The 144,179-nt window shown below is 39.2% G+C and overlaps 1 protein-coding gene across 1 annotated transcript; it reads left to right on the top strand.

Annotated features, from left to right (window-relative positions):
• Positions 1-85,963: 85,963 nt before the first annotated feature.
• LOC150076235 (dual serine/threonine and tyrosine protein kinase-like) lies at positions 85,964-142,545 on the top strand. Its single transcript, XM_090387977.1, has 16 exons — positions 85,964-86,098; positions 119,607-119,809; positions 121,205-121,333; positions 122,383-122,589; positions 122,955-123,307; positions 124,593-124,891; positions 126,074-126,226; positions 126,784-126,893; positions 128,310-128,372; positions 128,933-129,163; positions 131,870-131,945; positions 132,392-132,548; positions 138,506-138,662; positions 138,866-138,949; positions 139,935-140,184; positions 141,574-142,545. Exons 1-16 carry the CDS (start codon positions 85,975-85,977, stop codon positions 141,846-141,848), a joined length of 2,871 nt encoding a protein of 956 aa, XP_090244103.1. The 5' UTR covers positions 85,964-85,974; the 3' UTR covers positions 141,849-142,545.
• The last annotated feature ends 1,634 nt before the right edge of the window (positions 142,546-144,179 follow it).

The raw sequence follows: 144,179 nt of genomic DNA, 5'->3' as shown, positions 1-144,179 counted from the left end.
TATTTCCATCTCTCTCTCTCTCTTCTCTCGCGCATTCTTTTACCTCCTTTCCTGTTTCCTTCTTCGTTATTTCGTTTCTTTCTCTTTCTTTTCATCCACCGGACTCCTCCAACCAAACACCTTACGCGATAGACTTCCATACTTGGATCCTCTGATCCGATGTCAAGGTCATACGTGATGTCCTCTGATCATCTCTACCCTGCCTTCCAACTTGTTGTCGCACGGTGAAACATCGCCTTTCAGGGAACGTGACTGGTGTTGCTACCTTGCACGCGAATAAATAATGTGGTCTCTCTCTCCCAGTATATTTCACCTGTGATGGCCTTTTTTTTATTACTATGAGAAAGACTAGAAGTTGAGTACTGCACGCATTTGTCAGGTTAGTGCTGACAAAAGTCACGCTCCTAGAACGCCTACCATGAATGCGTATGCTCCTACTGGAGTTCTTCTGATGTTGTGAAGACCGCGAGTTTATCGACTAACTCAAATCATATTCAGACTTAACTTAGCGACTAATTTTTTAATGAAATTCTAACTTAAACTTGAAATTTAAAATTTTAATTAGATCTGGGGCGTTTGTTATTTGATCGTTCTTTATTCATTCTAGAGAGAGAAAAACCCAGAAAAAAGCTAATCCACTGTCGTTTAAAAATACCTTTGTTGTTAATTGGTATAAAGTAACATATAAAATGCCATGGAAAAGTTCTTTTAGGACCTCCCTAGCCGTGGATGATGATATGTAGATCTGCCACGAGATGGTGATAGCGTATAGCTTTGTGAACACTTTGGTGTCAAATTCTCGTATAGTTGGCTTCAGTGTTTTTACTAGCCTCCAGACATGATGCTGTTGATTATCGTTTTATTTATCTTTTTCAAAGTAACTAAGAATCAGACATCAATTCGTTATGTCCGTAAATTGCTTATGTTCTGTGATCTGGTTAGTTCTTTTGTTGGATGAAAAACCCTTTTCACACAGCGTCAGTTAGCAACTACCATGCCACGGTGTCAAACACAGCGTATAAAAATTCTTCCCACCTTGACGAGATTCGAATCCAGCTTTTTTTTTGTAAGGTGTGTAAGGACGGTGATGGTAACCACGCGATAGGATTGCTAACTAGGATGAAGGATCTGAAAGAAAAACGGGTTCTACACAACCAAAATGGTAGTTACCTTTTGCATCTATGGAAAACTGTCAGGTTCGGAGAAAATGGAGTCGTAGGATTGGTTGCTGAATCGTATCGAGTCACTACCAAAGATAATGAAACAAAGATAGAGGATCCAGAAGTGCTTTCAATAATGGAAGAATCGTTGGATACATTTGCATGTCAGTTTACCATTCAAAACGGATATCCACTTAATACTGGGCTGTACTTTTCATTTGGTACATTTAAATTGGTTGGACTGTAATTAAAATCACAAGACTGGAGGGAGATGAAGGAGAATAATAATTCTGCCATTGTATATTTGCCCTGTTCGAATGTTACATTTGAAAGTAATGGAAGTCAGATTTTCGAATTTGATAACCACGCTCAAGATTATTTGTAATGATCTAATAACTTATTATCCCCTTACTATACATTAAACAAAATATCTCTCATCGATAGTAGTGACGTCTTTAGCAAAGAAAGTTTTGTTTTCATTTCTGAGTAAGTAGATCACTAGTTGAGACAGAATGAGAACAGCATCTAAATTATGTTTTGTTGGTGTACCGGATGAGTTACAAAACTGGCCGGAAGCTATAAATAATTCCCCATACGAAGATTTGGCAAAGAGGAGATATGACAGAGTACCTCATGCAGGACAATATGGTAACCTACTGTATCTGATGATCTTCAAAACTTAAGAAAAAATATTCAATAAATTACAGAGGATCATTTCGCCCATAAATTTAGAAACGAGCTTTAAAAAACAAACTGATTTTTTAATGATATAACCAGCATCCTGCGTTATGCAAAGCTTAAAACTTATTTCATATGGCTAGAAACTTTAAGTGAAGTATCCAGCTTTGAGCCTTTTTCGAATTTCCGGGAGAAAAAGCCATGGAACCTTCGCCTGAAACCGAATAACTCCGCAATGTTGTGAAAAAAGCCTATAAAGATTATTATTCTTTAGCAGTAGCTTATTTTCATCGTAGATGCTTAATTTTGGCATTTCACAGCCATTATTTTGTATGGAAATTGCTGGATTTTTCAGTCATAACAGCAAATAGCAAAAAAGGTACGAAAGGAGTGAAGAACGTTGTGGAAATCACCTTTATGATTGATATGCCGGATATTTTTAGCAGGGCAGCTTATAGGCATTATTTATAGACGAATAATTTACAGCAAGAAAAATTTGCTGAGACTTGTACATTAATTCAAAATAAAGGCGGTTCTTCCCTTCGAAACTGGAAACGTTTCAGAAAAGTGGTAGAAAGTTGTGAATGTCCAGAATAATTGTGAATCATTAATGGTGACTGGAGAACATGCAGTAGTTGTGCAACCATTTTGTAGTAAGATTAATATCTTTAAAGAGGATAATATACACTAGCCTTCACGCTCTTTAAATATCTTAATGATTTTTTTCCTGTCGAAGCCTTAAATGCGACACGGAAGTCATTTATGTGTCAGTATTTTATTCCGCCTCGGTAATTATTTCGGGTTACTTGACTGCGTGGAAACTTTGACCTTGCAAGGTACGTAGTTTTTTTGACTCGTCCGTCTTTATTACACCATAGTTTCTAGGCCCGGTTGTTGAGTGGCAGAACATATTCACCATGCAAAATGTGCCAACCACTCTCCGAAACTTTCACATTAGTACAGGGCGTTTTCGAAAGGTATCGTCATCTACTTGGGAATGAAAAAAGTTTATGGACAGTTCCAGAAATCCTAAGTATGCCTGCCAATAAATAAGATGATGGGTAAATCTAAATCATTTGCGTAACTGACGCCATTGCACACAAACGAAAATTTTGAAACGAATTCATCTTTATCTATTAGGTGAGGTAGCCATTCTTAAAGTGAGTCATCGGTTCTTCTGTTTATCAGTTGCCCTGAAGCTATCTGTAAGTGAATCAGCACGCCAATTGCTTGTTATTTTTATCTTGACCATGAATAATCTGGTTATGATAAAACCCTGAAATGGCAGACATTCATTCCATTTATGGACGAGCTAATTGGAGATGCAATGAAGCTCATTGTCTCTACAGGAAAAGTTTGACGCAATGAAGATTTCCAGCCAAGGATGCTTTTGCAGCAATCGGTGTCTTCGAGAGACAGGATCCTTTTCGCTTGTTATCACTAGGGAACAACAAGAACTGTCTGAACACCTACTTTAACGGAACAGGTGGAGCACACGGTCGAGAAGGACCGCTGGAACAAGCGTGAGATACGTAGAAGTAGAATTAGGTGTTTCACGTTCAACTGCATAGAAAATTCTTCAAATGCAACAAGTCGTGTTCTGTCCATGGCTTCAGTAGCAATGTATTAAGGCTTCTTTTCTCCATTACCTATTTAATGTTCCATTAACATTTAATGCATGAATCACAATTCACAAGAGAGAGGGCATTTTGGCATTCCACAATAACCACAAATCGGCAGGGAAAAATTCAAATTCTATCGCACATTCTCGTCATCAGCAGTTTCATTGAAGCATTTGGTCTAGTATCATTCGCGCCTACCATATTGGTCTTTTTTTTTTTCTTACAACTTAATTTACAAAAACAAGCAGCATTTCTTGGAGGAGAAACACATTAATTGCAATAGTTAACAAAGTTCCATTGAAAGCATACCGTTAAATGTGTTGTCGTTGTATAAGGTTTAGACTCATCAGCGACTTAGGCTATATTGCGCTGTATACACTCAGTGATCACTGAATTATGACTTTAGTGATCACTCAATTATGACTTCAGTGATCATTGAATTATGACCATCTATCTAATACCGTTTTGGGCCACCGTTCTCAGGGAAAACAGCCGCTATTCACCTAGGCATTGACTTCACTAGATATCTGAACACGTCCGTAGGGATCTGCAGCCACGCAGCCTGCCTGTGTAGAAATAGATGACAGTTGCCTATTCATACGCCTCACTTCCCATTCCAAAACCTCCCACAGGTGTTCAATTTCAGCCCAGGCGAATTTGGCGGCCAAGCAAGATGAGTGATATATCTTCACTGTGATTCTCGAACCACTCATCCACAGTGCAGGCCCGATGACATGGCTCATTATCGTACTAGGAGAGCCCGTTTCTGTCTGGGAAAAAAATGCAATATGGCAACGTGCACATGGTCTCCTAAGCACTGTCAATAGACATCAGTGAAACGTTGACCCATACGCACTACTTCTTTCCAGAAAAACAACCACCACCACCTGCCAGAATAGTGGGCATCATGCACGATGGGTCCATGTGCTACTCGTGTTGCACCAGGTATTTGGACTCATCCGACCAGAAGACTCGTTTCCAGTCATCCAGTGTCCAACCAGCGCGCTTCATACCACAGCATTTTCCGTCGACAATGATCAGCGGTAAGGAGAGGTTGTCTCTTGGGTCGTTTGCTGTGGGGAATCCTAACGCTAAATGTGCGTCACATCTTAATTTTGGATATTGTTCTTGCAATCTCCATATTGTACTGCGATGTCAGCTGTCGCACAATGACCTGCCGTTGAGCCCGTACAACGTGCTACATCTTTGTTCACTACGAAAATCCACCTTGGGTAATCCTTTACAGTTCTGTCGGCGAGAGTGGTTTCAATCGATCGACACCATTCTTTATACACCATCCGCAGTAGGCCGTGAGCAATCAACAAGACGTGCCGTTTCCAATATGGAAGCACACAATGCATGCGCTCCCATCATCATGCCTTTGGAAACTACATAATATCTTTCTCCGTCCTATAACTGCTACTTTATAACTTTAACTGCACGACCAAATTCAAATTATCACTGCTTTTTTATGCTACGAGCTATGCGGCACAGTCCATTAAAGATGAGGGTGCTCATAATTCAGCGATCACTGAGTGTATGTTATGTCTGTAAACTGCGTGTGTTCTGTGGTCCACTTGGTGTTTGTTGGACGAAAAACTCGATTTCCGAAAACAAGAACCATGCGATCCTCGCCTGAGACCGACTAACCTAGCCACATTGTGAAAAAGATCCATAAGAAATTTCTGGCGTCATTGACGGGATTCGAATTCAGGGATTTTCCACCCGGTGGCCTGAGGAAGATGATTATACTAATACCTGCGAGGAACCGTCAAACGTGGTTCAGGCATGGTGGGACCCTTGCACATTTTCGCTTCGCTGCTCGGGATCTCTGAATAATAAATATCCTCGCAATTGGATTGGCAGTGGTGGACCAACTGCATGGCCTCCGCGCTCTGCCCATTTAAATTCACTGGAGGGGATCGGATTTAAATAGGAATTTATAGGCTTCAGAACTTTTCATCGCTCTCTTTGTTGTCTGTTGGCAGTGGAGATCAACTGTCTTTCATGCGTGAAAGTACTGATGTAAATGGTTCTCACCTTTCCCCACTGAAGCCGTCCGTCACTTGTAGTGCTCTTTGCTCACGGCTTGATCTTAACCTTTTTCTTTTGTAACACTCTTTGTAATTTTCCCCTCCACCCCTCTCACATCTTTAGCCGATGTAGAAAATTATCGAATTCAAAAACTTATTTCATAATTGCCACCGCTGGTTTACGTAATGCAATTATTAATGTTTTTAATATGAATTCACGCCTTAGCGATTAATAATAGATCGGCAATTAGCTTTGAGCATCCAATTAACGATTCTGTTGATTCTTTTTCTATTTTCGCTTTGCAACAGCGCATGATTTCCCGAGCAATTCGATATTAAGAACACCGCAGAGGGTCTTTTCCCACTGCACAGTAAACCCTGATACGGTAACTCAAAGTGTTTTTCACATAGCGTGATTCATTTCTATAAAGGACAAAAAAAATCAATTTTTTCTGTCTTCTCCAATTTCGTGGAAAAACAAACGTAAGATTTAAAAATGTTCAACTGTTGGGAGAGGGAAGAAAAGTTTTTCGGTGGCTATAATTATGAGATGAAAGCATCCAGTTTTGATTCTAATCTTTGAGGGTTCCATTGCATTCAGCGGGAAAAAATCTAAAAGAGAAAGGAAAACTCCTTTGCAATTTTTTAATCTCCATTTTTATCTTGCCACATCTTTTCAGTGGAATCATCTTTTAAAGATCATATTTTCACGATCATACTGTTAAGAATCATAACAGTATTTATTTTTATTTGTTGGTTTTGAGGATTGTTTAAGCGTTGTTAATTTCCTTTTAAACAACCCTAAAGAAAGTCTCCAGGCGATGATAGGTCCAGACAATCTTGATACTATAAATCAATAATGCCTTCGATAATAAAGATCAATTTTATAGAAATGTAATGACCACTCATTAAATTGAGAAGATTTAAATGTAATTTTAATTCTGAGATGAAACTAAGCCTGCTAGTGGGGTATGGGGAGAGGACCTCCAGGATGGCTACACCATCTAGAATGAAATTTCGAAGCTACCAGCAATATCAGATTCCTTTGTCAAATATATCTTATCCCTTTGCATACTCTCCTGTGAAAATTCACATTACTAGAAAACTTTGGTATATGTTTCTTTTGGATTATTTTAGCATTTTTAGGCAGAAAAGTAAGGACAAGAGGCGTCTGTATATCATCTATAGACTCCTCTTTGTGTTTCTTGTTCTGGTCTGCTCGTGTAGCACAGTGGCATCGTCACCGTCTTTCCCACACCGGGGGGAACTTTTATGGGCCTTTTCTTCACTCCATGGCTTACTTAGTTACACTCGCAATTCACGAGGGGGGGGGGTGACGTACGATCATCACCCAAACACAGCTACGTTCTGAAAAAAACAACTTTCCTTCTCGATCAGTTGTTATTCTTCAGCCTGGAAGAATAACAACTGTATTAACCATGAAGGCGATATCCTTTTAAAATTGAAGTAAAGTTCGACGGTCTTTGTCGAGATTTTTTATTACTTAGCACTGAAGATCGATAGACCTTTCCTATTGTTTGACACCACGGAACGATCACTGAGAGCGCGTCTTTGATTTATTTGGAAGGGAGAGAATCTGGAAATGTTAGCCTAAATGCAGCTTGGCAGTCTAAATAAGGAAGTGACTTAAAAATGGCTCGTGACCTTGCCAGGATGATCGTTAAACGACTTAAAACCGATATCATCTTTCTTGGCTTAGTGCAGGCCTTTGACCGAGTTCCACACTGTCACTTTATCCTTAAACTTGTAGCATCAATAATCAAACTGTCGAGTGGATATTCAATTTCCTTAGGCAACAAGTGGTCAAATTTAGAGAGACACGCCCAGTCACTTCAGGAGTTCTCTAAAATGAGGGTCTTCGGCCCTCCATTGCTTTATCTCTCTATTAATGACATCAGAGACAATCTTCTAACAGGTGATCGCGTAATAAACTGGAGAATTTGCAACCTGCAGTTGTGCGTCACTTACCAAAATGATCCATAAAAATCTTTCAGGTGATGCAACGTTTAGGAAATGAAACTGAGCTTAAATGAAATAATACAAATGGTTATTTCAAAAAGGAATATCATTGGCAACTTTACAATAGATTAAAAGCATCGCTATTAAAAGAGCTAGACATCAGATCATCGTAATTGATCAGAAAATACTGTCCAATAAGACCTAGAATGGGTAACAGAAAATATTAATAATAAATCAGAATTATTTAACTTGGAAAAAAAAGTCAAAACTGCGAATTCAACAGGTAAAATAAAGCTGAATATGCAACCTATTGCTCAATATGCAGAATAAATCCATTAACATAAAAGCAGAGCTCTTTGACGCAAGAACTGGGTTGGACTACTTTAGAAGAACTACAGCACCAGAGTTTCCTTGATGTTTTCGATACATCAAAGAATTATGGAACAAACAAAATATCTTCAGAATTCTTCTTACAGCTTCATAAGAAGCATCCATCGATGAAAACTCAAGGTTTACTCAAGCAGGACAAAGAGTGTCAAATTCTTTTTCCTGAGAATTATTGAAGAATTGAACGTCCGACTACAAGAAACATCACTGAAAGCCATTTTTTTAGAATTTTGTTGAGTATGTTTAAAAAATAATTTGTTTTTATCCTTTAATAAGAGAATTACACTTATTAAAGGATATCGTGTGTATAAACAAGTCCTTGAAACGAATTACATGGCCTTTTTCGGTAAAAATGGAACAGTTGTCAGACAGCAACGAAGACATACTTCAAATTGATGTAAATTTAAAAAGAAAAACGAAAGTATACTTTTCCTTCTCGTGCTTGCACCGTGCTCACTCACTTGCTCAACATACTTCACATCACACATGAATCGATTACTTTTAAAAGGTTATCCTTGACAGATCTTTAAAGATACACTTTACCACGCTCCCAGCAATACACGCACGTTATAATTATTGACAATTACCATTAAAACCATTCTTCAAAACCAACAGCACGCAAAGGAATCTTAATTGCGAAGCTCTTATGATTAGAAATTCTTATCCGAAGTAATTGGCATTTGGTGATGTTTTTTAAGCGCATTCGCTAATTCAGATTGCATATTTACAGCCTTACCAAGGACAGCTTAGACAGATATCAACACCATTGGACATTTTAAGGCCGATTAAAACAATCCAAAGAATTTTGCATTGTTTTACTGTTAATCTGACCCAAGAATTTACCAATAAATAAAACTCCAAATGCGTTCCTTTTATTCCTAAAGTGCGCCCTAACTTTTATCTCCAAATGGAGCAAGGGCATGGAAGGGGAGTTAGTCCACCATTTTTGGCAGCTCCGAGACGACCTTCAGATCCGATCAGGTAGGTGGTGGGCCTTTTAAATCTCCGGGTGAGGAACGCAGCACATTCCACGCTGACATAGGCGGAGTTATACCGTTAGCTAAGGGGGCATTTATAATCCTGTCGACGCGAGTTTGATAATCGCAGCAGAAAGAGCGAGAGAACTACCAAAAAGGATAAACTTTACAGCCCAGACAAATCACACGCCAGCTAAAAAAAAGGATGTGATCTGCAACGGTGCGTTTAATTTAATCCGAACTGACAGAAGTTCGGGGGAAGACGAGCTTCGGTGATGCCTCAATAAAAGAAGCCATCTTCTCTGTTGATGGCGTTTCTTCTACAAGAAAATTAATCTCTTAAGTCGAATTTTCTCAGTATATAGATGGCCCTGCAAACCTCACTGTGTCTTTTTAGTACATTGTGTTTGTTGTTTTAGATTAATAGCAATAAATGTATCACGTTTGTAAACTGTAGGATGAAAAACCTGAACTCTCGGGTTTTTCATCCTTCAACTAATATCACCTCAACAGCTCTCAGATGTCTTATAGAAAGTAAAGCTGATACTTTATCAACAGAATTCGTATATAGGCCTAAGATATTTCATTTAGAAGCAATACACTTCAAATCACGCGAGAAATTAACAGAATTCTACGAATTAAGAAGCCCTTCGCGGCAGTACAATGGCTACGACACTTTCCACCTCGTCTGGTTCGAATCACGTAGTATTTTTGATTGTTCTGCCTTTCCAACCATTACCTAGATGGATAAAAAGAAATTAATTACCGTTGATAAATCTCTCCAGCATATCCCAGCTACAATAACCTGTTTCAGATTGAGTTCTTGATAAAGTGCATTCTACTGTCATTTGATCCTTTGGAGAAATTCCTAAACTAACGCAAACAATTATTTAGCATCGTACATCAATGACTTGTGGGATGTCTTTATTTTGACATCCGGAGTGGCGTTTTTGTACCTCAAAAATCGTGTTGCGTGCGTTGTTCACAGAGAAAGCTATTTCCACGGATTAGATGCAGACGTGGAAAATGCGACATGGTCGTTTAATAGCGCAAGTGTTGTCATGACAGAAAAAAGAACCAAATAACTGACAAGTCACGATCTTATAGATAAATAGCCACTTAGGTTTCTTTTGTTTTCTTTTATGGCTGTCTAAAAAGAGATTAGAGAAATAGTAGACATTTAAAAGCACCAGCAATAAGACTGTTGTTTTCCTAACACTTCACCAGAGCACGTGAAAGAAATCTTTAACCTTCCTTTTGTAGCGTTTTTATGGCAAAGTCCTCTTCGGCTGGGATAATACAACAACAACAACAGGTAATAACTCCGCGTGCCAGCAGTGTCCTAGTCTAGCAACTCATTGTTGGCAATGACGTAACAATCAGAGCACGCTATTTAATCCCCTTTCAAGGATATGCAACGCCTCGGAGGTGAGAAAAATAACTAGTGAATGAGAGATTAGCAGCTTGTCATTGTCCAGAGAGCTTTTTATTTGTTTACATGCATCCTGTTTGCCAGGTGAGTTTTTAATGCGTTTCCCTATGCTTTGGTTTCTGTTCCATCTCATTGGATTGAGACAGAAACAGTACTGAAGATTTGGATGTGGTCAGTATAGAAGTCGGGCCGTTTTTTGAAAGATAACAGTCTCGTATTTCTTAACCCTCAGTTGTAGAATGGATCTGTTGTAGACCATTCTGAAAGATTCTCTTGGGACATTGATTTTCCATCTACATTCTGAGCATCGTTAAGAAGAGCTTCTCTGTTGGTCTGCTTTTATAGATCCGCTTCATTTAAGGGCGAATGCAAAGTGCCCTGAGAAGTTGGTTGGATTTGATTTTATTGGCGCAAACCCTGAGAAGTTTTCCACAACAGTGATCAATTAATATTCGCTGAAAAAAAGGAGATTATGGTCTTTACATTGATACAAATTGCATTACATATCCTCATGGGACACGTGCTGTTTCTAATTGCCATCGAAACGCTGAAATCTGGTTAGAAAATCCTTCAATTTTGAAGCTTAACGTCACGAAGTACGTCATGCTTCTCAAAATTACGCGCGTGTCAGGTTTCGTGATATTAAAGTCCGATTACCTCATCTTTAGTTGATACCTTTAATAGTAAAAGGGAAGTATTAATTACTTCCTCTGACTTATATTCGTTTTTTGCTGTTGGTGACCTCTGTCGATTTATAAATAACAAAATACTCACTTCCGTAAGTGGAGAATTTTCGAATAGGTGGAAACTCCTTTTTCAGAGATGTCATTTAAGGAGATTTTTTCCACCCGGTGTGGGAGGACGGTGATTATACCAACGGATATGAAGTATATAACAAGGAAGAGGTTTAAAATCTCAGTTTCATAGGAGACGAACACCATCCAGTGAAATTATCACGCTATCCACCTATTGAATAAAAGCTTGGGGGAGGGGATTCTGTACGATTAAAAATCTATCAATACTAACATTGTTACCTTTTGAGATAGTCTTCCTCTTTATCGAAATACTTCTAAAAACTTTCTGCCACCTTAAGAATATCTTTTTCGAAGAGCACCATGGTTATTGTTGGAACCAAAATTGCATGCCTTCGTTATTATTATTAACAGTTTTCTCCTAAGACCTCATTTAATGGTCCTAAACAAATGATAATCAGAAGATTTTAATTCCAGACCATGGGAGAAAGTGAGGGAACACTTTCCATTTCAAATCGTTTAAAGTTCATTGTCAGTGCGGCTGCGTGGGACCCTGACATTGTCTTTTGTCGAACGGGATGCCTTTGTGCTGTTGATCTCAACGTTTTGACAATGCTGAAGCTTTGATAATTTTCAATAGCAGTTCACATTAATAGTGTCCCAAACCAAAAAAATAATAATTTAGATGGCACCTTTTACATCCTAGATTTCACATTCGTTTTTGATGACCCAGCATGGAATTCGTTTATCATATTTTCATGAACTTCATTTGAAGGCTTTGGACCATCTTTAGATATTTCTTATATATTTTCCTGTAAATATATTCATATTCTAGGCGTATTCCTTATCTGTCTGCTAGCCACACTTAGATTCTATCTTAGAAAGGTTGGTTATGCTTTTTGTTTTTATAAACTTATCCTATAAATTTCTTCTGTCTGGGTGAAATTATTTTTATTGCGGTCTTCAAAGAACCTGTGTATTACTTTAATATTAACAATCTGTCTTTATTTCTCCTGGCAAATACTCTTAGTTCTTTTCGGAAATGTATAAGGATTGCATGTGTGTGGTTTACCGTCTGTATTTGTTAGATACAGACTGGTTATATATGAGATTCCCCTGTCCAACAGACGTAAATCTGTTGATGAGGGGGAGATCTGATATAAGCTACAGAGATGTCTCCAGGAAAAGCTTTATAAGGAAGACAGCAAGCTGGATCTCTTGAGGACCCCCGCATTGCATCAATACTGAGGGTTCTTTGTGTAGTGTCTTAATAAACGTATTCTGTGGCTGTCCCTGATCAACAGTGTTCTCGACAAGGTCTGCAGGAAAAGCTATTGAAAAGTCATAAACACCTCGTTATTACTGTCACGGAGTCATCATAAAGTTTGTCTACTGCAACTCGTGTTCCCTGAGAGGATCCCCTCTGTATATTCTAGCAGATAAGTTTCTTAGTAAAGAGAAGAAAGGGCCTTCGTTTTGTGAACTTCCTTAACGTAATAATTAAGCTGATACGAAGAATGGCATCTATGAAATACTAAAATAAATCTGAAGACTTTGATATTCTTGTTTCTCTGGCTGGGGTAATATTTCTCATAAATTAAGTTGCTAACCTGTTTTTAGTCCTCAGTGCAATTGTGTGTTCGGCTCTGGGAAAAGCGCGAAAGCGCCCCATGCTGGGAGCTAACCCTTCACCTTTGACCGGGTGGGGACGAAACTTCGTCGTCTGAATGCAAATTGACTCGCACACATAGCCCGCCATGATTTATCTTTGAAGTACACACGGGCACCCTTCAATTAACCTGTTTGGTGAAACAGATCAGGGGCAGAAGTTTTCCAGTTATGAATTTCCTCCCGTAAGTAACAGTCCGGGTTGACACACATACCGAGGGGTGGGACTTGGTGTCCCTGCTCCTTCTAGATGATAAGCTAAGGCTCAAAATAGTTCCAAGCATAGGCACCAACTTTTAGATAATTCGATGGAAAGGAGTAGGGGAAGGGAGGGAGAACTGGATTTTTACGTACGAAGTTAACGTATCTAAACTTATATCCAGGGTCGCCTTTAAACAACCCCTCCAGGGACTCATGGTAAAGAAAAACACGGGTTCCTTTTTTAATGATTAATATTTGAGGTTCCCCTTTAGTGGTGTTTTGAAACAATTGAATATAGTGCAGGCCGAGGACGCTATGCCCACACCAACACTTACATACCTGTGCATAATTACAACTGGTCCATTCCCTTTATATGTAGCAACCTTTCCAGTTAGCAAACTACCATAAGTCGACTATACATATGATAAGGAAAGTACAGAGCTTATATCAGAAAATTTTATAATTTTTGAATAAATTATCCTTTGAAATATAGAACGGAATATTGGTACGGTTTGTTGATATTAAATTGGTGCATTGATTGTAATAGTAAGAAGATGATTTACATCCTTGTTATTCTGCAATAAAGAACTGAAGTTATTCTTCTAAATACATGTAGACGTCGAAAAAGATTAGGAATCAGCAACTTAGGCTATATTTCGCCTAATACGAAATGTGGCAATAAAGTTCCCGGGCTGGTGCTGTTGCGCTCATATTCGATGAGTTTGAAAATAAACGGAAGTGGTAGATTGTAGTTCAAACTTCCTCCAATAGACGCCGGTATAGAGATTGTCCAGTAGGCTGACAGGTTGCAAGCGACAACCAGTTTAATTATTAGTATTAACGTACATGTCACGATTTTGCAATGGAACAACGAACAAACATAAAATTTTCGTTTAAATTGGGAAAAGCTTCAACAGAAATGCATGAAATTTAAAAACTGTTTATGATAATGAAACTTTTAAGTCTTAGCAAAGATGGATGAGGATGTTCGGGATGGCCCAAGAAGTGGATGTCCGTAAGCCTCTCGAAATGAGTACAAAGTTGCAAAAGTTCTGGAAATTGTGGCAAGGGTTTACCGTTTGACCCTCAGAAGGATGGCTGATGAGTTGGATATGAACAAGGGGATGATTCGTCCTTCTGCATGAAGATTTAGGGGAAAGGAAGGTTTGTGCAAAATTTTTGTCGCTCAGTCTCACGGATGAGCAGAAACAACGAAGATATCATGATGCTAGGACTTCATCCAGACTTGTGAAGACAATCCTAATTTCCTCGACTGTATTGTGACTGGAGATGAGTGTTGGCTCTGTTTCAGTACCACCCAGAGACGAAGCATCAGAGCATGAATTGGACTTAAAATCATCACCAAGGCCCAAAAGGTTTCCTCTAGGAAGTCTAGGATCAAGAAGATGCTGATCATGTTTTTCCATAGGGTATGATTCGCAAGGAATTTGTACATGAAGGGGAGAGAGTCAGTGCTGCATTCTACGTACATGTGCTTTAACGACTGCGGAAGTGACTTCCCGGATGAGGCCGTAATTTCGAGAGAAAGACAGCTGATTTTTGTTGCTCGGCAATACTCTCATCCATCCCACACTTTTTGTGAAAACATTCTGACGAACCATGGAATTGTACGGATTAACCATCCACCATACTCTTCCGATCTAGCACCAGAGCACTTCTTTCTCTTTCCCAAGATGTAAACTACCTTCAAAGGAAAAAGGTTTCGGAATGTTGAGGACATAAAGAAAAACGTACCCGCCGCATTGAACATCATCTTTTCGGACGCCTTCTCTGAGCCTTTTCCGAAACTTTCAAACGGTATAATAAATGAATAAATGCATTCAATCACTTCGTGATTATTTTTAATAAAAATAAAACCATTAATCTTAAAAATAAAACAATTTTTGGGCTCCTTCACCTTGTGTCATTTTTATTGCAGCAGTCCCAGAACTTTATTTCCACACCTCGTATAATATGTCTATAAATTGCATGTTTTTCTATGCTCGATTTGCTGTTTTCTAGACAAACAAAAGAAAAAATTACGCTACCTCGCCCGAGACCGACTAACTCAGCTATGTTGTGAAAAAGACCCATAATGCTTCACAGAGGGATTCGAATTCAGGTCTTTTCCACCAGGTATGAGGGAGGACGGCTATTATACCAACTGTGCTACACTCGGGGATGTTGTATGAATATGTATCCAGTTATCAAACGTTGTTGAGCTATGAACATTTCAAGTTCTCAAGTTTTCACCCTTCTATACATTGGTTCGATTCGTTTGATCATTTGGGACACTTGTAATCAAGCAGTTCATAATGTGTCGATCGCATAGCTCTATTTACTTTGGGAAAGTGTTACATGCCCTTTTTAATTAACTAGGAACATAACATTCACTGATGAAGAATACACAGATATTCCTTTCATTTATATATCCCGAAACAGAAACAGTAGTGAAGAAGTTGCAGATAACAGCGACGATTTTCTAACCGAATAAGTGAAAATAAACAAATGTTTAACGGGGTATGCCAGTACCTGATAATAAAATGAGGTGTTTCTAATCACCTACCAGAGCGAATCGCCATCTCTGCTAGAAGATATACCTTTGCAGACAACGTTAAAAATAGTTTCAACTCGATAGCTCGTAACCCATATTGGGCAGAAAATATTAGACTCGCCATTACTTTAACCAATAAATTGGTCTTCTTGGTTAACCAGCCAGGACTCTGAGATCACTGGGTATCGCGACCTCGATTTCTTCTTGCAGGATACACGAAAGACGGTGTATTGGGCAAAAGTTGCAGACAAGGGAAAACTTTGTAGATCGAATACGGATGCTACTATTACATACAGGGAAACGCTGAACTTATTCAAAACACGAAGTCCGTTTGGTAACCGAAAACTGTGTATCGACAACATGGCGATGGTAGTAGTATTTATTTAAAGAGTAACCTAATTATGCTGTGTAACAAAACTTACTGTCACTCCTATTAGTCCTAATGCTTATAATTGCTGTTCAACTTTTTTTCCCTCCCTCCTCTGGAGTGGGTCACCAGAGAAATCTGGTCCATCTTTTGCCAACATCAGGTGGGTCAGGGTCTCGAATTGAGACAGTTGAACCATTGGGACTGGCCCAACTTCCCGTGGTGTGGACGGGAAGTGAGGCCAGTCCCAATCTGAGTCCTGGCTGGTTAGCCAAGAAACCAATTTGTTGGTTAAAGTAATGCCGATCAGGTATTTTGTTGCTCAACATGGGTTATGTGGATCCAGAATCAACGGTCCAGATGACTGATGCTTCTGGGTAGCCAAGAACCCAGAACAGAACAACAGAGCACACACAAACATACACTACTCATTTCTGGCCCGTCTACAGTGGTACTGTTCTTCACAGAAATACATGGCGGACATGAACTGACGTTCCAGGTGCTGCCCATTACAAAAACACAGGTCCACATGTCTACAATTGCTGTGTTCAACTTCGTGTGAAAATCGCCGCTTTTCGAATCCCATCAATGACGGGAAGAACTTTTATGGGCTTTTTTCACAAGGTGGCCAAGTTAGTCGGTCTGGCAGGGTAGCAGACAAACCGGCCAGAGAAAACATGCAACAGCCTGTTCGCGAGGTTCAGCAGGATCTTGAAAGATCGCCCTTAATTCACTTAACATTATTCCGTGGTTTGATGTTTCTTCAACTAAATTCATTCCTAATTAACCACGTCTTTAAGTTTCGTGATCGTTTTGCAGAGCACTCAGTACAAGGAAAACAAATGGGACGTTTCAAAGTAAGAAGATTTATTACCGTTACGTGCGAGCTATTGCTTGTAATGGACCTCGAGAGAAGCACAGTGATTAAGCGCAATTCTTAAAGGTTCCGACCTTCAAAAAAGAAAGTTCCGGTAGACGATCATAGGATCAAGCGGTTAACAGTGAACAGCATGAATTAAGTGATGGAAAGAAGGCGGAATAAGTCAAAATATACAGTTACTACAGATAAAGCTCAGCTGGAAGGCTGGAAACAGGAATTTGAGTGTAACCCTAGATGTTTAAGTAATACTTCCTGAAGGCAGCTTCAGTGTCTAGCCGAAAGCCCTCAAGCCTTGACTCTACTTCACTCTCCTGCCTCCTTTAACTTTCAATTACTTTGCACTTCTACTTTCAAATGACCACTTCAAATAATCACACTTATACTTTCAAATGAGCACTTGTACTTTCAAATAATCTTGAGCCTATTTTCTTTCTTTACCTTTAACTCTTCCCATCATGTTTTCTCTTAGTTTCCAGAGTTCCTTGAAGGCCACTAACTTTCTACAGCACCAAAGAAGTCGAAGAGGCAACGAACAGACGGCGCTAATCAAAACAATTCTGTTCAAAGGATAAATTATAGTAGGCCGGGAAGTAATGAGGCAGTCAGAGGAGCGCCCTCTAGCGCAAGTAAAGCTAGTAATTACCCTATTAGCCAGCATGTGTGGAAAATGTCAATCTAACCTGAAAGTTAACAGTCTTGTGGGAGCAAAACTGGCTGTCCTTGACTTACAGGTCGGTGGAAACCTGGGTCGTTGGTCTGTCTTCTTAAAGGATGACACTATGTAGATCCTGGAGAGGAGAGAGAGAGAGAGAGAGAGTGAGCGAAAAATGCGCTACTTAAAGTCACTAGTTATTGCTAGATATACTTGTTCTTAATATAGTTGCCCTTAATATAAAACTTAACAGATTATGCTGATCAATGGAACCGTTACTTCTTGCGAATTTGTATTTTTCATCTCTCTCTCTCTCTCTCTCTATCCGAATAACTCAGGAGGGAGGAAACCCTACATATCTGCCTAAGAGGGGGGGGGGGTTAACTACATTCCGAATGAAAGGCCCTTGTTTTTATAAATGCTTCTTCCAGTCTACAACCAGCCATAATCGAAGTACTTCATCATAGAGATACGCCTTTCTTCTTAGTGATTTTGGGTTTTCATGTCCACCGGATGTGTCACTACCACCTGTTTGGAAAGATCTGGGTTGAAATTTCTTTGATGACACCGGCTCTTGTTGAGGATTTCAGATTACTGATTTTTTTTTCAGATTAAAGGGAATTACTTGATCTTCTCTGGGTTCTTCGGAAAACAAATTGACAAAGAACATGCTGATTTTACAGATACAATAAATACTACGGATTTATAGATATCACAAAATGATCTAAAACAAAATTACCATATTCAAGCCCTGTTAATTAGGAAATTTGGACAATATTCATTCCCATAACCTTTTGGAATGAATGGAATTCCTCTTTTGAAGCTGGCTGCGAACACGTTTAAAACTATTGTAATATAGAGAGTAGACATTATCAGTGCGGTTTTTGGATTTCTTTGTCACCTGGGAAGGAATAGGATGGGTTCTTTTTACACGAAGATTATTCACTCCTTGTGAAGGAGGAATTATCCAAACCAAAGAAATTCAGCTGAGACGCTGTTGAGGATATCGGCTCACAACTTACTAACTGATGATCATTTTCTGATAATGCGATTAGAAATATGTCTGCTACATCTGAAGCTCCATATTTCTTGAATGTGCTCTTATAGATACCATAAATCTAGAGATGACGTTGTTGCTTTATTAACACATAGGAGTAGCAGCTTAAAGTATTGCAGAGAAGGTGAATGTGTCAACAGATGGTTCACCGAGTATTGGGAAACATGATCCGCTGTTTTCACCAGAACATGCAGACTGACTTGACGCTACAATTTGCAGTTCAGTTTCTGCACGATTGTTTCTCGAATTCTTAAAGGTTTTTTGCTTTTGCTGGATATCATATTTCTATGGAATATTTTTTGGATCCATAACGGTAGGTCCAAAAAATTACTCTGTTTTTGCTTTTGAAGTATGCTGAACCTATAATACTCTAATGTTTTGGTTGAGTTCAGCGAAAAACCAAGCCAGAAGAATGATTTGAATTTCTATGGATTTTAAGTTTCAGCTAACTGGAAGAAGATTATTTCAAGAGCAGAAATACAAGGACGGCATTTATAAAATTGTGCTCAAAACTTGTCGCTTTTTGTATTTACTATTTCTAAAGTAATGCAGAAATCCATCAACTGCTATCTCAATCTAGAAACTTTCCATTTGATCGATGATCGCCAATATGGATTCCGTCAGTGTCGATCCACTGGTGATATATTGACTTGTGTTAATAATCTTTCTTCAAATTGGATGGAACAGATTGATGTAATTCAAAAAAGATGCCCTTGACATTTCTAAAACTTTTGATGATGTTTAGCATAAAGGCATTCTAAACAAATCCCCATCTGACGGATTGTCATCGTCTACAATAATGCTAGTAAACCCCAATATTCAATTCCTTCTCCCCACTCTTTTCCACTTGTATCAACGGTCTTTGACTGACTGGAAATCCTGCCCATAATTTTCCTCATTACTGTACTCTAGATTCCACCTACCAGTTTGAGAAACCTTGCTTTCTGCACAAACAACTTCAAATTTTGAAATATATCCACCGCCAATTCCTTAAATTTCGATCTTCAGTAATGCTCCAATGGTGCGAAGAAATTGTAATTAACTTCAATCCTCCTAAAACTCAGTCCTGTCTTATTTATCGCAGAAAAGTTTATATTGCTTCCACATATGGGGTAACGATCCAAACTATCTCTCAATCTTCCAGACTTTATTCAAAAGGGAGCAGGCAATGAACCATATCTTACAAAATATCTTTACTGTTTTAGAGAGGACGCTCAGTTCATGCTGCGTGCCCTTTCTAGAGACACTTCCATGGGCACTATTCTTCTGAATTGGCAGCTGGATTCTCCCACTCATTTCAAAATCATTTAGAACATATGCTGCAAAATCCACTCATTTCAAAATCATTTAGAACATATGCTCCCACTCATTTCAAAATCATTCAGAACATATGCTGCAAAAACCAGCATCCATTTATTATCCAAATCGAAACTCACGAAACCTCTTTTTCTCTTCCTCATTTATCCATTCAGCTTCTGTTTTCTGGAACAGCCTTCCTACCCATGTATTTCCCGAAACTACTCGTATTTTATTATCATTTTGGAATTCATCACAACATTCGATCGATATACTTCGTTGGGCCATGGTGTGTATTTCTCTCTCATGGTATAATCTAACTTAAAAAGGATGTCAATAATAGGAATGTACTTGATGGACACTCAGATGCCACCTTTAAGTGCAACTGTGTGTGAGACATGGTTGAACGATCACAAAATACGACTGTCATCCTTTTATAATACGGAATATACCAAGTACAAGCATTCCTCATACAGTGAAACCGGTTAGTTACAGCGTGACTCATTAGACCGTGGATATCGATATACCGTGGGTCGAATCACGTAGCTTTCTATGTGGAAAACGATGTTGGGGTTATCACGTAACAATTATTATTCATAGTTTTAAGTGCGGATATACAAACTAGAGAAATAGTTAATATGAAGGTCTCGCGCTGAAGGGTATGCAGTATAAGCGGAAGGGGGAGGGGGAAGAGATCCATGTAGGATAACGAAACTTGCAGGCGCTTTCTTGGAATTATACAAGTGGTGGGCAAAAAATTTCAGCACCTAAAAAAAGCTTTGAAATGTGTAAATAAATCAATTAAATCAACGCCACTTCTTTACATAATATTGTGCAAAACATATTTTATACTATTCTATAAATGGGCTTGGGCTTATGGCACTTTAAATTGTGATTGTATCAGTAAAACTTTTCCATTAAATTCTTGACTTTTCCTAAGGTTCCCTTAAACTCCCAATCAAACAAAATATATCGTGCGTGCGAATTAATATACAAGTGTGGTCAGTTTTATGGATGAAGAGTCCATACCACGCTAGTGATCATACCACTATATTGATCTCTCTATTCAACAGAGAGATCAATAAAGTGGTAGATTTAACAATTCCGAAAGAGCTATCATAAACGAACTTTGCTCAGCGTATTTTTAATAATCCTAGAGACACGAGTTAAAAGCCAGAATATATCCATACCTTTAAGGTAATACTAGATGGTATACTTTCTAACAGATATTTATTTAAAGTATACCCAGTAAAATAAAATAAAATAAAATATTTCCAGAAGCTTTCGGAACTCGTGTCCCTTTCTCAACTGACAGAATTTTTAAATACATTACAAGCAAACTGTGGCACGTTACTCATTCGTCATTGTTGTAGCACGGACGTGTGCTGCCTTGCGCCAGTGATCATCCATCAATAAAACGGTTGTCTCCAGGATTGGATGTATACGCATGCCTTTCTGGCGATTTAATGCCTTAGGGTTGTTCATTATGTTTAGTGACTCTAGCCATAGGCGGTGGCGAAAGTGTCGCGCGTGGTCCACTATCTCAAAGTCGCGCTTGGGGTCAAGATCGTGGTTGGTAGCCCAAAAATGTTCTGCAAGCGCGGACTGGTCAGTTTCGGCAAGCCGGATTGCTCTGTCGTGTTCCGTGAGGCGATCCTGGAGACGTCTCGATGTCTCACCTACGTAGCAACTGTTACAGGCCCTACAGGTGATACGGTACACTACATTGCTGCGTAAGACAGGTGTGACAGGGGTCTTCACACTGGAGACAAGTGAACGTAGGTTCCTACCTGGTAATTGTACACATTTTATGTTGTAACTTCTCAGGATCTTCGAGATACGTCCTGACACTCCTGGATAGTACGGAATGTAGGCGGATGATATGCCGACTTGCTTCGGAGGTCTTGGGTTGGAAGTAAGTTCTTGTGCCTGTAACAAGCATCTGTTTAGTACATGGGATGGATAACCGCATCTGGTTAAGTCCGCCTTCACACGGGAGATCTCGTTACGTCTAATTGTGTCGGTGCTGGAATGGCTCCAGGCCCTGGAGAACAGGGTGCGGGCAGTGCTATTGAGATGGCTTGGAGCGTGGCCGGACCCGTAGTTGGTGAATTGACCGCACCACATGGGTTTGCGGTATACTGAGGTCTCTAGATGTGGGCCTACGCGATGCACTAGCACGTCCAGAAACGGGAGCGAACCGTCCACCTCTGATTCTACGGTAAACTTGATGAAATTGGATAGAGAGTTGAGGTATTCTAGTAGTACCGTTTCAGAACCACGTGGTATTATGGTAAAAATATCGTCGACATATCTACACCACGTTGTAATAGGTGTAGGTGGGTTCTGGTGTATCTGCTTCTCCAGATCTTCCATGGCGATGTGGTGTAGATATGTCGACGATATTTTTACCATAATACCACGTGGTTCTGAAACGGTACTACTAGAATACCTCAACTCTCTATCCAATTTCATCAAGTTTACCGTAGAATCAGAGGTGGACGGTTCGCTCCCGTTTCTGGACGTGCTAGTGCATCGCGTAGGCCCACATCTAGAGACCTCAGTATACCGCAAACCCATGTGGTGCGGTCAATTCACCAACTACGGGTCCGGCCACGCTCCAAGCCATCTCAATAGCACTGCCCGCACCCTGTTCTCCAGGGCCTGGAGCCATTCCAGCACCGACACAATTAGACGTAACGAGATCTCCCGTGTGAAGGCGGACTTAACCAGATGCGGTTATCCATCCCATGTACTAAACAGATGCTTGTTACAGGCACAAGAGCTTACTTCCAACCCAAGACCTCCGAAGCAAGTCGGCATATCATCCGCCTACATTCCGTACTATCCAGGAGTGTCAGGACGTATCTCGAAGATCCTGAGAAGTTACAACATAAAATGTGTACAATTACCAGGTAGGAACCTACGTTCACTTGTCTCCAGTGTGAAGACCCCTGTCACACCTGTCTTACGCAGCAATGTAGTGTACCGTATCACCTGTAGGGCCTGTAACAGTTGCTACGTAGGTGAGACATCGAGACGTCTCCAGGATCGCCTCACGGAACACGACAGAGCAATCCGGCTTGCCGAAACTGACCAGTCCGCGCTTGCAGAACATTTTTGGGCTACCAACCACGATCTTGACCCCAAGCGCGACTTTGAGATAGTGGACCACGCGCGACACTTTCGCCACCGCCTATGGCTAGAGTCACTAAACATAATGAACAACCCTAAGGCATTAAATCGCCAGAAAGGCATGCGTATACATCCAATCCTGGAGACAACCGTTTTATTGATGGATGATCACTGGCGCAAGGCAGCACACGTCCGTGCTACAACAATGACGAATGAGTAACGTGCCACAGTTTGCTTGTAATGTATTTAAAAATTCTGTCAGTTGAGAAAGGGACACGAGTTCCGAAAGCTTCTGGAAATATTTTATTTTATTTTATTTTACTGGGTATACTTTAAATAAATATCTGTTAAACTATGGACCCCAGTACTCCAGGCCCATTTGTCACTATGGTATACTTTCTGTAGATGACATTTATACTACCCTAAATAACGGAGTACTGGAATATTAGTAACCTCAACTGTATTTTGCTAATCATAAAATAAAAATATGCTAATATTAGCGGCCAATTACTACTCTTTGGGAGTTGAACAATTTTGAATTCACTGGAAAGGGACTGGAACAGAAGATATCCTTTATAAGTAAACAAGATATCAGGAACTTTATGAATCGACTCGGTTATTTTATACCAAGAAAGAACACCAAATCTTTAGCTATAATAATGGAAGTATCCTTGGACTCTGATGTAGTTTTTATCGATTGAGGTTGTGCAAATGTTTCTTTGGTTCATAAAAGGTGAGTCTTAAGATGAAATGAGTAAATACAACTGTAAGTTTTGATTTATGTACTAATGATAAATATGGAGTTACAAGTTGTAATGCGGAATCATCTGGACAGGAATGAATTATAAGAGATTCCCATCAAGATGTTATGAGGTTGTCACAAAAGAACTAAATGCAAAGAACACGTCCGGCATCATTTAGCCTTTAGTAACGCGGCTTTTTACACAGTCCTACGTTTTTTTATTTTATTTTATTGCATTTATGATAGAAACTCTAATGTACAGTTGCCAGCAATGCGAATTGTAAGATCCTTTCCAGGAACAGTTTGAATGATGGAGGACGAAACATACTAACAAGAATTTTTAATTACAAATAAATTATGCAAACGCTAAAGTCGTCGTAAAAGTTTTTAATTTAAAGTCAATTTTAATAGGTCGGGAACATCCTACGTAGGCGATCAAGCTTGTCTATATGAAAACATAGATGGTCTTGTGGGTCCCCTTCGTAATACTGCATGGGGGGGGCGTGATTTATCCTTCTGTGGGACAATGTATCATTAAAGACTTGTTACTATTATTGATAAAAATTGGCCATTGCTCTGCGGTGGCCAATGTCATAAGCAAACCCTCCAGGGTTATATATGGGATCGTCTTACTCTTTTTGATATTCTTTAGAGCTAATCATGATATGAATTTGCCGATGGTGTGAAGGTGAGCAGGATAGTTAATAACCATTGCTTAATCAGGCTATGCTACTTCAACAGGACCCAGATAAATTATTCAGATGGTCTGAAAAATGGCAGTTAAGGTATAAATTGGGAAATGCAAGGTTTTGCGGACAGGTGTGCTCGATGAGAATAGGATTTCAGTCTTTTCTAACGGCGGGCCGCTTTGAGAATAATGGAAAAGCATTTCTTCATCGAGCACCTGTCAGTTTAAATGTAAATTAACTCAGTGCTCGTGAGCATTATTTCAAGATTTATTGGACAGCGCTGTACGTATAACCCCAAGAAAGCATTGCGTTGCTCGCGAGCACTAAGTTTAAAATGCATATTCCGTTTCATAAATCAGTGCTAAGGCCACATCTTGAATATTATACACTTAACTCAAGGAATGACAGCGCCACTGTACAACCACTCATGTTTCCATCAACTTTAAAGGATAACTGGTACAGTTGCAAGTTCTGACATGTCGTCTAGTAGTGGCAAAGTAATCTTAAGCTATGTACTGTTAGTTTCGACTGTTTTGTGAGCTACATAATGAAAGATTCAACGACTGGGCAACCCTCAGTCTTCAAGATTTCAGTCTTCTTTGTTATTCACTACTCTTTCCGACGTGGCACGAGTTCTACAGAGACTGAAAGAGAAATTCCAGAGGTTTGTGGAGACAAGGTTTGAAGAAAACTTCATCTTTCAAGTAGCGCAAGAGGGTCGAGAGTCTGAGGCTGATATCTCGCGGATTGGAAGCAGAGAACTTCCACCACTCAAGAGCAAACTGCAAATGTTCAGAAGATTCTGGATGAAGACAGGAGAATCAATCTCAGTCAGCTAAGCAGCAGAATGTTAATCTCATACTGCACAGCACACGCGATTGTTACGGAACACCTTGAAACGTTGCGAATCTGTGCTTGTTGGATTTCACATCACCTGCTCCAGAATCACCTCTCAAAACAGTTCACACTTACAGCGCAAACAGGATGGTGGCACTTTACGACGCAATCCTATGAAACTGTTACGGAAAAATTGAAAGAGAGATTGGGTAAATGCTTGCATAAGTAGTTTGATTAAAAATATACGAGCTAATACTAACATTGACATTTGGAAGTCATGGTTCTCTACATTTAAAACATTTTCTTCGCAGTTTGGTACATCACCAAACAGGAATTCATTATGTTAATTTTCAGGTCACACTCTCATCCTTCCTCTCCAACTCCGAAGCCCCTTTTCCAAGTTTCTATGAGCCTTTGAGCGTTCGTTATATATATTATTTTAAGAGTTATAATGCGATTTCCACCCTTTGCAATCAATTATTAGTATTATTTTCCATCTTTGACAAGATATGGTAGCCCTTGAAATCATGCAGTACTTCCTCTTTTTGGTGAGGAAGTGTTCTTCACTTTGCTAATACTTCGTCCAGAAGGGATGCTGCACGTTCTGCTCCACAGTATTCAAGCGAAAAGTTCTTTCTGCAATATTCGTCTTACGTTCTTCGTCCTTCTGTTCATGATGGATGGCACGCTTATCCTATTTGTGTGTTTCTCTCTCTCTCTGATCATTCTTTCTCCCTGACAAAATAAACAAGGTCGTCTAAAGTAGGAAACACTGGACGTGCCACTCACAGCGGCACCTCAGGAACGTGACTTTAATCCCCCCTCGTTTGCCCCCCTATCCCCATAACGAGTTTGGGGTAAATAAGCAATTATGTTACCTGTTGTCCACAGATAAGCAAATGTCGTTGGTCTCTCGTCGTGCGGCGAATTAAAAGAACCTCATCTATCTACTCGTCCTGCTTTCCCCTCCTGGCCGCCCCCACCCTCTTCGACTGTTACCGCGGAGTGCGAAATGGAAGCAGCTCAAACCGACAGTAGCAGGATCAAAGCCGGTACAAACTGGCTTCGTAGGAAATGGAACGTGAGCTTACCTGTCAGGTTTTCTCGTATTGGGTGCAAACAAACAGCTGATATGAAGGTCTCGCGCTGCAGCCTATACTGTATTAGCAGGGGAGGAGACGCACATAGGGGTAACGAGACTTGTTGGCGCTTTCCTGGAATTAACATACCGCTAGGAAGGAATTTTGGCACTTTAATGTTTAATTATTCGCCTTGAGAGACATGTTTTTTGGCGTTCTGTGGCACGTGACCTTAATTTAATTACCGAATATAGTCCAATGGGTACAGGCCCATGTCTCCCACCCCACTAGGGCCGAAGAACCTGCAGTTGGGTCATTGCAGTTACTTCGTGGCCCTTGGTCCCACCATCCACACAGCCCCTTTTTTACATTATAAATTCGTCCAGTGAGCTGGAATTTAAGGATGCTTCTGAATATGGGGCTCGATATTAACTTTAAAACAATCTTTAATAAAATAAGGGAAGGAAAGAAGGTAATAAGTCTGTGGAATTCAATTTTACTGAACAGCAACATTGTAATCAATAAGATGATTGATAACACATTTCTAAGGAACATTAAGCCGTAGGGTTCAGAAACTTGACCACTAAAAGGAAGACATAAAAGGAAATTGTTAGCAATGGCAATGGGTTTCTTTTTTATCTACCGTGAGCCAAGATATCAAGAATGGAAAGGGTAACGAATGTAGTTATTAGGGAGATGGCGGAAATGAAAAATACAATGTGGATTGTACAGAAGAGAGGATGGTCTATGCGGAACGAATGGGCGATGAAGAATACCGCAAAGTTACTTTAGGATGAACTCTTCCGCAGCTGAAGAATCTGGGACGACTCAGAACACATGTGGAAGAAGGTGTGAATTGCCATGGCTCGAAACGATTCGAGAGAAGAACAGGAAGAGCGGAAAAAATGTTTTTATCGTAATAAGAAGTTTAAGTAGATAAATTTTATAGTTAAATTCTGAGACGACCAAAGAAGTTTGCAAGGTAAGGAATACAAGACACCACCGCATTCAATAATCATGCGGACTTGAACCCTGGTCACTCAAAGCGCGTGTAATTATGCCCACTTGTGCCTGCCTCGTGAGTAGCAGAGTTGATAGTATCTCTGTCCTCCCCACACCGAGTGGAAATGATCTGAGTTTGACTCCCGTCGATGACAGGAGGAATGTTCATGGGCCTTTTTCAAAGCTGAGTTAGTCGGTCTCAGGCGAAATTGGCATGGTTTTTTTTTTCCAGAAAAATTGGGTTTTTCGTCCAGAAAACAGAAAATAGACCACAGAACACACATGCAGTGTACAGACAGTATATACGGAGCAATATGGCCTTAGTCGCTGGTGCTCCCAAAATCCTACTACTACAACAACTTGTGCCTGACCAACTTACACAACAAAATGTGTAAGTTGGTCAGGAAGTAAGTTGTTGTTGTGCAAGGAAGGCCGAGGCTTTTGCTACACCACCCAAGAAAACAATAATAAAATAGAAAAGAAAGCTAAAATTAAATAATATAACAGAATAAAATAAATTGCCTATTTCACTCCCTCCTCACATAAGCGTCTATCCAGCTGATCTTTGAATCGCCCCAAACTGTCAGCCCATTCCAATCTAAGAGTCGTCAGCCTCAATCACCCATGAAGGCAAATGTTCCAATAATTAACAAACTCGCTGGCTAGAATAAACTTTCTGCAATCCAGTTTAAACATGCTCCTACATAATTTGTTTCGTACTCTGTTTTTTTTTAAACAAATCATGAACACACACACACTCATAGAGGTATAATACACAAGTCTCCTCAAAACAATCAGAATATCCTATTTTGGAAATGACACTAGTTCTGGAATCATTTATAATAGCGCAAATTTCATCCTCTCTCATTCATTTTACTTTCTCCTCATACACCTCAGTTTAATCTCCTCTAAGTATCAGTCTCTGTAGTCCACATATTCGAAGCCTTTCTTCATATAGATGCCCTTTTGTCGATCTTACCAGGCACGTTTCCAGTCTTTAAACCCTTTCAGAAAACGATGTCTTTTTTTTAAGGTGCAGTATCCATACATGAACACAGTATCCCAAGTGCAATCTTACAATTGTCTTATAAAGTAGGGTAATGACCTCTACAACTAAATGTTCGATAAATCATTGAACACCATGGGACTTCCTTTCCCCCCCTGTCTTCACTGCTCGTAGAACTTCCTATCCAACCATATCGTAACTCCCAAATCCCTTTCTTCCACTACTCTTTTTAGTTCAACCCCACAGTGTAAGCTGTTCGGGGGTTGCTGTCCCCAAGTGTAAAATCTTCCTTTTTTGCTAAATTAAAAGATAGCTGTCACTTTTCTAACCATCTCTGAAGTCCATCTTAGTCGTCTTGAAGAAATGTTGTTTGGCGCTGATCATTAACTACTCTGCCCATCTTGATATCATTTGCAAATTTTGATACCACGCTTTGTATCCCTCGTCGATGTCATGAAAGAAAATCGAAAGCAACAGTGGTCCTGGTACCAACCAGTGAGGAAACTCACTTCTTACCTTAGTCCAGTCTAAAGAGTAACCATTAATCACAACCTTCCACTTCCTACTCTGCAGCCATCTACGATCCAGCTTATGTTCCCAGCTTAACTCCTTGCAGTAACTCCTCATGAGGGATTATTGAGTCAAAACTTTTCTCGTTTTGAGCCAAATTGTTTATAGTGGAATATTCATAACAAAAAAGGGCTGCTTCTTCAGTGACTCTCGTGTAATTAGAAAATACAATTTTTTGTGGGAGGTTAAAGATCTGAGTTAAGACGCTGTTTGAAAGCATTAGAAAATTGCATATAATGAACTGTTTTTTGTTAGAGTAACTATCTGAAGAATATATATGTCAACTTAAATGGATTGATCAGGGCTTTTATCATCGATGTCTTCCTTAAGAACTATAATGGCATTTTTAGAATATTTAGCGGGTCATTTCACTTCCAAAACTTTCATAGTAGGATCACCTGAGAACTAAGTCGCTTGCTCATGCTTAAGATGTGTGTGCGCGTAATTGCGTGAGTTCTCTAGTCAGTTTCCTCTTTTTGCTACACGACAAATCCGAGTTTCCGGGGAGGGAACCTTACTGTCCTTGGCTGAGACCGACCAACTCAGCCACGGAGTAAAAAAAAAGCCCATAAAAGTTCGAATTCGAACCCCGTTCTTTTCAACCTGGTGAAAAAACGGGCTCGTTTTCGTTAAAACAGAAGAATCAAACTTCATCAACTCAAAATGGAAAATTTAAATTATTATTTTAACCATAGCTTTTCGCTCACGTAGGCTGAAAAATTCTACTCGCTGCTCGTAAGATCGGCTAACTATAGCCTCGATTGAAGGGGGACTTCAGAATTTTCTCCATTCGTTGGTGGGAATCGAACCAAAACCTCTTGAAACGAGGGGCAGATGGGTATGTATTGTGCCGACTAAACTGCCACGAAGTACTTTTAGTACTCAGTTCTAAACGCGTTCGGAGAAAATTTTGAGTTCGTCCTTATGTAATTGGATGTCCTCGCGAGTAGCACAGTGATTATAATCACCGTCCTCCCCACACCATACTTCAGGTGGAAAAGACCAGGTTTCGAATCCCGTCAATGACGCAAGGAACTTTTATTTATTTTTTCACTCTGTGACTGGATTATTCGGCTCTTGGGAGCCAGGGTTTTTCTCAGAAAACTCGAATTATTTGTCCAGAAAAACAAGCAAACTGACAAGAGGATACACGCAATTTTTGGATATAATGCACAGCATAGATGAGCGAATTCTCGTGTGGCCCTAATATGAGAGGTTTTTTCCTTGGATGCATAAGCAGCTTTTGACGCAGTCAACATCTCCAGCCTCGTTCATTGAGAAATATTATCTAATCAAAGGCAATACATTTCTTGAGATTGCTTCTCCAAGGGAATACCCTATTTAAAGTTGTTAAATCTACAATTTATTTGCAAAGTGACCAGTGGAGTTCCCCAAGACGGTATACTTTCTGTTTTTCTCTTCACAGCTGTCCTTATCTCAGTAATTACAAATAGATGTTATGCTCTGCCGTAGAAGGATTTGAAAATTTTTAAAAAGTCCATCCAACCCAAAAAACCACCAGCAACAAATCATCAAAGGCTTTAACTTAAAACTACATCTGCTCAATATCCGTTAAAATTTGATATGCAAATTTCACAAAACCTGTAGTGAAGATTTTCTTAGTGAAGCCCAGCCAACCGCATCTTCCATTCATGCTTAATGATACCTTAATCCCGAGGGTTCATCACCGTACAGATGTAGGAGTAATAGTATATGTAGAATAAGATGGTTAAATTGCTGACAACTGGTACCTCCCACCTATCGTTGAACGGTGGGAGGTACCAATTGACTTCTTGATTGGCATGTGCTTGTAAATAGAGAATTTTCTATTTGATCCATACTAAATGATACATAAAAGCAAGGCACAATTGAAGTGATGCATGCATCAGTTCAATTGCACTTCCTCTGTACGGCCACAAGCAGTGCCTGTTGTTAATTCATTGTCCCGTTTCTCCATAAAAATGCTATTGATTACATCATTGCCATGCAGGTTTGCTTATTGGTAAGATCATATTCATTACTAAGTGATGATCTTTAGAGAGGATTCGGGTTGGAAGCTTGCGGAGTCCAACTAAAATCAAACGGGTCATTTAGATCATATATGCGCGTTAATTACCCTCTCTTCTATTATTCTGACCAAGGTTCCGTTTCTGAAGATTTACCATCTTTATTCTATAGAAATCGTGCGGACAAAAGGCAGTTTCTATGGAAACTGCTCTTGCATTCGTTAAAGAATTTTGGTGGCAAAATGTATTAAAAAATTATTAGTATAACCGAATTATTTCCATAACCGAATGATTAATAATCGATTATTCATTAATCGAAATAATCAATTATGAAATTGAAAGCAACAAAACAAAAAAAAAAAGATTCAAACTGTTAAAACGAATTGCTATGAAATTTGTTATCAAAATGAATTTTCAAATGAATTATCGTGGTCAATTTCCCTTCAACTCCTTTATTATATTTGTTAGAAGTGTTATCCACCTTGAATTGTGAAAACTGCACGTAGGTGAGGGAAAAGACGAGTTCCCGGGATGCGGGGGCTGATGTTCATACAATATGCAAATATAAATATTCGTGACTCATTTTAGCTTAGCTTTAAAATATACCAAGAATAGTGGTGGGCGGTCTCAAAAATGCTTTAACGAGTGCTTAAAGAAAAAGGGTTAATTCCCCCCTTTCCTCCCCCAAACTATACAATTATTTCAATTCATTTTGAAGTGGTGGACTACAACATTAGCTGTACGCCTAAACAAGAGATTTCGTGATTTACGGTTGACCTGATATCGTTAAGACCTTGCTTATTTGCATCGTTGTGATAATGAACGAGTTTCCTTTAGGTGAATAATTGATCATCTCTATTGTACCATTTGGAAGGACTGATGAGGCTTCTTCCATTGACCTAATTCAACCACATATTTCGTCGAAAACAATGTTAGCCTATAAAAATAAAAATTAGTCTTAATCACTCTTAAGTCTGGGTTTGAATTCACGCAGCATTCGTGTGCCATGATGGGAATCTAGAAGTGTTTATGCAGCGTAGTTTAGGAGCTGTTCACCCACTTAGTTTTATTCACTCGAAGTTGTTTTTCCCCTACTGGATAACTGCGTGACTCATAAGATTAAAAACTGAATTTATTATAATGTGAAAACTGCCATATGTTTTTGCTTGTGTCTAAAATTCATTAATTTTTCTTTTTTAAAATTAAATAACAAATTTAAGATAATCTTTGCCCAATTATGAACATCGGAGTAATAGACAATAGAATAAATTTTTCGGAGTAGGCTTATTAGGTTAAACTCAAAAAAAATTACGATCAAATCTTCTCTAAATATATAAAAGGGGTCAAGATCGTAAGATTAGCAAAATTCTGTTTTTGTCTTGTTCTTTTTAATTCTATATTTAAATACAATTTATTCAGCCATTTACAAATATATATGTCAAGCGTTATTTGTAAGAACGTGCGTGGATCATATACCAGCGAGTGATATTTAGTATCACATTAGTATTTAACTACAAGTTGAAACTTTGTGAGAATCTGTAAAATCTTAATCTCGCCATCTGATTTTAGTAAATGCTTCGTGACTTTTTGCTACATTTTCAAGTAAATGAACTTTCTGGTGTGCTCTTAAGAAGTCCAAGCTGACGATGCAAAGTCAAGGATAGCTAAAATTTACGCAGTACATAAGTGCCCGAAGATATGTGCATTGTATAGTGAATAAGAATGGCTTTTAATTAACCCTAGAATCTGATAAGCCAGCTGAGTTATATTACGAATAAATAGGGTAACTTTCCCATTAGCTGAAAATGTAATTTCTAAAACACTTAGTGTAAAAAATTAGATCAATATGTTGAGCCTTTCGGATATATTTATGAGATGTTTTGTACGTATTTTGGCCAAAGTTATAACGTTGCATTTCGTAGAATAAAATTAATGTCAACGTTATTTATAAGAGCTTAATGCTGAAAAATGTTTGGTGCACGTTGAATGGCCAGGACCAACGTATGGATAGATTTAAAGAAGTTAAAGTTATAAGCTATCAGGTCTGAAAATAAAGTAAGCAGACAGTTTTTTTGTATGACATCTGGTAACACTAATGTGGAGGAATTTATTGGATTACGTGACTGCAAGAGACAGCAGAATGGCGGAATACCAGTTATTTGGATTCAGTTGTTTTATGGTAGTTATAACTGTTTTATTGAAGCAGTGGGAATAAAGCGAATCAACATACAATGTTAGTGAAACTGGAGAAAACTTCCACTGAAGTTTACAAAATGCTACAAATTGTTTGAAGGTAGAACAATGTTCACTCAAAGGTTTTATGCGAGTTAGGAGATTAAGAAGGAGACCATATTAAGCCGTATGTATTATGTCTGAAAAATTGCGGATGGTATGTGGTCGATTTGCCTGTTTGCAGGGCGAAAAACCCGAGTTTTCGGGAGAAAAAACCATGCTACCCTCGCCTGAGACCGACTAACTCAGCCACGTTATGATGAAGGCACATAAAAATTCCCCACGTTATCGACGTAATTCGAACTCGGGTCTTTTCTACCCAATGTCGAGAGGAGCGATTCCAACAACTCTGCTATCCGCGAGAGCGAAAGGCTTTTAACATGAAAGAAGATGGTATCTTCAAGGTTCGACTCAAATGGGCACAATGTGAGTCAGATGTTGTCCTTCCTTTGGAGAATTCAGTCAGAGACTGGAAGAATTTTAAAGGTCTGTTGTACCTGTGCTGCAGTTATTGGATCTCAGTCGGAGAGGCACCCGCGAGTTGTTCCGCATTTTTTGCCCCGTAAAACATCCAAATTGGCCCTTGAACTTTATAGCTATTTTCACTGATTGCAATAAAGATATCATGTATAAGACACATAAAGCCATAAGAATTGGAATAACATGGCTTGAGGGACCAATGCTACAAAAATTCTCAAAGACAAGTACAAAAGACTCAAATTATGAGAAATCATTGTCCATTGATGTTTGGAAATTAGCAAAAGAATTGTGAACATAGAGGAACTGCGATACTGATTTTAATCAAAGCCGTGACCACGAAGAAAGTGTATACAAAGATGGTGCAGAATGCTAGTTGAGTTCTGATCGAAGAAGAAAATAAATTTGTTCAGGCCTTCAGAAAGGAACCCGCGTTTCTAATTTTGCTCAGAAACAAACAACACGTCTCCAACAGAAGTTCGTGATTTCCTAAATCAAAAAAGCGCACATACCAAATCGAAGATCAAAATTATGTTGAGCCCCCTACCACTTTTTCGACATCAAAAATATTGCTTATTGTGAATTTGTTCCACCATAACGAACAGTCAATCAATAATTTTAACTTCGTTTTGCAACGCCTTGGAATCATTGGGATTGTTCAAGTTTTGCATGCTGTTCAGATATAAATACATATTAAATCTTTCCACGCACCACGCAATGTGAAAAAATTCATAAATGTTCCTCCCCTCCATACGGGTCTCAAATAATGCCTTTTTTTTTTTTTTTTTTTCCATACTGCGCGGAAAGAGCGATCGCGTATCAATTTATACCTGAGCAGCATGCAGATCTTTGAACAATTCCAATCACTCCTAGGTGGGTCAATTTCAAGTAAACGTAGTATACAGGGTGATTCACTACCAGTGCGACAAACTTGCAGGAAGTGTAGGGTGTACAAAGACGAATGGGAATCGCATAGCATTGCAGGGTCCGAAATGCCTTCGTCATGCGGTAGAGGACGTTGAACGGGAGGTCGCGTGAACAGCGATCCCGCTGGAAGTCAGCATTTGCGAACCGGTTCCCGAGGGAGTAGGATGGACTAGCCAACATGCACCTCGCGTATGGAGCTGCAGACTGTAACGGGCGCGCCGCTCTGCGCTTGTACCAGGAACGTACCCCGCATAGGCGTGCTCCTCATCATACGATTTTCGCACGTGTGCACAGAAGGTTATGTGAGACTGGTTGTTTCACGAGAGGTACCATTAATCGGGAGCGAACGACGAGGATGCCAGACAATGAGGAGAATGTCCTACGTCTTGCAGAAGGCAATCCGAGTACGAGTACTCGAGCGATAGGCCAACGATTGGGTATTTCCCAATCCACTGTATGGAGGATACTGTCAACAAACCAAATGAGTTCATACCATCTGCAACGCGTCCAATCATTGGAGCCTGCGGATTATCCACTCCGGAGGACTTTTGCTACTTGGTTTCTTCAACAGAGTGCGGCAGACAGCGCATTTGCTGCGTCCGTATTGTTCACGGATGAGGCAAGTTTCACAAGAGAGGGAACCTTCAATCAACATAACGCTCATTTGTGGGCTTTGGAGAACCCCCATGGTACGCGAACACGTGCAACTCAACGCCGTTTCTCTGTCAATGTTTGGGCCGGCATTGTTGGAGAACACCTCATTGGACCGTACCTTCTGCCCCCTCGTCTGGACAGTAGGGCATACTTGATCTTTCTACAGCAAGTCCTGCCCGAACTTATTGAAGAAGCACATGTTCGTCAGTCGTTGCACCGCTCAATGTGGTTCCAGCATGATGGGGCTCCCCCACATTACACCAATGACGTCCGCCAACACCTAAACGTTACATTTGGACAGCATTGGATAGGTTGTGGTGGTCCGGTTCATTGGCCTGCTACTGTAGATCGCTGGACCTATCATCCTGGACTTCTTCTGCTGGGGTCAAATGAAGATATTGGTGTACGAGACCCCCGTTGATTCAGTTGAAGACCTCGTCACTCGCATCTCTGTAGCTGTCGGAGAGATTCGAGACACGCCAGGAATCTTCCAGAATGTTAGGTGTTCCATGCGGTGGCGCTGTGAAGCCAATGTGACTGCTTCTGGTCGAACTTTCGAACACCTTCTGTAGCATGGCTTTTAGCCAATGTAAAACTTGTCATTAAAATGATTTCTGTTACACTAACGAGTTGCTGTTTCTGTTCTTTTTCTTTGCTTCTTTGTTCACGCGACCTCCCGCATGACGAAGGCATTTCGGACCCTGCAATGCTATGTGATTCCGATTCGTCTTTGTGCCCCCTACACCTCCTGCAAGTTTGTCGCACTGGTAGTGAATCAACCTGTATATCGATGAACAATGTGCTTTTGGACAGGTGTTGGCCTTTCTAAGAGAGGACTGTTTTTGGCTCACATTCAGAGACGTTAACTCGAATGCGTTTGAGCAGTGTCAAATTTTTGTCCTGTCTGAGGTTTGGTGCTCAGCGTAGCAAATCGTTGCTCATGGAAGCTCATTGCATCGTTATGATTTACGGAAGTGATCAAATGGGTATAAGTGATGTGAAATAATCATGGAACAAAGTAATCGGAGTGGTCAATGGGACACATGCTATTTCAGAAGAAGAAGACCGAATATTGGTGAGTCAATTATACCAAGACGACGTGTGAAGGCAATGTGTAGCTAATTGATCGAGTTTTAACCTGATCCCATATCCGAGCTACTTGATGCTGGGATGTCACAACTTGTCAATATTGGCACCAGTGGATATTCAAAGATACCCGCTCCTGTCGTTCGGGATCTGGAGCACTCGTGAAAACATCGAAGTGTAATCTACGGCAAGCGCGGCTAAAATATTTGTATACCATAATGATAACAATCTGTAATCCTCTCTGAGAAGGGTTAGAGATTGTGATAATTCATCTTTGGGACATGTTTTGGAGCATGATAATTAATTTTGAACATTGTGACTGAATCGAAAAGATTAATTTCTCTAAGCTTGCTCCATTTGTACTCACTCTCACGGCTAACAAAGTGGGTGTCCTTCTGCATCTTGGGGAAAAGGCGTGGGTTCAAATATCGTCAAAATAAAAGGAATTTTTATGAACTTTTCAAAAAAGTGGCAGAACAAGTCGGTCTTCAGGGGAACCGACCAGAGAACACACGCAATATACTAAAACCACCTGGTCATAGTTGCCTTGGCACAAATTCAAAACAGAGCAATCCAATCCAAACTCTTCTCCTTACCCACTGATTTTGAATTGTTGCTTTAATTGAAGAGATTTCATAAGCTCAGATTCCAAATTCTCGATGACTCCATAAAAACTTAAATCTAAAATATTTATGGGGGAACTGCACATGATATATCTGTCAAATGTTGAAAGAGTTAAGTCCTTCCACAATGAAGAGGCTGTTCCTTCCCTTTTTTAAATCTCCGACATCGTAGTAGACCACGAGCAACTTTTCTCTCTTTTTTTTTCTTTTGGTTTTCCGTTGTCAGAGATATTTTGCTTCTGATTGACGTTAAAAGTATGATTAAATACACCGAACAAGTCATTAATAACACACTGAACAGATGTTCTCTGCCATCAATAGTCATCTGTGGAGGTACTAGTGTGTCAGAGAATAACTTGAGTGTGTGTAGCAAGGTGTTCGCGCCTAACCACACTTTCCACATTCTCACATGTGTTTCCTCTCATAATATCGAAGTATTTATTTCCAATCGGAGTTGTTCCGATGTACTGAAGAAGAGGGGTTTGAGCACCAGACCCCTTTACCCTCTTTAAGATACAGTGTCTGAGTTCGAGAGGTCCTAAGAGCCTGTTAAGAGAGATGATAGAGCCAGAGTCCAATTCTTGTGACCCAAGCTTCGACCTCGATCCCCTACACCCCACCCTAGGAGGTTTGGCGGCGCCATTCAAGGTCGGATGACCTTGTACACGTGCAGAAAACACCAAACACCAGTGGGCAAAAGCCCCTCGAAACGCACTGAAAATAATCCCTCTCGCAGGGCCCCCACCAAACCCACCGCAAGTCGCTTCTCCGGCCGGGATTTCCAGAGAGAGGCCCAATGAAACAACGTGTTGCTGATGTTCATCAAAGTCACCTAATTTATCGAAAGATCAGTGTTTATTCTACAACGAGGACGCTCGTGAACATCCCAGCTAGTAATAATGCGTCGGAAGCAGCGTGGTTGTTTACTTACCACCTTGACAATCTCAGGGGGTGACTTTCATGCGTTTAATTTTAGCACACGGTACGTAAGATCACCGAGAAGGTTAACACCTTCGTGTCACTCGCAAAAGACGCTGTTTGGAGTAACGTAAAAGTGGCAGTCACAGGTGGTTTACTCTAAAACTGACAGAAAAGAAATCTCACCTAAACTTAACATTTTCCCCTCTTTTTGACATGGAAAACTTAAACAAACTTGATCGTTCACAGACAAGCTTTTACTGCTGCGAATTTTTATTAATTTTCCAGTGAACAGAGATCTCATTTCATCTTTGATTTCATCTTCGAGCGTTCCATACAAGCGCGATTCGAAGAGACCATCTTACAATAATGAACCCCAGCGATTGGTAATGAATATTATGGTTCGTTTAATGTCACGAATTCGATTGGCTAAATCCGGTTAATGAATGCCTCCCAATTAATCTCACAGAGGTGCGGCCCAGTGATTACGATAGGGTGGGTCAGATCCCCCAAGGACAACACTCCTAGCAACAGGGTGCTAAAGTAATAGTTTTATGTGTAATGAAACCTAATTATAACGTATTTGCTAGTTCCAAGGAGAGTCAATAGGACCACCCCTCTTTCCTTGACTTTGCCTTCTGATGAACATATAGAAGTGTGCGTGTTTGTGTGTGAGAGAAAAACCATTCTGTTGTACTGTACTTCTAAATAAGAGGGGGGGAAATCTGCGAAATATAAACGAGTTCGTTGTTTATGCAAGTATTTCGCTCATTGAAAATCTAGAAGACATTGCACGTCTGCACGATGTAGCTTTAACTATAAGTAGCTACCCTTTGATCTGCATTGTAGTAATGTGTGTCATTGCATCTCCCCACAGGGGTAGTTGGACAAACAGAACCTCGTTCCCCATGCAATGCGTATGCATAAAAGCGAATGCTAATGAGGAGAAGTTAAAGCCCTGTGAAAACAACCAGCATCATCGCTCCTCGAACTTTCTTGACATAAGTTTGACCGATTTCTATAACTTGTGTTTACACATTTCGAATTGGTATTCAGAACTAGAACTGTTATGTAAACGAAATAGATTTCGCAGTAGCCATCACGCAAAGGCAAGATTTCCAAGGCGAGATTTAAGGTACGCTATCCTGCCAAAGTTTTAGAACAATTGTGCCACCATGATTATTCTTATTAAACCACAGATTTTACCAGGGAGGGAAAAACATGCAACCCGAGAACAATTAACTAGTCCAAAGTATTGAAAAACGTTCTCTCCTTAATACGAAGGTTACGCACCCTGGAAGAAAGGAGATCAACAAAAGCTATCAACTGCATTATTCCCAAGGGCAACTTTATATGAAAATTTTTAAGTTTATTATATGTGCACTGACAAAAAGATACACGACATTGAGAGACATAATTTTTCCTTTCAAGATTATAAATATTGAGAAGTTTCTGAGGGTTATCAATCAGTTTGGCTTATTTAATTCGACGAATAGGTGGCAGCGCTTAAAAATTACTTAATTTAATTTGCAAACAAATGTTGAGTACACAAGAAGGAGAACTTTACCGTGTTCTCGTTTATTAGAGATTCAATTTACGAACACTTTCGAAATTGGAAATAGGAAAATGTTAAAAGTACTTGTAGAAACGTGATCAGGCACTTACTTTCACCATTCAGCTTTCCAAAGTCATTCCAAGGATTTTTCTTTTTAAATGATCAAAACGAAATCGATTCCTTCCTTTCACTGCTTCGGTGTTTACGTAATAGAAATCCCATATCGCAAAACGGTAGTAGAAGAAGCTGTCAGGATCTTTAAATCAGGCCACAAATAAAAAAAAGGGAGAGAGAGAGAGAGAGAGAGAGAGAGAGAGAGAGAAACAAACTGGCTGTCAAAGTAATTCGGGTCGCAAGGCTAAAGAGTCACTTGTAGTATCTCATTGTGGACTGCGTGTGCCCAATCAACATATGCCCATGAGATGTCGTTCCCAGTTGTGCATGTTCAAAGAAATGTAGGTCTATCGGTGTTGGTTATTAGATGCTCTTCCAACCATGGTCTTCTCAATCTCGCCGAAAAAATACGCACTTTTACACGCTCCATTCCTTTAAAGGATGTAAAAAGAAACCAGTTATAACTTCCAAATTGCAATCCGCCCCTAATGTAAGCCCTACTTACACGAGCAATATTTAACGAAAATTTATGGCTGAATTTGGGAAGAGTTAAATCGTATTTATTTAGGTCGTTACTGCTTGTACATTGCGTTTTAACAAGCTCTGATAAGAGGATTTCGGTTCCTTTTTTTCTTGTTGTTTTTTCGTGAATAAATTCAGTCGGTGCAACATTTAAAACAGCGAAATTCAGCCAAGGTTGATGGACAGATAAAGACCTCGATTTTGACGCAATGGAATTGACTAAATCAATAAGTTTCTCTATTGAGAAATTCCTGTCCGTTATGGGTACGTACGGCAAAGCAGAACCGAATAAAATGGGACACCAAAACAAACTGCTTGTGGGATGTTTATGAAATAGAAAAGAAAGGATTGAAAATGTTGTTTGGTTGGTTCCTGTTGAAATAGGTAGAGGAAGGTAACTGATACAAAATGAGCTCGAATATCTTAAGAATATACTGGAAACTGTCTTCTTAAGGACAATAAGAGAAGCATCTTGACAAGCCTTGCGAGAATTGACCGAATGTTCCCCAACAACGCACCCAAGCTCTTCAATGCCCAAAAAATTTATGCAGAAAGACTCTGTGCAGACGAAGCTTAAACTATGGATATCTGTAGCCCTCCTAACTAGGTGGCTGTATTGTGTGAAAGCCTTTCAGATAATAAACGGATTTAATAATAAAAATTATTATTATTATTTGGAATAAACATTTAAAGTCTATTTATGCTCAGTATAGATCAATAAGAAGGTGAAAGTCTCAGCTCGAATTCTTAAAGAATGGTGTTCTCTGATTTTACATTCTAATCGGCAATTAGAGGTTGACTGAATTAGGTATGCAACTTTATTGTTTAAATGTGAAAGAAAACCAAACAGTTGATATAAGTTCTTCCATTAGAACGAAAGAAAGACGCAGAAGAAGAAGAAGCAGAACATGGAAGGATGGGTTTAGTGACGTGTTGAGGCATTATGATTACCAGTTAAATGTTTTCTAGAGTTCCCTTCAAGTCGTACCACAAGATCTCGCGTTATGTAGACCGAAAGGGTTACTCGAGAACCACTTTTCTGTTTACATTTTCTACAAGCTGTCTAAAAGCTTGTAAATGGCCCGATTTCTCCACCTACAGCCCACTATTAACTGGGAGATCTCTATCTGAAACGCCTAACTTAGCATATAATTGACCTTTGTAGAACTCGCGTGGCATGTTGGTCACGATTCCCTAATGAGGAATTCTCCACTGTTGAACCACTTTAGTCAGAGTCTTAGGGCGAAAAAAGAAAGCTTAATGATCTTTTTACAGGACTAAAATAGCGTCAGAGTTTTTAATTAGTTTTTAAAGAGCAAGAAAGAAAACACAGAATGCATACACTGTTCGAAACAATTAGGGTATATTTCGAAATCGACCACATTCCAAATGAAATCGATGGCGTTCCTGAAATATTTCATTACGTTAATTTTTGATTTACAAAATTAAAAACAGAGACTAAAAGTAGACTTCATGAAAACTAAAATATTTTAAGCATTAATAAATACAAGTAGAAAAAAGTAAAAATGGCGTATCCAATGATAACACATATGCATGTCAAGAAAGTGGACCTCTAGTATGGCATGTGGTCTCCAACCTCTCCATATTCTACCTGAATAAGTTTCGAGCCTTCGAGGTATCGACCTGATCATGTTATCCAGGAGATCCTGGAGGATTCTGTAACATTCCATGGCATAAAGGGCGATCGAGAAACAATACGTCTATTAAGCACATCTAATACAATCTCAGTTGGATTAAGAGTGGAAAAGTAAATAGCCAGTTCACGCCCTCAACACCTTTCTAACTCATCATTTTTCTAATTGCTGTTGCATATGAAAGGACTTTTGGCCTTAGGATGTCATCTTTATGCTTTTGATCTGTTAGTGATAAATTTCTGACGTCTTAGAGGTTCGTATGGCAGACAGTGCTGATGTTTATTCCCAGACCATTAATAAACAACCAAACTGACTTTGCAATGTGACTTCTCTATTGCCTTGGAAAAATGCATAATATACCATGCCATGTGGAATCGTATTTGCTAAATAAAGCTTATGTAAGCCAATAATATGCGTTGCAGTTATTATCCACAATTGTGGGATACGAAGAAACTAGGCTCAAACCATTCATTTTCTGCATGCACAAAAACTCTCAACAATTGTAAAGAAGTTATTAATCATTCCAAACTAGATTTTGAACAAGCTAAGAGTAAAAAACTTGCTTCTTGTTCAAATGGTAGTCGGACAGTCTAGACTCTTGCCAAAGCTATTGGCTGGAACTTTTGCCCATCTCTATGCACGACTCTGTCAAACCAGGTGGTTCTTTTACCACTTCAGCTAAAGATAAAGCTAACATGCTAGCATCCTACCTCCTACCGTTCTCAGTACACTCAATTCAATGCCTCTTGTTGGTCTTCCGTCAAAAGAATGTAATAAGCATTTCTTGATCCCAAGGAAGCGCCAAGTCCTGATAGTGTTTCTCCACTTGCTCTCAACGTCTATGCTCCTGAGCTTAATTCTGTTCTGTGTCGCCTTTTTACACTTTCATATTCCACTGTTTTTTTTTTCCCTTCTGCTTGGAAATTTGCTCATATCCAGCCAGTTCCTAAAAAGGGTAACAAATCTCTTCCATCCAATTATCGTCCCACTGCACTTACTTCTTCTCTTTCCAGAGTAACGGAGAAATCTATTAACTGCCAAGTCCTAAACTATCGAGAAACCTTCCATCTGATTAATGATCGCCATCTTGGATTCCGTCAGTGTCGATCAACTGGTGACATACTAGCATATGTTACCCATTTATGGACAAATACAATGGAAAAGTTTGGTGAACTTCAAGCAGTTACCCTTGACATTTCAAAGGCTTCTCAATATGTTTGACATACAGGTTTCCTAAATAACGTTCCATCTTATGGTTTTCCAACTGTTTTTTGCGATTGAGTATCCAGTTTTCTCTCTGACAGCTCACTACAGGTGATGGGAGACGGCTGTCTATCTTCTAAGTTCTGCACTAATGTAGGTGTTCCCCAAGGTTCCGTTTTTTCTCCTGCTCTTTTCGTCTTGTATATTAATGACCTTCTCCCAGTGGCCGAAAATCCTATCCACAGTTTTGCTAATAATACCACATTGCATTTCACCTTCCAATTTGAGAAGCGTTGCCCTGCACAAAAAGGCTTCAACTTCCTTAAATGCTGATCTCCCGGTACAGCTTCTACCAATTCCTTAAATTATGATCTCCAAGCAATTCTCCAGTGGAGCAATGATAACTAGTTAATTTCAATCCTTCTAAAACTTAGTCCAGTCTTATATCTCTCAAAAAGGTATCTTATTGTTATCTTCGATGAATCTCAAGTTTCTAGACAATGTCACATATCTCTATCACATATCCTGACTTCTAATCTCTGTTGGCATAAGCACATCACAAATGCTGCGTCCTCTCTATCTAAAAAGTGGGTTTTCTCTTTCGCACTCGGCGTTACTTTTCAGTCAACCAGCTGCTCACTCTGTACAAATCGCAAGGCCCCGGGTGCCAAGCGAATGTGATCGAGCGTTTTCTCTGTGCTTAAAAAGTGATTATATAAAAGCGATTTAAAGTTATATTAAGTTACTGCCCTTAAGAAATTTATTTTTTATATCAGCTACTGTCACAAAAAGTACTTGTACAGAGCAAGAAAGAAAAGCTACCTTTCTTTATTTTTCATACTTCTTTTACTAACACTTAATACTCTACGCTTGGTCACACCGGGCACTGCTCCTGCCTCCTCGTGGCGGGGCCGGAAGTCTTGGCAGAAAAGCTCATCTGCCAAGGACTAAAAGGAGCAAACATGGATCAACATGCCTTTCCGCCTCTCGAGCCGACAAGCTCTCGGCCAGAGTTAGACCCTGACCATAATACGTCGCAACCCAAGAGGTTGAAAACCACTTCCTCAGCGACAAATTGTCCTGCATTTCTTATAATGCACTCTCTTGCAGATCAGCCTCTCAGTAAGCTCTCTCCGTTCCTTATCCAGAAACAACTGGAAAGTTTGGCAGGATCTCCTAAGACAGTCAGGAGATTACAATCAGGCGACCTGCTATTGGAAACAGCGAACAGTAGACATTCAGAGAAACTGCTAAAACTTACAAGTTTTGCTGGAATTCCAGTAAAGGTTTCTCCCCATGCCACCCTAAATACATCTAAGGGTGTTATATCCAGCTGGGATCTATTGAATGTCACGGAGGAGGAGTTAACACAAGAGCTTCAAGATCAAAATGTCACTGCTGTGAAAAGAATTATGGTGAAAAGAGAAAATATACTCACACCTACAAGGAATATTATTCTAACTTTTAACACGCCAAATCTACCACCATCGATAAAAGCAGGCTACCTACTCTGCCGCATTAGACCATATATACCTAACCCATTGAGATGTTTTAAGTGCCAGAAGTATGGCCACTCTCAAACGGCATGCAGAGGAAACCAGGTTTGTCCTAATTGTGGGTCCGCTGACCACACCCAAACTGACTGCTTGGCAAAAGAAATGACTTGTCCCAACTGTAAGGGAAACCATCCTGCCTACTCAAGGACGTGCGATAGATGGAAAACTGAAAAGCAAATCGTTAAATATAAGATTGAAAATAAAGTGAGCTTTCAGGAAGCACGGAAATTAATTGCTCCCAGTATGAATAAACGTACGTACGCCAATATTACGCAAAAATATCAATCAGTAGCCACTCAAACTGATGTTACAGTCCCTTCTACCACCTCAATCTCTGACTGGGCTCGGACTGTTCTCTCTCAGCAACAGTCCAATGTCCCGAAACAGTTGAACCAGGCAAGTAATACTGCACTTACAGTACCAGCTACAACTTCTTCTCCTTCCCCAGTGATTTCTTCTATACCGAATAATCGCAACTCAAATTTAAAAAAGAATATCCAAGAAACGTCTATGGATACTATTGACTCATCCAGACAGGAAGAACCGATCTTAGAAATATATGCGGAAGAAGAAATGGACACCGGTCGACCATTATTCCCAAAAAAAGATAAACCAAGGCCTGAACGTCACAAGACAGTCACATTAAAAAAACAGTCAGAAGCAGCTTCTTCTACTAAACATCAGTAATGCCTTACATTCTACAATGGAATTGTAGAGGATTTCGTAGCAACCTTAACGATATTCAAGTCTTAATTAACCGCTACTCTCCAGTTGGTTTCTGCCTACAGGAAACCTATCTAACTCCGCAAATTTCCACCAACATAAAGAACTATGTAATCTATCGGCACGATCGTAATAATTCAAATACTGCCCGTGGGGGTGTGGCCATCTTAGTCAGCTCAAATATCCCGACCAAGCAAATTTTTTTGCAAACTACAATTGAAGTTGTCGCCGTACGTTTGATAACCCAGATTGCTTTAACACTGGTATCAGTCTATCTCCCACCAAGTCATACCTTCTCTTACCAAGACCTTGAAAACCTGCTAATGCAACTAGAACCCCCTGTCTGTCTCTTGGGTGATTTCAATGGCCACAATCCCTTATGGGGATCGACAAAATTAGATATCCATGGCCGCTTAATTGAAACCTTTCTGGATAAGGAAAACCTTACTGTTCTTAATACTGGTGCACCTACTCACATACAACTACCAACTGGACAAACCTCTGCAATCGATCTATCAATATGTTCCCCGATTCTGTATCCAATTATAGAATGGTCTGTTATAGACGATCCCATGGGCAGCGACCATTTTCCGATTATTTGCGACCTGCTCACTGCACAACCACCATTAATCATACCCTGCAGGAAATGGAAGTTCTCTCAAGCCAACTGGGTCAAATTTCAATCAGTTGTCACCCTGGATGAACAATATATACAAACACAGTCGATAGATGAAGCCACAGAGTATATCACTTCACATATAATATCTGCAGCTAAATGTTCGATTCCATTGTCGAATCCCCAGTCCCGACGGCACCTTAACTATTGGTGGAATCAAGAATGCACAATAGCTAAGAAGTTAAAAAATAAAGCGTGGAATTTATTTCGTAGATCCCCAACCACAGCTAATCTTATCAATTACAAGAAACTAAGAGCAAAAGCACGTCGCACTCAAAGAGAAGCAAAGAAGAATTCTTGGATTCGGTTTGCATCCACCATAAACAGAAACACTAACTCCAGGTTAATATGGAAGAAAATCAGGCAGATTTCTGGAAAATTTCCAACCACCCCTTCACCAATTCTTTCATGGAATGGGCAAGAACTATCTGCTCCTCAAGACATTGCAAATGCCTTGGCTAAAACTTTTGCCGAAGTTTCTGCGGCATCAAATTATTCTCCGGATTTCCAGAAAATAAAGACCCAGACTGAACAACGAGCCATCAACTTTCGAACTTCAGTTTTCTTTCCATATAATCAGCCTCTGCAATATCATGAACTTATACATGTCATTAAAACAACACGCAACAGTGCCGCTGGACCAGATGGAATCTCTTACATTATGTTACAACACCTTGGTGAGAGAAATTTACAAATACTGCTGGTCTATTATAACCGGATATTTATGGAAAACATTTATCCCAGCTCTTGGCATCATGCCACAGTTCTTGCCTTTTTGAAACCCGGTAAAGATCCTACCAGTCCTAACAGTTATAGACCTATTTCTCTATCCAGTTGCCTCGGTAAATTACTTGAAAAAATGATCCATAATCGCCTTGTTTGGATCATCGAAACGCAACAACTAATTAGCAATAATCAGCATGGCTTTCGAAAGAACAGGTCCTCCTTAGATCTCATGATCAAAGCTGAGTTTGCAATTCGTAATGCCTTTGTGAAAAACGAACATCTTGTTATGGTTTCCATAGACATAGAAAAGGCATTTGATACTACCTGGCGTCGTGGCATTCTCAGTGACCTCCATGCTCTAGGTCTACGAGGCAACCTTCCTATATTCATCAGGAACTTTCTCAGGACTCGTTCGTTCCAAGTTCAATACCGCAACTCGCTTTCTATGACATTTTTACAGGAAGAAGGAGTGCCACAAGGGTCCATACTTAGTGCAACCCTGTTTGCCCTAAGAATCGATTCCATCACAAAAGATCTTCCAAATACTGTTGAGACCTACCTTTATGCCGATGATCTCTCTATTTCTTGCCATTCTCTGAATATGAGATCCATTGAACGGCAGCTGCAGATATGTTTAAATAAAATCCAAAGGTGGGCAGAGTTAAATGGCTATCATCTATCACAGCAGAAAACTGTTGCAATCCACTTTTGTAATCAACGGAAAATGCATACAGATCCCGAACTTCAGATGCAAAACTTTACTGTTCCAGTGACTAACAGCATCAAATTCTTGGGCTTAATCCTTGACAGGAAACTGAATTTCCTTGAGCACATTAAATCTGTGCGTATATCCTGCCTCAAAAAGCTGAACATACTAAGAGCTTTATCTGCCTTGTCTTGGGGAGCAGATCGTACATCTTTGTTGCTCTTATATAGAGCATTGATCAGATCCCGATTGGATTATGGTGCTCCTCTTTATGATTCCGCCCGTAAGAGTACATTGAAATGGCTGGATCCTATACAGCATAGCGCATTGCGGATTGCACTTGGTGCTTTCAGGACATCTCCTACTCATAGCTTGTACATTGAAGCTGATGAGCCCCCCCTTCACCTCCGCAGAAAAACGCTGCTTCTAAAGTACGTAGCCCGAATACAAAATTGTGGTCATCATCCTGTTCAGCCATACCTCTTTAATCCACCACTTCAAAACCTCTATAGAAATAAACCCAATAAAATAAGACCAGCAGGCTTACGCCTCATTGAGTTAATGCAGAGTTGGAATGTTCAGATTTTCAACAGGCAACATTTAATGAATTACTCCCAACCGCCATGGATTCTGCCTCCTCAGTTATATTTCGATACTTATCTTGACAAATGGGGAAAGAATCGTCTACCAACACTCAATATGAAGCAACTCCATGCAAGCCATATTCAGAAATACGTTGATTTTTTGCCCATATATACTGATGGCTCCAAATCACATTCAGCCGTTGGAGCAGCGGCAGTATTTCCCTCTACTATCATCTCAGCTGCCCTTCCACCTGAGTACAGCAGCTTCTCCGCAGAACTTCATGCAATAAAATTAGCTTTAGAAAACCTGAATCTCAACCCATCTGTAAAATATGTTGTATACACAGACTCTCTCAGCTCAATAACTGCAATGCAAAACTCCTCCTACAAGGCTCATCCTGTGTTAAATCAAATCGGAAGACTCCTATTACAAATTGAAGAACGTCATCAATCAGTGACCTTTTGCTGGATCCCAGCACATTCGGGGATAAAGGGTAACGAACTTGCTGATGAAAATGCTAAAAATCCGTCAACCTTTGATTTAACCTCCAGTCCGGTTCCAGCCTCTGACTACTGTCACATCATACGAACAGCAGGTTTCGCGAAGTGGAAAGAGCTATGGCACACACAAAAGAATAATAAACTCTATCAGTTGAAACAGGATCCAAAGCATTGGCGCTCTAGCACCAAAACAGTGCGAAGAGAAGAAGTGGTTCTTGCACGGGCACGTATTGGACACACATATCTGACCCACCTCCATCTGCTCAGAGGCGAAGATCCTCCTCAATGTCCATACTGTTCAGAAAATTTAACAGTAAAACATATTCTGATAGACTGCCCTCAATATCAACAGGACAGAACATCCGTCCTCTGTTCCCTGAGAAATCTACGAGAACCAATGACATTGCAACATATTATTGGAGATGATGCAAACATCAACGAGTTTTTCTCTTATCTGAAAATAATTGGACTTTATGATAAATTCTAAAGTATCTCTGTAAACGCAACCAAGCTGTTATGCCTAAATTATGTTTTTAGCTATGCTTAAATTTTGTGTTTAGCATTTTCATGTGAATAGGCGCATTATAGCCACAGCAGCTTATGCGCCATTAAACCCCCATAACACACACACACACACACAAATCGCAAATCTGCCCTACCATGGAATATTGTTCCCATACTGGGGTAGTGCTCCTAAAACCTCTATCAGGCTTCTAGATTCCATTCAAAGGAGGATAGTTACGTTAATTAATGACCCAGCTCTAACAAAGTCTCTCCACTCTCTGTATCATAAAGTGGAAAGACATATTAAGTTGCCACTGCTACCTGTCTGAATAGTGGGTACCATGCACAATGGTCCATGGGTTCGGGTTGTTTGTGCCACACATGAAAGCGTCCGTCGGCGTGTTGCACAAAAAAAAAAAAAAAAAAATTATGATATTAGGGTCCCCTGTAAATGATTTCATCTAGCCCCGTACCCATATATTTATTTTGTCTGTAAATTGCGTGTGTCAATTTGCCTGTTTGCTGGACGAAAGGCGTGTTGCACCAGGTATTTGGACTCATCCAACCAGCACACTCGTTTCCAGTCCTCCAGTATCCAACCAGTATGTTGTTGACACCACCACAGGATTCGCCGTCAATGATGATCAGATGTGCGTTCGTGATGAGGAAAGGGTGTCTTTTGGGTCGTCTGCTGTGGAAGCCCATACGTCTCAATGTACGGAACATCGTCATTTGGGATATTGTTCTTGCACTCCCCATATTGTATTGCAGTGACCAGCCGCTGAACGTGTACAACACACTGCACCCTTCGCTCACCCTTGCGTAATCCTTTACAGTTCTGTAGTCAGGAGATAGTTTCACCTACATTCTTCACAGTGGACCATGAACAAAAGACAAGACGTTCCATTTTGTGGGAAGCACCCGACGCACGAACCCTTTTGAAACTCCATGATAAATGCTTCTTTTTCACCTTGACTTGGCAAGGCCAGATGCAATTTATCACTGTCAACAACATGCTGGCTGGACACTGGAGGAATGGAAACGAGTGTGCTGGTTGGATGAGTCCAAATATCTGATGCAACACGCCGACGGCCGCTTTCGTATGGGACACAAACAACACGAATCCATGGACCATCGCGCATAGTACCCACCATCCAGACAAGTGGCAGCGGTCACTTAATATGGGGCATATTTTGCTGGCAAGAACTAGGACGACCCGTGGTGCGTATGGACTAATGTTTTATTGGTGAGATCTGCTGGCAGTTCTTAGTAGACTTGTGCATCCTGACATGTTGCGCTTTTTATCGGACAGAGACGGCATCTTCCAAGGCGATAATGCGTCGTGTTATAGGGCACGCAGTGTGGTTCGAATGCACGAGTAATTCACTGACCATTGAGGGTATATATGCTGTAATTAAAATATCTACTAATTTTTAAAGTCGAAAATAACTAAAATCTGTTAATTTGCGAAACAGAAAAGTTTAAGAAATTGATCTTTTCTGTCTCTCGCCAGGTGAAGATTTAAAGCGAAATTGTTTTAACATGTGACCGAGAAAGCAAAACAGGCGAGTGTCGAACTGTTGGTTTAAAATGCTGCAGGTGTCAAGAGTCATAAATCAGGAGGGAATATGTGCCGGAAGGGACATCTGGACTCGCCCACAGTGCTACAATTGTAAAACCGATTGGAATAACAAAGCCAAACACCGGCATTTTTCAAGTTCCAGAAAGTGTAACTAGGTTGAAAGAAGGAAAGAAAAAAGAGTGATTGTTGTGTAGAAAAGAAAAATAGTTTTGTAGTCTTAAAGTGAGAAAGCAAGAAGCTTAAACTTGTAAGAGGAATTATATCACCGATTGAAACACAACTTACATCCTGTTTCTGTAAATTAAAAGAAGTTCCGTTCAGATAGTCGTTTTTTTTAAATTTTTCATATAAAAATACATTTGTGAGCGAACAGAATGCGCTTTTTAAAATTGCATAAAATACAAGTGTTGCACTTGCAATTTAAAAGAAATAACGCGTGTCAGAAAGAGATTAAAATGAGTCATCAAAAATAAGGGAAAATTTTGGAATTGTGCTAAATAATGCTCTGCTTCACAGGTTCTTGGCCTATGACACGTGTGCCATTTGTAATGCATCCGTCCCTCAAAACCGGCGCAATTTGTACTTGCAGACATGTAGTTGTGTTGGATTCTTGGGAGGTGGAACGTGAGGAAGTATAAAGCGAATTATTTACCCAAAGCACGGTGTCTGTGGGAATTTTCTAGTGATAATAGGACTGGTATTGTATATTGGTCATAATTCATATACATATAGGAATTATAACCAATTTTGCGTTGTACAAAGAGTTTTCTGCGCTGGAAAATACGATAAATGGGACTGCGAGTGTCTGGCAAAGGAAAAATAAGGCTCTATATTTTTGATCATGCCGAAATAAAAGGTACAAATGTAGTCCCAAAAATTCAATACCGTGCACTTAGCATATGTTTATAATCAGCATGCAAAGTAAATTTCTTGGTATGACTAGTAATGCACATGCCTTAGATGCGATAAAAACAGAAGTGACCACAGAGCGAGCAAAAAGTCAGCTTGGTACTGCAAATGAAAGATCGAGATTTGCTCAAAGGACAATTCGAAGAAGTAGATGCATTTTATATAGCTACCAGAAAGGGGCCAAGTGAAATTGCAAGTCGTGTTGTTAACAAAATCGCTGTTACTCCTGCCGATGGTGCTGCACGAAATGCATGGACACTTGTCCGCTAGTGCCAAAGTGGTATTCCTCCAAGATCCCTCCTGCAGAGGTATCTTAAAGAGATCCATTCACTACGTCAGTTAGTAAATGGATCTCGTTCCTTAACTCCACATGACCTCTAAAGAGTGGTCTTCGCTTTACTGTTTCTGCTCAGGATTGAAATGGGTGATACGCGATCATGGAGCTTCTAGAACCAAACACGTCACTGACTTTATCCATTGGAATTCAGCGTCTTCCGGTACGAATTAAGACTAAACGATTTATTAATCATTGTAAAGCTTGTCGCTGGAATGATCTCTACCCCACCAATATGGGACACGTGTTGTTCGAGAGTTTTACCTACTGCTCTGCAGAACCCCACTACTCCCGGTTCAATTTACCAAATAGCGTCCTTCCACTCTAAATGCTCGTGCAAGTGCAGGACTTTGATTTAGATCTTATAGATTTGCAGTTAACAGCTCCGACAGGAAAGCTGCGGCCACTCGTTAATCCAGTGCGAATTCAACGCTAATTCAGAATGAATTAGTGAAAATCACCCCATTAGAATGAATCCCCGAGGACTACCCATCTACAGTGGCCCTAAATTACTCAACAGAAGAGAGGTCCCTTTTGGATGGATCATTGACAGTGTGTTTTGTCTATCTGTGGCCCCCTGAACCGATTGCTGTAATTTTTGCACCGACTGGCTCACAACAGTTGCTGCTTGTGAAATGAAATCCATTCAGACTAACTATTTATTAAGTAATACAAATAAGGAATGATCTCACGTTTACTATCGATCTGTGTAACTCTAAATGAGTAAATGTAGATTTTGTTTGTTCACACCCAACCTAATTAGTGTTCTGATTATTAAACTGTGACTTGTTTTAACATTGAGCATCATAACAAGTACAATCATTGCATTATCGTGCTGTGCGTTTTTTCTTCCTCTAAAGGTATGCATTGTCTATTAGACTGAATAATTTGTATCAATTAATCAAATTATCTCCCAAGGCTTTATCGATACCATAATATGACGAGCAATCTTATAAAATCGAACGATTGAAAATTTTCTTCATGCATGAAACCTTAATAATCTTGTGACGTTGCAGTTGTTGTAGTTTTTCAGCATTGGCATGAATAGATTCATTGCTAATAAGGCATCCCAAGATGATTCCCCGTTGTAAGTCGCTGAGCTCAACGCCTCAACCCATCTACTGTATTTTGCTGATCCGCTTACTTCTTGTGTGAATGAAATTGATTTTGTATTTAATCCTGACACGTGCTTTGGGCAATACAGTACAGTTGACATTAACAAAATCCACCATTCATTTCGATTAACCCATCAGTTCTTGTGGTGTTATTTTAGTATGATAAAATACAAATATTTTCGTAAAAAATGCAATTTTTAACAAGCAGGAAACTTGTAGGAATACATTATATTTGGTTCCACTATACGTACGCAAAACAAGACAGAAGTAATCAAGAATTACAAAAAGATGGTGCGTTGAAATTAGATAACAGGATAATGAGTGTTGTCAGGGAAAAAGATGCGGGAACATAAACAGTTGCTACTAGATTATGTTCCATCCTTACGTTCCCTCTTCTCTTTGCTCTTATTTTTAATGTGTCTGGCATAATTTAAAATATATATATTTTTTCTTTAATATTCGTTATTTTTAAGAACTGATGAAAACAGTTGCTTTAGCAATCAACCCTGCTTTAAGCTCCAAAGCAATTCGAACTCAGACTTTTTCCATGCGGTGTGGAGGAGAACGATGGCTAAACCACTCTACTACCTCGCGAATTGCTTTAAGTCGAATGCTACTTAAAATCAAAGCATCCGGCATACGGATTTCCCTACCTTTCATCCAGATCAATGAGTTCCATTGATGCTCCTACTGCGAAAACTTGTGCAAGACGTATTCAATGAACCTGCTGAAAGTGGAGCCACCTACGACCAGCTCGGAGCGCCAAGGAAAGCGGCAGACACTGTAACCCCTCCACCTTCGCGTGTCACCTGTCGTTGCCCTTCCCTGTTTGTTGAGAAACCTGTCTGTAGAAACAATAGGTCGAGCAGCCTGCCGAGGACACAAACATATACAACAAACTCTAAATCCAATTATCTGGTGCGATCGTAAACTTCGGTTACGACATCTTCTGCTTTTCCCTTGCGAAGGAGGCGTAATCTGGCAGGATTAAGAGACATCGCTAAATGCAAAACAAACATAACCTTCCTTAGTTCAAGTGGCTGCGACATCAACTTGAACCTTTAAAAGTCTAAAAAATGGACTTGCAAAAAACGGAATGTAGGTCGATGTAAGAAATCTTTGCTACCGCTGAAACTTAGCAGAACAGGCTCCTTGGCACGCGAGCGAAGACCTGGAAAAAAGACGTATATGTTTGGTCAACCAGTTGTGAGTGCTGCTAAGCCTAATGAGTGGACCTGATTAAAGGGGAACTAGGGAAGTGGGCCAAGTACACAGACGGCAACAAGGTGCACCGCAGCGACAATAGAGTGACTAATTGAAGCGGTGTATCGCTGATCTTCACCTGTCCCCCTCCCGAACCCAAGATGCTGAACCAACGAAGCTATAACCTTCATGGTTATTATCCATCTCTTAAGAACATCTTGTAGAAATGCGCTGTTTCAGTAGAACAAAGAAGCCCTTACCCACGTTTATTTACAGTTGTATGAGAATCAAGCATGTCGCATTAGGACTAAATGAGACTTTATATTAACGTAAGTTCCACTGGACACGTTTGACGAATGAAGATGAGGAGGAAAAAGAATAGGAAGATATATCCTACACAATAGAAGAAGAGTTCAGACGAAACAAGTTAGAGCAATAAACTCTACCGAGTGTACGCAGCGTTCGACATTTCGCGTTAGGAGTAATGGCCCCCAAGAGGTTCTGACACCGGTATGTTAGCTTCCCGCCCTCTTGTTAGTTCAGATGGTCCAGGTGTTTCAATAAAAAAAGGTGAAAATGTGCTTAACTCCCGCAGAGAAGCATGGGACCAAGCAACCTGATATTTAATTCTCGCCAAGTGTTTTCGTGACAAATTACGCCTACTCCAGAATTGGTTGCGCAATGTCCAGTTCGTTTCTATAGGATCGGTGTCTCGTCTTGCTTTTCGGGCTAATAGTGAGGGCGCATGTTTATGGCCATCTATAAAAACCGAAGGATGATTGTAGGGTGCCCTTACATGTATTAAACCTCCCCGCAGTCAGAAAGCAATCTGATGTATACTTGACTGCGTAGAGGAGGCGGAACTGCCTACACCAAAGTTCTTAGCGTGACTGTAGTAACGCATGGCGTGCACCAAAGGACTTGCGTATTTTACAGAACATGCAAACAAAAAAAAAGTTAAATGTAAACAGAATTATACTTCTCTTAGAAAAGGCGATCTTTATTTATAATGCACACTGAGGCAACTAGTTGGTTGGGATAGTTTCACAGCGGGTTGGATCGGTGCCCACTGAAAGAACAAGGTCCCGTTCTCTATAAAAGATAGGCGTAAAATAATTTTTAAGAAGTCAATAAGAATTTAACAAGGAGGTGCATCGAAAAGGGTCGATATATACAGTTTGTTGGTAGACGACCAAGAAAGGAAACTGATTTCTTCTACGAATTGTTCAAGGTGTTGTTCATTACTAAGAAAAATTCCTTAAAGATTTTCAACTGTTTTTTTCAGCTTTCACCTTTGATCTAACGCATTATGTTTCAGCTTCCACTTGGAAATATCACCATGAGGACGGAGGACGCTATTTCTGTGCGCGTGTGGCCAATACTGAAGAGCCTGTCACCAGAAGGCTTGCCGTGCATCCATCATACAAACAACTTCACTTTTCATTGTAACATAGCGAAGGTACCGCGACCTCATTAGTCACTTTAACAACACGCGTCCTGCGTTGCTTAGAAAATCAGTTGCGGTATTGTATGTCGCAGTTAGGAGCTCGTGCATACAAGATTCCCGACAATAAATAGGCCGATAGGAATCTAAATAGCATCCTATTCAGAAATTTGACAACTTTGCTAAAGGCATATCGGTTGTCTGTTGTACGGTGTGCGAGCAACTACTGCACCCACTTCAGTAACGCACTTAGACAGTCGTTAATACTTTTTCATATCCAATACGAAGTTGAGCTTTTATAAAAAAAATTGAGTTATCTACGTTGAGAAGCTAATGCAAAGTTTTGTTCTATTAATAACAATACCATTCCTTGAAAATAAGTTCCCTATTGATGATGGAACTCACAAATTATAACAACATTTTGGGCACGTCTAATTGCCAGTATTTGTTAATTCATCGAATTATTAGGTCAGACACCACAGCAACTATCCATGAGGCTCCAGTGTATTGATTCTGCAATTGAGTATATTCTTTGGTCGGTTTGATGGACTAAAACCCGAGTTTCTGGGAAAGAAAAAACTAAGACAACTAACTCAGCCATTTTGTGAAAAAAGCCATAAAAATTCCTCGCCTCATCGACATGATTCGAACTGAGAAATTTTCCACCCGGAGTAGGAGATCATAACGGTGATTATAATCACTTGCTACCATTGAGGGCGTATGAGGGTATGAAAAGAAATCTATTGAAATGTGTTTATTTATACAGCAGACATGTTTGCATTTGATCGCTTCAGGGATTAATCCGAATTCTTGTGGGTTCGCAATTTCTAGAAATAAATATTCATCATCATCAGCCATTATCAATCCACTACAGGATGAAGGCCTCTCCAGCAACTTTCCAGTTCCTTCTATTTTGTGCAATGGCCATCCATTTACTTCCCAAAAACTCATGAATTTCATCTATCCATCTCCGTCGTTGTCTTCCAGGTTTTCTTCTGTCTCCTCTTGGGTACCATTCTGTTATTCTCTATTATCCCTTGTTAACTCGGGATAATATTTAAGGGTTATGAGATGAGATTAATTTACCTTCAATATTATATCTTTTAAAGAGATGACTGAAAAAACCTACCGAAATAATATTATTGTTTCCTTAACATGAATTGCATCACCAGTCTTAATTGAAGTAAAAGCGGAAATTTTATTTATTAATTTTGGTGTTGTTTGGCAGTTGGTTTTATTTGATTTTTTTTTCTCAACAAAATTAATCTGGGAAGAATAGGAAGAAGCTAAAACTGTTGGATAAGAAGAGAAACACGTCGATTAGGCAGAAAACTCAAATAAAGGATATTCTTATATCCTTTATTATATCTTATCACAACTAAAGAACTGAAATGGACTTGGGCAGGACACAATACATGATAGATGGACTAAGAAAATAACAGAATGGTACCCAAGTGAAGCTAAAAGAAAACCTGGAAGACAACAGCGGAGATGGACAGATGAAATTCAACAGTTTGTGGGCAGTAAGTGGATGTCCATCGCACAAAAGAGTAGAAACTGGAAAGTTGTTGGAGAGGCCTTCACCTGCAGTGGATTTAAAATGGCTGATCATGATTCCTGCTAAGAAACCTGAGGTTTTTCATTGGGAGAATGTATATAGATTCAAATTTAAATTCCATTAAGGACATAGGGAATTCCAACTTTCCAAGCCGGTGGAAAATGACAGCTAATAGGTCTCTACAGAATTTAAAAATGTTTTAAAGCTAGTTCTTCGAAGAACTTTGCACTGAAAAATATAAGTTTATATTTCAGTGAAAAGATAAATTCTTGAAAATAATAAATTTTTATGTTTATATTTTATGCTTTTGTCCATGGTAGGATTATTATGTCGGGATTCCTTTTTAATTTTATTATTTTCAACTATTTCTTCAAATAAATAGTTGAAAATAATGGGATAGACAGTGATGTTTAAGGACAGGATTCAAAGAAAATCTTCCTTTATTATAACGAGGCCACTATAAATTGGGCTTAATCCTGTTGCGTCCATGCATACATTCTATGATTGGTTATCTTGTTTGAGGGATGAAAAATCACACAACCCCATCTAAAGAGGCTTAATTCGACCGAGTTTGTTCCTCAACTTCAGCCAGCCATCGAAAATGGAGACGAGGCTCTTTTCTACGTGGTATGAACGGGCAACACCCGCAGCCCCTGTGCCGTCCTCCAAGACAAAAATGAGGGGAATTCTAAATTTCTTGCCACTGTTCATACACGTGCGCAGACTCTGAGCACGTGTTTCCCAAACCGGATATCAGATAATAACCGAACTACAGAAACCTGACAGGTGAACAGCGCATGCGTATAAACGATACAAAGTGGAAATTTCCGTTAGTTTCACCTCCAATGGCTGTATGGTTGATACTTTCTGTGGAAAACTGCTTTACAGTTCACTACGAATCATATTCAGTCAGTGGGGGAACCATTGGTGAAGGACAAATATTTTGAAGCAGTTAATCACGATTTCCCCCCTTTTTTTGTTTCCCTCACAGTAATTACCACACAAGGTGCATATCATTTGTAAGGAAGGAGCTAGATAGGAATTTTGCAAAAATAAATAATTTCTGTACTCATTCTACCATTCGTGGACTTCATAAAAATCATTTGTCCTTCTCGCCATCTCCATGGTAACTCTCATAGTTAAATACCAAACCTGAAACAATTTTTAACTTTCGGGATGGGATGCCATTTTTTAAAGAACCGATTTCGCGAATGTAAACGTCCTCTTTGTTGAAAATGGCATTCTAAGATTCCTAGAACACATTCGGTGTTTTCAACTTTCCCGCAGTGCAAAGTCATGTGATGCACACGTGAAACAGTAAACAGATCACTTAAACCGAGAGATTTCACAGTAAGGAGAAGTTGGAAACTGCATCTGTCCAGTTTAAAATAAACTTCTAATTTTTTATCGTCTACAATCTTTACAGTTAGAAATAAAGAGACTCGCAATGATAAATCAGAAGTTTTCTTTGCTGATAAAGTTATTAAATTGGTACTTTTTCTCTTCCTGGTTGATACTGGCTTGGGCCAGATAGAACCGCTCGCCGCTGGCTTGCCTGTAATATAAACGATGTTGACATCTTATCCGTAGTCCGCCGATAGCGTCTAAGGACAGTCCTAGGTTCTTTGAGGGAAGAAAGGGGGGGAGGAAGGTGCTCTCGTGTTGTGCGCGTGAGACAGAGAGAGAGAGAGAGAGGGGGGAGGATGGTGTAGGAGAGAGCGAGCGAACAGGGGGTAGTTCAGAGCGAATATGTTTGGTCGTAGGGTTATTGCTAAGGTTATCTCTTGTTTTGATGTTATTTTGTTGCTGTAATCAACACATTAAATCGTAAAAACATAACTTAACATTGTACACACGCTCCTGCGACATTCTGCTCTGCCAACTACAACTGAGCGTTGTATGCGGTGTGTTTACTCACTCATACTCTCATTGGATGTTGGCCTCATTCATTGATGGGCTAATATTTCATTCCGTGGTAGTTCGGATATGGAATTGAACCGCACCACGATATTTAACTGTTATTAATAAGTATTAAATAACTGATCTGTTACTTAATTTCCTTCTACTGACAATGTTCCTGTTATGCATAAAATGTCTTATTTTTTCCCTTTCTCGCTTATGTGCTCTCCATCTTCCTTATCATTAATTCATCTTTTAGAATATTCTTGTTCTTTCTGGGCATCTGAAAGAAGATATTTCAATTCATGTCTTTTTTTTTTTTTTCTGCAGTTTCACGAGTCCTATTTGTACAACTAGTACAATTTTCTGTCTAGTGAGAGTCCTAGGGATTTTTGGGGGACATAATCTTCACCATTAGGGAGGCACGTAACTCCGTACGTTCTGTGCTCCTACTGATGATAATGCTCCGCTAACTACAAGAAAAAAGTCTCGTGGCCACTCGAAAAAGATATTCGTTTTTTGTTCGCGTATTTTGCTTTTTAAATTCATACTTTTATACTCCTTCAAGATACCGACTTTTAAAGTTAGACAATAAACAAGTATGAAGGACTCACTGTCCCCTAATAACTGGTTATAATACGGGTGGGCTTGACACATTGAAGGCATTTATCGTCAAAAGCAAACGTGATTAATGAAGTTAGAGCAGGGTGCGTCAGTTATGGGGGTAGGTCCCCTAACAGAAGTGTGAAAGAGGACTGTATGGGAGGGGTGCTAAATGGGTTTTGTTGTATCGTTTTCCTGGAACTTGCGAAGGTTTAAGATTCTGGAAAGAGAGGGAATAAGTTTGCGCATTTCTGGTTAAAATCATCGATGTGCTTTATTTTCAATGAAGAAATCGGTCGCATTCACTGTAAGAGCATTAGTTTTTGCGGGAATATCATATTAAGCTTATTCTTAGGAGTAAGCAGCAATACAGTTTCAATATAACAATCTCAATATATTAATCAGGTATTAATGTGTTGTGTCGATAGATTTTATGTATTTATGGACAGTTTTCGGATTGAATGATCCAAATGTTTTTGCAACCCTTATTCACATACCATGGCAGAATAACTTGGTCATGGCACATGAAACGTTTGTAAAAGCTCGCACTGTCAAAATATTAAAAGTTCGCCCAATTAAAAGTTATTTCTCAATTTCTGCCAGTGATGGAGATTTAATTCAGGCGTTTTCCCATACTGTGAGATACAAGAGCTACTCACGAGGATGGAAATCCCAAGAACGTCGGACGTTCTTGGGATTTCCATCCTTTAGTGGATTTCTATGGGATTTCCATCCTTTAGTGGATTTCTATGGGATTTCCATCCTTTAGTGGACGTTCTTGGGAAATTCCAAGAACGTCCACTAAAGGCTGAAGTAAAACCAGTGAATTATCAACACTATTTGTCACCTAATATTTCTCCAATGTCTCTTAAAACAAATAGAAACTCTTCGGTGGTTAACACCTCCCGTGTTTTCAAATGGATAATGAGAAAAAAATTATTTCCAAATCATTTTTTCGTCTCGAAGTTGTTGTTTAATGACAATGGACTCTGTATCGCTTTAGTGGGGTCCAAAATTCCTAAAATGATTCACTCGGCAAAATATATCTATTAATATAACTTTCATTCGAGCATTATAACACCGAATGATTATCTTTGGTTTATCAGGGAACAGAATTCTAAGTCCTCTTTCGTCACACCAAGATATCCGCGGTTTATCAGGAAATATTCTTCTCTTCCTCTTGTGAAAACAGGTCAGTGTGTGATAAAGATATCTACATTCCTGCCAGGAGCAGTGAAACTTAAGATGTGATTATTTCCTTAAGGAAATAATTATTATTAACAGCCTCTTAGAATAAATGAAAGTAAAAACGCTTTAATGTAAAATATAGCACTATTAGGTGCTTGATAATCTAGGGTTAGCGTTTGTAAAAACTAATCTATTGCAACAAATCATTGGTATTGATATGTAACTTAAAAGACTTCGTCAATCTTATCTTATAAGACCTGGAATAAAAGCCATTGATAAAGCAAATTAGACAGGTACGCACTCTTACATACTTCAGATGCACGAAAATACAAACACATAGATAAAATAGTAAAAGAAGGAGTTTATTACAAAGAGATAATCATTGAACTGTCACATATTTCAAATTTATTATTATATCCATAAATTTTCTATATTCTGCCTATTTCTTTAATGTTTTCTGTTTATCCTATCTGTTTCAGAGTAAAGAGAAAGTTACACAACCCTTTATTGCCAAATTTAGCTGTCCCTGTTAAAATAGCCTGTCCAGAATCCGTTAAACCCACAAGGCTGACAAATTTTCCTTTAATTCAACCTTGGAGTGTGACCCAGTAGTTTCTGCAAATAGTCTACATCTTGTTCAAACGTTGCCTGTCGCAAACAAAATATTATGTTGATACTGAACAGATCTACGACCGCCTTGACCTCTCGGCAACACTGCCGAGGGCTCGGGTAAACCATCGTATAAACACCTGAGTTTTAAATACGCGCGAGAAGTAGGTGAGAAGATGCGGGTCCGAGGTGAATTTCTTCTGCCTGTTGCACTGAACATCAAGAAACCAGGAAGGTGTGAGAAAAGTAAATAAACAGTCAGAAGACAGAACAAGATGTCCACTTACACTTATAACAACCACTTCACCAGTTTTTCTTCTTTGTCAGCCTGAAATATACGCCTGTGGAGAGCGAAAGGACGATTCATTGTACTTCGCTGTATAAACATAAAAGAACGCGGATGAAATCATACAAAGACAGATAGAAAGAGAAAATAGTAGAGATGGAAGAAAGAGAGATTATGGAAGAACGTAACGTTAAAGAAATATTATCCTTTGGAGTGGAATTATTACTGTTTAAGCTAAAAATTAGTACGAAAAAACTGAATCATAGCGTTGGATTGAATAACATCCCTCAGGAATAGTTTGGTAATGGGATGACAAATATAGTTGCTGAAAGAAGGTTTTCATCTTTGGATCTAGAAGTTCGATTTTGAACCTTTAGATTCATGAATTTGTATCTTTGGTGAATATTTCCTCTTGCAATTTATTTATATAAACTGATTTGGTGAACCAGATAAAGAGCACTCAACATGCAAATGAGCAATTAAGCAGAGGTAGTCAAATCAAATAATTAGTTGCTTGCAGGTTTTGCATTGTGCACTCTGATACACAAATCTCTGGTATTTTTAAAACTCAATTACTTTTATTTTTAGACGAACTGCAAACAATATCTGATTATTGTACTTTCTGGGAATTGGTGTTGATGTTTTGTGTATTCATAATTGAATTTTCCTTCTGTATTTTACTCGTTTTTTAAATACAAACAGCTTTTAAAAATGATTCCACTTGCCATAAAGTCTGTCTCTTACATATTCTGAACTATTCTTAAAATAAAAACCAGCTTTATATTCAAAACAACGGAACGATGTGGGTTTGAATCTCCCTTAATACTCCACTAGATCTACATGCTGTCGTGTATCTACAGTTATCGGTCGGCACGTTGATGTGATCTCGTCCCAAGCGCCTATGGATTAAGAACTAGGAGATTAAAACTCAATAAGCCGCATAATCGCCTAAACTTCATAAATAAATATAAATGTAGGCAAATGCAGAAGCCCAGTTGTCATGATTGGAAGATCCAGGATGGCACAGAGTTCGATAACTCTCTTAATGAGGCAACGTGCATGAAACATTTTGACAGTTACTGAAAAGAATGATGGTATGGAAAGGCGCAATCACAACTGCTTTGCAAGAAGAAATGGTTTACAAACACAATACAGCGAAACCTGATGGAATAAATTGTATTGGCACCAGTCCAAACATTCCTACCCGCTCTTCTTTTGTGATTTGTTTTCCATATTTTTTGATCGCTTTACTATCATAAAATACAACGATCTGCGATGCCATTTACAGAGGATTAGTTTGTAGATTAGCCATCCTATACTCGAAAAATTTAAGGACACCACCAATGAATGAACTTTTTTCACATAAAGACTATACTTTCAACGCTGTTCTTTACCTTTAACCACCACCAGATGTCCGAGCAATGGGGACATCAGCAGTGATTATGCTCCCTCCACCTTGTATACTTTGAATGCCACAGATGGCAATTGTTACGAGAAGATTATGGACAGGAACTAAAGACCTACTACCTTTCAAATTCTCACTCTGCTGCCTTTGATTTCTACTGTTATATAACAGGGAGACCCAAAAGAAGTTTTAGCGAGCAAAAGAAATACACGAGGTTGCCTCAATACTAATAAATAAATCCTTTTCCAACTTTAATGGGTCAATGTTGTTCGACATGACTCAGAATTGTAGCAAAGGTAATTGAGACAGTAAAACCTTCATTACGAGCATTCGAATTTATTTACGCAGACTTCAAGTGAAAGCACGACTTCAATAAATCTCATTCCAAGTCCCATTAATTAACACTAATATAATTCTAGTCGGATTGCTAGGACTTTTACAAGGACGCATCGTGGGTGGTTGGCAACTTCTTAGGTATTGCATCGTATGAATGTGTAACGTTTAAAGATATTACATAAGAGTGAAAGTAGGGATTTGTTATCAGGACTATTCTAATGAAACTGTGATTGTCAGGACATCGTTGCTCGTGGTATTTTCAATAGAGCTACCGAGAGAAAGCGAAAGAGGGGGGATGAGAGTCAGATAGAGACAGACAGAGAGAAAGAAAGACAGATAGATAGAAAGAGACAGACAGACAGAGAATTCTAGCCGAAGTATACGAAATTATCGTCATCACTCGTTATATGGAGAAAGGAGCGAAGGAAATTTTACAATATGACGAAATCCAGAGCCCTCTGCTGGTGCCAGTACGTCGATGGGGAAAAGTGAACCGACTGGACATATTTACTATCGCAGACGTCATTGATCTGACGAAATCTAGTTTCCCTTCTTGAACGTCCTTCGCGGTTTCTGAACCGAGTTGTCGCCACATGGATGTCGTTCTCGGAACACGTGTTTACGGAAAGATGAACGATAAACGATCGCCAGTCTTTCTGGCCACACGATAGTAAAGCGAACCGACACCACTTCCCCTTATTTACGCTACCTATTAAATGACTCGGGCAACATTACCCCATCCATTCATTCTCCATCCTGCGCATAACAATCGCAACTACCGTGAGAAAAGGGATGCTGCCTTCCTGATGGAGAGATCATCTGAAGATCGTCGGCTTATAAGTATTAGTATTACGATGGCTAAATGATTCAAGGAAGCGGGCTTTGTGCCAAAAAATATCTATCAATCATACCTTCTCTGTCACCAAAAAATCGCCTGTCCAGTTCCACTTGGAACTTAACTAAAACTATCATCTTGACCACTGTGGCAGACAACTCATTCCATTGATTTAAAACGCGCTATGCGAAAGTAAATTCCGCGAGATCAGCCTTCTGTTACTTTCTTCTTTCTTAATTTTGTATTTATGTCACCGGTTCTTGTTTCCCCCTGCCATTCCACAACATGTCTAGATGCCAATCTTTGCAGGTTCTAAGAAAATTCGAGAATGTTCTGAGAAATGTGTGTAATCCCTCGTAGTTGCTCATTCAAATGTAAATTCTCGACAGGATATACTGTACGTTGTCTATGCCCCACTTATGCTGAATAACTAGCATCCAGCAGATAAGTATATTTCGAAGTGCCACCTTGTCATGAGAAGCCGCTCTCACTGACAAGAAAATTGCAACTTCATTTTTGAATAGCAGAAATTTGGTACGTGTGCACGTTTAGATGTTATATTCACCCCGAGTTCAAGAGATGACCCAAACACTTATGAGAAGAAGCATCCACCTGGTAAAAGATGGAAGTTTACGATTCTGTAATCAACTTTGATTTTGATTTGTCTACTCTAGGAGTGATTGTTTAGTGCCAATTCATCTCAAGGCAGGAAGCATAATTTTGCCTTGCAGATAGTTGTCTGCCCGTTGGAAAAACTCGGAAAAAACCTACTCCCTAAACCAATGAACGCATTTGAAAATTCCTTCATAAGTTCCTAGCACCATCGATGGGCTTCGAACTCAAACCGTTCTAAACGGTGAGTTAAAATATAGTAACATAAACTATGGCCATGGAGTCTCTGTTTTAGTATAACTGGATGGATTTCGAGAATATTTTGAAAATATAACCATTACGATCAATAATGCATGAAGGCTCATATTTATCCTTCTCCAAAACCTCAATTTCGTCCAATTATATGCGCATTATAAATGGAATTTACTATAAAACTGTAAATAGAACTTTATCCGTTAGCATGATCAAGGCTTGTGAATCTGCTTGGAAAAATTCTCTCTCTCTCTCTCTAAAATGGGACCAGCTTTTCATGCACGTGGGAAAAATCAATCGGCGTAATGCTGACAAGTTAAACAGTGTCACGTTCGAAAGCTGACATGTGTGCTTTTCGCTGAACTTACATATTTTATCTGATGGAAGGAGCGTCAACTATCGTATAGCAAAAAAATGACGTAGAACCTCCCCCCACGATGAAATACATATAAGAAAAGCACGTTAGTGTCCTGAGTTACACTGACCCCCTCAACAAGAGTTTAGTGGAGCACAAGGTCAAGATACACTGCGTGGATGGGTACAAAGGTCTTATTTTCCCGTTAAAATAAAGTTTTTAACGTTCACTCACTCTTATATATATATATATTGGAAATTTCCGTCCTAAAATGGAAAACAATCGAACCAACACAATCTCAGCTAATTAAAGAACTGTACCACTTATATTTATATGCAGCTGTACGATTGAATCGTTGTACACTGTACCTAACTACGAAGTAAACAAATTCTTGGAGGCATGGATGAGTGAACTGAGTTTTTTAGGGCGTTCATCTCTGTTGAAACCTGCTGTACGATTATTTAAAAGCTTCTTCTTCTTCAGCCAGAGGTTCACTTAAAGCAATTTTTTCACATGATTAGAATTTTCAAATTACTAAACATTAGCGAAAGTTAGGAAGGAGACTGTGCAGGCAGTTTTAAGAAGCCAGGTCTTTCATCCCTCAAATAGAATTCTGGCCTTAGAATTCCGTTCAGTTTACAAGTATAGAGCACATATATGGAAAAGCAACGGGAAGTCATTACCAATATGGATCACGTCGAGGATACAGTAGCCATTTCTGGCTGCCACCAACCAGTTGGTAAGTCTGTCTGCGTGTAAGGGTGGCTGAAGATCGCTTATGCAACCTGGTTGGTTCTCTTTTGTAGACAGAACGAACGCTCGCATGTGTAATAAGAGTCACCATAATAGTCTATCAGTCGGCAATGGTTCAGTGCCATTAGGCTCATGTTTTTGCTGTCTCCTCGTGACATGTATAAAAGCAAGTGACCATAACTGACTGCTGTCAGTTTTGTCGTGATTTACAACTTAATATTCTGACAAAATATCTCAGAAGAGAAGGGAATTTTATAATAAACATTTAACCTAAATAATTAATGGAAATAAGGGATTTAATCAGCAATGAATGCGCATAATTTTTGCTACATGGATGGGTAAGATGCAACTCGTAACATTTATCTAAGTTAGTGTCAAGGCTGTAAGTGAGATATCTTCTTAGAGATCGTCATTGGCTAAAGCGTCGCGCATTTTAAGGTCATTCGGCCTATATTAGCACTGGAGAGCGGATTCCCATGGTAATATTATTACCATAGATATTAAAGAGCAAGGGATCAAGAACAAAGCTTTGCAGGAACTACTAGTAGGGGTAATCCACTCCGAGGAGATTTACTTTACTTTTGTACGCTGAAAAAGTTCTTCAATTTTTAAAGCGTCTGATTTTAATTCACGAAAATTTTCGCCGATCAAATATATTTTATGTTATTAGTTTTCGTTAATTTATGTATATTTTATTAACTAATGAGATGAATTCATTATCGTATTAAAAGAGTTTTAAATTAATTCGTGTCGTAATCGAACAGTACCATCTGTTTACTAATGAGAATTCGGTGCGACGTACTCCATCTTTTCTTACATTTTTGAGAACAAAAGGAAAGATATTTATCGTAGTACAATCAGTGTGGTCTTGACTGATTTTCAGAAGAATCCGATATTCTCCTCACCATGAACTTTCGGAACAAGACATATCAATGAAACGCTACTCACTCCAGTAGAAGCAAACGAGGCTGTTTGCATTGAAAATACAGAACAATGACCTACCAAGGTAGCTTACCATCACTGCCGAGTCGTTATTCCGGGTTTTTGGACAAGTTAGGACGCATAAAAAATAATAATAATTGTGAAATTACCGAACAACGCGATGTTTCTTAACATTTACAATTGTAGCGTTCCACATCAGCTTTCCGTGGTCCAGAATGAACCAGTTCCACGAGATTATCATGGTGTGGGTGGCGCCATCAACCCAGTAGGCCTATATCCTCAGGGTGCCTCGAAGAAGACGACAGTCTTTTTGCGAACGTGTGCCGGTGAATGCACCACGAATATTTCACTGCGAACTAAGCAATAATCTCTCATTTTCTGTTCCAAAGAGAGTGATCGATCCGTTATAAAACCTAGTCAGCACGAGACCAGGAACCTCAGTGTTAGTTCTAATACGATTTCCTATTATATTCGAGCCAGCGACTGCCGCGCTCATTAGGCCTATAGCTCTCGCTACCGAACCCCAGGTTGAGGGGTTAATATTGTTTCTTGGCTAAGAGGCGTGAATCATTCGTGAGAAATTACCTCGGTGGCCCCAATTTAAACATTATCATCGCTAATCAAAATGAACGTTGTTAGAAGTACGGTTTTCTGTCTTAACTGCGCCAAATAAACGATAAAACATTGTCCTGAAAGTTCTCGAGCGACCTCTGTGGGTTGCGTTCTCCAGAAGTTGCGGAGATTTCGTGAGTGAACGGAGAAACATAAAACAAACTGCTATTACCGCGCAACCAGTTAGATCAGATCTGTTCGTGACCGACATAGTTATTGTGAGATTACTCACTTCAGCCGCGAATATGAATTCGCATAACGTATCTACAAGGGTGTTAATCTCCGCAAGGTGTAGGCTGTCGTGTCCCACATACAACTGCGATGACAAGAGGAAATCAAGGGTGTGCAATATTAGATACGATATTTACCATAATTGAACCACTCTAATTAATGCAAGAACAAAATGTTCCACATCTGTCACATCTGATTCTTCATCTCCACCAACATGGACACGTGCACGCTGTTCATGATGACTCGATACGCATCACTGATACGGAACAAAGGGCTGTCAGTTACTTCGATATAAACTGTAATTTAAATGCAAATACAGTAGTGGACAAAAAATTGAAGCCCTTTACAAATTTAAAAGATTTAAATGTAGAAGAATATTAGATTATATTCTGAAGTACAGCGTGTTAAAATGTGGGAGTCTTCGAAGAGACCAATTGCAGGCCCTCATCAACCTTCCCTGAACTTAAGAATAGTCATATTCTGCTATAAAAGTGATCTCTATGACCTGGTGACCCGATAAATTCCCTTAGTGGAAGTATGTAAGGAAAATGTGAGGCTTGTATGGCAGGTTTTAGTGACCGCAGCCCTAACCTGATCCTCCTCCTTATTAATGTGCTTTTTCTGTGTATCCACTGAGACTCTTTAACGTTCTCTTTAATACAGTAAAATCTTTTATTCAGCTGTAGTTTTTAAGTGTTTGTCATTTAATTTTGGAAACCAGGCTAATTAAAAAGAAAATTCAGGCAGCTCCACGCGATGTTCAAGATGTGGGAGTGAATGCTAATTATAGTACTCGCCTTTATTTTGATTTCCAGAAACTGTTTGTCTGGTAAACAAAATGTTTCCTATAAATAGGTCGACAAAAAACCGGACTCATTAGAAAACTAATTACCCTTACGAACGCACATTAACGCGTTGATGACGTCCGTACCAAGCGGCAGTGTTCCGATGGACAGGTAAACACCAAAGGATAGGGACACACTCTGACCTTTTTATGACCTTGAAATCCAAGCATTAATTACCGCGTTGAACTTAAGCTTGTTTATGAAATGAGATTTTTTTGTAGGGCAGTAACTAAATTTACCGGAGGTGTTAGGAAATTGGGGAGCTGTTTTCAACAGATATCATCTCACGTAGCACGCTAGGCGCCACTTCGTTCGTCCAAAAAGTATTTAAAAAAAACGCAAAAAGAGAAAGGAAAAGGCACCGAGAATAAGATTGCGAAAACTGAAGACTTTCTGCAATGGATTTAATTAAAATGCAATTCGCAAAAGAAAAATATTCCTTTATATTATGGGTAGTTTCCACTCGTCTGATCTCAACCCCCTCGTCAGCATTTAGTAGCAGCTAAAAAATTGAAACCTAATTAATATTAATGAGAAAAGTTAGGTGGCGTGGTTTTTCTCTCCAAGAAATACAATTTCTCCATTCAGCAAAACAGGCAAACCGACCATAGAATACACACATTTGCAGACAATTTATTGATGTGGGACTAACTCAGTACTGAGTGCGATGAGGCAAAAATTTTCTTAAGACTTTTGACTGATTGGAACTCCAGTGTCTCTATGCAGTTCACATGCTTGCTTGTATATGGGAGTGGATTCAGTGACTTGGATTTAAAACAAAACATATATTTCTTCTAATAATGTTGTTAAACGAGTAAAGTTTTCAGCCAATTGCTGAATTAAACTTTTTACAATTTTCAGAAAACTTCTGAGAAAGTTTAACATTTTGATATAACCTCCCACGAGAGAGAAAGAGAGAGAGTTGAAAGACCTGCTGGTCACGCCTTCATTTATATGTTTATTTACTAGGTGGGGGAAAGTCGTTTTCGGGACTACAATCAGGGAAACCAACACTAGACCTTTATTTCTTCACTTCCGGTGGACACATTCAGTGAATAAATTCTCACAGCATGGCTTCTTTCAGAATCTACAAGAGATAATACATCATTGAAAATATGGCTTCGTTTCTGATGGGGCTCTTTCGAAGTCGGTGGAAGGGAGCTAGAAAATGCTATCGGATGAGTCTCGAAATTAACCATCAGAAAACATTAATTTGTTTGCTTCGTTTCATAAACCAGTTATTCCCATCCATCTAAGTGGATGGACAAATCAAGGTGGTTATTGAAGACCTAACCATCTATTATTTCTACAGTAGTTTCTCGATCATTAAGAAAAGTGCCAATAAATTGCTTTCGAAACTGCGTTCAGAAAGATTTTACGAACTTTGTGATCGAGTTTGTTTTCCATGGCTATCAAAACTACACTTCCAGTTAGGAGAATTTAATTATAGCCTACTGAAAGTAGGTTTTGGTAATTTAACAGGTCCACCTTCTTTACCTAAGAAGGCCCCCAGCGAGCTGCTAGCGAGGGGGCCTTTGTAGGCACCGGATTTGTATTCAGGGAGCTTCTCGACTCTGACTTACTCAGCTGGGTGGCCCTGCCAGTGGCACCTACCGCAGTGGTTACCTGAGTAGGCACGAACAGTACATTTACCACCTAGATTTTTTCCAATTAAGTAGCTCACTAATTAAATATAATTCACACTCTAATTTGCAACTGATGGGGTAGTTCATGAAGGCTGGAATTTTACGAGATCGCTGTATTCCATAATACCAAATTATTCTCAAAAGCCCCAGAAATTATTCACGTGCACTTTTCGTTATTGAAATTGATTTTCTTAGAATGGACATGGACCAGTTTTAAAATTTGAGTGGCTGTTTTTCAAGGCATAAACACGTGAAAGATTAGCTTTCGAATTTGCTTTTGTAACGCGGTCGGTTAACTTCTTTGTGTGTCAGGTGTTAGTCTATATTACAGAGACTGAACGCTGTCTAGGCTTTCACCACCATCTGGAAGAGGATTAGATTCGATTCCTCATCAATGGCTGAAGGACGGGTGGTAGGTTTATCAGTTTTTTCGCAGTGTGGTTGAGTGAGGCTTTAGCTTTCTCGTCGATGTTTATCAAAACAGCCCGGCCTGTTCCAAACCCTACAGGGTCTAAATAATAATCTAAGCATAATTAGAATGAACTTCTGCGTGGAGTGATTATTGGGCTGCCTGAAAATAGATGAAAATTGCTGCTCATGTCGGTTGTTGCAATAATGTAGAAGAATATTCGCAACAGTGGTTTTTGGTATATACCAGCAAACAACTAATAAATGGATCGGTTGATTTTTTTATTTATTTATTGTATTAAGCGGTTCCTACCAAAAGTTGGCGACACCATTGTTCAATCTATAGATAATTTGGAGATTACAACGTACTTCTTCCCCTGTTTTTGCCCAACTGCAGGGTGGCAAGACCCTCTATTTTCTCCAATAGGTTTACTTACTTTTGGAATGAGAACAGCTGGACTTTCTGGAAGGGGGAACAACATGCATCCCTCTCCCTATTAACCCAGAATTGGATAGCTCAACCTCGCTTTGAACTGTCTTCTATATATATTTTTCCCTTTTTTGTATCACTTTAATGGATTTATCCAATGACAATTGAAATATTCATGAACTACTCACCAGATTTAAAACAAGACCTCTCGTGGCCTGCATAAAGGCATGCCATTAGGAAATCATGACAGAATTGGACTACGTAATTGCTGTCAATTCTTGTTTTTCACGCGACATCATTTTTGGAAATGATGTCGCGTGACATCATCTTTGGAAATAGCCGATGCATACTCTTCAGTGAAGAGTCTTTTCCGATTTTTCGATTTTGCTTGAATTCTAACGATTGACTCATTTTCTTGGGAGACGGTGTGGGGAGATGAATTGTTAACGCTGCTTTAGGGGTACCATACCGTGTCAACAACAGGAGTCACAGCGTTCAGAATCATTATCACCCGCAATGGCCATATCACTGGCCGCTATCGAAAACTTTGATTTCCTAATGTTTTGTTGAAACAATCCTGTGATTCGTGCTTCTCCCATTCACAAGCTCCCGTGGCCAGCAGAGTGAATCTCATCCCTGCTCTTCCACGCCTTGTGGAAAAGAATGGGTTCGAATCTCGGTGAGAAGGGTGGCATTTCTTCTGAAAAGTCGAGTTTCTGGTCCAGAAAACTTACCAAAAAAGACATACAATTACAGACGCAATTTAAGGACGCCGCATAGCGTTAGCTGTCTTCGTGATATTCAACAATAAGCGCTTAGGTATAGCAAGCGTGTAGATACAGCTCTCTGTATGACATTCATCAAGTTTCCAACACCATTCGCCAAGGTATGCAGAGGTATCGACTGGTATTCCTGTTGTGTTCTGAGCCCAACGAGCTTAATCATGATTTGAGAAAAACTACGAGAGAAGAAAGAAAGTAAGTTACAAAATAAGACTAAAAAGAAGCAAGGAGGAACTTGACCCGAGCATAACATTTATTCATCAACATAATCACCAAAAACATTCATACAATTTCCCCATCGTTTTATGAAATTCCAGAAACCCTCTGCATGGGGTAACATCGGTTGTTGTAACCACTGGCGTACATCACTTTCAATCCCTACATCGTCAAGAAGACATTAGAATTATCAAATCACGGGTTTGCTAACCCAAATCCAAACGTGTGTCAATGTACCGGAAGCATCCTGATTCACTCTAAGAAGGTAGCTTAAGACGGAGATGTCAACAGGTAAAATAATGATGACTATTTCCTGGAAGACAGTTATGGCTTTCTTTAGGAACATTTCAAACCACCGGAGATACTATGAATCCTGCATCGTATTGTACACTTCAGAAGGATCATATGCAGCAAATTTGCAGAAACCGGCTTGGCCTACTAAAAGGCGAAATGCCACTGTTGCAAAACAACGCAAGGTCGCATACAGCGAATGCAACTCAAAGGACCATTAATGATTCGATGTGGGAACTTATTGATCATCATCTCTACATCCACGACCTCGCCTCTAGCCATTTATATTTGGGCGGAGGTTGAAAATAAAGTACGTCGCTCGTTACGACAGCAACTGACGTTTTTTTACGAAGCGGCTTCCATAACTTGAAAAAGCGATGGGGCAAGTGTAAACTTGTTTTTGGTGATTACATTGAAAACAAAATGCTACGCTCTTACTTTCTGCCTATCCCCTGACTCCTTTCGGGTGAGGTGATTTCATTTTGTATTTTTTATGTACGAAAACTTAAAGACCCACAAGGACCCACTTAAAGACCCTTGTGTGAGTCTCGTCCATAAAAATGAAGACTACTTGTACATTCCTTTCATTTGTAATTAATATTCACTTCTTCTTCACGGGTGTTTCTCTCTCAAGGAGTTTTATAAATCCATTATCCAATGAACGTATAAGAAATACTGTTTGGGCCGTATAGAAGGGAACCCGTATGCAAAACTAAGCTGTGGAGTTTGTTAAAACAATAACCTTCAGATACCGGTTTTCTGTGTGGTTCCCATATAAATAGAGATATAAGCAATTATCGAAGTCCTTTAACATAAATCAACAAGTTAATATGCTTATCACCTTTGTGCGGAAGTGCTTCAATGTCAGCACCCTGGTTTGTTTAGTGTGTTTGTGATTTGTAGCTGTCATTAAATGGATCAAAGTAAACTAGAGAATTGGTTTATGATACTCAATGTTATCGATTAACCATTTTTTTGGGTTTATTATAAAATTATTTAAAATGACTTCGATGATCAATGTTGCTGAAACCACGACACTGCTGACTACAGTTAATTATTTTCCTTTATACTGAGTGAATATAATAATCATATCGATTGATATAATTAATTGAATAATGTTCTTTCCAAGGATCCTCGCGGTTAGCATAGTGATTGCAAAGGCTGTTCCTTCACACCGTACGGAAAAGGGTGTGGAATTGGAATCCTGTCAAGACGGGAGGAATTTTAATGAGCTTTTTTCACACCTCAGCTGATCTAGTCTTCATGAAGATTACACGCCTTTTCTGTTAGGAATTGATGCTTTTCATCCATCCAAACAAGAACGCAGGACCACTAAGTACAGTGTAGTGGTTTGAGCGCTTATCACTCAGCTGAAGAGGTCTGGGTTCGAATCCCGTCGAAGAGGGGAAGAATTCTCAAAGGCTTCTTCAAAGTGGGCTGTGGTAGCCAATTTCAAGCGGAGGAAGTATGGATTTTATGAGTTATTGTCCAAGTTTTTCAGCGTGCAAAACAAGTGAATCGCTCCGAGAAGATTTTTATACAGACGTTGTACACGTGATGTGCAATATGACGTTAGATGCTATATACCAAAGCAATTATATTGAATACAATGAAATCTTTATTTGGTTCAAATGATACCAAATCTACAACTTTGGAGTTTTTAATTAAATTTATTATATAATTTGATTAAAATCATCTAATGTCTTCTACTATAAAAATTCCTTCTCCCTTCTTCTTCTAATGTCTTCGTTTGAAGACGAGACCATTCAATAAGTGATCTCATTTAGAATTTTGAAGATGGCTGCTGTTCACCATGAGACACCTCCCATTTAGAATTCATACGTTTACGGTCAGATATAAAGCATATTTATGATAGATAGGAGGGTGTAAATCCTCAGTGGCTTTATTTTGATCAGCCATCTTGATTCTAAAGCGCCACCACTCAAATTATAAACACCTCCACGTAGAACTTGTCTTTGCAATCTGATTTAAAACCACGTTTACAAATCATACGAATGGGCGGCGACTGATGTCCACTCTGACGGAATGATTTATTTCAGAGCGGCTTGTTAATAGTCGATGAGGTGTGAAGGTTTGGTCGCTTAGTATTATCGGTTGAAATTATTAGTATGGAAACATTGTAGATAACGTAAACAAATGTTTACGTTCTACACCAACTTTGGGATTGCCTCATCACTCACAGCTATATACAACTGACTAGTACGACAAGGTCGATAGACCTGTAACTTTTATTATCTTTGGGAAAGCGATTAAACACCAAATATTAAAGTTAATTTCTCAAACTGCTGTGTACAAAAACCTATATTATCCTTGATATTTTTCTCTATAGCATATACGAGTACTTTGTAATTGTTCATCGATTTACAAATTAATACCATTCTCCTCTTGTTTTCAGATCCACGCCAGAACCTTGATGTGGCGCCCTGCGATGGAGGGGAGGTTTAGCTTTTACATTAAATGCTAGGCATTTGGATTAAACGGATGAATTACGTGCTATTTTTGTAATGGAAACTTTTACGTTGTGATGTGTGTTAACTACCATGATATGCAACGTGTCCCTGTAGACGTCACTTCACTGCATTACCTTCCTGCCATCCGGCGAAGTAGATCTTTGCAAATTTATGGGAAACTCAACCAAAATGGCGCTCTCCAATCAAAATGAAAATCAGTTCTCTGCATTAGGATTCATCCATGAAGAAGTCGTTGGAATTTCGTCAACTGACAAACATGGTAAAATTACAAAATTATCCTTATTTAACTAGAGTTGTCATCTAGAAGATAATGCCGCTCTAATAGACTTCATTATATCTTCACTCTACCGTTGTAAGTGATAAAGAAAAAGATAATCCTCATAACACTTTAGGATTGATAAATGCCACGATACTCTTGAGGATCGTAGCATTTACCAACTTTTCGGAAGGTTTTGTCCACAAGTATTCGTCCACTTCGAATTCCTACTAGAAGTTCGAGCTGTGATTAGATAACTCTACGCTGATGTGCTTCTTTGGGACAAACCATACTGCACGATTATAAATAATAAAATAAATAAATATTCTGTTTGTACTCCAGTACAGCCAGCTACATAAGATCAAAGTTTACAAAGTGAGAAATACAAGAACATTTCCTTATTTTGGAATCCTGTGGACTCGAACCACCATACACTCAAACACGTGCATTAGCTGTGGATTTTTACCGAATTGGTACAGTCCAACAGCCTCTGATAACAAAAATAAATTAACATCGTCGATTGGCATGGTCCAAGTCACAGAGAACCTTGCTGTAAGGCCGTCTTTCAAATATGTTGAATAAGTACACCTGAAACGATGGCACGACAAGAAACAAATTGGCTTCTTGATTGTTTTAACTAACATTACAATCGATGGCAGAAATATCTTTCTGCCTGTCTGCCCAAAGACAATCAGTACATCGAAGGAAATATTTAAAGTTAAGCGCACATTAGCTCATTTTAGAAATATAAAAATGAATAATGGAATATCTGAATGCGGCGGTGATTCCACGTATACAGTATACTGTTAGTATTGTCCAAGTAATGTCTTCCATTTTAATGCACTCTTATTTTGATAAGAACTGACTTTTACTTTGTTAACATTCACCTAAAAGAACCGATAATTTATGTAAATCAGTGTTGCAAAGAGTTAGTTATAACAGGAAGAGATTAAAAACATCAACAAGTTGCTTATCATGACCTCTGCTGTCTTTCCCGGTTCGTGTGGGACATTGTTATGCAGCGGCTAAAAAGAAAACGTCATTTTTCGCCATTAATCTCAAGGAAAACTGGCATATCGGGAAAAATAAGGGAAGAGAACACCAGAAGTGTTGCATAAGTGTTTACAATTAATACAGTAAGCTGGATGTAGTATTTCCATCCGTGCGTGGCTTGCAGTACTTTGCATCCATTTTAATGAACAGATAGTGGCTATTATTATAAGCTGTGCTGCAAATCCGTTTAATCTTTTTTACAGCGAACTGGTGCGCTGAATTAGGTGTAGAACAGATCAAAATGATAGCAACTGAACTGGTTGGCATCCGAAATGGTTGGGCATCATTTATGTAAACCTAACTGCACCGGATGCACGTTCTAATGAATGGCAGTTTCAATAATGCCTGATTTCCTAGCATACCTGATAGAAATACAGTTTGGTAAACCTTGCTGTTTCTGTCATGAATATCTTCTCAACATCCACAATCAACGATATAGCAAATCTCATAGTTTTCATAAACTGAAATTAATCATTGTGGTTGTTGTAATAGGGTTTTAGGACCAAGGCTATAATATTACTCCATGTATATTGTCTGTAAAAGTTGACTGTGTTTTGAGGGCGATTTTCTGTTTGCTGGAAGAAAACCAGAGTTTCCGGGAGAAAAAGCCATTCTACCATCGGCCGAAACCAATTAATATTTCCACATTATGAAAAAATCCATAAAAATGCCTCACGTCATCAACGAGAATCGAACTCAGATCTTTTCCACCCAGTGTGGGGAGGACGGCGATCCTACCCAATGTGCTACTCACGAGGGCCCATAATTTCCATGAAGACACTCATAAAATCGCCGAATTACGATCTATATAACATTTTGTGTTGATCTGTTCCAACCCCGTGCACTTGCACTGATTTAATTACAGATCTCATGCTTTAAGGGATATATTTTTCTTATTTCTCCATAAACTTTCTTTATTTATTTAATTCTTGGCCCTTTTTTTAAAGAAAAAAAAAGGAGAAAATTCTGAAAACACTTTCCGGGAAAAGAAAAAAGATGTACCGTACAGAAATTTCGTTTGCACAGAAATCTAAAGCAATAACAACGATGATTGCATCAACTGTGCTACTCGCGAGGGCACGTCTTTTGTCCAAATGACCTGGGTTCGAATCTCGTCAATGAAGCGAGGAATTTTTATGGACTTTTTCACGAAGTGGCTGAGTTAGTCGGTCTTAAACGAGGATCGAATGGTTTTCCTCCCAGAAACTTAGTTTTTTTTTGTCCAGCAAACAGCAAAACTACCATGGGACACAATCAATACTACGTACTACATTAAGTATGAAGTACTTTCATTAAGTATGAAGCAGTAATGTGGACTCGAACCCACGGTCCATTATCGTGTGATCAACGACGTGTGTTGCTGCAGCATCACTCTGACCGTTCGGCTACGTCAGTCAGACCAAACTAGCTGATCATGCATTGAGCTTTACGAAAGGGAGGATTGTCCCACTGAAAGGTGTTTGGCCATTCAGTCACAGTTAAATTCTCCCCAGTACAGGAACTGCACCATTGAATATCACGGTAGGACAATCCATTGATTTCTTGAAATAATTTGCCTCAATGGGTGAATTTCCTCAAGCAATCAGCTAGAGGAAATTCAGAGGCTAGCTCAATGGATACCGACGTAAGGGGAAGGTAAAATAACTTTTTTATTTTATTATTTCTAATAATTGTCGGCTTTCATGCATCACATGGCTAATGTTAATATTATTACTAAGACAACCGAATTGAGATCTGGTGACTGGATTCTAGCAGTAGGCTGAATTCTCTCTCGTGTTTCTGGAATCAGTTCTGTACAGTTCTGGGCTTGTGGTTTGGTGCATTATCCTGATGGAAGAACCCATTCCCCGAAAGGATGCGCCTTAGAAACAATTTCCAGATAACGTGCCGCATCCCAATGTTGCTCCACTGGTATCAAGGGCACAACGGGCACCACGAAAACGCTGTCCGCACTATTACACCGCCACCAACCACTTGCATTGTTAACATCAGGCAATAATGTCCATGGGCTCATACTCTTTGCGCTATATTCTAGTTCGAATAATGTGAAGCAGCAGAACGGAATTCGTCAGACCAGATAATGTTTTTCCAATCGTCCACGGTTGGTGTTACTGATACCACTGTGACCGTACTTTCTTGTTTATTTTGGATAGGAGTGGAACCCGATTCGGTCGTAAACTACGATACCCCATCCTGAAATGCTCCTTCGGTTATTACTATTGCAATGGATTGTTATTTGTCTTATGGCTTTCTGTTAATCCACGCAAATCTTGTTGGCCATACGCATCAACGAGCTGTTTATGATCACAAGATCGCCATTTGCTAGATGTTATTTAGTTATTGGACTAATAACCAAATAACATCCACCCGAGACACAGTCGTACGTGGAAACCCTAAAAGGGTCGAAGTTTGCGAGATATTCACTGCGAAACTCACCTGATTTTTAGTCTTACCCATTCTCGTACTAAATTGCACATACAGCGTCCTACGACCCACGTATCTGACCACTTGCTTTATATTGGAAAGTTCGAACAAGTGATTATTTCTGAATGAGTGCTCCATTTCATGAAAAAGGTAGGTGTTCAATAATAAACACCGATGCTGATGTATGGTAACTAATGGAACAACAGTATTCTTACTTTTTTTATTTTTATTAATAAAAAGATACACAACAGGTAACCATTAACAGTGTATCTGAGAGCAGAACAATGAACAGAGTTGATAATAAGGAATTCAACAATAAGAAAAACATTGGTATAGATTTAAACATTAAAATCATATGTACAAAATTAAGTTAAGTTACTGGTAAATAATAAATAAATTAATTAGAGAACAGAAAATAGTAAAACAAATAATAATAATAAACTAAATAATTAGATGAGAGCAAGTCACTTTGCAGTTCAAGAGAAGAGGCAAACTTGTGGATGGAGTTCATCAGTGATTGGGAGTTGTCAAAGAAGTCAATGAGAGAGTCATTTGCTGATTTGCTGATTCTGTTCAGTGGACTGAACTTCATTAAGTCCGTGTTGGCAGAGTCAAGGCGAAACGGTGTAAGGTTCCTGACTTGTCTACAGGGAGCATTGAAGTTGATTTTGCTAAGGATATCAGATGCTTCGTAAGTTCCAGTGATTACTTTGGGTAGAAGGGTGATGTCAGCAAGAACTCTTCTAGTGCACAGAGGCCTCAGATGAAAGTAACGAAGGAAGGAAGGTAAATTTTTTAGACTGTTTCAATTTTATTTAATTGAAGAGTTACGTGAGGATTCCAGATGGGTGAACTGAATTCAAGGAATGGCAGAACAATAGTTTTATAAAGGATAACCGCATATCTGTAGTTTTTGAACTTGTAGGTGTTCCGTAGGCGATAAATTTGATCACAGAGTTAATAGTGTGCTCCGTATTTATTAGTTGTGGAGATTTCCAGGATGAGAGAGAGATTACTGTTACCATCATGACTGTTTTGAATGGTTGGCCCACTTCGGATCATATGGGTAAATTCCAAATGGATATACCATTACAAACATTCACACTTTTATGTCCAACTATAAATTCTCTCTCTCTTTGTCTCTTAAAACTCTGAGCGGTTTTATAGGCAATGAAACTGCGAATTTCAGAGATAAATCGCGAAGAAGCTTACAGAAAGACTGGGCGATATAAAATTTCATAATCATCGTCTCCACATTTTTTAAAAAATAATAACTATTTCTTCCTTAAAGAGAATTTAAAGTATTATAGCTGTATATATAAACCATTAACGATGTTAACCAAATAATTAAGCATTAATGAATTTCTGTGCGGGACTGTATCAGCAATGGATCTTTATAAAACTCAGACCGCAGTACCAGCAGCTGAAAACTGCGGTAGGTGACAGTGGAGTTTTCAAAGTCGTGCCCTTAAACCTGCAGGAGGAACGTGGCCTTTTGAACCGACAGGGCACTCTCCTCCAGCGTTGCCCAAACTCCGCACGTACAGCCAGCAGGTGTACGTGATGTTGCGTATTCGGGCACGAGGAAGTTGAAAAGACTTTGAGGCAAGCTCTGACGATGGCTGGCGGAAAATTCACCCACCTGAATCGAGCCATTACACAGTTAGTCCATCGCGAACAGTGTGTCCGGCAGGTGTCGCTAAACAAACGAAAAATGCACGTGATTACCACTTAGACCGTCGCCCGAGGGGGGATAGGTGGATCTTGGATCTTAACATGGCCGCGAAAAGATGACTTTTCTCATGCGGGATTACAAATCTAACTTACCGCAGTCATGTACATCATGATCAAACCCCTCCCCACTCCCCTTTTTTTCTTTGACGTAGACTCCCTACGCTGAGCCCATCTGACGGTATTACAAATCTCAGTTGACATCGTGCCCATCCCAACGGGGCAGGGTGAGGAAGGCACCGAAAGCAGTTTCATAAGTAATTTCAGTGTAGTTCCTTGCACGGGAGGCGGAGGCCACCTAATACATTTCGGAACAGACCGAATAATAATTCACCATAGAGGCCGACCGTTGTCTTCCTGATGTAGGTCGCGAAATAACTTACGCGATACCCAGTGTCATGTCTGACTTTACACAAAAGAGAGAACTCGATGTGCCCAGCTAGCAATGTCTTCATCCCCAGCCAACCTTCATTATTGCTACACACACTCTGGAGACAAGCAGTGATCTATTGCGAGTAGCGAGGATAAAAACCTCTTTCTCTCTCTCTCTATCTCTTACCCCCCCCTGGTTAAATGGGGGACGCAGTTCAGCCTGAAATGCCTCATACTCATATGCGGTGGTGACTTTCATCCGGCTATCGCATTAGTAGTAACCAGCGGGGGGTAGCCGTCCCCTTTTTGGTCAGTGTTTAGAAATCAAGGATGGAAATTTCTGAACTTAGTTGTTTATCACCAATCTGTTATCCATTTGTAAAGCATTAAGTGCCGGAGACAACCAGCGAAAATTGACTCTCCCTTCTTTGGCTATTAGCTTTTTGATGATTTCCCCCAAGTTTCCACCTCTGTTGTCTGGCTTGGGGTGTCTGCGAAATTCGTCATAGTTGAGTAACAGGAAGTATGGTACGGAGGCAGCGTGAAGTCGATTAACTCTGAAAAGAAGACGAAATGCAAAGACTTGGGTTACTGCGTTCCTCCAGGTCGAATAAATTGTCATTTCTGTCACCTAGCAATCTTAATCCTTTCGCGGAACATAAGTAAAGAGATTAATTAAACAGGAATAAATTATAATTGTAGTTTTTCTATTTTAATCATTAAAAAAGCAGGGATTCACAAATATGAGAAGTATAATTGAAAGAAAATGCGAAGGCTGAATACTCTGCAATTTTCTGCTGTTCATAATATTCAGAGTATTCAGCCTTCGCATTGTCTTTCAATTATAATTCTATAAGTCTAAACAAACTTTAACTACATAACTGATCAGTTACAACTCATTAACTTCGTCCTCCAATAACGCCCTCAAATTTAAAAAAGAAGGTAACTTTCCACCGAATATCACTTCCTGTAACAGCTTTTTCTAAAACACAACATTTACGTTCTTCAAATTCTTTCTTTTTTCGATCTTATTATTGAGTTCAGTTGTTTACGTAGATCCGCCCCAAGATTACTAAACATCATGAAGTGTCAGTGCATTCCAACGACTGTTTTCTTCAAGGACAAAAAACTTGAATAAAAACTGCCCACCTCCTCTGGAGGCAAAGTCATAACTATGAAAAGACTTCCATAAATTCTTTCCGTTGCCAAGAGGATTCGGACCTGGACCTCCTAAAAAAGGTTGGAGAATACCATTCCCGCTCTCTAGCCGCGGTGGAATAGACGGAAGGAGTTCTATGCGTTTCTTCTTAAGATGGTATCACCATTTTCTTGTCCTCCTGAGTAGTCCTGTGGATAGTCACTGTTCCCTCCTACAATTTGCGCGGGTAGCACAGGTGTCTTTCGAACCCAGATATTTTCCACCCTCATTTGAACTCGGGTCTTTTCCACCCTCAGCTAGTGGAAAATACCCGAGTTCGAATTCCCTTATTGACACCACCAAATTGATGGCTTTTTTCACTCGATAGCTGAGTTACTCGGTCTTTTGCTTAGATAGCAAGATTTGTCCCCCGAAAACTCGGGGGTTTCGCAGAGCAACGCATGAAAATCGACCAGAGAACGCAATTTATGGATACATGGGCTTATAAGTTATTTCTTGGGTAGCCCTAATATGAGAAGTTTTTAAATTTATTCCCTCCTGCAATGCTCAGGTTGTATTCTTGCCAGCAGCTTAAATTTCAATATTCAATAGTCTTCAGGAGTGGAGTAATTTTCTCTAGTTATTTGCATACCGTGACCAAGGTCACTCGGTCTCAAACGAGAATTAAATATTTTTTCTCAAACTATTGACAATAGAATAAACAAGACTCGCAGACAAAAGTACATTTCGAATTGCACCCGATTGTGGCTTAAGTGTAGTGGTCCTGGTTGGCTTCTTTCTGTTTGTCATACCCAACTTCATCTTTACCACTCTTAGAGATATTTTGTTCTTGTAGCCCACTGGAACTTTTTACTGAGTGATAAGTTCCTCAAGTGGATACGAACGAATTGTGCGTTTCATCCCGATAAACAGTTTCAGCAACTCACAAGAAAGTATGCGGACTTTGTATTCTTCTTAAAGTAATTTTTCATATACATTTTCAGACCTGTAAAGGTTCTGAAATCCGAATATTATCTGAAAATGCAACCGGCAACCTACTTTTTTTTTAAAATTCTGCATTAGTAGGATTGACGATAAAGCCAATTACGCCTTAGGGCAGCGTTTCTCAAACGATGGGTCACGACGTACCTGCGAGCTGTTTGCGCTTAGCCAATAGAATTTTTTTGACGCTGTAGCTAAGACGTTCGCTTAGCGCGATTACTCCCAGAAAAAAAATAATAAAAAAACTGTGGGATTCCGATGTACGTCTAAAGAGTTTCTGGAGGTTTCGGCTATATATCTGTAGATTAACTTGTTGTGGAAAACTGACGAAGGTTTGGAAGTTAGTTCTTTGAGAAATGCGTGCCTAATTTATTACCTTAACTTATCCACTGGCTTCTTTAATTAACAAATAGTCATAAATGAGCGTAAAGTTATTTCTGCTAACAAGTTCCAATAAGTTATCTGAAAAGTGTCTTTTCCTTGATTATAAACTTTTTTCTTCAATGTTTTCAGGTTATAAACTTATTCCTCAACGTTCCTTCCAGAAGATTCCAAAGTAAACTTTGTGAAAGATCCTCACTTGATCCATTATAGCAGCCACTACATTCTCCTCAATATTCCCTAAAAACCATTGGTTATTAATCCTGTATTGCTTGCGGTTGTTCTAGGAAAGAGTCTAAAGCAATCAGTGTCCTGAAGACAGCTTACGGCCAGCTGTTCATGTGACGGATCCATTGACACTACAACATCCGGACTTCTTGCTAAAGGAAGATCGTAAAATTAAAATAACTCTTTCTTCAACTGTAGAGTTGTGCAGTGATCAGTGTACAGAAGAGGAGGGGCCGGAATCTCTGTTCCTCCTTTCGAATGAACAACCAGTTCTGTTTTCCTGTTCCACATATCTAAAGCTACAATTTCTCCTCACGTAATTCAAGGTCGAGAACATCATTACCGACCCACCCACTTCATGATCATACATCACGGATTACTAATTTAAAGTCTCCAAATTAATATTTTTAAAGCGTGTAATCCGCGTGACAAGCAATCTCTGTCTGCCCTTCATCACTTATTGCTATTCATTCACCATAATCTTTTCGCTACTTACCAGGCTGTAACTCGATGCTCTGTACCCTCCTTTGATTCCTGAAAGTTTTGTAACTAGAGCAACCATCAACGAAGTCGCTTTTCTGTCCTTCAGGTACCCTTCTGACATTGCGTCTGTGTTCAGCTTGACGAACAGCTATCAAGCGCTGCTAAAATCAAATTGACTTCTTAACCTTGGTGATGACGCAATTTTCTCAAGAGATTAAGAAAGTTCGCATGATTGGAAATTCCGGTATAGCAAGGAGGCCAGCTAGATATGCGTAATTACAGCTTGTCACTGAGGGGCTGAGCAGTTTTTAAGGTAGGTCCTCCAATTTAATTTCGGAGTTGTGTCGTCAGCGAAAAACGTCGGCAACTCTCACATTACAGCCCTCACAGGTAGCACAGTGATTACGGTTATTCTCCCTGCACACCTTATAGAAAGTCATGGATCGAATCCTGTCCAGACGAAAAGAAATTTTTTAGGCTTTTTTTCACAAAGTGGCCGAGTTCGGTCTCAAACTACAGTTTTGTTTCAAGGTTCCTTGAAATTCGGATATTTTTTTCATACATACGCTGCAGTGGTTCCTTGGAGTATTGCAAAGCACCACTGCAGCTGAAGAAAGGAAACTCTTTGAGCATCTGTTCCCTCCATTGTCACAAAGAACTCTGCAAGCAAAAGATCGCCCCCTCGCCACTCTTCAAGGGGCTGATGACATAAGACACGTACTTCAATATTTGAGATCGAGTTGTAAAAGTAGCCACAGAATATTTTGAGGAATATGCTTCCAAATAATACCTTTTTGGATAATGCTCTTTCTGATGTTGTTTCAATATGATTTTTATATATTCCGATTTCAAATCAACTTATTCTCCAAAGACCAACTGCGTTCTCACAAAGAAGTTAAATAATGTTCCATAGATTTCAGCTGACAACCAGCTGGAATTCAACTACACGAGTTCTTTTTCTTTTTAGGAAATTGAAATTGAAAATTTAATTTGAATTCCGAAGTACTCAACAAATTTGTTTATGTCGAATAACCCTTGTAGGTAGAGTAATTACTCGATTTAAGAAGAAATTTAAAATTAATAAAACAATATACGCGTTAATAATTGAGAGCTTGAAATTTAGAACAATTATTATAATTGCACAATTTCAAACACAGAGGACGCGCTGCTACAAACAGAAAGGAAATATTAGAAGCACTGCTGGACCAGTCCAATGGAAATTTTCGTTCGTCAATCGTTTGCCATAAATTTCAGTTAACATTCTACGAGGGTTTTTCGAAAATTTAAACTTAACTTAATTTCCAAACAAAGTATACTGCAGTTATTCCTCTTCTACAACAAATCCAGTAGAGTTATTGAACACGTTTTGGAGAAGGAGAAATGCCGCACTCAATCATTTGGTTAATGTCTTAACCAAAGTACAGCGAACCACACGAGGGACACAAAGACGAAGCAAAACATTTTTATCAGCGGGTGCAGCGTAGCAGTCTGTTTACAACTGCTAAAAAACATCTCCAAGATGAAAGATGGCTGACGAAAATAAAACAAGTGTTAATACCCGAATTTGTTTTCAGTTCTTTCCATTCGATATCTTGTTTTCAAGATAGAGAAAGAAAAACAGAAGCCACAATTTTTAGTTCCACCACGCGTTTTTGTTCTTTTCTTAGCCTACTTTCGTAACATGGCACTTCTTAACGCCTAAAAATCATTCCCCCCAAAAAAAACCCCGCCTTCCTCGCGACTCCCACCGTTTGCTGTTTACAGGCGCGACTGCACTGGCTGTTCAACGTGCTGACCACGGGCTTTCGGTGCCGTTCACCGGGTCAAAGGTAAACTCTTGTCACGTTCGCCTCGCTCTCTCTGGTTCTCTCCGTCCCTGTCTGGTCGTCCGTTCTTGAACTTTCTTCAGACACGCTGGCCGCCGCCTAGAGGGCGCACCAGTCGCTCGCCAGCGACTAGTGACGTTGTTTTATAAAGCTGATCGGCGCGGGGTTCGTTAGGTTTCAGTATGCCCAGTGTTCGGGCTGCAATGGCAACAACTCTTCCTTGTGAGATCAGTCGGTTTCGAAAGGGATGTAAACAACTGAGACGCGTGCTTAAAGAGACGCGGCAAGTACACAGTGACCTCCGTCGCGAGGGATGGCTAACTAAAGGTAAGATGAGAAAGGCAGAAAATATATGCGCAAATGCTATACGATTGTGTAAATGCTTTCCGTGAACTCGGAGTTGCCCAAAACTTAGGAATAAATGAAGGAATTTGTGCGTGGTGAATCTGCACGAATGTTATTAATTGACGGGCACCCGCCTGAAGAAAGGTGCGACATGGATTCGGGCAACTCACGCCGGAATGCCTGGCAGGTTCTGCACGATCCCTGCGGTTCAATTTTGTAAAAAAGGATGATCCGCAACAAAATTCAAAATTAATTGGGTGGTTGCTTATTGTTGTAACAGCAGGTATCCAGCAGGACATGGTTTTAAAGATATCTGCAATTATCCTGAGTATCGCTTACAAAGCTCAACAATAACAGTATTAATGATTTTGCCTTTGGTGTTTCTGTATCTTGCAGGACTTGTTTTTTCAATCATTGTGGTTGTATTTAAGTTGCATGTCCCGGAGCTATTCATGTTTTGCAGAGCGATTTTTAAATATTTGAAGGCTAATTCTAAAATATTGTCCACTTCCATTAGCTTAGTGATAATATAGTGCTATGAAAGTACTTTTCGTGTGTATTTAAGAATACCCATTATGTTAATCTTTCAATTGCAAGATTTGCTACATGGATTAAGTATACGAAGCTAAATTTGCTTCTTGTACTTAATCCATGTTCAACTGCTGAGGTCTTTCTTCGGTAGATTGTGGGAGAAAAATGGAAGGGCACATCCAAATTTCTGCAGCGCAAAATGAGCTATCAGAAAGACTTAATAGCAACATGCGCACAACAACTGCGACTAATTTTCTTTATACTTTTACTCTCATAACTTAAGAACTTGGACTTTTCCCCTTCAGCAAGGAGTTGTCTAATTTTCTTAGCACTGTGCGAAGATTTATCTTCCATTCGGTTTCTCGCTGGGCTTTTAAAGGGTCTTTATGGTGCACAAGACCGTTGTCAGTATGTACGGAACTTTCCAACCCAGAGACCTTGGAGAGCATCGTTTTCCGATTATGTATGCAAATTGTTTACGATCTCCATAACCTTAAAGCGGCAAGTAATGCCGCTTTGAGCCGGCAACCAGTTATTCGTATTTATCAAGAAGGTAAAGAATAGGCACGTGGGTTAAACACGGGTCTTTAACCTCGCAAGATCCAAATGGAACCAACTAGCGGCGGACTTTGGCACGTGCGAAGTTCCTTTTTACCGAGGGTAAAAACTGGGCTGATCATCGTAACAGAGTTATTGCTTTTGAAGGTCAAGGATACGAGAAAATTTGTCTGCCCTGATGCGAGTGGGTATGCTGTCCAATAAGCTTTTCAGTAAAAGGGGGAATGAATAAGAGGGACGGACAACACAAATCACATTACCCTCCCTTATGTTCCACGTGATATAAAAAAAAAGTCCAATTGAGGATCCCTTCGTTAATAACTGTATTCTCTCAGTAGACGAAGCGAGCAACTAAGACTATACAGATCCGCTGTAATAAGTTACCTTTATTTATTTTAAAATATGGTTGAAATTTTGTGCTTTTTTTATGAGGGAACCTTGTTCAAGATTTGTTATACGCATAATGAGATTTGACTTAAACACTTACAACATGGATTGAGGCTCAGAAGAATTAATTCTGACTTTAAAGGAATCTAAACCTTTAGGTCCGTTACCCTTATCCATAAATAGCAATAATAATCAGAAGGATGCGATCTCTCCAAAGTTCCTTGGTGAGTTTCATTTTCCTTTCTGCGCCCTATTGATAAATCCAAACAGCTTATGGGTCCTAGGTGAAAGCATCTACCAAGTGGACCTCATCTAGAGATCGTTCTGCTGTTACCTTTGTCCAATAATAAAAAATGGAGTACCTGGAGAGAATTGTCGTATCTCCAAATTAAGAAAATAGTTCGGGGACTTGAGGATGTCAAAATATCCTCAAAGATCGCATTTGGATCACTGTTTACAAACGCTATATCCAGCATAGGATCGACCACCTGGAATTTTTGAGTGGGTAAGGGAGATACTTTAGATACTTTTTGGGTGAGTATCTCCCTAGATACTCTAGGGAGATACTCACCCAAAAAGAATGCGTATTAGAAAAGCATATATGCGTCTGTACTCTGGCCATTTAAGAAATCTTTTATTACTGTCCGAATTTAAACAATGAATCATTATTGGAAACAGATACTGTGTTCAATAAAATTATTTTGAACTAATTTTATTTGGAGCCGAATAACAAGTTTGGTTTGCATTAAACTACCAATTAATAACTGGCAATGAAAACTTTTTTTAGCCATGATTATGGAAACTTTGACTTTGGATAAGTTTATTCACATTTTACAATTCCATTTTATTTAATTGAGTTAAAGCTTTGTTTATCTTCATTCTGACTAAGAGTTAACTAATTAGGTTAATTACCAGAAGACTTCAAGTAGAAGTACGTTGTTTAGCAGACTTATGAATACATAATTAGTTTCCTCCGGAATTGTTTACCAAAATGCCAACGAAGTGTGTGTGAGGCAAGAGTGGGCCGATTAATCTTAAAACAATTAGAACAATCCACTTATCCTTCTTCCTGCACCTGTTCGATAAATACTTGAAACAAGGGTACAGCGGAGAGTTCAAGGTGATGTATGTGTGCCTTACCCTTGCCACCTGCTTGATCTAGATTAATGAACGCCGGAACAATTAGCACTTCTGGACGACATCCCTCGGCATGAATAATATTTAGGTCATAGAGGTAATGGCTTGCATTGACTTTCTCCAGTGACCTCCAGCTTACGGTGACCATTGCCCCTCTTGTGTCTACGAAAGGCAATTTCAACCAGACACTTTCTTGCCATTCAAATTAATTCAAAGGTCATCAAAGTTCCTTCATCTTCGCTTGACCTTAGTCGCTGTAGCCAAGCCTACAACCGTACTTAACACCATTCTGTTAATTGTCCGGTTTCCATGGCTTCTCATGAATATCAATTAATGTGTAGAACTTTTTTTTGTGGTGGTGGGGGGGGGATGAGTCACAGATGCGTGAAGTCCTGTAAATTACACGTCCACTCTGACTGCTGTTTTACTTATTCTGCCATTAGCAATAAAGATGTTTGAGATTGCTTCAAAGAACTGCAGAAACATTTTAATCGTAGGCCAATCCTATTTAACTTTTCCCCTCTGGCAAATGAAGTGTCAACTTTTAAGGTAAACTGCCCCATAAACTAAGAGGGTTAAAACTAGTGACCAGTTCTTTCGGAACTTGCTGATTTTTATAAGTTTCAGTGGTGACCAAAAAACGTGGCTAAACCGGTGATAAAAGGAAGAAAAAATAACGCAGTTGACAAACAGGATAAGTTCTAAAAATAGGTCTCGTACAGATGTGTTAAGATATCCACTTGTAAACTGTTCATAGTAAAATGTATAAACCTTATTTTCCTAGCGATATCAGATTCCATTTTTCGTTTTATAGATATTTAAAAATATTAAATCAAGTTTTGATTTTTAGAATAAAACCTATGCATCACTGAATTAGCGTAGACGAGGAGCTTATCTACTCAACCCATTTAAAGAGTACTATAGGTTCTAATAACCCTTTGTTTTTTAGGATTTGCAAGTGCCTGCCAATCATCGGGTTGCACAATATTGCTCAGTTTGGATTCATCAGTAATCGACAACCATTCACTACAGGTCAATGGGCGGGGAGCCATCTCCAGTAGAGCAGTGGATTGCATTGTTGCTCTCGTCCTTACGAAACCGGGTTCGCTTTCCACCATCTGCTGTAGTTGGTCAGTCCCCCCCCCCCCGATTTTCCTCCTTCAAATCGCCATAGAGCATGCGAATTTAGCACTATGATGCTGACCTTAATTATCTCGGGGTAGATTCGAAACCCAACCACAACTTGTCACTACAGTTGGGGTTAGCCTTCTGAAATAAATTACTTCAATATTCAAAACTGTGCTCGAAGAAAGGAACAAGCTTTTTTTTTCAATGGTTTTGTCCAGATGTCAATGCTGAATCTTGTTCCTGTACTTCAGTTAAGCACTCCAGAAAGTTTCTGTCCCATCTGTTACGATGCACTTTATGGCTCATCTAAAAATATCTCCGCAAAGAACATAAGTAGATTAACTTAGCTGGAACTACTTGTCAGCATTCGAGTATCTCTCTTCCACGTCTTTTTCAGCAACTTGAATGGCCGTCACATTTCCTGCGAATTTATTCTCCGCTCGATGTGTTAAGTCATTTCGCCTAATCAGTACATAAGTCGGTGCCGTGAGGGTGGGGGGTCCGCTTCGTCAAGAGCGAATTACAACTTCTCTTTTTATTTTGTTCTGTCTGCCCACTGTCAGTCCAAGAAATAAAACCGATTTTCAGTTTGACAGCTCCCTTTTTACCCTCCTCCCGAATTCGGCAGACGCCTTTCAGAGGTCCCACCAGCAATGGAGAGGGAAAGAACGAGGGGACGAAGCGGAGAAACAAGGATCGCCGTATAGAATTGGAGAAAAACGAAGGGTCTTTGAAGAATATCTGCCGGAAAAAAAAATTCATTCCAGCCAGTCAGCGTGTCTAATGAAACAGGAGGTTTCGGGCTTAGTTGAGTTGATCCCGTCAATCAGTAACTTGCTTACAGCGCCATCTGGAAACATATGGTAAATAGAAGTTTACAGAAAGAAGAAAATGGATTGAGAATAAGTATTGTGGTAATTAAAGCGATAAGTAAATTTCCAAAGTGCGAATACCCAGAATTCATTTCTGTAGTTGTATTCTTAAGAGTGGATGAATCCCCACATCGCAATAATTTGTGTACGCAGCATATCTAATCTTAGTTTAGGTGCCAGTGTCTTTACTGGCTGCGTTAAAAGTCCAATGGTCAAAGAAGAATTCAGTGCTAGTGATGCGTATTCGGATTACCACCGATCTTGCTTCATGAAAGTGTTTTTCTTTATATCTTAGTGGGATGGCAGATTTCCTGTTCTTACCACCTGGTTGATGTTTCAATTTGGAGAGATCGTTTGTCTGTTTCTTATTAACTTGGTTGAAAGGTGATGGTTATTGACCAAAGTCTAATGTCCCCATGGTGTGGTATTAAGGTTTGCACGAATATCTACAAATGTTTTGTTCATTGTTGAAAGTAAACCAAGCTGGTATTAAAGCAAGTTGAGTATCCGACGTGTAAATTCAACTTTGTTTCTTTTTGAAACAACTGTACCTTTCTTTTTTTTTTCTAAAAGTTTTAATTCTAGATCGATACTTTCAGAAACCTTTCTGATTTCTGAATACTTGAGAGGTTTGCCCAGATATCTGCGACTAATCTAGCTTCTTAGAATTAACTGAACAACAAAAATAGAATTTACAAACATGTTACTGATTGACAAACATTCGTAATCATCTCAGATTCAGTCCGTGTTCATAATATGCGTTACTAAAGCAGTCGGCATGGCATGGGAATTTCTGCCCCATGCATTCGCGCAGAGTGGGGTTGGCCACTTGAGATGGAATATTCGCAGATGTCTTGAGGTGTCGTGTTCTTCTCTCGCTCAGCTCGTGTTCAGGCTTTTTCGGTCATCCATTGCAGTGAAGCGCGAGATGAAAATGGTTCACCAAAGGGAGGCCACTGACGTGCGTCTCTGCTCGCTTCCTGTTTCTTGGCAACGAAGGACGCAGCATGTCTCGAGGCTAGGCATGGCGATATAACACACACACACACACACACACACAGGCCCTGCGCGTGCTGACACAATGAAACTGACTTAATAAGGAGATGCGTGGTGAAATGGACATAATTATGCTGCCTGTACACGTGGAGCCCGGGGCATCCGAAACTCGTGCTGTCCGGTTTTTGTTGGCGCATTTCAGTGCTCAGGAGGGATTTCTTGAATAATGGAGATAGGATTAAATCTGAATTAAATTTATGAAATCTTAAAAATCTACCTGTAAACCAGTTTATACAGCAAACCGGACTTTTCTTCTTTCCAGTTTTCTTTGTCTTACATATTTACTAAATAAAGGACGCATTTAACCGGATTCTAGGTTATATTTAAAAGGACTTTTAGTCTACTTCATGGGTTTAGGGTAAAGATTAACGATGCCGAACTGTCAAACATCAGAAATCTCACTTCCGGCGAATCTGTTTACGATGCAAATTCGCCGGAAGGAAGATGTTTCTTGGCGAGTTGCACTCTTAACACTTTGAGTGCCAAGAACATAAATTATTTATAGCAGACAGCAGGTGTGGGATTTGCATTACCGTTAACCAAAGAACAAAACTATTTTTGTTTGTAGCTACTCTAAAATCTGCAACTCGCCCTTAGTATCAAGCTGGAAAAATCTTAAATGGGGTGGGGGGGAAGGACATACCTTTTGAAAGGGTGAAGGTCAAACTTTAGGTAATTAGGTATCAGTCTTTTTTGCGTTGTTGAAACTTCCTTCTGAGTTAAGTCAACTTATTGAGAATGTAATTCGTTTAGCTTCTTATTACAGTCGTCCCAGGCAATACTAAGACTATTCTAGATGATCCAATATTTCCTTCGCTAATAGATTTATTCACTTCACCTGTTGTTGTCACCGGCCTTCGTCAAACTCTTGCAAGACTGGCTGGGAACCAAACTGCAGATGACAAAAATAAAAATTTTCAGAACAACATATCCTGATTCGTACAAAGACTGGTTTAATGGGATTGCATAAAAACTTGGTGCTTTTGTCCAGTCGACTGAATTGTCTACAAATAATAAATAGCTGGTAAAGGGACCGTAATTTGTTACAACAGCAACCACCTGCTACCAATTGTTAAACACTAATGGATTCTGTGCACGTGCGAACCACAGGATGCAAAACACTCGCAGTTCAACAAATTAACAATTCTGGTATCATTCTTCCGTTGACAGCGAGCAATCAAAATCCCAGGAAAGCTGGAGTTTGTAATTAATGAAACGACCGAAGAAAACTTCTTGGTGTTTAATAAACAAATTTGATGTATTCTGTTGTCAACCAAAACTGATTCACATAGCCTGGACGGATGCTTCCCTCACTTTACATTTGGTGGGTCCTTTTGGATTACGACAGCACGTAATCTACAGAGAGTAGTGATACTAAAAGTTGCTCTTTGGCGAAAGGCCAACATCATTTGGTTAATGTTAACCTCTGACATCGTCCCTGACGCTGGACAGAAAGTAACCATTGTTTTGACTGACTGTTATTCTGTTAATTCTTGTCTGTTAGGAGAAATCTTGGTTTAATTAAGCTTCACTGGGATGCCTGCCACCTTAGCTGAATTTTATTCTGGGTTCGAATCCGCCGTTGACTTGAGAGGCGAAGGAAATTATTGGATCTCACACAGACTAGCTCGATCTTGTTTTTACTCTCCTTTACTTTATTTAGTTCCTCTTGGATTAGATGTAGTTTATCAAAAAAATATAAAACTACTCATTCCCATGTGAAACCTGTTTAGTTGATGTACCTGCCGGTGTAATGATGGCACGCTTGTTGAAGAAAGGGGGGGGCTAAAGGATGAATAATGAATCACTAATCCCTTGCTTCACGAAATCTAACACGTAGTGTCAGCGTGCGTTCTTAATATATTCATAACCACGGACAAGTATTGATTGTCTGCCTACTGAACCTTAGAACTGAAGGGCTGACAGATGTTTCAGGGATGGGTTTGTTGCTTCCAAGTCGTCTGGGTTATAGATAAAGTACAAAGTAATTCGGAACACGGTTTTTATTGAAATGGTCAGCGAGATTTAACTGTTTTAAATTTTAGGAAAAATTTTAAAACCGTTAAAATGAATCATGCTCTTCAAATCTTAGTGATGTTATTTTTATCAGCTTTGATTATTTAAAATTTAAATCGTACAGAGTGTAAGGTAGTTTCTCTCATCCAAAGGCGACAATACCGTCTTTAAACTTTCCAAGACTGACCTCCAAGACTTCGTAGAGACGACCTCGATAAATTTTTGGAGTTTAGAGCATCGTCGGTCTAGACGTCAAGTATGACGCAATTATCCTCATCTTGTTGCTTGTCATAGAGATCAAGAATGGCGTAATGGGTGCTGCACCAACACTAAGTAACCTTGCAGACGAAGGTCGTATTTATTGTAGATGATGCAATAGCACTGGCATTGGGAGAAACTCCGTTTCACCCAACGTGTGTAAGAAGGGCTTAGAAAACAGCACGTTGCATCATTTCGGAACGTAAAGCAATGACTGGACTGTTGGCTGATAAGGTCAATGGAGAATCTACTTCATAAAAAACCATTAAACTCAGAATTCGCAGTTTTCAAGGTCTAAATCGAGTTCGTATTGTCGATTCTCTGCGCAGTCTCGCCGAGACAGAGCGCGCGATAACATTTTAAGAAATAAACTACCGCTCGCGGCGATAGACTATATCTCTAACTTAAATTGTGGCATCGGGGATGATTAATAGCACGCGACCGTTGCTGCCATGGCAATACGAAGCGACTAAATAATGTAGGTTGAGGTTAATCTACTCAGTTTCGTAAAGTTTGTTCTCATTGACACAACCTTCGAAACCGAACTGTCCTCCTGGATTAGTAGAAGGAAAATATCACGTGCGAGCGTCGTTGATAGCATCTTTCAGGTGCGATAGGGGAATGAGAGGCAATCTTAGTAGCCCAAATGAAAGTAAAGGAGAGTAAAAACAAGATCGAGCTAGTCTGTGTTGATACCTTGCTGCATGGTAGACACGTACTAACAAGCAGATGAACAGAACGAGGATTCGCTCAATGTAATACTCAAATTACGTGAAACGCGAAGTCCTGAGCTCTTGTGTTCGGACTTGGCCAGGTGAATCTAGGACGGGGAATAGCTTGTCGGTTAAATATCGTTTTGCTTCGTGACATGTACCGTTGTCTTGTGATCCTATGTCAAGGAAACGCAACAATTAGCGTCTCGTTTCATTTCAAAGAATGCTATCATCTTCTTGTTTTCATGTGAAAAGTTAGCTGGAATAAACCAGTTGCGCAGTTTCCTGCTAGAAGTCCAATAATCATCATAGAGTAGCGGTTTATTTTATGCTCTTAACCACAATATCATTTGATCATAGACGATAAACTGCTCGTACGTAATTGGGCAAGTTTTTTTTTTTTCTCTCAATTTGCATGAAAAAGACGAGGATTTATAGACTGGTTTCATAAACGTTGCTCTGTTGTGATTACAAAGTTTCTTGACCTGAAAAATCTGGAAATTTGCCCAAAAAGATTGTTACTTGACAGACGCCATTTTGTAATTTGTGAGCGGTAAAACTGTTTGGGTTCCACGGTCCTGTATACACCGTATCTGATGATAACGGGGTGGATCGCCTTGACTGCGGAAGAAACAATCCAGTTGAAAGAACAGGTTTTAGCTATTGTTGAAGCTGTGCTTGATACGAGTTCAGGACGTCTGGTCTGACTTCGTAAGAGTCTCGAAGAGGGGTGGGAAGAGAAGTACAGGTGTAAAATAATCGCGCAGATGACTAGCTGGTGACCTTACAGTGACATGGGATGTTCGCTAACTACTTCTTTTTCTTTATTTTCTTCCCAGGGATTTTGATTTAAAATTAGGTTTTAAAATGGCACAACAGAGGTCAACTCCCTTTCTACCTTGGCAATTTTAGACAGTGAGAACTAGGCCAGGGTCGATTAATGTCGCGGTGATTTTTCATCTATTGATTTGACTGTGCGCTGGGTTCTGTGGTGGATCGTTGTCAAAAGTTGAACTTTGATAATTGTTCAGATACGAGATATGCAACCAAGTTTGGTAAACATGGTAGACTGTCTTCAAATTGCTTACAGAAACTCGGATGGGTAGGAGGGGAGCGAGTAACGTGGTCATTTCGCTTCTGCCCAAATAAAAAATTCGTTTTCGGAAGGGATTTGAACTCTGCTCTATTCCAGGATGTGAAAGAACAGGATCGTAACCAGTGTGCTAAGCACAAAGGCGTATAGCTTAGAAAAACATTTGACGATGAAATTTCTTTTCTTGTGAAGATGACAAAGCAGTGTACCTGACATTTTAAGGATGATTTCATGTATAAACGAAACCATTTTAATAAATTGTTATTTAAAGCTCTTAATTTCCAACAAAATGGAAACTGTCCGTGTATGTTAAGAGCGCAATCACAAAGTGCATCCTCTTTACGCCATCTGGACGAAAACCCACGCGAGCACCCTCTCCTCTATTCAATGCCTACGTACAAAGGAACTTTCACCTCAATTACAGCTACTGAGCCACCAGATGGCTCTCACTATTTCAGCGTGTTGCAGGTAGGTAAAACAAATCTTCGTGCATCTACATAGAGCTCGGTTATTCTAACAAAGCGGACCTTTGAGATGTGCCTAATTGAGATGTTATCCGATTTCTGGTCACTAGGACGCGAAAGGTCCAAGATCTCGTTTACTGCGCCTTTTAAGAAACTGCTTTGCACGCCCCGAAGAGATAAACTAGAAATAAATTTGCTGGAAAATCCTATCACAGTTAATTTTAGGAACTTGTAGGTGCTGTGTTCATTTCCTCTCCCCCTGCCGCAAGATGAACTCTTACTCCATATTCCAGTAAGGATATTCTAAATCCCTCTGAATGTACCCTTTATACCTCCCACCATTTATGCTCTGTCTGGATCGTTCTTTTAATTCTGTTGTGGCCAACTTTTTCCTTCAGCGATTCACATTTTTGAAAATACTTTGCGTGTAGATCCAAAAACCATTAGAATCGACACTACCCATTTCACTTATTGGCTCGTCCTGGAGCCACAATATTTTAACAGAGTACATTTTTTGTTGAACCCATTACTTCTTTTGGACTTCATTGAATTATGTCAGCTAACGTGGATTCTTCTTTATGGTGACATATTCGTTAAGTCCAAACTTTATCAATGTGCACGTTTTATAATTGGACTGGTGGAGTTTTAGTCAGCTTCTTATCTATTGGTGTTGTAGTCTCAGAGTTTCTTTTTACTGGACTAACTGGATCTGGGTTTTAAATATAAGTATTTATGTTATATCGTATAAGTGGATTCATGTATCTGTCTAAGTACGGTGTTGTATGATAAGAAAACAATTTAAAGAAAAATTTAACTGCGTAGAAGTATGTTATGCTGAGCGCTTTTAATAAAAAAAAATTGGAAATTTAATATAGGTTAATGAATAAACTTGTCGTCCTGCAACTGATGTGATTAACTCGCTAACCCTTCTACTTACCTGGGGTAAATATGAATCGTAAGTTCCCTTAAAGTCGAAAACCAGGTCATGATTTCTGGCAATAAAAGTAATTTAAACTGTTTAGCTTCACCTTTTTTCCCCCTGGTTATATACTTTTCTTTTTCACTAAAAAAGAACCACAGCTGTTGCTTTCGAAGTTCGAATGTATTTGAAAAACTTTTTGAACCCTGATCTATAATACCACAACATTCGTAGCGCAGAACTCTTTTCAAATCTCGGTGATTAATTGGTTCATAGGTCCTACATATTCATCCATCACAGCATGTAAAGTGGCACTGTCTTCGACTGAACCTTAGAACTGTGGTTTATCTTATCGCTTTGATAACTCCTTCTTCCCGAGCAACTGGTTGCACATAAACAAACCCAACGATTTCAAAGTAATCATGTATACAATGTGATGACTGTTGACAGATTGTTCGCCACTGGTAGTGTTCCTCATTCAAACATAACCCCGATACAACCTATATTCTGACATGTTCTATTACTTAGCGATAGTTGTGCAAATCTTTTCTCGAGAAGAGATCCATTTTGACATAGATAACTCCATTATCTACGTCCATTGCTGGCTATTCTACTTTCTATGTACAGATCGATCCTCATTTGGCATAAATAAACAGCGCTGTCCCACATTCGGACTGCGATATAACATCTCTTCATAACTTACATCACGATGGCTTTGGAGAGATGCAACCACATCTCCATAACTTACATCGTGTTGTATTCTAGTAATAGACGTCTTGTCTATAGAAGCAATGCTGTAATCACCGGCTAAATGAAGCCACATAGATGTAATTAACCTTAGATTACAACCACTGTTCTCTTGAAAGATTGGTCACGACCTGCTATAGATTAATTTTTTTCCCTCTGTGCATCAGATAAACATCGACTTCTGCTTGATACTCCCCTGTCTCGAAGGCCACAAAATATCATTTTAAAAGAAAGGTTAATCGCATAATCAACGGGTTCTTAATCAATGCCATTGACAGGTATAATAGACACGTATTAGTAAATTTCCTTGTTCTACATACGTCAAAAAACAACTGTTTATCTCTTTGAACGAATAATTGACAATCGAGAATATGATTGAAAGGATAATTGCACAGCCCATTTGGTTCATATATAATGTTTTGAAGGTTTAATTTTTCCTCGAGGTACAAAGTGTTAACTTTTTGTAAACATGTGTTCCATTAATAGGAACACTTTAAGTGTCCGATCAACCCTTAGAGGCCCTTGAATCCGATGGTTAACTGTCATGGATGGAATTTGAACGCAATAAATAAACCACGGCGATAAATACTTCAGCTCTCGTGTAGACTGGATCCCAAATAAAAGGGATTTGCTCTTTAGCTGCTAGGGTTTCGCTTCAAATTACATAACAAATCTTATGAAATGTTAGACATTCGTCTATACGGTTACATCATGTGTTTAGTCTTTTCGTAGAGTACCAGTTAGCCGTGAGAGAACTCTTCAAACTTACGCTGATAGGGCAGAGCCATATATACTGCCTTTATCGGCAATTTATCTCCTCCCTTTATGGTGGAGGAGGGATTTAGATATTAAAGCACCATCCATCTAAAGGGAAGTCCCGTAACTAGAGTGGGTAATGTACTTAATCAGCAAAGGTGATAACGAGGTGCAGTCATAATAAACAATCTACCTAATCGCAGGCAGAATATCATCGGACTTGCCACATAATGGCCTAAGTTGCTTATGCGCCATTTAAATATATAAAACAACTCCAGAATATCATGAACTTGAACTGTAGATAGTCTAGAAATTTTTGGTTCTTCCATCTCCCCAAAAAGTCTTTTTTGGGAATTGGGTTTTAATCCGGGAATCATTTTTTTTCTCCCAATTTTTGGACTATTATTACGCTTAAGAGTTATAAACGAAAAATTGAATTTCAATCCTTTTAAAACCACCCTCCAAATACTCGCGCTTCTAAACTAAGACCTGAATTTTCTACGCAACTGACGCCCATGCACAGCAATCCACCACTACTTTATAAATTCAGCACGAACTGAACTGTTGATCATAGCTATCAACATAGTTGATCATTTCAGAATGAAATAAATGAAATACATTTTGATGCTAAAGGGGCATCGCCAGTTTTAGTCAAATACAATAGACAAAACCGGAAACGGAAGTAAGACGACTCTCCACCACCTCGGTGTTCAATTCTAGAAGTCGCCCAAAAAGCAACGAACGTGATTATTTCCTCCCCACCCTTAAAAGAAGAGAAAAAACCGTCACACCCACCGGAGGTAACACCACATTAAATCTTAAAGACTGCTGACCCGACACCTTCTCTGGCCTTATTTTCTCCAAGTTCCGTGTGTTCCTCTCGACACTGTTTACTGCCGATTGTCACCAGCGTTCAGACATCAGACTTTGGGGAGGGAGGGAAGGAAGGAGAGCTGTACTGTGGCTGCGACGAAAGAAAGTCAAATTCTCCCAGCACTCCCTCGATTCCGTGGTGTGTCGAAACCAGTTCCCTCGTCTTAAAAAGGCGGAGCAGCTAAACAGCCGAGCACGTGCTCGCCAATAAATCGTCAACGCGGGTCATAGGAGACAGGTGGTAGCTGCGCGTTTCGTAAGCTAATGGGGAGGAAAAAAGCGAGGGATTAAACTCCACCAGTGAGCGCAAGGTGCAAGTCCACTTATCCGCAGCATCAGAACAGCCCTTAATGCTGGATACACGAGAACTGCCCTGTTAGGGTTAACGGCAGGGCATACAGACACACAAAACAGCGAAGCATCGGGAAGGAGAGTACTCTAATAATGATCCTTGGGTTCTTTTCGAAAACTTCGTTTTATTATTTTTTTTTTTTAGGATTATTTCATCTAAAATATTGAATGGTAAAATGCTCCGGATTTTTTTTTTTTTATCTGGTAAGCAAGTTTTCTGCAATAGGAGAGCTAATCTGGTGTCCATAGCTAAATAGTTAAACACGTCCAGTGTTCTTTCCCAAAATGAAAGTGTAGATGGGACACAATGTACGAATCACAATTGTCAACAAGTATTAACAAAAAGAAGTCAAAGAATTTTAGGATTTTCGTGGAAATTGTAACTTCTTCCTTTCTGCCACTAGTAGTTTTTCATCTAAACTACTGTAATTAGTAGATTAAAAGCAACAAATTTATCTCAACTTGGCAAAGTTTTCATATCATTTTTAAATCTAGATTTGAGGCAGTTTTTAAGTTGATCCAATTTGTATAGGCGAACTGTAAAATCAGCTAATTAAATTCCAGAAAGCGTTCAATTGAGGCACGAGTCTAATATGAACCGTGCATGTAAAACAGATGCAAAGTAGAGTACAGAAAAAGCTGTAGAGCGAGAAGAAAGGAAAAGAACCAGGAAGTATCTTTAGAAAAACTTGAGAAAGAGTGCTCGTAGAAACGTGTCGTTTTTGAACCTGACGACAGTGAAGGGCAAGAACAGTCCTACTTGGAGTTTAAAGGTGATAATTTTACTGATGTCATTCTCTATGAATCTCAATAGAGAATACTCCCTCCTCCTGAGGGAACTTTCAAGTTGGTACGGTACCTTTCCCACACTTGCAACGGAACCAAATGGCATAATTTTTAGCCTTACCTTCCCTTTCAAGAAAGCTCCTTTTCCTCTTTAGGGGTGGGCTTCCTTAGCTGTCAGTTCCCTCATTCTGCCTCGCTACCAATTATCTTGTGAACTTGTATGCCTTTCAGGCAGTCCTTCGGGCGAGAATCTCAGCCAAGAGACAAAAGCAGGCAGACAGACCGCAGACAAATTGCTTATTCTCGTGCAAGTGTCTCACTCTCCCCCCTAATTACGTACATGCAAAAACCAACTCGTCCATATTGAGTTGTAATAAGAGTAGAAAAATTCTGTTGCTTTCGGGTTAAGGTATGGACAAATTGCGAAGGTGTTTAAGTTTTCGTGATGGAAAACAAACATCACTTCTCTTCTACTGGTTTGAAACTACCTTGGCCGAATCTTTTCTGTTCAAGAAAAGATAGCTTATCTTAATAAGTAAACTCTAATAATTCATAGAGTAATTAACATCGTACTCATCCACTTGTGCATCTTGATTGAAATATTAACGTTTTCCCACCCACAGTTGTTTGACCCACTATGGATAATAAGATAGTTGGAAACTGACGTCAGCTAAAAACAAGTTTGCATTGGTGTGTTGTAGATGGAATATTTTTATTCTCCAGCTTTATCACAACGACCCCAAGTGTGGCTATCTGATATATACAAACAAGCAGTTCTAATTTTGTGAGGAATTTTCCATCTTTGTCCTTAAAATATTTTTACCGTCTTTCTTTTCTTTAAACACAAAAGAAAATGTGTGGTTCGAATAAGTTATTACAACCGACAAGTGCGCAGTTCGTTGTCAGCCAAGGTTAATAAACAATCTTTTAGAAATAGCGGGAAAAAATGAAAGAAATAAAAAGATACACAAAAGCCTTGATAGATTTAACTAGTTCATGACTTGGACGAATAACAGATTGTGATCGCAGATTGTTTGAGATACATAAAAGTTAGGAATAGCTCGGCCCTATTTGTTTGTAACTATTGGTTAGCGCAGTGATCAATCACGTGTTTAAATAAACACGGTGAATCTGTCTGTCGACCCTTCGAGGTCGGTGTGATGGAGTATAGTTGCGAAACCAGCTTAATAAAAATCTACCGATAACGGTACACAATGCGTGTAGTTCTGATTGTCCAACTTAAACGGGGTGGTTTTTTTGAAAATGAAACGATATCGGTAAGTTCTTACACTGCCTAAGGTCACGTTAACCAGCTACGTGGAGTGGCTAATCACCAGAACTGATAACGCTTCGAATTTTGAAATAAGCGATGTTACATAAGAGATGGTTGCTAGCGAATATTTCTCCATAGCGATTTAAATACATCAATCTTAGAGAAAACGTTCTGTTACCCATAATTCACAACCAATTAGTAAACTTCTGGCTGCCATTAACACTCAACTTCCAAAATCGCAACAAAGATTCCAATCTAGAAAACAAATCTCTTTTTTTTAATATTTTCATCTTCTCAAGCAAATACAAAACTTTTAGGCTCACTGAAACTTCCTCGAGAAGAGGGCACTATCTTTATCGCCTAAAGTCTACAAATCAAAGTAAATGGCTTCCTTGCATTAGAAATATAGGCTCAAGATGTCTGCTAACGGTGCTATAAATCTTGGTGATCGTGGTAATGTTTTAACAAGAATGAACAGCACCCGAAGTAATCCTTTTCACAAGGCGGTCATTATCGTGTTAATGGCGTTCTGTTGGCACTGGTCTTGTGTAACTCGAATCCCTAAGAAAGTTGAACAGAACTATGCTCCTGCACAAGAAAGGCTAAACTGTTTTCCGACACTCTACCATTCATCTTCGTGGAGGTCAACTCCCTAACTTACGGAAGCGATGACCTAATCTCTCAATAGTAGCCGTAGACTAATGGTACGGTGTTGTCTGCCGAGATATGCCCGTCTGGCTGCAGAAGATGGCAGATGGAGATTTGCGGCGAGGTTCATCGATGGGTTCAGTGACTTTGGATTACAGAGAGGCCTTTCCCAATTACCGAAGCTCTTCCCGCACAGCGAACTTGTGTGATGGGTACTCTGTTGGCCTCTGTATAGATTTCCATGCCCGATTCGCGCTTCGGTTGTGAACGTACTGAATGTTGCTATAAGGGGGCGTTATACGATGGCAAAGCGGGAAGGTTTCTGGACAATGAGGTGTGGTTTCGATCGATTCAATTTCAACCATAAAATTAGAAATAGAAACTTGTTTTTCAAAAAACTACTATATAAGAAATTAATGGTTTTAATCGTACAACTTGATAATGGATTTAAACAAAAATTAAATCTGCAACTATTAAATCAAGCGGAAAAAATTACTGGTTCATTCTGATTATTCCATTTTCTTAAATTGGGCTTGTATGTTTTCGACAAACAGGTCGTACCCAGTGTTGTATATAGATGGGAAGACTGCAATGAGTTCCAGGCCCTAGACTGAAAAGGCCTCCACAGAAAGAGCAGCCAATACAGGTAAGGAGAATTCTTCCTTTTTGTCCCATTTCCCGTAACATTGTCTCGAGCTCAGAACCTTCTCTGAGAAGTCCAGCATAGTCGTACCATTTGGCACGTTTAGCAGCAGATCCCGTCCTTTCCTTCGAAAATGATTCAATACGATACTGATCCTACAAAAGATATTTCATTAAAGTCGTCGGAATGGATGAAGATTTGTCTGTAGCAGGTGAATCCTTGAGGATGAAGATAAGTTTTTAAAACTTTATTCTGTGGAATGTAAGGCAGGATTGCACGAATATTACGATGTCACTCTTGTGCATTCGAATAATGTCAGGAAGAGTACGTAAATTTCTTACTGGTGCTGAAGGCTTGGCTGTGGTTCTAATTCTTTGCTTTAGAAGCAACTCTATTTTATGAGGGTATTTTTTTTTCAATTAAATAAACAATTCGAGCGTTAAATTTGAACTCTTGAACTAATTAGAATTATTTCAACCATAGTGATCGGTCCTGTAACTATAAACTCGTCTTCGTTGAGTCCTTAGTTGTACTTGAGGGTTTAACAGCCTACGAAAATTTATAATAAAGAGGTGTGTGGGGGAAGATTGACTTAAATCTTAAGGAACATAGTAACATATAACGTACATAATATGATAAATGAATATCCTGCGCGGTAAAGAACATATGAATTCTCATTTCTAGTTTCAAAAATGACCGTATCCATTGGCGATTAACTCCAATTTCTGAATATTTAGAAATGATTGATTGAAATTCTTTTCCAACTTCTAGTTTTACACGTCATTTACCAAATGATAGCTAATGTGATTAGGCTAAATCGGAGCACTTTCACCGTGTAATGAAATAAGGTCACTTGTTTGTTTATATGCCACACCCGTAGTTAAGGGGAGTGGCATATAAATATATATTGGCATTTTCCCTGTTTTAAGTGAATAAACAATTATTCTGTTAATCTATTCGGATTATGTGCAGTTAGAGGCTCCAATGAGTTACTTTTATCGGATTTATGTATTAGTAAGCACCAAATAATATTTATTACTACTTCTAGGCCAGCATAAATAACTGAAGAGCTGAATGCATTTCTTTTCTCAAAGAAATTTTGCTTAGAAATCGTCCACGTGCAAAATGTCATTAACATTTATTGGTTACGCCTCTCTAGTCTACATTTGTCACTAGACTGCTTTCACTTCACTCACCTGTTTTTGAAACGATGGGAAGTGAATCGGCGTTCGACAGATGACGGAAGTGTCTTTTTGAAGCACGAGACTAACAATACTCGAAGAAATTAATATCCAGAGTGGACTCGACGAGGGTTCTCGTAGTGATCCGTGGTGGGAAGAAGGCATCGCCCCCACGCAACTCCATTTCTGAACGGTGACATACTCCCTTTCCTTGTTCTGTAAACAAGGAGCACGAGACGGGGTGAATCTCGGTCATCTGGATCCCCGCTGACTGGGATTCAATTTTGTTGAGGGTTGCTTTGCACCTTCTGCTTCATCTCGCTGTGGTGGCATCTGCGGTCACTTACCTTTCCGCCTCCCTCTTCCCCACTAACCTCTCCTTCCGATTCTGTTCGAGCCTAATCGTTGGGGGGGAGGAGGGGTTGCTACCGTTCCGCTGTAGTCGGACGGCTCACTCATTCATACTATAAATCTTAAGAAAGGCGCGTAGGAGACGTCCGGAATTACCTGCCTACCTTCAGTTTTATTTTTAAGTCAGCATTAGAGAAAATTGTCTTAAGAATTACCGCATCTTGTATCCGTTCCTCGCCACGAACACCCTTCGTGTCGATGTTCCGTAATGAAACGGGAATTCTCCTCTCGTTCTGATGTTCGGTGGGTGGAAACGGGGAAGGAACGAGAAGACAGATGGGGAATAATAATGGACTCATCTGTTTCCAGACACGTCTGAGTGGGTGATTATCGCTCAGATAACATCAGCCGTTGGCACCTTCTCTTCAAGCAGCTATTTTTGGAACGAAGGGAAAATCCATCTGTATTTGACTGGTGTTACGATGCGGGGGCGGTTTTCTCCAGTATCGATACTCCCTGGATTCCACACACCCATTTTAAAGAGCTCTCGTGGAGGCTAGCAAGCCGCTCTCAGCCGGACGGAGTACAGTTCGCGTCGAGTTATTCGGGTAAATCCGTCCGTGGACACATTTGTTAAGACATAACACGCAATGGCGCAATAGGGTCCAAGTTGCTGATGCGCCTGAAATTCAACCACTAACACAAATGTTCATTTATTTATTCGACCATTCAAACTTGATTAAGCTGAAAATACTTAAAGATTTGAATGGTCGAATAAATAAAAAAATATTTATACTTCGGAATGGTCAGAAGAGTCTACAAGATGGAAAACACTAGAAAGACCATATCTAGCAGTCAGTGGGGTAGAACCTCTGTCAAATTGCAAACGCTTGTACTCTTACTTTTACCACTCGGCTACAGTTACGCTGGACCTCTGTCGTATTTGGGGTGGAAGCTTCGAATATGTTTTAAGCCGGACCGTTAAGGACAAGTTCAATTAGTCTATCAACTTTTTTATTCTCATTGAGAAATTGTTCCCCGCCCTCAGTTTAGCGTAAACACTTCATAGGTGTGCTTCTGAAACGAATATAAACACCAGGGTTTTTTTTTTGGTTTTTTTTTTTAAGGTACAAAAAAGGTTGTCACTCTTCAGTGCGCATGCTGTCAAGTCTTATCGAGCTCACAACTATACGAGGGAAGTTTTGTGTCGCCTCTTCTCAGATTACAACTTTCCTTTTCTTCAAATGAAAGCTGTTTAATTCGCTTCAGAACGACTGAGACGCTTTCAGACTAAATTAAGGAGGGAGACGAGACTTTTTCTTTAAGAAAAGCAGTTTATCGAACAATTTCTGAAATCGCAAAAAACCTAAATGGCAAACTTGGTTCAATGTTTTTTATTTTAACATCAAATCCAAAAAATATTCACCTCGAATATAACAGTTCAAAAATTAGCAGAAAGACCCTCCCCTCCCCAGTGCAGTTTTAATTGAAACATCCAATTTGCTCATTTGGCTTAGTCAACGTCAAAGTGGTCTTAAATCAAAACCTCTTCAATATGCAAATTTAAGAGTAATGCTGCTGAATTAAACTAAATCATACTATTAACACTAAATTCTCTTGTTTCTAAGGGATAAAATATACCTAAAACTGTTGCTCTTCTACAAAAGAGCTGAACCAGAATGAATCGTATATACGGCCCCAATTTCTCATGATTAATGTACCTAAGAAGGAAATTCGGTTTCCTTCGCACGGAAATAAAAACTGAAACAGGTTGGAACTGTTGAACACTTCGTGGCATCGGGTCACTGCGGCGTCTCTTCCCTAAAGAAGACCAAGGGGGCTGAAAGGAGAAATGTAGCTAACCCATTAAAAACTTTCTGACCTCTAGAGCTTAAAGTCGAATCCTATGGCGTACGTAGTTGCATCCGGAGGTTGCAAGCGATCTTTCTACAGTCGACCGTGGCCCACTTAGGTCTCCAGTGGGTGAAAGGTTAGCAGTGGACTGTTTGTTCGCCTCAAGAAAGCCTTCGCAGTAGAAGGAACTTCCGTACCCTGACACAGGCCATGTCGGCGAAATCTGGAGTCAACCGGTTTTGCTGTGACGGACCGACTGGGGGCCTCTCGCGTCCGTTGCCTTAGATGGAATAGACGAGTGCTGCAATTGGCAGTGTTTTGGTACGCACACAGACGGGCCACCGAAGACTGGTTTTGAATGGCAGCCCTTCCAAACTGCTACCTTGTCTCGTGGATTGTGGAAATGTTTGCCGTCTTTGAGTTCTCGTGCGCATTTTTCCTCCCTATTTTCGTGATCAAACTAGAACTGTCAACTTCCTTAACAACTGCAAACTAGCTGTCGGTTAAACTTGAAATACAAGATGCGAATGTGCATGGCATACAAATGGAGGCAGCCGGGGAAAGGGATAAGTGGGGCGCTTCTAATGTGAAGCTTTGATAAGCATCACCCGGAGAATTGATTCTGTTTCTCCCAAGGGAGCCTTCTACGTGACCACTGCTTGCGAAAATTGCTGATTGGACAATTTTTTGTTTCGGAGGCTATAGTCGGGGTGCAGTTAACACGTCTGAATGTTAGACAACGGGATGGGAGGCAGGGTCAGAAAATTAGCTGGCCGTTATGTGGAAAACTTTGTTTGCTAAGGAAGTTTTTTTTTTTTTTTGTGTATAACAAATTATTCTTAAGCTCGATTTTGGTGACGGTGAGAAACCTAAGACATCAATTGCATCTCATTAAGATGCTTCGTAGAATAAAAATTATTGTAATAATAAAGATTATAAATTAAGGCCCAACAGTCGAAGAAAAACTTCATCCTTCCTCATCTTTTATTACTCCAACTATTTTGGTAAAAATCGATTAACTTTAATCTCATCAATACTTAATTCTGACCAATTTCGCTTTTGGCTTTTATAGGATAAATACATCTGGTAAAATTTACCTGTTCAGCCAGGAAAAATTATCTTGCAGATTCACTTATGTGAGAACGGTTTTCATGCAGTTTCAGTGCATTTTGAAACCACAAATGGTAAGTAATTTATCTCAATATTCCTACAATCTCAGATCTTGACAACTGGGTGGTAGATGAGAGCGTCCGTACTAATAACTTCGCCCAAAGAAGGCTTTAGCCGAATATATCGGGCCTGTTCAAATCTGAGATGAAAATATACAGTTGAATTAATTTATAACGTCTCTAAGCCAGAGAAAGGTTGGTTGGTGCTCTTAGTTATACCTAAATCCATTTAAAGTGACCAATAACAATATGATATTTATAACATCAAAATGAAATACAACGTGATATGAAAAAAAAGAAATGAAAGGATTAAATAACGTTCAAACTCGCGTATTTTAAGTAACCATTCATCCAGATTTTTCCCCTCTTTTTCCAAGCCTTAGTACCAAGTTTTTAAACCTTCATTAATCTTCAACTGTGAGCCTTCCTCCAGGTTCAGAAGTAGGTCCTCAATTCTCCAGTAGTAGCTTTGTAGCAGCTTCTATAAAATAACATCTTCAACATCAGAATAAGAAGGCAGGACGAATCTTTTATTCTTTGTAGCTTTAAATCTGACTCCTGATAAGATTTGATTAGGTGGAACTTTATTCTTTGGTGACTTAAACATGTCCCAAACAGTTTAAAGTTTGAGAGAATTGAATTGCAAATACTTCTGATGTCGCTTTATTCAGTGTTATTTTCTTAAACACTTCCACTGAACTGAAGTAAAGCTGTTGTTGGTTCTACCTAATAAGGAGGAGATTAAATTCATTTGTGAACCATGCATTTAATTTCGATCATTGCACCTTCGAATGAACAAGGTGATGGTAATGCGAATGATTTTCTGCATCTAAGTATATTGTCCTTGATGCAGTAACTTCAGTAAGGAAGAATGCTGCTATTATATCGGTGTTAATGCACCACGGAGTATGTTTGCCCCATCCTGAAGCGATAGACTGTTTCTCACAATCGACCGGAGTATTAAAGGAAACTTCTCTCCCTGGAGGCTTATGAATCTCTGTCTTGATTGAATGCTATTTCGGTGACTTTTTAATACTGTCCTTTCAGTCGCCTCGCTACCGAAGAACGGTGTCGAAATTAATCTTCCTTGTAGTCAATTTTCTCACAGTAATTTTCACAAAGGGGCTTTTGTGGAGGGTCCAAGAAATGTGCCCTACTTATAAGTAAAAATCCATCGACAATCGAACAACAGGAGCAATTAAAATAAGTAGGCCTTTCAGTTGAATAGGCTGCCGTAAGTGTTACTTAAGAGATTAACATCGGCAACACTTGGAAATATTAAGAGGAGGAAAAATTTCTGAGGGAAGGGATGCAATAATTGGCTAATGGTGTAAACACCAACTGCTACAGACTACGTGTACTGAATTCAAAACAATTTTATGCCTAAGGTTGGATGTTTGCGTAGTAGTGTATGTAGAAATCTGAACACTGTACGGATTTGATTTTTATGTCCCGATCAGCCATATCTAAGTGTCCCGGACAGCGCGTGGTCTGATAATTAATGCGTAAGCGTATCTTGATATGCTCCAGCAACCCCGAGAGGTCTCAAATTAGGCCAATAAACTTCTGTAGGATGTATTAAAGTGGGCGCTTCCAATTGTTTTCTCTGTTAATTTTCTTTATGGTAGGATAGGAGCTATGCCACTTGCCGGTTCGAATCGATCAATGACACACGAAAAGGCCTTGACAAACCTGACTTGGAACACAACTACAGATATAACACGCTCGTTCCCTTACGTCCCGAATTTGTCTAGACCCTACTTCAAAAAATAACAAATAAAATAATCCCAAATAGTAGTAAAATCAAATAGTTGATAGAACTCCATCAATATTGAAAAGACAGTTTTTGAGCTGTTGATGATCTCATTTCAACGTCCCTCTGTGTATTTATCATCATTACTCATACCACGCCAGGAAAATGAACATCATTTGTCTTGTTCGAAATGTTTTGTACCGCCAAAGAAACCGCTCCGAGAAATAGCTGCTGCTTGTCACTCACTCGAGTTTCTTTCCAGCACTTTATCCAGAAAGTGGAGTCAATCTCTCCAACAGATGTCGTTGCGATGCAAGAACTGCGATTGGGTTGGGACGGGGGATGGGGAGAAAGACATCTTCTGGATGTGTGAGGGGAAAAGTCAGCAAGTTAGTTCACACACTCCTTTTATGAACGCGTCTTGTTTGTTCAATACCAGACCCCTAAACCAGCCTCCCCTTGGGGCGAAAGTTAAGTGCCGAGATCATAAATTACTCGTGGTATCCCGTTGATCGCAAACTACTATTCTGTGTCACGTTCCACTAACTCAAGGATTTAAACAAGAAACAAAAAGCCGCTATTCGTCCGATGTCTTCAATAAGAGGGGAAATTCTCACACGGACGAAGGGCAACGTGCGAATATTTTGCACCCTTTTTTTCTAAGAATCAGGTGTAAAGAAGGCTCACCTGCAGGTAGTGAGTGGGCCTACTGATTTCCATCTGGATGAAAAACCGTGCAGAGAAAGTGTTCCACTGTGTCATGCTGATCGATCCACTTCTCGATTTTAAAGCAGATGGAAAGAGATCTTCCTCCATCAACACAGAACTGAAAATTGTTTATTTCATATTTGATCGTTGTTAAAAGCGTAAATTTGTACACAGCCAAAAAAGCAAAAGATTTGCTAGAAAGTGCATCGCATCTATTTTGAAGGAAGTTCCCGAGTTGCCTGGGATACCCTACAAATTCCTTTTTCTTAAGGAAAAACAGTGCTATTTATTTCAGGTGCAAAACCAAGGCAACTCGTGCCGACTTGTTTCGCATTACAGTTGACGCTTTCATACCGATTTTCCATCTTTTCAACTAAGATGGAGTTACAGAAACTTCTTTCTCTCCAGTGAAAGAAATACGCAGTCTTAAGAAGAGCTGAGAACACCCAATATATCAAAATGGCTTCTTTTCTACACACGCTGTCATTCACAAATGACTTATGAAGTGTTAAGACTCCGGAGATTAATAACGTGCGTTGGTTTTCAAGAAAGCAAACGATTTGTTAGTGGAGGGGATGGAGAAAACGTCCTTCCCGGATAAGTGTCGGGTGGCGTATATTTTCTCGCCTAACACTTTAATTCGAGTCTCCATGGCCCGTTAATATTACTTTCTTTCGTGTTTCCCTGTTAGCGAGCAAACAGTCGCTGAAAACCTGTGGGGAGAGACAAGTTCCTTGACCCGGAATGATAGGTCACACTTGAACACTTAAATTTCTTCACGTAGGACAAAGGAACTGGCACGTGCGCAGGTTTTCGAGCGAGGATAGCTGCGCTCTTTAAATATTGGTGGCGTTTGTGTAGTGGCTTCGACAGATTTTCGATCGAATGCGGGTAAATTTGTCTTTGACCTTTCTGTTAGCAAAAGTTCACCTCTTGTGGTTGCCAGCGGGAAGAGTCCGACGGAATCCATTTAAATGAAATCTTTTCAGAAGGTTTAGATTTACTTCAAGCACAATTTTTAGCTTGTAACAGCGCCGTCTAGAGGTGGTTCTTCATCTTTATTTGAAACGCGTCGATGATATTGCATTTTCTTCTTTGTACATCATGCACTGCGCGTGCGTTTCGAAGCAAGGAACGCTCATTTATTGCTAAATTCGTCGAGCCACGATCGTGATCTCATGCGGGAACCCAATAATTCTTTTCGAGGAAGATCTCGTATTAATATTCATGAAGAATCTCCTTCGATAACAAAATGCAGCGCGAAAACACTGTTAGGAGCTTCCCGCTGATGAATGTCCAGCTATAACCAGTCCAGTTTCTTTTATGGAACGACCGTCGGTAAACGAAATTAATGGCCGCGAAGCTTCGTTGACACCCACTGCTATCTCCTGGGTAACAATTCATCCATTGCTCAGTACAATGGGACTTCCGTTCTGCGGCGATCGAAACGAGAACACACCAGGCCGATGATACGGTTGTCCAGTGAACCGTGAGAACGAGGTAACGGTCAACAGACACCCCTCCTCGTGAGATGGGTTACCCGCCAGACGTCCTATAATTTCGACTCCTTTTTAATTCCCGTCTTCGAGTGAAGGCTTGAGGACTTTTCTTCTTTCATTCTCAATGAAATCGATCCGCTGTCACGGCAATGACATACTCAGGTGGCGATGTTCTCGATACCAGCAGTGCGTCTCGAACTTACGATAGACAAGTAGATTGGAAGTTAACAGCCATGGGAAGAGGCAGGGGGGAGGATCTTCCCCCATGGCTTGGTTAGCCTATCACTCTCCCACCCCTTTTGGAATAGTCTAGGTCTGAATCCTGATGACGACGATAGGCATTGCCACTTTGTAATCAATAGAAATTGAACTGTTTCGTTTCAAGTGGACGTAGGTATCGGCATTTTTTTTTTTTTTTATTTTATCCCTTAGTCAAATCAGAGCGTTATTGTACTGACTCCTGGTTTCTTTTTCGCCCCAAAATTCAATAATATCTCGATTTTCGACGGAGATTCGGACTGCAGACTTTATCCACTAAGTGGACACAGGCCTCCAACTCTTAAGGATTTAAGACAATGAATTTCTTCTAGACGGTGTATTCAGAGTCTCCACGGTTATCTCGATAACCGTGGAGACTCTGAATACACCATCTAGAAGTCCTAAAAGAGCTGAAGTTTTAAAAGTTCGGAGTGAAGTTTAGCATTATTATTATTGAGCCGAAGGTCAAACACGACAGTACAGTAACTGACACGCTTTTGAGTAGACTCTGGTTCAAGCCTGCGTGGCCGTTATAAGTATTGTTTAATAAACAATACAATCTTGTAGATTGACAAGATATAGCAGGCTTACGAAGGCCTCATTAGTGAACGGCGATGACAGTATACAGGCAAATGATGCAAGAAAATTTATACACCATCAGTCAAACCTCATTTATCCAATCTCTTAAATTTGAATAAATTATCCACTGTCTGAAAGCAAATTTCGACACATCTCTCCTGCAGATATCCGTCCAACTTAATTTGCCTCTGTATCATTCGAGAAAGTAAGGATGCACTGAAATTTAATTTACTCGATCCGTTTATAATCTTAATCAGTTCTTTCAGGTGTCTGGTTTAAAAAAGTGCTGCAATTTGAAAATCGGAAGACTTTCTTGGTAAGATTACCCTCTTATGCCGCTGATTTAATCTTGTTCTTCCTTGCACCTGTTCCAACAGAGCCTCATGGTTTGTAAAAAGGAGACTTCCAGATCCTTGCATAGTACTCAAGGTGCAGCCTAACCGTTGCCTTATACACCGGGATAATCACCCCTTGTCCTTCTGGCAAAATTCTTGTACATTACTGACAGAACCAAGTTTTTCGTTCCAAGTCTTTCGTTCTCCACCATCCAGATGGAGTCCCTTGAATTTATCGATGTTAAACCTCAATTGCCCTTTTTGCCTAATCCATCCAGGTTTTGAAGTAACGTACCGTTATTACTGCCACATTGGCAATCTTTGTGTCATCAGCACACGTAAAACATTTAAAACTTGATGTGTTACTGATCTTATTGCTGTATGAAGAGCAGAAGGCTTTCCTAATAACAAAGGACAATAACATTTCTCCACGAAGAGAAGAGGCCATTAATAACCGTTTCTTGTCACTCAGCCTTCCCTTTATCCATAGCAGGAACCTGTCCCTAAAAGCCACACTGCTCCAATTTGTACAGCAGCAGTTCATGTGGAACAGTAGCAGAAGATTAGAATCAATCTAGGTATGATGTTAATTTTTTGCATCCAGTTCCTTTGCGGTTACGTCATAGTAGCTGATCAGACTGGTCTTTTAAGATCTCTCCTTAACAATTCTCTGCTGTGATTTCCATATAACTTAATTACTTATTACTCCCCCTTTTTTATTTAAAATTCTCGATTTCGCCCCTTTCTGCACAACGAACTCGCAAGATAAACTTTTTTTTATAACTAGATTCTATCAGTTTTAATAGAAAAATAGTATTTTGTTCAGAAGTTCCTTTTATAATCGTTCTCTTTTTCTATAACCTAAAGCGTTTATATTTGGATAACAAAGGACTATAATAATCAATGTCTAGTTACGACTTAACAGTATTTTAGTGTGTCGAATAGATTGACATAAATCTTTCTGAACTCACTCTGTGGAGATGTTTGGGTCTGTTGGAGAAGCACTGACAGCTACGTGCTCTTTATCTGCACTGAGATAAGTAATTTCCCATTTTCTTAATATTTCGAATTGCTTTATTTTTACATCCTTTCAATCTTCTTTATCCGATTCTTCCATTTAATAGGTCCCTAATGTTTTTAGAAAAATATCCTTTCATAAAAATAAAAGTCCCAGAAGGCCACATTGTTCATCTGTTTAGAATCCTTGTAAACCTCAACCCTTGTTCTGAAGGTTGGCAAAGAATGAGCTTAAACAAAACTTTTTTGAACATTGAACAAGATTTTGCAACAGGAAGCGATACTTTGATTCGAGTCTTCATTGACTCGAGTTAGAAAGTCTCTACAATTACCTCATTTAGATTTGGAGTTTCCAAATTAGAAAGCATTGGAAACTCCCCTAAGTACAGAAAACTCCAGACACTACATGGCTGTCCCAGATTATAAACAGAACTTCTTGGGCATTTTTTAAATAAATAATAATTTGAGAAGGATGAGAATAAAATAAAAATGGGGATTAGACACTTTGTTGCAGATAACCTTCCCTTTCCGATAGATTAAAAACAATGAAAAATGCGCCATTGAATTTTTTTTTTCTAGGACTAAGAAACCTTGCCCAGTTAAATCCCAACTTAAGATAAGCTTCTTTGCTCTCCGGTATTTCTTTTAGTCTTTTTATTGACTGAAATCCCCCCCTCAATTTCTTGTTCGGGTTTTGTAGTTGTCCAAAAATAAAGAAAAAATAAACGCTCCAGAAAGAGCGAAAAGAAAAAACACTAGCTTGTCACTCTTCTTGTTCGTCCATTACGCCTACGACATCGACTTTATGTGCCGGTCATTCCTACCGCTGAGGCAGACGGGCGACGAACGATACCAGCAATCAAAGGCTAGCGACTTCAATGCCGCTCCCTCCCCGGGCGAGAGCCTCCGTGCGAATTTCTTCCTCTGCCAGATAAGAAACAGCCCTGATTGGCAACGGACTGTTTACGGTCCGCCGTAGTAACCTTGTCAGTCTTCCGGTGGTCAGGTTCGCGCTCACGTGCAGAGGGCCTTGCCCGCTTATTAGCCAGATATGGTTAAACCCTTCCAGGGCGTAATAAATTTTGCGAAATGGGTTGGAGTCGGACGCCATCTTTGCCCGCTACCTTAGAGAATGTGTTCAAGCGTTTGGGGCAAAAATAATTTCGAAATTCACCCAAAATTGTTAAAAACGAAGTGAAGGATCAACATTCACTTCGTTTTGACTTCTTTATTCCTACTTAAATTGGGTTCGATTGCTAAAAGAAAGCTGTTCTCGAGTGAGTAAGCTCTTGACATTTCCCGAGCGCTTTCAATAGCGAAGCTCCAGATTGGCCTTCCTCCCCCCGTTCTTTTTTATTAGCCAAAAAAGAATTCATAAACTTTAGAATGTGGAAAAACCACATTTCAATTGGAACCACACTGACATGCGCAGGGAGCAGTTCTTTGTTACCGAAAGACGGAATTAATCAAAGGTTTACGTGCTGCACGTGTTCTTGCATGTGCAGCCAGAAATACTGGTAACTTTCGCAGTCTGTTTGCATAAAGGTTATCGGGGGTTCTATACGGTAACCCGATATACACGTACAGCGATGAATTTCATTTCGCGCCAGGAACAACTGGATCTGAGCTGTCCATCCGTCCAATGTATATATTTATGTCTCGTATTTATACAACGTACCCGTACTCTTACTGGAAAGCCACAACTTTCTCTCGTTGTTGCCAGTACAAAGACGCTAGTGTGTTTTATCGACAACGTAGGGTAATAAATACCACCGTATCGACACAGTTGCCGATTGACGAGTCCCGTATACGTACGCAGTCTAACCTTAATTTCTAAGCCGTTAGGGTTAGCTATAAAGCTTATTCGATGGGCCCTACTCCTGTTTATTTGATCCGGTTATTCACACTATCATTCGCCCTTTCTGACCCCCTCCTCCTCCCCTTTGGTCCTTACCTTATTCCGGTACGAGGTGGCTGGAGAGAGTTTTAACTGTACAATACGACGCCCATTCTGACTCTAAATTCGAATGAAGAAAACCAACAAAGGTTGATACGAGTTTATGGGGTCCCTTGAGACAAAGTGATAGGGGAATAATTATTATCCTCCAGATGGAATTTAAGATTAAAAACAATTCATTTTGTATCATTTAAAAACAAGCACGTGCCAAATGAAGATTTAATACTCCAGAATACTCTCTAGAAAGCCGATTATAATTAGCTGGTGGTAACCGGATCGCTGTTACTAAAATAAAATAAACTCAGCAAGGCAGTTATACTTTAATGAGGTGGTTAGTATCTTTACGATCATCAGTAGTGGCATCTACATTTATGGCGATAAAACTTTAGTGACAGATACATTCGCGCTATCATTCCCAAAGTGGATAGTCTCAAACTATTCCAGGAAACATCAGCAGGGCTTATGAAGGATTGCCTTCTGTCGAGAAAGGGGAGACTGTCGAAGGCTGTTAAATTAAGAAATCTGGTATGTAGGACAATGACCATTCCCGAGAAGCATGCTAATTAGTTAGCCGGCAGTTGGTTAGTATGTAAATGGCAATGAGGTTTGTATACGTTTTTTATGCGTATGAAAAACTAGGGATATTGAATGTATGAATTCTAATCACGGAATTAACAGGAAGCATTTATGGTTTATCAACTTGCTAATTTAAGTTTTTGTAGTTCTTGATTTACGATGTCTGCAGCCTGGGGACATTACTTTCTCAAGTTCTCTTCAGAGAAGAAATTTGAACATCAATTGCGCATTACAACTGAAAACAATGGCAGGGAAGATGTATCAAAATAAAACAAAGAATTTTGATCTAACAAACACCACATGAGAAAACAGTTTGCGGCTCCAAATCAGCGTGGTACGAATAGGTGATGTGGATGGCTGATTTCATCATCTGCTGATCTGTCAAGTTTAAACAACGAGATTAAGAAAGTTTTTTTTCGATTAAACAGATGCGATCCACTCTAGGAGAATGCGACTGTATTTCTTATAGGTAACTCTTCTGCAGTTTAAATATTTAGATAATTCCATGACCCAGGAGTGCCTGGGCAGGTAAGAAATTATCACAAAGTTTCAGGCTATTGTATTTCAGCTATGGGGTTAGACCACGAGGATGGCGGAGGGTTACGCCACTGATAAATCCCAGATTATCTTAAATATAACACTTGTTGAATTTTTGTACTTTTTTCCTTTCCGGTAGCGAGTGAATTAAGGTCCAGATCATATTTGGTTTATATTTCATTATCTTAACCTGCAACAGCTTATCCTGTATTATAAATTTTTTTTTTTTGTTACGTAGCTGGAATCCTCTTAGTTTCCTGCGATCTTTGAAGACAATTATGTAAATTTTCATCCAGAAAAAATTGCTTGCTCAACTCAAATTCCATTCACGCGGTTTGATTTTGATATTACTCAAAGCGGGACTTAAACTTTGCTAAAATATAAACAATTAGAAATATAATTACCCCAACTGTATTTTTATAACTAATATAATGCTCAATTTTTTTTTTTTTTTTAGCCAATAAGAAACAAAACCTTTCATTATTGTGGAAGTGGTTTTTCCACATTCCAATTTGCAACGATACTGTCGTAGATGGATCAGTTCATTGTTCGCAAGATTATTCAAAACGATGGGTTCACCATTTTTAACACAGGTTAAAGTGATGGACAAAAATGCCTGGTTTGGTATGATTGGTTGGATTGCGAAACCAATGGACTCTTCTTTTTTTTTTTACCAACATCAGGAAATTTTGTCTCTAAGCTTTACAGCCGAATATAGTTCACTTTTTGGACTTAAATTTCGGTTTATATTACGTACACAAAATGCTTTTTTAAAATGATCCCAGTACATGCCTAAATGATGATTGATTTATTAGTTTCAGTAAGGTATGAATGCCATGGAATAGTTTCGTTACAGTTCTATTACTTCATGCATTAGACCTATACCAAACATCCCGAATATATCGCACCTGGAAAGATTGATTTACGAAATATAAAAATCAGCCAAATGGCCTATTTTTTGTCTTTGTTAGATGAAACTATTCTAGCAGCAAAATCAGAAATAAAAATTTTGAACACAATTGATAAAGCGATCATTTATTCTAAAACTTGTTTCTGACAGAGGAATTCAACACGCGCACGCCAATTAGGAATGCCAGCTGAAATGGAACTTTGTTCCCCTTTACTCAAAATCGGACAAGGAACTTTCATTATCCTTGAGACGGGAATTTTAAAACTGCGATCAACGGTGCAGTGTTTGCGCAGTTTAAATAGCATTTGTAGTTCCAGCGTACGAAGACTATCCGATAATTGCATCCATGGAAACTGGGCTGAAAAAGGAGGAATTTCCAGTCGAAACCTTGACATGCCCAGTCATTCTACCCACGCATTTTCATTAAACGTCACTCCAGACAAGGCGATAGAAGGGGGATGAAATGCCGGAAGAAAGTAGACCTATGTAGAAATATTGAGTCTTTAACTTCCCCGTTCTTGCTACAGCAGTAGCCTTCTCACGCATAAAGATTATACGTCTGTAGGAAAGAAAAAAGCAGAGTTCACTTACATCGTAAAGAATACCAAAAGTGTACTTTACACTCGTTTAAGTGCCCTGTCGTATCAGTTACAATCACTCGCCTACGTGGTTAGTAGAACTCTTTGTTCCCAATAATCCAAAGAGATTTGGTCCGTGTGTATTCTTTTGTTTAGCTTCAAATAGTCGGACATTGGGTGTCTGAAAATATATCCACTTGCTTTCTTAATGCGCGCTATTAATATTTTAATTTTCCCCTGTCAAACAATATGCATAATTGACGTCACAGAAGCACGAGTATAGATCCCTTCACAAAAAAAAAGCTTTTTGGAGAATGTATTAAAATTGTAACTGTCGGCTTTGGAATTGGGCAATCTCAAGCAGAGTGAGCAGGGTCCCTTTGTGAATTCTGGATTTTAAGCTACATATCTACCCGCGACCACACTTCTGCCTTGTATAAAATCAATCATAAACCTAGACACTAAAATTTGTTGGTGTCATTTCTAGATAAGCTGTAATCGGTCATTCTTTGACAGATTTCGATGGATACCGTTTACAGCCCATTCTGGTATTGACTTACAAAGGAGGCACTACTTTTACGTGCTTAACCCATCTAAACTGGCCATTGACTTCCCGATCTAACAAACAGCAGCTGCTCATATTTTCACCAGACAGTGGAAAACCTGAAGATGTCAGTTTTAAGAGTTGTAATCGAAGATAAAGGTATAGAACTAGTAAATCGCTTGTATTGGCAGTTTTTCTCGATGGTACTCGGAATTTGGAGCGGTCTAGTTCATTAATTTCGGATGTAAAACAGACGGTAAAGCCCTTAACATCAGCGTAAGTTTGGTAATGGTTCACTGGCACTCTTAATGACAATCTACAACTTGCTAAACTGAACAATTACCCTCATTGAAAGAGGCACTTGTTTTTTGTAATTATCAAAACAAATTTGTAATTATTTACTGTATCAATGTTCTGGACACTTGTTCTTGATAGTATAATAAAATTTCCATCTTTTTTTCGTTTAATCTTCCAGATCAATTATCGAAAATCCTTCTGACTCCAGAAGATGAAAAGACAATATGGAACACCATTGAGAATCCTATAGGAATCATTGTCCTCGGCCGAAGTTGTTGGGCAAAGGCATGCGTAGTAAATGAGCTGCTGGGTCAGCCCCTGCTACCTGTTGTGTCCTACAACAAAGAGGAGGAAGAAGTTGACTGTAATCGATGGAGAGTGGTAAGTCGGCACTTAAGTTTGTTTAAAATCTTACGAAAATTGGTGCCAATTTTCATATTTACTGCCAATGTTCATTAAAGGTTAAAACCTACTAACATAGGTTTTAGCATTCTCTCGGAAGGTTTAAAACCTAAGTTAATGTTCTTTAAAGTACTACTGGTTTTCTGTTTAAAAGGAAATACTATTTTTTTTAAAGAATAGTAAATCAGTTGAATCAAAGTCTGACAACCTATCACTTAAAACATAAAAGAAAAAGTTGTACTTAATGATCATGTATGTATTGCTTGAAAGAGTTCATTAGGTTGTGAATAGCTTTGTTCTGAAGAGCACAAAGCTCCGTACTTTAAAGAATAGAATTTATTTAACATGTGTGCTTAGGACAGCATTCTTGATCTTGTTCGTAAGTGGGAAGTCCACTCAATATTCATTTAACCGTACAGTTCACTTTTAAAATCCGGTAGGACATTCGACAATTTCCATATTACCATTGATTACGTGTGACAGGAACAGGCTATTAGCCTTTGTGATTAATGATTGCTTTCATTTCAATAAAATAAAGTACTACACTGGCAATGAGGTTGCAGTCCAAAAAAATTCCTTGTTTTAACCATAGGAAAAATGTTAAAATCGAGGCAGTTTAACACATTCAAATATTGATGGGTTTCATTTATTGTTATCACATCTCTCAGAATAGACTGCTTTTAAACCATCTGATATGAGCTTTTAATAGGTGAGTAGTTCCAGCTCATCACGATCACAACATGGAAAAATTTTCAGTGAAAAGACGATTCTAATTTTGTTTCAACAAATCGACTAACTTTAATTTTTTATAGTTAGACAGTTTAACTATTTTTAACTCGTATATTTTGACTACTTTATGGGCACTTTTGAAACCAGCCGCCCATTGAGTTCCTGCTATTGAATATACAGGACTTGAACGTCTAAAGTAATGTTGCTTCAATCAAGCTGAGATGAAACCGCTGACAGGTCTTATAAAAGAATCCCAGCACGTCTTCATACTGGGAAGATTTGAATAAAGATGAAACATTTTAACAAATCGCCCGCTTAAAAACTGGCCATCTAGCCGCTTTTCATGCTATTGAAATAACCTCTTTGGTTTGTTTACCTTGGCTGACCTCCAGCCCACCGACTCTGTCAAAGTTCCCGTGTTTGTGATGATTTGTGCTTAGTTAAAGATCAACATTCTTTACATGGAGGGGTATTCGAAACCCTTCATAGATGCTGGCCCATCTATCACCGGTGTACTCTTGAAGGTCGCTGAACCATTTGTTAACACTTATGTACCGAGTCGATTGCTTCTTTTTCCTTATTTTCTTGCAGTCTTAAGTAGAAAGATAGTACTACTGACTGACCAGTTTTATATCCTCTTGACAGGTGAGGTTTTGCTATGGCAAAGAGCCTGGAGCTAAATTGCTATTGACCAATGGACACGAGGTAGTGGATCAGCTGAAGTCTAACAAAGATAAAATGTCCACCATTCAGATGTCTGACTTGGAAGTGGAGGTAAGTTTCATAGTGATGAATCCCTTAACTTTTGCTTATTTAACTTTTGTATAGGACAGATATGTCCTGTTTTACGTTTATCATTAAAATTTATCGATCAGGAAAAACGATGGGCAACATTTTAAACTGCGAGACACATGCCAGATTAATAACCATGCACGTGACCCGAAGGTCTAGTCTCTAAAATGCTGCAGCAACTAAAATCCAAAACCGGCAGTCACCCGGGTGAATATATAACTTTAATTAGCGTACAATACCTCTAATTAGAGAGCAGCGCATCGATAGCAGGTCTAATTAGTAAAAGAAGTCGACCGTTTCAAAGACATCTAAGGTTTTTAATCGGCTGGTTAGACGACAGAGAATCAGGTTCGATACATGTCAAGGGTGAATTCGCCTGCTAGTTAAAAAGCCTCCAGTAAAGCTGGTTTTTTAAAAGAGAAAGAGGTCTCTCCGGGAATAGGACGTCACTTATTAGGTCAAGATTTCTTGGAAGTGAGATTCTATTTTAGATCATGGAGGAAAATCCGAAGAAAATTTAAAGGTAAGAAAGTTAAAAGGTGAAAGTGTTAAGAGAGAAATCGACCCTGATGTTCTTTGGCACATCCTGAAACACGCCCATAAGTTAAATGTTAACTGCTGCTTTGAAATTGAATATTAATGAAGCACCCCCCTTCTCCTGGTGTTATTGCTATACTCTGGTTGGCAAAAGCTTCATTGTATGCAAACTTTGATATAAAATGCATCGATCTCTTAATGGAAACCATGAATTTCTTCGATCGTGCGTTTTAAAAACCCTGCTCCTAAGGAGAAGAGCGATTTGCTCAATGGACAGTGAATGACAATGGGACCAATGCATTTTGTATTGATTCAGTTTATTTTTCATCAGTATACAACTAAGACTAATCAGTTACTGTACGTGGGTTGTGAAACATCAGGCCGCGTACATTTGACATTTTTATAGCTCATGTCAGAAGCTTTTGCTCTAAACTTAATTCGTAATTGACTTATTCTATAAAGCATTAATCAAATCTAAAATATTTTCTTTACAGCCTACATACAATGGAGAAACAGAAGAGAGATTCTTCCAGATTGCTGTATTGGAGATCACTTTACTACATCCATTGCTACACGATAATGTGCAGCTGGTACTGACACCTAGTGGTCATGGGAAGAGTTTCATTCAAATGTACAAAAGATGCACAGAGGGACTCACGCCGGTTCTATTCTATGCCATAGGAGGGAGCTTAACGGAAAAGGTGATCATTATTTTTAGGTTAACTTAGCAGAAAAAAGCCGACTAAAAGCTTCAAACTTATTTGAGTAGTTCGCTAATACAAATAGTGGGACCTGTTTGCTATTTGTATTAGAGTACTTTATTTACCATACATCTGAAATCCTTAATCTAAAACTAGGTCTTTATTGAAAAGAGAAGTGTATTGCTCTTTTAATTATGACTGTTCTTTCATCTTAACTTACTCCTGACCCCATTGTAAGTAGAGCAGAAGGCGGTTTGAGGTCAATTTTTAAGCGAAGTTTTTTTTCTTAAGGAAATAAATTGCATGCGTAAAGATCTTTCTCACTTTGTAAGAACTCGTCTAATTGCTATATTTTTGTATCGTAGGACATCGATGACCTGGGTGAACTAAAGCAAATTGCTCCCAACACTCCTGTCTTCTTCGTCTGCGTCCGCCATCCCTCTAAATCGGATCTCACAGAATCGGGTCAGCATGCTGGGAGTCCTCCTCCACTAGAAGATAGCAAGCGTCATTCCACTTATTCCCACCGATACCCCGTTGAACAGCTATCTCTCATCAGACACTACTCCAGTATCCAGACCGCCGAAGTATCGCAGAGTTCGTCATATCGGCAACTGGCTGACCTCAGATTCTTCCCGTCATCAGATGATAAGCCGGAATACAAAGGACCTCTTCACGTAATTAATGAATTAGTGGACGACTCAAACTATTGTCCAAGGTGAGCTTTCTCTCCAACTTTCTTAAACATTTCTTATTTGGAACACAATATTACGCTAGAAAATGTTTCTTCGGTCAATCAACTGCTTTTGATGGAAAACTCAAGTGATTAATCGAAGTTTTGATCATCAATAGAATATTTGGAAAATCTCTTATCATCTCACCCCAGTAAAAAAAAAAGTGATAAATGAAGAAAATTCGTAATACTAAATTATGCAGCTTGGATAGTTTGCTTCTCAGTTACGTGATGGTACCTTGGACCATTCTGTCTAATGGACTCCGTATCAGATAATCTGAGTTTTTTGGGTTCTCCAGTGATGAGATGAATTCAGTCTTTGTAGCCCATGTCATGATTGTTTCAGTTGTTCCAAGAAAATGTTTGCTCCAAAAATAATTCTCATTCTTCTGCATTTTGTAACTTCACATTGGTCAGCATAACACATCTGTCGGCTAAAACTTTCCAAAACGATAATTTTGGATCCTTTTCTGCATCGCTTTAATTCATTAACTGAAGGGCGACCTGGTTTCAGGCCAAGATCGCTGAGACTTCTCACTGAAGAAAAACTCCACCTACGTGAGATATTCTTCTGAACTATCCAGAAGCACTCGCGGCTGCATGTTCTTCTGCTCGCATTAAAGGCATTCCTTCACCATGGTCTTGAATTAATGGAACAGGTTTCAAACACCTCCCTGTGTATACTGCCTAATTGAATGTTGTAGATATCTTTTCCCCGCAGGTGGCCTTTCACGAGTCCAACTGTCTTTTTTTCTCTAAAGTGCAAATGCTTTGGTCAGCCATTAGCTCAACTTACTTAAAGCTCATAGCACGAATTAGACTCATTTCATGAAGATGCTAGTCCTGCTTGTGCTAACAGAGCTCCAATGCAAGATAAGAATCCAAAGCTTTATTGGACACCAAGTAGTTGAAATTAGCCGTTAGGAATAAGACTTGGCTATCTGGACAGTTCATATTGAGCATCGTATCCCAACATGAAACCAATTTAGCTGTCAGAGGAGATTGTATTTTATATTTATTTCTAGTCATCTGTTAAATTGTTTGCGGTGTAATAAGTTATTACTCCAACTTGTTCTTGGTTTTGATGTACTTGATCATAATAAATTTCAGATAGGTGCACGTTCTGTTTTAATATATCAGAATAAATTCTACCTGAATCGTATCATAAGTTTAGACTTAATTTATTATTAGTTTATATATTTAAATGTTATCATTAGTAAAACTGTATTGCTAAAATTTACTCTAAGTTGATTCTTTTTCCCCCTTGCAGCCTCGTATTATTTGTCAGTCATGTTCTTCAGTCCCATCTGTTGCTGGCTGCCTCTCTGCTCCATGACAGCCACACCCGCGGCGTTCAAAACTTCATTTTGACCGCCTTCGACCTGTCCCGTGATATCTTGATCACCCCGAAGCGACTGGACTATGCCCGTCAACGAGAGGATGAGTTATTTCGTTCCTTGTTGGACATCGCCAGTAACAAGCAAGAGGAGATCCGGGTTATGATAGCCAACACCATTACCGGAGTAACCAGTGACATCCTGGACTTGGTGGATAACTATCAGTTTAAAGGTAGGTGGCAACAGCGAACGCTGCGGTAGAGATGAAGTTAAGGACACTTAAGAAATAGAAAATAGACTAGAGCAATTTCATGAAAGAAATTCTTACAAAGAACTAGTTCTAAATCTTAAGACTATTTTTCAATTTCTTCAGAGTCCTCGGAATTTATGTCAATTATCCATAAATTACTGCTACTGGTTGACACACACACCGACCGTAAAGTATGTTGAAGATAATGAACGTCTACCACACGACCATTTCCTTCTCCCCTCACCTTCCCTCCTCGGTCTTAGTGCCGATTTGATGGTGTCAAGAAGCTACTAACAAGTTAGCCCTTGAATGAAAGCTGGGCACCTGTTGCGTATTGCTAGTCTATATTTAGGACCGCGTGTGAAACCGACACACATCTGCGAAGGGGGTGTTGCTATGGTAACAGACTTGTTTGGGGTGGTTGAGGCTGACTACTTTTTCTACTTGGTGTAGATCAATGAACTGATGGTGGGGAGTTGAGATTAAAACCAACAAAAGACAACTGTTGCGGCAGGTGGGGGAACAAATTAACAATATGAGGGGTTGGGTCGTTGACCGTCTGAAGTGTAAGTGGTGTTAACAATAAAGAATGTTTCCTTAATGTTGCATATTTGGTACACAATTAAATTTATTCCACTTAATTCTTTCCGGATGGGTTCCGCCCAGTGAGAAACGCCTTTTCTACGCCAGTCCGTACTTCAATTCAGGTTTTCTGTAAACCGTGATAACCCCCCTCTTTGATTAAGTCTGTTTTAAAACTGGCTTAATGTGTTTGCTGTGAATAAACCCATCGGAATGAAACTGAATCTTCAGAACAGGATTCTTGGTTTTTAGATTAATCTTAAACAGTCTAAGAAGTCTAACAATCCTCTTTTTCTAATAAAACTTGGCTGTTAATAAAAGATTTTTTCTTATGTTGTAAAATATACATAAAATGAAGTATTTTTCAGTTTTTTAGGTAATCACGTGTTGGTCCAATACTGTTCAGTGACATCTTTGCTGTTTAGCATACTATATACATTTAACTTAATATGCGCCTCGATGATTCTTTAGTCACATGGCATATTTATATATGTGGAAGAATGTACTAATTCTGAAACAATATTTAATTATATAATCTAATATCCCAACGCATTTCATTAAAATTCTTCATTTAAATTACAGTGGCTGCTATTCTGAGGAATGACACTCTGCCCTCGGCACGAGTAGTCAACATTTGCACAAGTGAAATCCAGGAGCTCGTCTTGAGTCGGGTTAACACTGCAGTAGCTGCCAAACTCGCAAATTCCATCGAATGGCTTCAAGAAAGATTCACAGGTAAGAATTACTCGATAGTACTCATATTCAAAACGCACAAAATCCAATACTTGTAATTCTATACGCTGATTACGCTTTTATAACGAGCAAACTGGACTTAGTGGGAGGGGGGTGGGTTTGTTGAACATACTTAGTTACTGATTTTCGAAACATTTTCAGTCCTTTTAATTTTCTTCGAAGCCCAAAAAAACCAATATTCTAAACTAGTAACTTTAACTAATTACAATTTGATGGATTGAGTTGTTCTTAGATCTATTACTTAATAATGTAGTTGGACAAAGATCCTTCTTCGAAGGAGTTCAAGCAAAACCATTTTTACAGAGGTGCTCAACTCCAAAATAATTCTGAAACCATTCAAAGAAACTTGCCCTGACCTACAAAAAACTATTGAATTTCATTGGGCCATGAAATCAGTATTTGAGCGTTTTCAAAGTTGGTTATTTTTACCATTCTGCACGCGTTTTTGGTCCGAAACCAGTGGTTATCAACCATTTTAATGGTTTCCTTCAAACATCCACACCCAAGATTAAAGTTCTCCCGTTTCGTTTCATTCCTAGGAACCCTCGAACGGTGCCTCTCGAGCCTTGAAGAAGCCTGTCTGTCTGGTGGGGAGGAGCCCAAGCAAGTGAGCGGTGCCTTGAAGCAGATACTCGCTGCAGCTTATCAGGTATGTGGTTCCCCTTCGTTCGTTGTGATTGTGGCCAGAATTTATTTTGTGTCAAGCGGGATGTTATCGGCCAATGTAACACTAGACGTGTCGCTAACGGCCGCGGTAATAACTCTTCGATCCAGTTATTAGAACGGTGCAGGGCCTTGATGGATACATATCCACTCAAACTGCGCAATGTAATTAATTTTCTCGAGTATTTGGTTACCTGGTTTGCAACCAACCAAATAATAAATTCCCATTGTCTCCCGGAACGCTCGAAGTGACCTTTTTGATCTTTACAGCTTGATATTTTGTAATTATCTGCTCTGGACTTTGCAGAGGGCGTTGGTTGTCAGACCACCATCGAATTAATTGAATCAAAAGAAGGGAGAAACGAGACAGCAAGACATTGAATCGATTGGACCTTTTTTCCATTTACTGTGGGTGGGTGGGCGTTTAAAGGTCAGTATCCAACTTGATCCTCGTGTGAAATGGTGTCCTTTAAAAACTATGGTAGTTTGATTATTGGAAGACAGACATTTTTAAAGTTAATGCAAAACATTAATTGAAACTTCGATTATACTGCAGGAAGTATAAAGGGTTCGCCACTTGTTAATTGTAGGGGTCTTAGTTCGATTCCAATCGAAGACTGAGAAGATTCTTGCAAGCCTGTCGTCAATCGGCGCTACAGTTCATCGATCTTGAGTAGGAAGCAAGGTTTCCATTGAATTCTCATGAGTTTTTACCGTATGACATAAACCGGCCCTTATGAAGACCTTTCAATAAACTGTATGAACTGGCATGCACCATATTGCAGTAGTAAGTAACAATACTCTTGCCTTAGCAGAGCATGCGCCAGTGACACAGATTTGAATACACTGGCTAGAAGTGGTAATGCGCCATAAACCTATAAAAACAAAGGCAGCATTCTTCAATGAAGAGTCCAAATATTTTTCTATAAAGGATTAAATAGTTTTCATTCTTTAAATCAATTGATGGACGGTAAGGGAAAAGAAAGACTGGTTTAGGGTAACCAGAAGAGCTGACTGGCAAAACTAAAACCCGGAACAATACGAATTTTACTGTATTTAGGTAATATGCTCTAAAAGTGAAACATCTTGAAATAAGATGTAATATATCTTATAATAATTACATTCATATTTGAATATGAGCAGCACTGCATTTAATTAAATCAATAGCCAAATGTTTTGCTCAATTACGTTTTATTGAACTTTTTTTTGCCCTTAAAATAGTATTGACAGCAACTTGTAAATTACAGAATCTTAAATGAATTATAGATTTCTCAGTTATAATTTTAACCCAATGGCAATGTAGCCAATTATTAACAATTTTGAATAGTTAATGTTTGTTTTAGTAAATCTTTCTGCTTGTGAAAAAGCGGCCAGCTAAATCTTTCTTTTCCTCCTTCTTTAGGTGGAGATTACGCTACGGGGAAGTTCTTCGGTTCTGTGGTTCCTTCTTCAAAGGATGAGACAGGTAAGGAAAACTCAGCTGATCGTTAACTGGCGCCATAACGTTTTGACTGCTTAAATCTTTGTAGTCCCAATAATTGGAAACAATTTGTTATTCGCATTGTACTTCAATTAGTTGAAACCTGGGTGTGAAATGGATGGAATGTTTGTCCAATCCACTTGTGGCGCGTAGTATCACGTAGGCGCTGTTGCCGGAAACAATTCCAAGGTGCTAAAAACCAATAATTAACGCATGCGCCGCGTGCCACACTCGTTTAGGTAGATCTCTCTTTACCTTCGCACAGCCATCAATCACGCTGTTTACGTTGAAAGTTGTAAGCTGTTGAAATAAACTGGTTTTAAAGCACACTTCACTCGCTGCAGATAAGGTCTTCAAATAAATAAATAAGAAAAAAGAAAAACAATCGTGCGAAAAGTGACGAAACTTGAAGTGGCCACAGGAGTTCAGGAAATTCCGTTAATTTCAATGCGTCGCCATTTTGTTTCCTTTTCAAATAATTTAATATTCATTTTTTATTATTTTTTTTCGAAATTTTATTTCACACATTGCGCTCTTTCTTCCAGTTATCGCAGGTGCTGCCATGGAAACTTCCTCCTCGAATAGATTCGGAGTGGAAAAAGCAAGTGGCCTTAGGTATCATGTCCAGTTTAAGTGAATCCCGCCTGGCTAGGTCAGTCTGCACGCAGTTGCAGCAAAGGCTTCGTATTTCGCACGAGAGATTCGTCATGTCTCTGCAACAGTTGGAGGATAGACACGTCGACAGGCTGGAAAGGAGGGAGCAGGACAGGAGAAACGTAAGTCAACTATTTCTTTTGTGTAACCGAAAATTCTTTCGTAGCAATTTGCAGTTGATTCCCATCACAGCCATGGAAGTCTAATATTGCAGTCCTTCTGAAATTAAACTACTTATACGAACAGAGATAATTGTACCACTCGCCTACCCATTCACCCACCCTATATGACTATTTATTTACTGTTTACGCACTTATATTTATGTAATTATTGGAATATATCCTTATTATTATTTCATAATTTGATTGTAAAATTGTCCAAAAACAATTCTGTATGTGCGGATCTTCCTAAATCTTGAAATAAACCAAAATCTTGAAAGATATTCAGAAAACTTAACAAGTTTACTCTCGCTGTCCTCTAGATGACCAGAATAAGGAGTGGGCACCATGTTTTTGTACCTCTTGTTACGTGATTGGTTGAACAAAAGGAAAAAGTCGATGTGGTTTGCCAAACCCATGATTTGGAGGGAGCCAAAGACCACCATGGTAGTTGTTACCTTTTTGAAATGCGAATGAAACTGGATTCTCAGCGAAGAAGCAAAAGATTTTATTCAAACCTTGATTCACCGATGAGACTAATCGCTCACAATGACAGTATGCCAATTTCGTTACCTGTACAGCATGGACTGGATTCTTTAGAAGACAAAATGGAGTGCAATTGGCGAAGACCTCAGAATTTCAGCCAATCCAACAAAGGGACATCGAAGCCGCAGCCGTTTACCGAACATAAGGTGAATGACCTCACTAGAGGTATTTCTCTTTCAAAGATAAAGCCGAACTTCTCGCCTAGAGACTAAAGCTAAAAAATTGGTTACGAAGAACATCAATGTCCAAGAAACAAAGTTTTGGCGACATTCTTTAAAAATATCAATGAATCTTTTAAGGAATTGCATTACTTAATGGCATAAATTTAAAACCTCTTCGACTCACAGCGAAGTTTGAAAACTGTCCCCTTGCATAATGGGAACTTAAAGACATCATCCCCTTGCCCACTCTGTTTATCTAAAGGATACATGCTGTAACATAAAGACGCTACTCGAAGTAACTGAATGGCACTCATCAGTGGAATGTCTGCGATGACTTAAATCATTGGTATAGTAATGGACATTCAAGGAGGGTTCACAAAATAGTTTTCTATGCTTGTGGGACCGCCGTTCTACCGAACGACGAGCCCATGGGCATGGAACGTTACCCATTGCATCAGAGGTGGCTGTCCTCAAAGAAACACCTGTGAACCAGGAACGAGTACCGTGCTGTTCCTTTAGTGAATCTAAGGAAGATTTCATTCTCCTCTCTACACTAAACTTGGCCTAATGACGAGGGTGAAAACGATGGGTAACATGAATTCGATACTTAAATTTCCAAAGATGTTTTCGCGCAAGAATCTTTTTTTTTTTTAGTGCCTGATATCGGAGATCTTGTTTGGGATGTAAAGCGTTGAGGTAGTTTTTAATGTATATTAGAACTAAAAGCATGGCAGGCTTTCCTTTTGAATGGTTTTGGATAATCACAGGTCTCATGTGCAAAGCTGAAGTTCAGAAACTGCTTCATGCATATAAAGAAATGGGATGTATGTCGATGAAACTTAATTTCTTGCATTCGCACTTGGACTTTTCCCGAAAATTGGCATGAGCAGGGGTGGAGAAAGAATGCTAAATGCGAATGAAAGAATTTTCAGCGTTATACTAAGGCCCATCATTGGTAGCGAATTTCCACTTGTTGTAATGGAAACACGGTTCCTGGGACGAAAGTATTTTGGCAGACTACTGCGACATTAAAGGTTATCTGATCGTACATAATTTATTTTACAATACCGTTTAAAAGTGAACCCGCTACTCCGTCTATCCCCGAAAGCTGCCAATCCCAACTGCTCAACCTCTTTCTGAAATCTCAACTACAAGGTTTATGTAAATATAATTTCAAGTCTCGTTTATTTCGACAAGTTTTTTGCTCTCTGCTTTCAACACCTGTTGTTGGTGCCCACGTGTTGCATGAGAATGGAACATCATCGGATGGCAGAGCGGGGGAATGAGTGGAATTTGAGTAGGGAGGGGAAGAGTGGATAGGTGCGGATAACAGCAGTAGAATTCCGACAACATCGGTTAATAACCGGTAATGCACCCTCGGTAATGCACGGCGATGTTGTCGTTTGTCAGCCCATACACCAGCATGGGTGGCATCGATGATGAAACCTGTCATCGTTTTTGGAAGAAGTATCTTTGTCGAGGGGTCGTGAATAATAATGGCAGCATTCTTCGCGTGAGTGTGCATTGAGGAAAAGAAGAATTATTGGTTATTGTGCGTTCCAAGCTAAGCAGCAAGGAATTTTGAAAGTTTACAAATATGGCTGTATATGCAAACTTGAAGTTGTTATTTAAAGAAATGAGCTTTTCTAATCAACAGCTTTTTCTGAATCTTGTCCTTTCCGTACATTATACCATGAAATTTAAAGATTTTCTTCACTTCTCATATTATTTTAGACATACTATAGTATGTCATAGTAGCACAATGTGTTATTTATTCATACAAACCATGAAACAAGGGCCCCATTCTGTCCAGCCAACTTCCAGAGAATTCAACACAAATGTGGTATAAACAAAGCGTGCAAGGGACGGACTAATTGTCTTAGTAAAACAGTTACTAACAGTTAAGTTATTTAAGATTTTCCTTTAATATTTTTTTTCTAATGTAATTTTTTTGTTTTTGTAGGTCCGTTGTCTATACGCCCCAAGGGTTGCCAGATTAGCCCTCGAGAGCTCATCTTTAAAAGATCTCCTACAATATGGTACGTAAAATACACAGAAAAGCTCGGTTTGAATGATATTGTATGAGGAAACTATTTTAAAGAATTGTATTTTAAGGATTTAAATACTGCCAAGTGAACTATTAAGGTATTGAAAGGTTGGGAGCGCATGCCCGCCATTAGCAATAAATATACTTGACTCGGGCATTGCCCTCCTAAAGCGAACGAAGTCCTCGTTGATATTTCGTTATCAGCTAGGACTTACTCCAGTAATGACGGTTTCTGAAGTAGAATTCGTAGAAATAAATGTAAAGTGGGTTGCTCGGTTTCACTTAGCAACTGAAATAAATTTTCAGGAAATGATCATGTGACCTCGCTGTCGGTTGAAGCGAGTCATAAATTGCTAGAAGTGTTTTTTTTTATAGCAGATCTGTAGTGTTCGTGGTTAATAGTTCCTGGATATGAATTATTTTATTTCGATTTTGCAGGTATGCCGCAGCTGGGGCAGGAACTTGGACGTGGTCACTTCGGAGTGGTTTATTCCTGCAAATCATGGGCCGGCTATTCTCCCTGTGCGGTGAAGACTGTGGTTCTTCCTGCGGATAAGCACTGGTACACACTTGCCATGGAATTTTACTACCACAGGTAAGAAACGTTCAACTTCTTCAAATTGGAGATTAATATAAAAACGTAGCCCTTTTTTTTTAAAAAAAACTTTTCATGGATGAAACAAATTATATAACAAGCATGGGCAACCCCAGGCACGTTATTCGAATTTCTTTAGTTTTAAAGCGAAAAAATGTCAGTAGAAAGGTTGCAGACCCCATGCTGTAGAATTTTCTTATTAAGATTTTATTTTTCTATTTGTTTATTAAGGTTTCACTAGGGGTCGCATATAAAATAAATTTTTAAATTAACTCTTTCAGAATTTTATAAATCTGAAAGGGTTTATGCTTAAAGTGACTTCAGTTCAGCATTAAGCACTAAAAAGGCTTTCTTTTTTTCATAATGCTTCAAACAAGTTAGCGTAACTTGAACAATCAATGTTCAAGTTCTGAACTGAACATGGATTGTTTTAAAAAGGCTATTAAATTTTATTTTATATGAAATAAAATAGGAATTTATCAATACCTTATGTATATAATACTTGAATATAGTTTAGTTTGGCCATTACTTTATAAAACCTTGATACAGTATATTTGGTGTAGAATTTCCTCAGTCTGAGTCTGCCATGTGATCTAATTTGATATCAAATGTTTCTGATAAGTCCAATGTATTCAATGACATTAAGAATGAATCTTAAAAACTGAGTCAGACTATGTTCTAATGGAAAGAATCCATTTTAACTCACTTGGGAGGCATGCTGGATTTTGTGATCGACTTGTCTGTGATATTTGTCATTAAAGTGAATTGCAGAATGCTCTAGTCGAAAGTAAGGTTCCTGTTCAGAGGTTAGTTGATTTAATCAGTAAATTCCCTTCCGGGGAATTTACTGGGATCACGAATATCATAGAAGTCGATCCGAATCCAGCTTACCTCACAACAGTTTTTCACAGATAGCCCATCATCCAACCCAACCCCCATATAACGCCAACCACACTGTCATAATTCTACTGAAAAAAATATAGTAACGTATATAATAGTGAATTTATCTGCTTTTTATTACCGTGTAGTTGATTATTACACAGAAGTGGTACAATGAAATGTATTATTTCATTCATATGCTTTTATCTAACTGGAATCAATGTTTTTATAATGGTGGTTAGTTTGACATTTTTACAGTTAAATATCATTCCACTTTCTTTCACTTTAAGGGAACAAATAAAACCAAAAAATATTTCGGATAATTAAAATTCTGCTCTATCCTTCTCGTTAAAAATTAGCTCATTTAGAGCTGGTTAATATCATAAAATCGATTCCTGGTTTGGTTTATCGAATGATATACGGTTTATCTTTTTAGATGCAGAACTCGAGGCAACTATCGTGAACAAACATCAAAAACAGACTGCATTGATAATGCATAATAAATTCTAAATTCTCCTGTTTTTTTTTTTTTTTAATAATTGTACTAAATACTATAGGTTCTAATCTTTCGTGCTTGGAGTTTTTCATTAAAAAAAACTCCACCTTCCTTGGTATCGTATTTCCTTTTCAGTATTAATAATTTTGTTAATTGAAGCAAGCTCTTTCTACAAAGCAAAAAAATTCCATCATTCATACCTTACAAGAAACAAAACGTGCTTGCCCAATTTCGCTTACAACTTTACCAAACTAATAACTTCGGCCATCGTTGCAAGCAATTCATTCTAATGATTAATAACACGCTGCCCGAAGGTAACCCTCATAGATCCAACCTTCTGTTACTCTCAAATTTTATTTCCTCTGGTTCTTGTTTCTCCTAACAGTAAAAATATATCCTCTTCTGTTTTTATTGATTTCCTTTAGAGCCTTATACACCTCTGTTAGACCACCCTAAGAAGTCTGATTGGCAAGCTTTGCAATCCATACTTCATAACCCATTCTTCATATGGAAATGGAGTAGCATCCATCACCTATCTAATTGCTCTTGCCTGACCTCTTTCTAAAAGTTCTGTCTTTCTTCAAGTGTCGATTGAAAATTTGAACACTATTTTAAATGACATCTCACCATATTCTTATATAAAGGGGCGATCACAAGTTTCCCTACTTGTGAAGTTTCTGTTTATTATAAACAAGACCCATGTGCTTTGCTAGCCGTCCGTTTACACTGCTTAGAAAATTTCATCTCGAACTGAATCATAACCCCTGAGTCTTTCATCATGGGCAACTTTTAGCTCCTAGCTTGTAACTTCTGCATTTCTGTTCCCCAAGCACAAACCTTACTTTTAGAAACCCTGAACTTCAGTTACCATTTTTCAAACCATTTGTGCAACGATATAAGTCATTTTGAAGCGAAGAAAAATCTAGTTTTCGTTGCTAACTACCCTTCCTACCTTATAAATTATCAGCAAACTTTTGATACCTTCCTGCCTCAATCAATGTCAGTAAGGTAAATAAGAAATAGAAGTGACCAACTCTGATCCCTGAGGGACTCAATTTGCTACGCTGGTCCACCCTGAGTTATGCCCATTTTATATCTTCTGTCTTCTATATTTTAGCCACCCCTTAATTGCAAGATCCAACGAAGGATCTTGCAATTTGTTCCAGTTTATGTAATAGTCTTTTTCATGGGAACCGTATCAAACGCTTTACTGAAGTCCAGAAAAATCTTGCATCCAACTGTTTCATGACTTCGTTATAATAATTAACTAAAATGGTCAGGCAAGACTCCCTTCACGAACACATGTTAGTGATCCTTTTAGGAACACCATTACTGTCGAGTGGTCCTGTAATGTATCCTTAATTAGACTCCATGATCTCGCCCACCATTGAAGTCAAAACTCATTGGTCTGTAGTTGCCCATCACGTCCTTCGTGCATCATCTCCATCAGTGACTGGGGATTCGACAGCGCTTCACCAGTCCACGGAAGATCTCATTAACATTCTAAACAGAATGATGCATTCATGTGCGGCCTTTTTACTCTAGCAGGATTTATACTGGAGCCTTGCCTTCGCTCGGCTTCAGTAGTTTCCACAATATGAGCATCTCCAAGATGGATATACTACTAAATTTACAAATATGGATATACTACTAAATTTACAAAGTCGAATAGCCTTTCAACTGTAAACATGGTTGCAAAGTACAATTCCAACTCGCCACTTATGTTCGACTTTGACTTTTCCAGTTTCATCAAGTAAGGGACCTTCCTGATTTGCTCTCTTCCTTTTTGCATTCACGTATAAAAAAGAACTATCTCCATTTCTAGCTATTTGCTAAGGATTTCTCATATTCAGCTTTCGCCTGTCTTACCTTATTGTTACATAAACCCTTATAATATTCAGATAAGTTAGTATCTAGCGACAGTACCATCCTTTGTTGTTGTTTTTTTTTTTTATTTTTTTCTTTAGCTCAATTAAACTCTTGACCTCTCTGGTCATCCACTTGGGCAGCTTTCTTTTGCAAAATTTCTGCACTGCAACAATGTATTCGTAGTTCTCAGAATAAATCCACTGATTACTTCCCGTAACGAATTCGTATCCACCAACTTCTCTCCAGTTAACTGAGCCAGGATTATAGTCCCCTCTCTAGATATCGAAATCCTAACATTTTTTCCCTTTCTCACAAATCATGGCGCGCCTCCGTAGCCAGGTGGGAAGGAGCAGCAGTGCGTAGCACACGCTTCTTGATTAGACCGGGGTTCGAGCCCGTCACCACCAAATACGGAGGATGCGGAAAGGTCACGGAATGACCACCGCATATCCTGGAGCAATATGGCCTTAGTTGCTAATGCTCCTAAAAACCAAATAAACAAACATGCACAAATCATTGGACAATACCCCATTTTATTAGTGGTCACTTCCTACATTTAATTTTTGAATGAAGTTTGGGTACCATGGTGAGAACAAAGTTGACAATATTAGAGCCCCTTGTACTTTCTTTGACATGTTGGAATAAATAAGTCATCCAGACTGCTCAGACATCTGTTTCGCCATGGTGTTATTGGCCCATTCATGATTTCCAATTTCTAAGAAATAGACTGAAATCGCTCATAATGAGGCAGTCACATTTTGATGCCCATTCACTTTTTTTGTCTCCTTTTATATCTTGATGGAATCGTTCATCCAATTCCTCGCTGAAGAAGATAATCTCTGAATTTTCGGGAAAACAAATAGGGCAATGCAAGAAAAACAAGCCTCATGCTCATCTGCATCTCACTTTCCAATGTGCTTGCATAATAATACATTTCTTCTCTAACGTTGAGAAGAATGCCTTGAAGCCAATCCATGCGTCTTTTTCAACAAGTGCTTAACGTTTCTTCGTTGCTCGTTTGAAGTTAATTTGTCTAGAAGCCTTTAGTTTCATGCCAGATACGCTTGGAAGTGGATTTAAAAATATATATTTTAAGCACTTAATTCATGTCTAAAACTTTTACAAACTACTTTATAATCCAAATATGACATGAAAGGGAGGAAATAAGACTTTATATGGGTCGACTTTAAGACTTTTTATATATAAGACTTTATATATTTTGTCGTTAATAATCCTATTAAGTTCTTTGCTTCGTTCCAATATGACACAATGTATTTAGTGTAATCTGATTTCTGACCCACCAACATATCTAACCTTGTCTTCACAAAATAGGCAATTCATATTTAATTTTAACAGATGCTTGAGGTTCTCGTATGTCTATGTTAAGCAAACCGAATGTGCGATTCAAGCAGTAGAATAAATATTCTCCCTTACGAAGGGAAATGCCTTTTCAGGCTAGTTTAAAGGAACCGATAAACAGTCTGTTCACTTGGGTCATAATACTGGCGTTTCTGTTCATTAATCCGTAAATTTTGCTGCAATAGCTCTTTCTGAGAAAAGTGTGGAACTCTTTCTCACTGTATCAGAGAAAAATATCTTTGAACAGAATACGTCTAACTTGGCTTTTTAAATCCTAGGATCAGTATAATAGCTTTTGCACTTTAGATGTGCCTTCTAGATCCACGCTACACAATGGAAATAGTAAAGGGCAGAAGTTTTCTGTCCTTGACTCCATTTCCTCAATTGTTCGAGTATTGCACAGAGCCCATCTATTTCATCACGAAATACAGACAATACATTGAATTCTTCCTTATACGCCAAAACTACTTCAAACGTAGCAAAGTGTCAAGTTTTAGTTACTTACCAATGCTACACGGCAGGCAGGGATTTCCCCTAAAGTGGCCTCCAGCAATCGACGAACTACGAGTAGGCGCCCCTCCACCCCCAAGAGCATGTTGTCGGCTGAAGTTTCTGGGAAGCATTTTGTCAAGTTACTGCTCATCGAAATTGCAACACTTCATGTCGCAAATCATCAGAAAAATTCTGAAGTACTTTTGCAGTAATTAAATGCCCTTTTGTTCTTAATTAATTCTCAACTGTAAAGAAATGATGAATTGTAATTCACTTGCTCATTGTACATAAAAAAAAAAAAGTAAACTGCAGCCATTATCAGCCCACTGCAGGATGGAAGCCTCCTCAACGATTCATGTTGTAGGATATGGACCATAATCTGCCACGCTGGTCCAGTGTGGGTTAGCAGATCGACTGTATTTAGCAGTCAGGGGCTTGAACCCCGATCTACTCAAAAGAGCGTGTGCTACAGCATTCCTGCTCTGACCACTCGGCTACTGGAACTTTAAACATTGATGTGTAGGACAGTATTCACTGACTGTGGTTTACACTTCAATACGTTACATCATTTAACTTTAAAGCCAAACGTTAATTGTAGGTCACTTTATTTTATTTGTATAACAGTTTGTATTTATACGACTTGCCTTTTTATTATGTACTGATATTTCTTGTCTGCTTGTACCATCGGTTAATTTTCCTGCATGAAGTGTGCAGTCTGATTATCTATCTCCAGACAACCCATACTAAATATTTTTCCACTTTAAACACTTCTAGTTGTGATAGAAGCTATTATTTTGCTATAATAATAATAATAAGTCCCTGCTTAAAATTAGTCTGTTAAATCTTCCTCTTCTTTTCACAGAAATATCCCCACCCACGACAGGATTGTACAGCTACGAGGGACTGTAATCGACTATAGACACGATCGTCGGCCTACCGTTTATCTGGTCATGGACAGAATGGACAGGGATCTGTATTCTGCCCTTTGGAATGGCTTGGCATGGATTACCAGACTACAGGTATGTGTGTGGCAGCTCTTTTACACGGAGTAATGAAACTTTCTGGAAATCTGGTTGGTTGCTAAATAACATCCACTAAATATTTTTTAGTTATAAAATTTGTAATTTCTCTCTGTTTAATTTACACTACTATACTCATCTCTTGTATCTTTTACATCCATGGCTGTTGGTTACGAGTGACTTTCTTTTTTTTTTAATTTTAGGTGGCGCTGGATGTCGTTCAAGGAATTAGATTCCTGCATAGTCAAGGTCTGGTGCACAGAGATATAAAGCTCCACAATGTCTTGGTAAGTAGCCGCTATTTCTAATTTAAATTCAACTTGGCCAACTTTTGACCAAGCGCTGTTAATCGAAGGAAAGCAGCTAATTAAAATCCAGATCCTTGGTGAAAAACCAATAGTAACTGTTTATGCTCAAAATATTTATAATAAGGTTCCTCTCACATGAGGAACAGGCGAAAAGGAACCTGTTATAAAATTAGGTCATGTATAGCGACAGATTCAAATGGCCCACGTATTATCAAGGGGAATCAACTTTTTTCATAAATTTAAATTGTTTTATTGTAACATTTTTGTGTTATTTAAATAAAAAATAATAAGAGGCTTGGTGTTGATGAACACATCACAATAGTTAAGTGTAGAATGGATCTCGTAGCTTTCAAAATAGTCTTCTACTTTTAAGTCTTTAACAATCTTATTATTAATAATACGAAATTCCAAAAATACTTAGTATATGTTGTTTTCTAGTAGGTGTTACATACCTTCCTAGTTGGATTTCTCCTTAGTTTTAATAATACGCTGTCCATCCTTTAGATACACAGCCTGGTTTGAATTGATCTGTCCTCTTCGCGTCTAACAAACCTCTGTTGGATTTCTCTCAAGTTCCCAACATCGTGCAAAACATTTCTTTTGTATTTTTCACCTATTGTCTGCATGAACATTAGGTCAACATCTCAGTATATTAAAGGTCACGGGTAATAATCGCTTGATTCATCAAAACAACCTTCACTGCGTTGCACATCGCTCTCCTGAAAGGTCACGCACGCTAAGAAAGAACCGCGATCTAAACTTGTCGACAAACGACTTCCATGAATAAAAGTATTGTTGTATGAACTACTTCTCACTCTTAAGACAACTGTTCATTCATAATCTTCCATGATCTCACCTTCCCTCCCTCGATTTCATTACATTACATTGTTAATTGCTGATTATCAATTTTACACCACTTTTCGTGTTCTGAGCATTTTTTTTTTTTTTTCTCTTTGACACACAGCTGGACAAGAACAATCGAGCTAAACTATCGGACTTGGGTTTCTGTAAAGTAGAAGTGATGATGTCTGGCAGTGTCGTGGGAACACCGATCCACATGGCTCCAGAAATGTTCCGAGGTCAATACGACAGCAGCGTTGATATCTACGCCTTTGGAGTGTTATTTTGGTACGTCTGTTCAGGTCAGCCAAGGTTACCCTACGTATATGAACAATGCCCGCACAAGGAGGAGCTCTTCTCGATGATTAAAAGAGGTAAGAACTTGATGCGTATATTTTACTCTTAAACTAAGTTTTTATATTTGGTTTCCTCTAACAAAACTTGTCAAATTAATTTGTATCTTATACAAGTCGCGAGACATCTGCTCATGCAGATCGTGAGAGACGATTCCCGCATTGAAAATTTTTAGGTATAGTTTGTATTCAGCGCCTTCATCATGCATAAGTTGTAGTACTGACGCATGCGCAGTTTCTACGTTTTGATCACCTTTTTTTCAGAACTGAATAAAATTCGCCTACGTTTGTTTAATAGTAATATTATTATTTTTTAAAGAAATAGTAATTCAAAGGGATAAATTAAATGCCGATGAACAATGAGGCATAAAGAAACGGAAATAAAATGCAGAACTTGCTCTATTGTTTTTAAAAAATAATTCTGGGAAGCAGTCTATTAAAGTAAAATGTTTTTTGCTTTAAAAATTGCATCCGTTTTTATTCTGTTCGATTTGAACATTCCATTCTGTTTTAAAAATTCAGTAAAATCGGTCTTTTAGCCATACTGATATCGTATTATCATTTAATGTATTGAGGCTATAAATAGATTTCCTTATCTTTATGAACTGACTTGACGTTGAATTTATATTCAATAACTTCTAGATTTTACGTCTTTTAGTGTGAATTTTTCTGCAATAATTTGTTCTGTCTCGTGCTGCCATCTTCCGGTCATTTAGTACACTAAATGCCAGCGTGCAAAAATTGAACTCTAGGGCTTCGGTAAAATAGGGCCTCTTAACCTGGATCTTTTTGTGCATTCTCAAATTAATATTTTAGTATTTCTGCAATTAATTAGTACATAAGAGATTATCAATAATCTAAAATGTTATTTTAACGCAGTATGTAATCGATAATAAATTATTTACGATGAATATGATTGGCGAAGAATGTTAATCCACTCTTCTAAAAAAATCAGAAAATACTTTATCCTTCTCATCTGTACACACAGGACTGAATTTACCTCTAGATAAATAAGAAAATGGTTCGGGGGTCAATCCATAATCTGATAAAACTTAAGAGCTGTTGAATTAAATTCTAGATGTGAAATTATTGTGAGTGGTTTAAATTACAGAATATGCTACAATCAATCCACTTTATTAGATAAAAAATCTAATTTTGTTTCTTCAATTATTATTATTTAAACTTTGTCGATCCTGAGTATGAATATTTTGCCCACAGCTTCAACCCAAGTGCAGTGTAGGGTCATAATCTTTGATTTATAAAAATATCACATTATATTCATTAGGTTTACTTGATGAGATAGACGATACCTTATTCTCTTAAAAAAACATTAAGGAAACATAAATACTTGTGAATGTTTATCTGAAGTTTATTTTTTATTTATTATTTTTATTTTTTTTATCTTTGCAGGTTTAAGACCAGAACGCCTTCCATACTTCGATGAAGAATGCTGGAAACTAATGACGGACTGCTGGAACGGAAATCCCTCCAAACGACCACTACCGGGAGACTTAGAATCACGAGTAGCGGGAATCCTAGAACGCTTCCGCACCCACCGGATTGTCGAAGTGAGCCAATCTCAGAACTTCGGGGAGTCGCACGACGCAGACTACTGGTCCTCGACGTCTTACGACGAATCGTCCAAGTCGTACTTAGTGGTCACCGACGAAATGGTGTCCAGATAACGGAAGTAAACTGGGGTTCGCTTAGGGGAGGTCGAAGAAGTATATTTTCATCAGCGGTCAGGCGTATTTAAGATCTGACAGGTGCGGAAGTGGAGCTGATGGGGCAGGTACCCCCTCCTCCACGTCTTCTCCGAATCAAGTCATTCGTCACATCCAGGAGAGTTGGAAACCTCCATCGATTCAATCCATTGTCACTTTGAAGCTCGCGGTGAGTTGGCTAGTCTCGTTGGATTTGGTGTAGGCATCTGGAACGAGGCTGATCCTGAATCCTAATCTTGCTCCTTACTTGCAGGCATCATCGTTGTAATCGAGGATACGCAGATGGTTTCACAAGTGCCTTAGTAGCCTGTCTACCCACGGAGCTATATATATATATCAGCTTGGTGTTTGTGGCTGAATAACGAAACAACCGTTTCGTGTATTTAACCCCACACTCCTGTTTTTTTCTCTTGTTAATGATTTGTGTTTTTGCATTGCTTAACAATAGTAACTGTTGTTGGCTTGTGGACGTTAAGCGCCCGCGCATGTGGGGCTCCAACTAGTTGAATTGGTGCTACGTATTTGCTTGCGTTTAGCTTTAGCCATCCACCAGTTTAGCAGTGCTAATGCTCAAGGAGCACGACGCAGATTGTGGCGCCATCTCTTGAAGGTATGCTGAAATTATTTAGGTGTTATGGCTGCAGCTGCCCATCTAACTGCAAAGGGGCAGCAATCAAATCTTGTTTTTCTTTTCTTTTTTTCTATCTTTTTTTTTTAGCTTTGACAGTTTAGATGTTTTGGTTTTCCTTAATACCTACTTATTTCTTTTACTTATGACAGTTGTATGGTTTTGTTTGAGAAATATTTAGTTGTAATAGTCATGTGGGGATTTTGTGACCTAACGTTTGACGATGCCATCTTAAAGGCAAAATGTTTGGCCAGTCATTATTTGTTGCAACATTCTGTAAACGGTGGTATAAAAGGTTTTATTTAGGTTGTTGGGATTGATAGGTTAAAGCTTGCCAGTAATTCGCGGCTGTTATTGAAATGTCTAATTGGGAATGGAAAAAAAAAATGTTTGCGGTTACATTTGAAAGTATATCTGAACTGCAAGTTGATAAAAGAATACATCTGACAAATGCGGTATTAAATACGCTCAAATGTGTACTTTAAATGTTTGCAAAATCTGAATAAGTACGTCGATATTCAACAACTGAAATATGCAGTTATAAATTTGGCAGCAACGATGCGGGTACATTTGTGGAAAGAATGCGAATATAATAATCGGTAATTCGAGATTACAAATGTAATATAATGTCCGTTATTTTAGAAATCAGTGTTTACCATCCTTAACTTATTTCAGTTGTTGAATATCGACTTGAATCCTAATTGCTGTTAAAGAATGTGCATTGTCTGCAAAAAATAAGTTCCGGGGATTTTGTTGTTGTTGATCTTGCGATGATAGTTCTCTAGAAAGTTATTCTATTGGACCTACACAACTTTTAATTGTATAAGATTATATCAATTAATGTACCATCTTTCTCATTTACTTAACCATTATCTTAAGGTGACCTTGTTCAATATGCTGAAGTCTGTCGTGGGTAAAACAAATGCTTGTTGCATGAAGTTCCATCGATGGAAAATCCAGTTTACGCAATGGGAATGATTCGGACTGAACGTTTGTACCTTCCCCCTTCTTAAGACTTCGCATGACAACAGGGGTAATAAGTTTTAACTCGTTTCTTTCATCCCCAATGCGAACTTACTTAAGGGGCAACTTGAAACTAATTTCGTGGTAGACTACATCACATTATGAATACGAATAATTTACGGTTATTTTTATGGGGAAAGGGACAGATAAAATAACTTAAGTTCCTGTACCTAGTCAGCGTCAACTTGTGAAAAGGTCTTCTTGAAGAATTATCATCGCAGAGTCTAACATCTTAAATTCCACTTTTAACGATTAAAGAAACATGGACTTGTCTAAATCCATGCGTTGAGGTTGAAGCTTAACTAGTCCGTAAGCTTCTGTTATGCTTATGGACTTACATAAACTTCTGTTATGTCGATTCTGATAGCTATTTCTTAAGCTTAACGTACAGTGTCCCTTATCTTCGGATAAGGACACTGTACCTTTTTTTATTTTCCGATTAACTCTATGCTTTGTAAGATTCGCTGAGGCGGGAATGTTATCCATCGCAGAAAACCACTTGTAAGATCATCGAGACCTTACATTGATCTTAAGGTGATCAAAATAGTAATTTGACTTAGATTTCAAAATTAAATCTTCATCTATACTCGATGTGAAAGTCTTCGTAAACACAGGAGGCAGAATTCGTAACACTCCATCTG

This window comes from Mastigoproctus giganteus, chromosome 13 (genome assembly GCF_048544385.1).
Source record: "Mastigoproctus giganteus isolate SK-2022 chromosome 13, ASM4854438v1, whole genome shotgun sequence".
Lineage (NCBI taxonomy): Eukaryota > Metazoa > Arthropoda > Arachnida > Uropygi > Thelyphonidae > Mastigoproctus > Mastigoproctus giganteus.
The sequence above is the reverse complement of the archived record's forward strand: the minus strand, read 5'-3'. Positions and strand labels throughout refer to the sequence as shown.

Coding starts and splice junctions, on each gene's coding strand:
- LOC150076235 (XM_090387977.1), top strand. CDS start 85,975: ATGGCAACAACTCTTCCTTGTGAGATCAGTCGGTTTCGAAAGGGATGT. Junction 86,099..119,606: donor CGAGGGATGGCTAACTAAAG/GTAAGATGAGAA, acceptor TTAATCTTCCAG/ATCAATTATCGAAAATCCTT. Junction 124,892..126,073: donor GGATAACTATCAGTTTAAAG/GTAGGTGGCAAC, acceptor TTTAAATTACAG/TGGCTGCTATTCTGAGGAAT.